This window comes from Pelobates fuscus, chromosome 9, assembly GCF_036172605.1.
Source record: "Pelobates fuscus isolate aPelFus1 chromosome 9, aPelFus1.pri, whole genome shotgun sequence".
NCBI classification, from domain to species: Eukaryota; Metazoa; Chordata; class Amphibia; order Anura; family Pelobatidae; genus Pelobates; species Pelobates fuscus.
In genome coordinates, this window is record NC_086325.1 from 70,406,317 (window position 1) to 70,550,495 (window position 144,179).

At 40.8% G+C, this 144,179-nt stretch overlaps 1 protein-coding gene across 1 annotated transcript; it reads right to left on the bottom strand.

Moving 5' to 3' along the window:
* Positions 1-15,929: 15,929 nt before the first annotated feature.
* Positions 15,930-100,179, bottom strand: LOC134572823 (rho GTPase-activating protein 20-like). The gene is made up of 15 exons (XM_063432060.1): positions 99,901-100,179; positions 51,778-51,857; positions 43,635-43,805; positions 41,898-42,047; positions 39,185-39,226; positions 38,269-38,353; positions 36,662-36,739; positions 36,043-36,109; positions 35,043-35,231; positions 28,621-28,796; positions 27,653-27,814; positions 24,440-24,549; positions 19,738-19,927; positions 18,859-18,976; positions 15,930-18,388 (listed from the first exon to the last, which is right to left on the bottom strand). The coding sequence occupies exons 1-15, from the start codon at positions 99,982-99,984 to the stop codon at positions 16,695-16,697; spliced, it is 3,396 nt and encodes a 1,131-aa protein (XP_063288130.1). The 5' UTR covers positions 99,985-100,179; the 3' UTR covers positions 15,930-16,694.
* Positions 100,180-144,179: the final 44,000 nt, after the last annotated feature.

Sequence of the window (144,179 nt, forward strand, 5' to 3'; positions counted from 1 at the left end):
AGTGAGTGTGTCTGCTAGTGAGTGTCAGTGTGTGTGTCTGCTAGTGAGTGTCAGTGAGTGTGTCTGCTAGTGAATGTCAGTGAGTGTGTCTGCTAGTGAGTGTCAGTAAGTGGGTTACTGTGTGTCTCTTACTGAGTGTGTTTGTGTGTGTATTAGTGAGTCTGTTTGATGTCTGTTAGTGAGTGTGTGTTTGTCAGTGAGAGTGTATGTTTTGTAAGTGAGTGTGTATGTATGTCTGTCGCTGAGTGTGTCTGTCAGTAAATGTGTGTGTCTGTTAGCTGGTGTGTATGCATCTGTTCGTGAGAGTGTGTGTGTGTCTTCAGCACTTACCTTTCTCTAGCGCCGGACTCCCTTGGCGCTGGGGATCCCTCCGCCTCTCAGCTCCGAATGCTCTTGCCGCGCACGCATTCAAACCGCTCATAGGAAAGCATTACTCAATGCTTTCCTATGGACGTTCAGTGTTTTAGAATAGCGGAAGCTCCTCTAGCGGCTGTCAGTGAGACATCCACTAGAGGCTGGATTAACCCTCGGTGAAACATAGCAGTTTCTCTGAAACTGCTATGTTTTCAGCTGCAGGGTTAAAACTAGAGGGACCTGACACCCAGACCACTTCATTGAGCTGATGAGATCTGGGTGTCTGTAGTGGTCCTTTAATTGTGTGTGCATATGCATGCACTGGCGTACATACCGCGGTCGCAGGGGTCACAGCCCTGCAACCCCTGCGACCAGGTGCACGCCATGAGTTGTGGCCCCGGCCCGCGCAGAGTAAGCGCGAGGGGGGGCACGGATCAATTTGCGCACTGGGGCCCCATGGGTCATGTGTACGCCACTGCACCTACCCTGGTGTCTGCCGCAGGCTGTGTGGAGGGGGCGAGGATATGAATGACATCATATCCCTGCTCCCTGTGTACCACACAGCGCAGCTGGTGCCCTGTGATGGGGCTGGGCTGCAGGACAGGACTCCAAGGAGCCAGACAGCATGCATCCAGGGGACAAGATTGAACTGATGTAAGTATGTAATTGTGTATGTCTCTGTATGTATGTATGTATGTATGTATGTAGGTCTCTGTATGCCTGTATGTCTTTGTATGTATGTTTCTGTATGCATGTATGTGTCTGTATGTTTCTGTATGCCTGTATGTCTCTGTATGTACAAATGTATGTGTCCGTATGCCTGTATGTCTCTGTATGTACAAATGTATGTGTCTGTATGCCTGTATGTCTTTGTACGTATGTGTCTGTATGCCTGTATGTCTCTGTATACCTGTATATATATGTATGTGTCTGTATGTCTATGTATGCGTGTATGTCTTTGTATGCCTGTATGTATGTGTCTGTATGCCTGGATGTCTCTGTATGTATGTTTCTGTATGTCTATGTATGTATGTATGTATGTATGTATGTGTATATGCCTGCATGTATGTCTCTGTCTGTGTCTGTATGTCTCTGTATGATTATTTCTGTGTTTGTATGAACCTTATTTTAAACGAGGGTGGGGGGCACCAAAATGCATCTTCGCCTGTGTAACTAAAAATCCTAGCACCGGTCCTGAGCACACGTCTTGCTTGATCAGTGACCAGGCCCCGCCCCGGAGTCGGACATCTTTAATGTGGTTGTTTTCCAAATACATGTGTCGATAGGTTTATGGTGTTGTACCGGGCATGACATCTCATTGGATCAGGAATGGTGTATATTGGGTTAAGTGAGCACAGTCACATTCTGGGAGGGGGTAGATTCTAGTGCCCCATCATCTTGACACTTCACCAGCCCTTGCTGAATACACCTAAGTAGAAATTTAGTTATGGGGCTAAACACTTTTTTATTGCAAATATAAAACAATTGATTATATAACCGATTCATGCTGTCCAAGTGCTATACCCATTCTTATAGCTAGTTACATAGTTACATAATTACATAGCTGAAAAGAGACTTGCGTCCATCAAGTTCAGCCTTCCTCACATATGTTTTTGCTGTTGATCCAGAAGAAGGCAAAAAACCTAGTCTGAAGCGCTTCCAATTTTGCAACAAACTAGGAAACAATTCCTTCTTGACCCCCAAAATAGCAGTCAGATGTCTCCTTGGATCAAGCAGCTATTACCCCACTAATTAGAAATGATATCCCTGTATGTTAGTTATTATAATGTGACTCACACTCAGGGCCGGCCTTCGGGGTGTGCGAGCTGTGCGGCCGCACAGGGCGCCATGGAGCAGGGGGCGCCCTGCGGCCGCATAGCTCACACGGCAGGGACATTTTAGCCGCGAGGCAAACAAGGCATTTGCCTTGGGCAGCATTTTCCAGGGGGCGGCAAAAAAAGCAGCCCCCAAATGCCCAAGTCAAATGTCTTGTTAGCCTTGCGGCTAACAAGACCTGCTGGGCGGTCGGGCGGCGCTGGTGGGCGGCTGGCGAGGGAGCACTTCCTCTGAGCTGTCCGCTCAGTTCCCTCGGGCGCCGCAGAGTGAGACTGGGAGCCGGAATATGACGTCATATTCCGGCTCCCAGTCTCACTCTGAGGCGCGCGAGGGAGCTGAGCAGACAGCTGTGAAGATTTTTCGCACAGGGCGCCCAAATGCCTAAGGCCGGCCCTGCTCACACTACTATATTCACTTACAGTAGCAGGTGCACCCATTCTAGAGTAAATCAGCAAAAAAAGAGAGCTGAGCTAAAAATGATCAGATAATATATAGTGATTTAGGCAGTTTTGGGTCTACAGTTCCTAGAGCTGTGGGTCAGATGATCCATCACAAAGTTAAACAGAGTGACAAGTAGGGAAATTGTATGTGTTACAGCCCTCTCAATATAAGACTCAGAAAAGTATAGGTGGATATTAAGGGTGCATATTGCACCCTTAAAATTGGCAAAAAGGATTATGGTACCAATCTTCTTTTCCTTTCTTTTCTGAAATGCTATTTGGATTATAACAAGTAGTGATCCACTTGAGATTCCCAAGGACGGTAGTTCCCAGTACCATTCATGTAGGTAGGAATTCTAAAGTGGCCTCTAACCTAGGCAAGTTAAGAAGAAATAGACAGTATCACAAGAATCCCACTCTTCTTTTCAAGGCTGTATTATTCAAAAGGCACAACTTTCTATCCAATCTGCTCTGATTTTGACAATAGTTTGTCTAATTTTTCTCCACTCAATTTCTGCTTATTTTCTGGCCACAAAACATTTTATTTTCATACATATTTGATGTTTGTGACTCCTGAATATTTAAGTTACTATTGTTCAGTCCGGCTGCTGTTTAGAATATTTCTGCTATGATTGGTATGTACTTTGATAAGGCACATATTGAGCGATACTCCTTCAACTTAACATTGACTTTCTAAAATTCACTGGTATTGTCTTTATCATTTAACCAAATAACTAACTAATGATGGCTAGGTATTACCATTACAACTTCCAGCATTCTTGGCCACGTTAGCATTGACAGAAGATATTGGAATTTGAAGTACAAAGTTGCTTGGATACCATATGTTATTTATCTGTTGTTGCAATAAGCCATGTGATGCTATGTAGTTTATTGTAGAGGTCCAAGAATAAATCAAAACTATGAGAAGAGAGCAAGATAGGAAGGTTCCCATAGCTGCACGAGATTGAATAGGACTAGTACTAATAGCATCAAAGAGAGCTGCCAGCTTGACTAGGATAGCTTAAAAATACACACATGTGCTTTGACATGTCTCACTCACAATATGGCATACAAGAACTCTTGATATTTAGAAGATTAGCTTGCAGAAACAGCAAGACTCTTCAAGTGGGGCAGCTCAATAAAATTTCAGAATTTGGAATCTGAAAGAGTTTATAAAATAACAGTTTGGTAAAATTGGTCTTCAAAGAATCTTCCAATGCCTCTTCTCCTGAATGTCGGTTATCAGCTGCTTCTGCTTGACCACAGCATTAGTTAAGGAGATAAGGATACATAATGCTAGCTGTTCCACCTATACTTTCAGTATATAAGGAGCATCAACTAGAAACCTGTTTTGAATTATGCTATCCGTTTCACAAGTCTTGGCAAATTTTTTCCCAATATCGCAATGGTATTTTTCTTCTGCTCATGGAATCTCTCTTCTTAATTTATGGCACGTCTTGCCCATATGTTGCTTGTCAGAGGTATGAGACTACAAATACACCAGAAGGCAGCTTTAAAAATGTATACACTTATATATAGTACACACCTTGCCATGTATGGAGGTGATTTCATGGTTTCATTAAAGATATAGTGATATGTGAAAGCAATGATAGTTGGCAGATGGGAACATAGAAGAAGGGACATAGAGAGTTGGCATCAAAGAACAAAGAGGAAGTAGGACAACTTAAGGATAGAAACGTAGAACTGGATGCATAGAAGAAGTAAGAATCGAAAGCACATAAGCATGGCAGCTATTAATGGCTCAACTGAGAATTATCTTTATAGTAATAGATCCGTGCTATACAGTTATGTTAAGAAGTTGTTTTATGTTTATTAATGTTAAATTTTTTATCGTAAATGTGAGGTCTGGACAGAATTGCATGACAAGTGGCCTGGGTACCATAGAACTGACTTAGACCCAATTAATATTTAGGATGGGCATGGTTGAGTTTACCTATCAGTCACAAGATATAGATTGTGGCAATACTACTTCTATTTTCCTCAAAACTAGGGAAGCAATAAAGTAAACACTTTCTAATCTCATTCCAATATAGTTACAATAAAATAAATATACTCTCGATAAAATCAACATAGACACAAATAATTGCTTCGTAGAACCATGGGAATTAGCACAAGACCTATAATAAAAGCTATTTACATCTTGTTTCCCATATCTGTATGGCTATATTTGCATAATTCTTGTAGAACCTAATCAAAGCTACCTTTCATCAAACACTGAGTAGGAGAGGTGTTTGTGATGTGGATATCAGAATACACACAGTTCCCTCCTCCTACAATTGATGGAATGTCCTGCACACTCACACATCAATCTCTCTCTCTCTCTCTCTCTCTGTTCAAGTAAAGTAAAGAAGATCCCAGACAAATTCTACTCAGCTTGGAAAGTTTGGATCTTTTCCAGAATTACTACATCACGAGAAGGAACAAGACATGGCAACTATTTGTTAGTGCCTTCTTAGTATAAACACATGTCTTGCCATCTGAGAGACGCCAGTCTATGCTCTGTTGAAATACCTGAAATGTCCCTGTGTGGTTTTGATGTGCTTCTGTCTATGAATGAATTCTAAAAATACCACTCCAATAGCAGTGGAATGTTAAATAAAAATGTATTAACTCTTTGAAAAGGCTCTCCTCCATGTACGTTTTATTTCTTCCTGTCACCTGTAGACAAGAGTAGACTACATAAGCAATAAATAATTAATGAAAACCTATCTTTAACCCCTTAAGGACCAAACTTCTGGAATAAAAGGGAATCATGACATGTCACACATGTCATGTGTCCTTACGGTCTACAGACCACTTCACCTCACTGAGCACAGTACACAAAGTAGTAATAAGAGGAGAATTGATCAAATTAGCTGCACAACTGAAACGAAATAGAGAGATCAAGATTACACAACTAACCCGGGAATTGAGAACCCTAGAAAGTAGACACCATCAGAGACACAACAGTTTGGAAGATTACAAACACATACTAAAAACGAGATCAGAACTCACCACACTTCTACAACTACATGCCAAACGTAAAATGTCACTAATGAAGCACACCTACTACACGAAAGGAGGGAAAGCAGGTAAAATATTAGCACAAACACTCCGGCAACCCAAACAGTCCACTTTCATAGCTGAAATCAAACAGGAGAATGGCGTTATCTCTCGGCACATGCCAAACATCATAAAATCTTTCCACGACTTTTACTCTAATCTGTACAATCTCAAGCAATCACACCCCTCTACAGAAGACATCCACCGTTTCCTTGGAGCAAGGATCAAAAAGACACTTCCACTGAATGAATTAACCTTTCTAGACGAACCTATCACGACAGAAGAGTTCATGAGTACTGTTAAGTCACTCCCTCTAGCAGGGCCGGTGCAAGGATTTTTGCCGCCCTAGGCAAAAACAATTTGACCGCCCCCCCCATATGTCCTGCCCACCATGTGACATCACAATGCCCCGCCCATATGCTCTGCCATATGGGCCAACGCCAGTCTTCACAAAGTGTCTTTTATCTGAAAAGACATTGTGTTTACATTAAAAAGCCTACAGGCACAGGCTATAGACACCAGAACCACTACATTATGCTGTAGTGCTTCTGGTGACTATAGTATCCATTTAATGTGAGGTAAATTAGAGATTAGTGCCACTAATAATATATTGGATTGCCTACTTACCACCAGATGAGGACAAGAGGCTGATGATGGGCTCAGTCTGGCTCCACAGGTCTGGTGTAGAAGAGGCTCTCTGGAGACTGTTTTTAACAGTGCTCACAACAATTAACGAACAGGAAGAAGCTCCATTTTTTAGGGCCCCTTACACAGATCAAGGTCTGGGCCCCCAGGGGGCATACGCCTACAATGCCCACCCATAAATCCACCTACATGGCCCATCCATGAGTTGGGGATTTTTTATGTGTGCAATTTGTGTAAGGGATGTAGTGTGTTTGCGTGTAAGGAATACATTGTATGTTTCTGTGTTTGCGTGTAAGGAATGTATTGTATGTTTCTGTGTGTGTGTGTAAGGGGTGCAAGGTTTGTTTCTGTGTATGTAATTGAATGCAGTGTGTGTCTGTAAGGGGTGCATTAATTATGTAAGAGAACGTAAGGGATGTATTGTGTGTGAGTAGGAATGCATTGTATGTTTCTGTGTGTGTGTGTGTGTGTCACTTAGTGCTCTCCCTTGGCCCCCTGTCCCTCTGCAGTCCCCCCTTGGTGGTCTTCTCACTCCCCTCTCCCCCCCTTAGTGGTCCTCCCTCTCCCAAACCCCTTAGTGGTCCTCCCTCTCTCAAACCCCTTAGTAGACCTTCCCCTACTCCCACCACCCCCTTAGTGGTAATCCCCCCCCCTTAGTGGTCCTTACCCTCCTTCCCTCTCCTTAGTAGTCCTCCCTCCTTACCCCCCTTTGGTGGTCCTTCCCCCCCTTAGTGGTCCTCCCTCTCCCAAACACCTAGTGGACCTCCCCTCCTCCTCCCTCAGTGGTCCTTACCTTCCCACCCCGTTCCCCCTGTGTTCCTTCACCCCCCTCCCCCAGTGGTCCTGACTCACCCTTCCCCTAGTGGTCCTTACCCTCCCCTCCCCTAGAGGTCCCTCCTCCCCTCCCGTAGTGGTACTTACCCCCCCAGTGGTTCTTACCCCCCTGGTCCTTACCCACCCCCAGGGGTCCTTATCCACCCACCTCCCTCCCCTAGTGGTCCTTATCCCCCCCCTCTCCCTCCCTCCCCTAGTGGTCCTTATCCTCCCTCCCCTCCGCTAGTGGTCCTTACCGCCCCCTCATGGTCCTTACCCCCCCCCCAGTGGTCCTTACCCACCCCAGTGGTCCTTATCCACCCCCTCCCTCCCCTAGTGGTCCTTATCCCCCCTCCCCCTCCCTCCCCTAGTGGTCCTTATCCTCCCTCCCCTCCCCTAGTGGTCCTTACCCCCCCTCATGATCCTTACCCCCCCAGTGGTCCTTACCCCCCCCTGGTCCTTATCCCCCCTCTCCCTCCCTCCCCTAGTGGTCCTTATCCTCCCTCCCCTCCCCTAGTGGTCCTTACCCCCCCTGGTCCTTACCCAACCCCAATGGTCCTTATCCCCCCTCTCCCTCCCTCCCCTAGTGATACTTTCCCCCCTCATGGTCCTTACCCCCCTCCCCCAGTGGTTCTTGCCCCCCTGGTCCTTAGCCCCCCCCCTGGTCCTTACCCACCCCCAGTGGTCCTTACCTCCCTCCCCTAGTGATCCTTTCCCCCCTCATGGTCCTTACCCCCCCCTCCCCCCAGTGGTTCTTGCCCCCCTGGTCCTTAGCCCCCCCCCCTGGTCCTTACCCACCCCCAGTGGTCCTTACCTCCCTCCCCTCCCCTAGTGATCCTTTCCCCCCCTCATGGTCCTTACCCCCCCTCCCCCCAGTGGTTCTTGCCCCCCTGGTCCTTAGCCCCCCCCCTGGTCCTTACCCACCCCCAGTGGTCCTTACCTCCCTCCCCTCCCCTAGTGGTCCTTTTCCCCCCTCATGGTCCTTATCCCCCCCCCCTGGTCCTTACCCCCCCCCTGGTCCTTACCCACCCCCAGTGGTCCTTATCCCCCCCTCTCCCTCCCTCCCCTAGTGGTCCTTATCCTCCCTCCCCTCCCCTAGTGGTCCTTTCCCCCTCTCATGGTCCTTACCCCCCCAGTGGTCCTTACCCCCCTGCCCCTGGTCCTTAGCCCCCCCCCGGTCCTTACCCACCCCCAGTGGTCCTTACCTCCCTCCCCTCCCCTAGTGGTCCTTTCCCCCCCTCATGGTCCTTATTCCCCCCCACTCCTTACCCACCCCCAGTGGTCCTTATCCCCCCCCTCTCCCTCCCTCCCCTAGTGGTCCGTTATTCCGCCCCCTCCCCTCGTGGTCCGTTATTCCCCCCCCTCCCCTCCCCTAGTGGTCCGTTATTCCCCCTTCCCATAGTGGTCCGTTATTCCCCCCCACCCCCCCTCCCATAGTGGTCCGTTATTCCCACCCCCCTCCCATAGTGGTCCGTTATTCCCCCCCCCCCACCCCCCCCCCTCCCATAATGGTCCTTACCCTCCCCTCCTGCCCATGTAGCGTGGCCGGGCGGCGCGGAACCAGGGACAGGAACCTCTGTTTCCTGTACCCGGCCGCCGGCGGACTGACAGGAAGTGCTCACTCAGTGAGCGCTTCCCTTAAGTCCGCCGGCGGCCGGGTACAGGAAACAGAGGTTCCTGCCCCTGGTTCCGCGCCGCCCGGCCACGCTACATGGAGAGACCGGCAGGAGGGAGCGCTCTGCGCTTCCCTCCTGCCGGTCACTGAAACCCGGCCGCCCTCCATGCAGCAGTGCTGCGCCGCCTGGGGCTTGTTAAAGCGCTCAGGCGGCGCAGCATGAGGAGGCGCACCGGGGACAGGGATCCGGCGCCCCCTGATAAGTTGCGCCCTAGACGGCTGCCTAGGTCGCCTTACAGGTGGCGCCGGCCCTGCCCTCTAGGTAAAAGTCCTGGACCTGACGGATATAAAGGTAAATATTACAAGATACTCTCTCAAACATTAGCCCAACATTTCACAGCAGCCTGCAACGTTAAAAACTTAACAACCACCCTACCCTCTTCAGCACTAGAAGCAAATATCTCTCTAATACCCAAACCAGGCAAAGATCCCTCAATATGTGGTAATTATAGACCAATTTCTTTGATCAACATTGATTTAAAAATCCTGACAAAAATTTTAGCCACCAGACTTAAATCCTTCCTTCCGCTCCTTATACATCAAGACCAGGCGGGTTTCATACCAGGTAGAGAAGCCAAACACAATACCACGAAAACTATAAATCTCATACACTGGGCACAAAAACACAAGATACACAGCGCCCTGCTGGCCATATACTCAGTCCTCACAGCACTTCTTCGAATCAATGGCCAACTATCTCGTCCGGTTACAATCACAAACGGTATGAGACAGGGTTGCCCCCTCTCCCCTTTACTTTTTGTCTTAGTCCTAGAACCCTTTTTGCAAGGAATCAGGGACAACATCCATATCCGGGTCATTCGAATAGATGATCACGAATATAAGGTCACGGCTTTTGCCGATGACCTCCTATTCACTATCTCTAACCCTTTAGCCACTATACCACACATTCTCGCGGAAATGGAGATTTATGGAGCAATCTCCAATTTCCAAGCCAACTTATCCAAATGCGAACTAATGCCTATTTACTCCTCCGCTTTCCTAAATAAATAACTAAGAGAGACTTTTCACTTTTCTTGGGCTCCCAAATCAATAAAGTATTTGGGTGTACATGTTCCGTCCAACCTAGACAATATTTTCGACCTGAACTTTCCCCCTCTAATGAAATCTATTACCATGGACCTACAAACCTGGGATAAACCGTGCTTTGGCTGGTTCTGCAGAACCAATATAATTAAGATGAATATTTTACCGCGATTATTGTACCTACTTCAAACATTGCCCACTACGATACCCACCAAGTTTTTTAAATCGGTCAAAACCCAACATCTTCTTTTTTATCCCCAAAAAAGGCAAAATAAAAAAACATAATAACCGACGCAATAAAATAAAAAATAAAAAAACGAGCACACATTTTTTTTTAATCCTTCTTCACCCATGGAGGGCTCTGCGCAGACTGAGCTTGCCCCGCCCTGCAAATAGGCTCAGAGCACTCTGATTGGTGGGCCAGGGAGAAGGACATTAACCCCCCCTTATTAGTATTTAGGGCCCCCACCCACCGCTCAGGGACTGGGGGGAGGACAATAGGTCCCCCCATCATTTTACTTAAGGGCCCCCACCCGCTGGGGGGGCCTATTTTTTTTTTTTAAAAAGTGAGCAGCCACAGGCTGCTCACTGTTTACTAGACATGCCCCTACTTGCGGTATAGCGAGTAGGGGCAAAATTTACTAATACTAAGTCATTTTTACTTAGTATTAATAAATTTGTCTGAAAGACCAATTTAGGTCTTTCAGCCTTTTGATAGATAACTCCCTTATACCGTGGGAATTAGGGAGTTATCTATTAAGCGGCTGCAATAGAAGTTCCGAAGTCCTGAAATTCCGAAGTTCCAAAGTGTCGAAGTGCCGAAGTTGCTGAAGTTCCCAAGTGCCGAAGTTCTGAAGTGCCGAAGTTCCGAAGTGCTGAAATGCCGAAGTTCCGAAGTTGCCAAATTTCCGAAGTGTCGAACTGCCGAAGTGCTGAAGTACTGAAGTTCCGAAGTTGCCGAAGTTCCGAAGTGTTGAAGGGCCGAATTGCCGAAGTCCCGAATTGCGAAAATTCCGAATTTTGGAATGCCGAACCGAACTGAAAACATTACTTAGAGACTGAGACTGGATTTACCTCCTAGCTCACAGAATTTTATACCTGCGTCCGTTTAACCCCTTAGTGGCCAGACTGCTTTTCAATTTTCTTACCGTTTGGGACCAAGGCTGTTTTAACATTTCTGCAGTGTTTGTATTTCGCTGTAATTTTCCTCTTACTCATTTACTGTACCCACACATATTATATACAGTTTTTCTCGCCATTAAATAGTCTTTCTAAAGATACCATTATTTTCATCATATCATATAATTTTGACAATTTTTTAAAAAACACACTTTTTCTAAATCTGACCCCCAAAATCTGTTACACATCTACAATTGCCAAAAAACACCCATGCTCAATAGTTTCTAAAAAATTTTGCAAGTTATAGGGCAATAAGTACAAGTAGCTATTTCCAAACCATTGTTTTTCAAAATGAATGAAAGTTACATTGTAACACTGATATCTGTCAGGAATCCCTATATAACCCTTCACATGTATGTATTTTTTTTAAAGAAGACAACCTAAGGTATTAAATTTGGGGTATTCTGACTATTTTCATGCAACCATTTTACGACCAATCTATGCCAAATTAGAAAAAACAGTTATAATTGGTGATTTTTTTTTCAAAAACATGGCAATTTAAGAATACATGTACTGAGAACTTTAAGGGTTACTGCCAAAGAACACCCCAATATGTGTTCAGCAACATCTCCTGAGTACAGTGATACCACCCATGCATAGGTGTGTCTGGTTCTCTGGGGGCTAAAATACCTTTTTGGAGGGTGCGCATTCCAGTTTTCCAACTTGGAATTTTCACAGCTGGTCATACTGGGGTATGTCCAGTCTTTTTAGTAGCCACTTAGTCACAAACGCTGGCCAAAGTTAGCATTTATATTTGTTTGTGTGTTAAATATGCAAAAAAACAATTATGAACCCTAACTTTTGTGTTTGTGACTAAGTGGCTACTACAAAAGACAGAACATACCCCATTTGCATGTTGGGGAATACGCCTATTGCTTTCAGAGCCATCACATGGCCCTTGGGGTCCTGTTTTGCTGAGGAGGGACTGTCTGGGCTGTCAGACAGTCCCCTCAGTGGAGAGGAAGACCGATCGACGGCGGGGGAACGGCGGCAATCGGGTACGTGAATGGGAATGGCGGGAGAGGGAGGGAGGGAAGGGGGAAGGTTAATATATTTGTTTTTTTTGTAATTGTATTCTGCACTCGACCCCTCAAGGCACTCAGCACAGGCAGAGCATCGGAAGCCTGCTTGATGGGTTCCGATGCTTTGCCTTACTGCCGTGCGCCATATTAAGCAACCCGGAAATGATCGCTCTAGGGAAGCAATCACCCAGCTACCCGGCAGTACCATCAGAGCGACTTGAAGCAATCATGATCACTTCCAGCACTCTAATTTGCTGCGGACGTATCAGGTACGTGCAAGGTTGTTAACAACCGTTTTTTGTCGGACGTACTTAATACGTCCGAGGTCACTAAGGGGTCAAGGCAAAGTTGAAATGTTAAAGCCTGCACACCCTCAATACAACCTCTAGGATAAAATATATGTATTACAAATTGAAGTTTTCAACAAATACACGTAAAATGTCACAAGACAGGTGTATGGACTACTTATTGGGGATTGCTCAATAAAAAGTGAACCATATTTAAAACCAATTTGCAAAAATAGCTGTGCTATAATTCAGGATTTTAATTTACTACAATTTGGGGCTTCTTGTAGGAGGAGTGTGCATGCTCCGACGGCATTTTACAGCATTCTTAAGGAGATGCTATGGCAATTAATAGGAACATTTTCCTTTTTGTCTAATTTATTAAATGATACATACTAACTGGTGTTCTGTATCAGTGAAGACACAGGTGAATAACATTTTATTATTATTTTAATTGACAAAAATCTACAGGTATAACATGTGCTTAAAGTCTACATTTTACAGTGAACCTGTCTTTTTTCTTTATTTTGGTGTCCTTTTCTTTATGCCCCCTGTATTTTAATAATCATACTCCCCTCATTGCCACTTCACTTTATTAACATGTATTATGTCTTCTTCCTTGTGCCGGATCTCAATATCTGGGTGCAGCCATTTTGTTCTCCCCTGTCCGTGAAGTTTACAGTTTCCCTTCTGTGAGATTGTGGGTAAATCTGATTGGCAACTGAAACGGAAACTTGTTTTAAGCTCCGCCCATTGTCAAGTTTTGTCAACCTGACTGTTATACATGAGGAAAAGTAGTCCCTACTTTTATTTATGTATTTAAGGAATACTAGAGTACTCAGGAATTTTTTTTTAAAAAGTGCAAACACAGGGAACTATGTAGAAAAAGATTAGATTAAGCTCATTTTTGGTGACAGAGTTTGTTTGAAAATAAATGTAAATCAGATGAGTAGAGATCTGTCTCATCGGTAAAGTTCTCATCTCTATAGTAACTACTATTTCCTAGGCAGAATCATACCGAAAAACATGGAGTTCGATATTCAAGAGAAGGGGTTGGGGTATACAATGCATAAATTGTCACATATGTTAATTTAAACAAAGAACAAAATCTGGTAGTGCCTTAGTGCAATCATTTTTGTTTTATTAAAATAGTTACAACCGCTGGTGGCAAAAAAGAACTGAAAAAAAAAGTGAAGAGAGACAGAGAAACAAATTGTATTTACAATACAAAGGAGCTGTGCATATGAAATTTACAGAACAACATATATTCAGTATGTTTTCCTAGCAAATATATATGACTCATTGTGCTTTTTCACCAAGGAGCTTAAACAGTTTGCGAGTGAGTTCCACTTAGTGGTAAAATATTTAAGGCAATATTTAAAATTAAAACTGGACGACTAGCAGGCCAAATTGTTTGGAACAGAGGATGTCAAATAAAAATATAAAAAAAGTCGTTTTTGTTTTTAGGTTGGTTGGTGGTCACTGTTGGTGGGTCATATTACACAAAAGGGGATTTGTAGGGAACATTTTACTTACAAATTATGGACATTTGTCTTTTATCCAATAAAATTGCGTTTTCAATAAATAAGACGTTTTATTACATTATTAACATTGCTGAACAGTATACAAATACATTTATGGAACATTTACAAAATGTCCAATGTTAGTACAACATTAGATTTTTAACATTGAGAAAAACACAAAAATACAAATAAAAATATAATTCTTCAAACATTTCTCTTTTCTGTTTTACTGGGTCCCTTTAATAAAGTATGTAGGAATTGCAAACTAGGGTTCTTGTTTTTCCGATGATAGATTAACTCTGAACACTAATTTTAGAGCTTCCATGTTCACGTTTCTGTTATTTAAAAAAATATTATATTGGCTATTTTATATCCATCAAGTTTCCACTTTGTACATCAGAGTCCCTTTATTATTTCAAGGTTTTATTTTTGTTTTTTTTTTATATTTGATATCGGCTTACATTTGTTCCAATGTTATCATATAAAAATAAATCTGTAAACTTTTTTCACTTTTTCATTATTTACATTCTATTAATTCTAATTTTGTCTCACTTTGACTAAACAAACATTACTGTAACCAACACTTTTGCATTATAAGAGACCTAGTCACATACTGTTACACACTATAGGATTGGCACAACTGGCAGATAATGGGTTTATATAAGCCTATAACAGCTTACCAAGACATAACGTATTCAGGCAAATACTTATATTTGACGAATAATTGACCCCAAGCACCTGCCTCAGTCTTCATAGTTACATAATGGTCTATGAAGCGCAAATTAGCCAGGTCACAATCGTTTACTGCTCTCTGTATGCATACTCGACACCTACCTTTCTTTAAACACTTACACACACCCTCAACAACATTCAATCTCCTTCATAATAATAAGACAAAAGTCATAAGATAGATATGATTACAACATTAATTTCCTGACATATATGACTTTGTTAAAAAGTATCCAAGTAATTTAAGTGTGAGGTAAATAATATTGTCGTGTATTTTTTCGAAATAAACATTTATTCAACCAGAATAAGTTACCTATCATCATGCCTCCCAACTTTGTGAAATATGTGATCAGGCCCATCATGGGAGGGCTTTGGGGGTGCGTCACTAACAATGCACAAGTGGACGGGCAGGCATTGCCAACCATTTTCAGTCCATAGTAATGGCATGTCACTCTGGTGTGAATACATACCAGACTGAATTACAGCCTTGTGGCCTGCCCGACTTATGGCAAACCATGTACAGATGCTTAAGCCCTCTGCATGATCCTAGTGCCCTCCCTCAGCTTGAAGTTATGCTATGCTGGTTGGGTACAATTTCCTGGACAATAGGAAACATAATTAAGAAGGCGGGACAGGACACCATAATTAATCATTTTGGAGGCCTGTATCTCTGGTGACATTTCACAAAATTAAATTACCAAGAAGTAAATCAAGATCAGGGCTGCTGTCAGAAATTTTGGGGCCTCTTACACAGCTCAAGGTCTAGGCCCATTGGGGCTCGCCCCCGAGTCTGCCCACAGGGCCCTCCCTGCATCTGCCCACAAGAATGCAGTGTGTGTAGAATGGATGCAACGTGTGTAGAGTGAATGCAGTGTGTTTACTGTTGGTGTAGAGTGTGTGTAGTGCATGCAGAGTGTGGGTGTATAGTGAATGCAGTCTATGTGTGTGTAGCGGATGCAGTATGTGTATAGTGGATGCAGTGTATAATCCAGCACTATATAAGCAGGAATGAAGGTGATAATCATTTAATCGGATATTTTATTTGGAGGTAAAATTCTACTCAGGAAGCTTTCTCACATTCTTATTATTCTCCTTTAAGATTACCGTAAGTATGTTCTCAATGTAAAAAAAACAAAGTGTTGCTGATTATGTGAGCTTACAAGTGTTGTTGCCATTTAGTGAATTTATATTATATATTTTATCTCACAGTATTTTATACAGAGTAATCTATTTCCTAGGTAGCTTAGGCAAGTGAAGATAGCTCGGCTGAAAGCAGAACTAGTTCTTTTGTGTAATGTGATTTTTTTTTTAACAAAAAAAAAAGATACAAATCAAAGCATATAACAGAGATAATAATTTACAGCACATTCAATCTTCCAGGCCCCGAAGATTACAGGATGTCAGAATATATCCACCTTAAAATCATAGTATGTTGGGGTATCCCCCTATCACCTGCTATGAAAGGGGTTCCTAATATTTGGGGAGGATATAAAAAGCGAATAAAACTGTGCTCAGTACTATTCTACAGCTGAACCCACATGGCCATCCACATCATTATTTTTTTATATTTCTGTGTTTTGTATTATTATATCGTAACCTATCAATTCACACAATTTATTTTACATTTATTGCTTAATTTGTCTAGATGGAATTTTCATTTCCAAGAATATTCACACCTTTCTGTGGCGGCTCCTTGTTTTCTTGATTGTTCTAGAGCTATTTACACAAAGTTTCACAGCTGTTCCTTCGTAATGATTGGGGCAGCCAGATGACCTGGACGTAGTACAGTCCTGAGAAACAACATGAAAGATATACTTTTCCTGTAATTGCATATTATTTTGAAGCCTTTCAGGGGAAATATCCTGACATCATGTATTGCCGGAAGAACAGAAATGTGTACATATGAATCAGAGTACAAAGTGGCCATCTGTTCTTCAAAGTATCAAACATTTACATATGTTTAAGCAAACTTAATATTAGACCCAATTTTTACACATAATTAAACTCTTCACATCTTGGACATTGTACATATTCATATCTCTTACAATTCAAAACATTTTCAATGGTTCTTTCTTCACTGGTATTTCCTACACAAACGATTCTTCAACCACAACACAGGTTTTCTTCTTGGTTTCTCCAGAAGTGTCTGCTCCTGAAAGATGGAAGTCCTCCGTTCTGCTATCCATTACTTTTTGTTCCAAAGTCTCTTCTTGAGAAGAGCTACTAGATTGTTCGTCACTGTGCTTAAAGTACTCCCTCACAGTGTTTCTTACAGACGTTGGTAATATAATGCGAATAGTTTGAGTAAAGGAGGCAATGGACTTGCCATGACTTCTTTTTACTTCTGAATCTTTAATAGTCTCCTCAGTGTCAACTTTCTCTAAAACCTGTACACCATTTAAGTCTTTGTCCACACAAACCAAAGGGCAGTCCTCGGCTTGCTTGTTGTCAGTTAATGTTGTCTTTGTAGGAGATGGACTTTTGACATGTTTTAGTTGTGTTTGCCAATGTGGTTTTTCTAAATCGGAGTGCTGCCTCCTGGAAACTGAATGCAAAACAAGTGGGGCATTTTGGCCGTAGAACACAGTCTGGGGTATTTGGAGTTTCACCGATTGAGTGTCTGAGCCTTCTACACCAATATTTTCATTTTGACCATTTTGGTTATTTGCTGGAATAATATTTGGAGGCATAAAAAGCATGACTCTTGTGCTCTTCAGACTGTCATCATTGGAAGACTCTTGTCTCCTTATCTCTACATGCTTTATGGAAGTCTCCTTGCGCACACAGTGTCCATTCTCTGCTTTGACTTCAATATATTTCGTTTCTGGTTTTGTTTCCAAAGTAATAGAGCCAGTTTCAGATTGTACAGAACAGTGTACATCACAGTCTAATTCTTTTCTAGAAATGTTGTCTAGAGTATTTCTTTGTATTATAGCCTCACTGGTGAGTTCATCATTCACTATTTCATTGGTTTTATCACTAGATATCTCCTGCCTCTCACCTAAATCTAGACCACATGGAGTGTCAGCAAAAAGTGTAGACAAGGGAAGGTGCCACTCTTTCAATTTCTTTTTAGAGATCTCTGGGGACAATGTATGCAGCCGAGCTGATGTTCCAAACATGAATGGTAATGAAGTGACATCAGTAGGGCTGAATACAGATGACTCTGAACAGTAAGAAAAAGCACTGTCTAGCGAACTTAAGGAAGAGACTGATGGAGAGGTGGTGGTGGAAGACAGACTTGAATAGCTTGATCTGCTAGAAGGTGCTAAATTTTGAGTCGTCTTCTTCTGTCTGCAGCTGGGCTGAGGGGATCTCCTAATGGTACGCTTGTTCATGGCTGAGTTAAGCTCTGTATTTAACAGTTTCTTAGTTTCCAGCTGAAGCTGCTTTAGTTGATTGATATATTCAATATGGTTGTGCATAATGGTGGCATCGCAGCTAGACTGACGAGCGACAGGTTCATGATCCTGTGTACAGATCTTGGAACTGAGGCATACACTCGGCTCAGAGGAACATCTGTCCCGGGATGGGTTAAGACAGCATGCAGCGTTTAAGCAGCTGAATGGATCCTTGTTGAAACACTCCAAGGAGTCCATCCTGGTTTTACTTTGATAACAGGCAGCTATTTCACTGAAAAGATCCCAATCTTCCCTTTCATCCATTAGCAATGACTCATCAAACATCCCATCTGTGTCTTTCAACAGGTTCGGATCTGACTTATCCAAGTCTGAAGCTGTAAATTCAAGTTCATCTGATGAATCCTGTCCATGGATTATGCCTATATATATAAAAAAGCATTATTAGTCACCGGATACATACACTAAGCATGCACAATTATTTTTTAATTTACTGACAAGTTTTTACAAGATAATAAAGTATTAAATACTAACATTTTCCTTAATGACTTAATGACTAAAATATTAAATTTATGGACATTTTATTGTCATATATATATTGTAATTTAATATATGTTGCTAGCAAATGTAAAAGGAGCCTGAAAGATTCGTTTTGTTCATTTTGTAATTTTTTTTTAAAATTATAATTGTACCTGATTATTTTTTTAAATGTTTTAATTGAAACTGTGCCTTGCAGTAATAGAATTGAATCTATGCAATCACTAGATGTTTAGCTATAACAGACCCTCTTATTTGTGTTCGAATGATTCACTACAGCTGCTGTCCTTTATCCTTCGAATTTTGTTGTCTAATATCAGAAGGTTCTTTTGAACCCCATAAGTATCTCGCTTACCTGATAAATCTTCAGTGCTTGTTGCTGGATCTTTGTCAGGTTTTCTGAATAATGATGCTACATCTTGCCCAAATATGAGTTGGTAATTCTCAATTATAAATTGCACTAAAATAGCTACCTAGATAAACAATAAAAAAAAAAAAAAATCAAAATATTTATGTAATCATTTTCTGAAAAAAAACCCCATAAAATATAGATTAGGAAAAAAAATAATCTGAAGCTTAGGAGAAAAATAATGTACGCATAGAAACAAAAATATATATATATATAAACATTTGGGCGTGGGTGTTAGTTTAGGATCTATTTTTAAAAGTTTCATCAAGCTGATAAAAAAAATCAATTAATGTTAAATATAGTCAGTCTCTTAATGAGTCTAGAAGTGAAGGAAATCCTTGAAAGAGAACATAGTGTGCAGGCATTCTAAAATTTCAGTGTAATTCAAAAATGGACAACACAATGCAGACACCAGCCAAAATGTTCTGAGTGCTGTGAAAGGAATTCACTGTTCCGCATATTGTGGAAATATTTCTACAATTAAAAATGTTTGAGTACAAGATGGAAAATACACAAGGTCATCATACAGCAAGTCCAAAGAGATCTTGTAATCTATTTATATTGTGTTATCTTTTATTGTAACTGTTTAAACAAAGACCCGAAGGAAAATGGGATATGGGTTTAGAGGGAAAATGATTATACCAAATCTAATTTTACTGACAGTTGTCGAGGCACCCAACAATGACTATCAGTGATCACCGTTTTGCAATTAAGATTGGGGAAGGTTTTGTAATTACAATTTTTAAAACATTCTTTATAAAACAGATTATTGTGTGTGAATAATAGTAATAAAAATGGAGAAGTTTGAACTGATTATATGGTTACCTTTTTAGTCGATTTGGTCTCTTCTTCAGGGTCGCTGGGTGTGGGCAACCATAATATATTGGGTGCTATGCAGAGAGCCAGATTGAAAGCTGTCATTTGGTTCTCTTCAGAATTCTCGTTAATGTGATAGAGAACGGCAAACAAATGTTGGAGTAGCACAGCATTGGCATCTGGAAGCTGCTCCACCAGCCTGAAGCAAAGGAAAGTGTTTTTTTATTTCACCGTTATTATTTTTTTTATTTCTTTTTAAATAGTAGTACATCACGAAAGACAATTATACACGAAATACCCAGACAAAAATGCTTATTTTTGATTTGTTATAATATTTACACCATTGTCATCAGTTGTTTAAAAATAAATTAGATTGTGTTGGTCTTCAAGGGACACTATAGTCACCAGAACAACTACAGCTTATTGTATTTGTTCTGGTGAGCATAATCAGTCCCTTCAGGCTTTTTGCACTAAACACCGTCTTTTCAGAGAAAATGCAGTGTTTACATGACATCACAGGGATGCCTCCAGTGGACACGCCTCACATGGCAACTAGAAGTGCTCCCTGATGCAGTGCTGCACAGTGTGCAACACTGCCATTTAGTGTCTCAACCCCCTGCATGGAGACATTGAACTTTCCTCATAGAGATTCATTGATTCAATGCAACTATAAATAGATGCTGATTGGCCAGGGCTGTGTTTCGCTTGTGCTGGCTCTGCCCTGATCTGCTTCCTTGACAGGCTCAGCCAATCCGATGCTGATTTTACTATATTTAAGGGGGCAAGAGATGGTCAGAGGGCCTAGATATTGTATTTGACACAATAGGTTTAGGAATACATGTTTGTGTTCCGGACCCTATAGTGTTCCTTTAAAGTCAATGATTGTATATTTGTAGCCTAATTTCTTATTGAGTTTTTATTCATCACATATGGACGTGCGATATTTGCAATATTTTAACAAGCAAGAGGAAAAATTTACACCATTATTTCTTAAAGGGACACTATAGTCACCTGAACAACTTCAGCTTAATGAGGTTGTTCAGGTGAGAACTATGGCTCCCTGCAGCCTTTCTCGTGTAAATACTGTATTTTCTGAGAAAATACAGTGTTTATATTGAAAGCTAGGAACACCTCCATTTGCAGTCACTCAAAGTGAACCAGAGGGACTTCTGAGTTGATGGAGGCATAATATGCCTCCATCTACTCAGGTCTGCTGTGCACGAGCATCCTGTGATTCAGTATCTCCTCCCACTGCATGCAGACACTGAACTTTCCTCATAGAGATTCATTGATTCAATTCATCTCTATGAGGAGATGCTGATTGGCCACAGCTGTGTTTGAATCATGCTGGCTCTGCCCCTGATCTGCCTCCTTGTCAGTCTCAGCCAATCCTATGGGGAAGCACTGTGATTGAATCAGGCTATCACATGTCAGCAGACTGCTTGTTTTTCCTGAGTCTAACAGCATGCAGATTTACAGCTTCTGGCTTGAATACAGTAAGATTTTTACTATATTTATGGAGGCATGAGGGGTCCAGGGGGGGCTAGATGGTCGTGTTAATACTATAGGGTCAGGAATACATGTAGTTGCACTGGTGACTATAGTGTCCCTTTAAGTAGGTAAAACAATTCAGTTGTCCGCTTGTAAATCCTAAACTCACAATTTTGTATGATGTCCCCATTTTATTGGGGATTAGACATGTATGCTATGTTGACCAGTAGTCAATGATGCATTAGGGAAAAAAACATATGCCGCACACTTGTCCTAAATACTAATAAACATTGCGTCCATCGTGGTTTTCTCCCCATGGGGACACACAATTCTTCAGCTTTATAGGAAATGTTGAAGTGGATAATTTGTTACGTTTCAAACTGTTTAAAGTCCTGTTGAATAAACTCAACAGCCCTAATTCTCATCTGGCAGATAGTTTGTACCAAGTTCAGCTGCACACAGGAGCTAACTTTGGAAAGAGGATTGAACTCAGTATGGTTTCAGCAGCTACAGCATGCTGCAGGGATGAAATTGCATACTTCCCCAAGATTTACAGCACTGTATACCCACAAGGTAGGTTGTCAAACTAATATGCAATGATTTACAATATCAGGACTGAGCTTAGAGTTGCCTACAATTTAGTCATAGACTATTGAACATGTAACAGCTTGTGATAAACACCCCTTACACACAGACACAGACTGTACCACTTACACACACATTGCACACCTCCACACTGCACCCCTTACACACACCTTACACACACGCATAGCACTTACTACACATACACACACACACACACACACACACTGCACCCCTCCTACACAAACTGCACCACTTACGCACAAAGATGCTGCACCACACACATTGCACACCTCCACACTGCACCCCTTACACACACTTTACACACACGCATAGCACCTACTACACACACACACACTGCACCCCTCCTAGACAAACTGCACCACTTACACACAAAGACGCTGCACCACACACACACTACACTCCTTACACACAGACTGCAGCCCATACGCACACTGCACCCCACACACACCTTAGACACACAGACTACACCCCTCACACACATACTGCACCACACATGCATACACACACTAGAATGCCTATACACACTCCAAATCCTCTACACACACACTAAATCTCTTATGCACACTGTGGGTCCTCCACGCATACACTAGATCCCCTTATAGGCACACACTGCACCACCTACACACACATATGCACATATGACATATGCACTCGGGATCCCCTGTGCACAAACTAGATCCGCTGTAAGCAATTGCATACTACATTCTCTAAACACAGACACTCTACAACCCCTACTCACACTATATCACCTATACACACATATACTACAGCCCCTATGCACACACTCGCTACATCCCCTATATACACTATGCCCTCTATACACACACATTCTCTCTTACTCTCTCCAGCCCCTAGCCTCACATATTATACCACAAATGCAAGATAACTGAAACTGGCCTATTTACACAAAACACCACACACACGCAATCCCACAAGCTGCCTCCAAACACATGCACAATACACTTTACTGGCAATTATGTCCGCTGGTATCCCACTTATGGAGACAGCAGAGACAAGTAGTAAGCTAACACAGCACAAGCATGTTAATACATTTCCTTGCGCTGCACAGAACAACCACAGGGCCTTTTTCTCATGCGAAAGCACATCAGCAGGGCTCTGCTCATTGGCTCTGCGCCAGTGGCGGATCCAGAACCTGATCTCGGGAGGGGCACTTGTAGATTATTTAAAGAAATAATCCAGGCACAATAACCACTACAGCTCAGTGTAGTAGTTATGGCGCCAGTAGTGCCAGGATCCCATCCCAGAGTAAGTAGTCAAACCGTTTAAGAACAGTTTGACAACTTACCTGGGGTCTGCTGGGATATTGGGCATAGGAGCAGTGGTATGTGTTAGGGGTGAAGTGTGTGTGAAAGGTGCAGTGTGTGTGTGAGTGGTGAAGTGCGAGTGCGTGAGGGCAGCAGTGTATGTCAGAGTTGCAGTGTGTGTGTGTTAGAGGACAGTGTATGTGCGGGGCAGTGTGGGTGTGTGTGTGTGTGTGTGTGAGTGGTGCAGTGTGTATGTGAGGGTGGCAGTGTGTGTGAGAGTTGCAGTGTGTGTGTGTGTTTGGGGCGGTGTGTGTATGGGGGGCAGTGTTTGTGGGGAAGTGTGTGCAGTGTGTGTATGGGGGCAGTGTTTGTGGGGCAGTGTGTGTAGTGTGTGTATGGGGGCAGTGTTTGTGGGGCAGTGTGTGTAGTGTGTGTATGGAGGTAGTGTGTGTAGTGTGTGTATGGGGCAGTGTTTCTGGGGCAGTGTGTGTAGTGTGTGTATGGGGGCAGTGTGTGTAGTGTGTGTATGGGGGTAGTGTGTGTAGTGTGTGTATGGGGGCAGTGTGTGTAGCGTGTGTATGGGGGTAGTGTGTGTAGTGTGTGTATGGGGGGTAAGGAGGGTAGGGAGGCTTTTTTTTAAAATTTAATTAAAATTAATATATTCATGTCCCCCCTCCCTTCTTACCTTTACTGGGAGGAGGGGGGACATTTCTTAGTCCCTGGTGGTCCGGTGGGGATTCCCTGGTGGTCCCAGTGGTGGTGAGATGAACTCTAGCCCAGCCACAGGGCTAGAGTTCAATCTCGCAAGATTTGGAGCGTTGCCGTGGTTACCGTGGCAATGCTCCAAATCTCGCGAGAGGAGGACCCGGAGGAGCTGCAGGCTGAGCTCCCGGTTCCTCTCTCCCTCCCCTGCCGGCTTCCAGCACCGTGCCTGCGGACCGGAGAGGGAGAACTCTGATCTCCCCTCCGGTCCGCAGGCACATTGCAGGGCTGGCACTTGGGCAATGCCAGCCCTGCATTAGCTGGCAGTGGAGAATCTCGGGGGGGGGGCAATTGCCCCGTTGCCCCCGCCCAGATCCGCCACTGCTCTGCGCATGGGCTGCCCTGTAAGAGCATTGAACCAACATGCTCACTTTGAAATGGGGCGTGCTTGTCATTAGTGATGACAAAACACCTCCTCGGATGGATGGATGGATGGATAGATAGATAGATAGATAGATAGATCGTTTCTGCATATTCAGTATATTTAGACATTTTGTTTAGAATTATGATAATGTAAACAAGAATATTAACAAGCAAGCAAAATATGTGTGTCCAGATTTTTTGTAATCTTAAAGTGATATACTGACCTTTTAATAGTTTCAATCTTATATTCATGATTTTCCATTTCTGTAACCTCCATCCACAGTCCGTGCATGTCTGAGGATAGAATACTGTCAGGTATATTGCGCAGAAAATCCTAAATCAAATACACACATATAGTATGATTGTCAGATGGTCGGGAAACAGATGGACACTTATCATTTCACACTCACTGATCCAACAAACAGACATTTCCATAAATATAATAAAGTATGTAAAATGTTCTGAAAAACTAGACCTGCATGGCTTAACCAATTATTATACATTATAAAGCCAGGATATACACATCGGTTATACTTATAATCTGGTTTAGAACTATTGATGGTACCTACAATAATAAGAAGCACAATTAATTCTCCTGTTAGATTGATTATTAATTCTTAGAACTGGTAAACACTATATACTATACACTGGTATAACACTATACCTTATCACTTTCCTTGCTCTGCTAGTTTGATATAATATTATAAGTACTTCTAAAGTATATTTGACAAAAACAATATAGCATGGCAAAGTATAGCAGAGAATAGCATAGCATGATATAGCATAGTAAAGTATAGAATAGCATAAACATATCATTATATAGTACAGCATAGTATAGAAAAATTATACCATAGCAGAGTATAGTATATATAACTAAACAATAAATAAAAATGCAAGAATATAAATATATAACAGGGTATTGGCTTTTCTCTGAAATATGTTTCACCGTGTAGACCTTTTCTTTCTCTTTCTCTCTAATTCCACTTGTACACATTATGATAAAAAGGTCAAGATTGATGATTTTGTATTTTTAACCAAATATGGATTTATAGTTTTTTCAACACAGTAGTTTATCTATAGAGCAAGTAATATTTTTTTTACAATTGTACTGCTAAGCACTCCACTTTTAAAGCCACATGAAACATTTTCAGCAATTTGAGCTACTGCAGTTCTTCTGTATGGTTGCACATATAGGCTAGCCTTTGCTCCTCATGTGCATCAGTAAGCCTTGGGCGCCCATGACCCTAACCCCGGTTCACCAGTTGTCCTTCCTTGCCCCACTGCAATCCCGGGAACACACCACAAGACATGCCATTTTTTTTTTAAATGCTCTGACTCAGTCATCTAGCCATCACTGTTTGGCCCTTGTCAAAGCCTCTTTCAAATGTCCATTTTTCCTGCTTCCAACATATGAAATTCAAGAACTGACTGTTCACTTGCTGCCTAATATATCCCACCCCTTGGTGGTAGTAGCAAATATTCAAACGAGAACTTTGAAGGCCGAAGTGGAGAAGGGTTCCATGTGAACAGCAGTTGAACATGGGTCAGTCGGTCCTAAGAGATAGGCGAGCGCTATAATAAGTTATTCCCTTCAGCTGACAGTGGGTTTAATGCTGTGGCTGATCAGTGTATAGTATACTATAACATAAAATTGTATAGTATGGCAAAGTATAGTATAGTAAAACATATTATAGTATAATATAGCACAGTATAATACAGAATAGCATAGCTATGACCAAGTACGTAGATTAAGAGTGCAAGCTTATTGGAGACCTCTCAGGTATCTAAATCTACATAGATATCCAATAAATGTTTCAAGTTTACACTACCGTATCTTGTACCACTATAACTAATAGTTACCACTCTCTACTTCTAGCTATTATAAAACTAATTTACACTGGGGCAGTTTTTTTCTTTTTTTCACCATACAGTTTAACATACAGAGTATCTATTGCACCAGACACTATTGAATTCATTCTGTAATAAATAATCTGGTATGGGCCATAAATAAAATCGCTGGAATCAGAAGAGGGCCTGGGGCCGCCGGCTGTTGCTGGCTCTTTGTTAATTAATGTATGTTTTATGCTGGATATTCTATGCGGTATGTTATACTTATAATGGACATTACAGAAGTTCCTTTGGTTGTTTAATATTTCTGTTGAGTTACTTTGAGTGGATTCTTTCCCACATTTTGATTGCCACACAAAAGTATATTAAACATCTCATATTTTCATTCATGTAACTCCCTGGCAGATGTTTACAAGGCACTTAAAAGAATTCTTATTCATTTGCTGTTGAGCCCATGACATTCTTTATATAATTTCCAGAGGCACCTAAGGGTTTTTTCCAGTTCCACAAAAGAGCAAGACACAGTGTGGTTATAAATGATGATGTACTAATAAATACACTAGCATCTTCTATAAATGTTAAGTTTTGCTATGCCAGATTGCTCAGTCCAAATTAGAAATTGTATATAAAATATATAATGCTCCAGCATTCCTGATATGATATCTCCATTTATTTAAGGGAGCAGCACACAAATTGACAACGTTTCAGTCAAAAGTCCTTTGTCAAGTGTTTAGCCAAAACGTTGTTAAGTTGCATGCTGTTACCTTAAATAAACGGAAAACTTGTATCTGTAGTGCGCAACCATTATTTCTTTTATTTGCATATTGGATTGTGGGGCTGGGTCCTTGCACCCTATTATGGTACTTCTTTTCAAACTCATCTGATGTTCTGTATATATTAAGGTAATCCTTAAGGTACTCATCTGATGTTATGTATATATTAAGGTACTTCTTAAGGTACTCATATGATGTTCTGTATATATTATGGTACTTCTTAAGGTACTCATCTGCTGTTCTGTATATATTAAGGTACTTCTTAAGGTATTCATCTGATGTGCTGTACATATTCAAATTTGAAATCTTGACATATTCAGTGTTTCAGGGTTCCGTAGTCAGAATAATAAAACCAGAAACATGTTCTTAAACTTGAGAAATCCCCAAGGGTATCAGCAAGAGTAAACCACTGACCCCCAATTATATAATTTATATGTATGCGAACAGGTTGTTAATTCAAGGAGAAATCTGATTGCCATTATGGAGTCATGAATTCCTTTTTGTGGCATAATTGGAAATGGCTAAAATTGTTATTTCATTTATTTTTTGCCTTCTTTTGGATCAACAGCACATAACAGTGGGTTTTAAGGTTGAAATTGATTAACTTCAGTCTTTTTTTCAGCCTAGTCTGCTATGTTACTATGAAATTGATCCACTTTCCTCTAACTTGATAAATGTCAAAAAACTTTTTGGGGTCATTGGTATCATTAAATTGATTCACACAGAGTAAGATTACAGAGTAAATTGGGACACAGAGTAAGAATAAGAGTAAAACCCTACAATAGGCCTTTGAGAACTAAAATGGTAAGTATGTACCGTGATCACAGCTGCTGCAACGAACACCGACTCTCTGTCTATCTGAACATCATTCCCAGAGATCAGCTTCTCCTTCAGTTCTTTGCAAGTTTTAGCGTTGGCTGAACGTCGGAAAATCCCCTTGGTGTTTGGACCTTCCTCGTACAACAGCATAAGCATATCCTAAACAAATGATAAACAATTAGTTCTGTCTCATGCAAAGTGTACGTTCCATGGCAGCATTACATCTGAGTGCTAGCTGCCAAGCAATTAGCTGACACGATCAATGAACAAATGTTTCAAATACACTCAGAACTTTTTTTCCGTGTTAAGAAACTGCCAGATCAGTTCTCTCTTAGGGATTTATCTTTTGTTTTTGATTTACAAGGCACATGCCTGGTTTATAGCCTGTTCAGTTGGAGTTTATACCTTCTTTACATCAAGCCTCTGACCTCTGAAATTAAAGGGACTCAACAGACCACTGAAGCACATCTGCTTGTTAAAGTTCTAAAGGGGTTAACTGCATCTCACCTATGTCCCCGGTTATAAAAGTGCCGATTTAACAGCATGTATTTAATATGTCAGAACCAATAAATGATTTATCAAGAACCGCTAACCTACTGATAAAGATTATCGACTCTAATTAAAATAAGGCTTTTGTGGGCAGAGTTTAATTTTAGAGTGAGTAGAGATATTACTAAGTCTTGGGCTACTATTTATGGGTAAGCTAAAGCAGAGAGATGGGGAATTCTGGAATTCTGCTCATCTGCTCAATAAGAAAAATCCAGAGAGCAAATTAAAATATGTTTATATATAGACTCAAATTAGCAACATGGATGTCAAGGTATATAATGAAAAGAATTCATAATGAATCATCATAGGAATGGTGATATTGATTAAATGAAATGCAATTATTTCCTTTTTATAAATAATATATATTTTGGTCCCCCAGGATGGAAAGTTAAAGCAGACCGCTGAAGGTGTCTTACCATTATGGGTTTGGGAAGATTGCCATTGAGACAAATAGATGACAGGGACAAGCCAAAGAGTTTTCGCGGAGTGTTTGGTGATTGAGGGACATGGCTGCTCAGAGTGGTGCTCCCAGTACGTCGAAGGGCCCAGTCAATCAGGGACTTTTTCCTTCTGGAATGTTTTTGCACTGATTCTGTAAGATAAGAATACAAAAAGTTTTATCATCCATATATGCTGTAAATTTCTCATCGATACGAAGATCTGGGGTTATGCAATATGGTCACCACTGGGATAATACATTAACAGCTCTGCGTTACCAAGATTTAGTAAGGATGTACATTTTATAAAATGGTTTACATACCAGAACTACTCAAATGTCAATAGCCCTACAGCTCTATGTGCAAATGTTTGGACATCCATGACAAAATGAAATGTTTAGTTGATTTCTAAATGAAAAGAAGTTAACACTCATCTTCTGTGATTGTAGCAAAAAAACATAATTCAACAAATGCCAGCATTTGGTTCCAAAATACCTCTAGATTATACATGGGTTGAATATTGTGATTGGGACTAAAGGTTTCCTTTTGCTGACCTTTCCATGCAAATCATGTTTGTGCAACTGTGGAACTGTCACCTTTAGTAAGGACTATAGAGTTAGTGTAGACCAGCGTTTCAAAATTGGGGATCCGCCGTAATTTCGGCAAACAAAATGGCCACCGCGATTTGGCCCGGTCGAGTGCCGGTGATAATTGAGGTGGGCGGCGAGGGAGCACTCTCCCCTGCTCAGCTTCCTCACGCCTACCGCAGTGATGCCAGAGCCGAAATATGACGTCACTCCAGCCCTGGCATTATTAAGAGGCGCGTGAGGGAGCTGAGCAGGAAGATCACTGTTCCCTCGCCGCCCGCACTGTACTCTTGCATGCCAGCTGCTCAGCCCAGCAGCCCCACTGGACCCCCGGGATCCGCACGCCAGCCGCCCAGCCCAACAGCCCCACTGGTCCCTGGGGAAATAGAGACTGCATGCCAGCACTCCCAAAGTTAGGTAGGTTGGGTGGAGTGGAATTTAAAAAAATAAATAAATTGTGTGTGTGTCTGTTAAGGAGTTTTTATGTGTGTTTGTCATTAAGTGTGTTTGTCACTGAGAGTGTATGTGTGTTTGTCAGTGAGTGCATGTGTGTGCTTGTCAGTGTGAGTGCCTGTGTGCTTGTCAGTGTGTGTGTGTGTTTGTCAGTGATTGTGTGTGTATGTGTGTTTGTCAGGGAGTGTGTATGTGTGCTTGTCAGTGAGAGTGCATGTGTGCGTGTCAGTGTGTGTGTATGTGTGTCTGTCAAAGAGTATGTGTGTCTGAGTGTGTGTCAGTGTGTGTATCTGTGTGTCAAGGTTTGTGTATGTGTCACTGTGTGTATCTGAGTGTGTGTGTGTGTATGTGTGCATGTCAGTATGTGTGTATTGGTGTGTGTGTGTGTGTATGTGCCAGTGTGTATCTCTGTGTCAAGGTGTGTATCTTTGTGTCTGTGTGTATATGTCAGTGTGTATATGAATGTGTGTGTATGTGTCAATGTTTTTACATGTGTGTCTGTATGTTAATTTGTTTGTGTATGTAGGTACATGGCATACGTACAGCAATCATATGTGCATACATCCCAGCAATTAAACACCATCCCAGCAATCAAACACATATATGTGCATACATCCCAGCAATCAAACACCAACACAGCATGCAAACACACTCCTGCAAACACAAACATTACATACAAAAACCCCTGGATTCAAATTTCTAATTTATATACAAACACTCAAACACACCCTTCACTCAAACACTCAAACTTTAAAAGCTAACACTAAATCCAAGCACACCCCTGTGCGCAAAACGCTAACATTATATACAAACACCAACTGTACACACAAAAGTACACCTGCTCCTAAATACTACTATAAGTTTACTATCTGTGCTATGGCGCAAAGAAAAATGGGGGCCATGTTCTTAGCGCATTATGTCAAAGGGTTCCACTGGAAAAATTTATTGGGAACCCCTGGTGTAGACAATGAAGGTTCTGAAACCTTACTAAAAAAAGTCACTAGTGAATAACTAAAAGGGTTACCAAAATGTTTGTACATGCCAGATTTACTGTTTTATTTTTTATATCAATTAAAATCAGCAAATAAATAACATCTATGTATTGAAATTTAAAGATATATGTTGAGTTTTCAGTTGCTCACAAACTATGTTATTCGGTCGGGGATGCTCCAACGTTTGCATAAAATTCAGTGTCTATGTCATCACTATGTCCATATATACCACTGGTCTAAGTTATCAGAGAGAGGAATTAAAGGAATTTTAACCATAAAGTTATACGAAGTATCTACGTGATCATTCGGGGTTTTCGAAATGTAAAACCACTGTAATACACTCATTGCACCAGCTATTCGCCCCCTCAGCAATTCCTGCTTAGTAATGCATATATAAAGTAAAATTCATTGACTTTCAAACACACATTTTCTACATGTATCAGTATTTGGAATTGCTGTTACCCAGGCGTGCTCTCTGGATCTGTGCCTGTTGGAGATGCAAGACGTCAATGCCCAGAGACATAACAGAGAGAACTGATTTAACAGAAGGGTTGCTGTTTTGGCCTGTTTAGAGCTGTTTTTTAAGCTGAAACACTGAAGAATCTGACTCTGAAATATCCAGAACTGATCTTTTGCTAAAAGCTGAATGTTTTTTTATTTGTAACAAAAACGCTTGCAACTAACTGTGAGAAAAAAAACCTAAAATGTCAGAGTGCAAACTGAAAATTCCAGAAAAACAGCAAATAGCTTAAATCAACACTATAATGTCAGGAACACAAACATGCATTCCTGACACTTAAGTAGCTGTTTAGGTGACCGGCCTCTCTATCAATCTCAGTAGTTAGTGCTTTTACTCACCTTTTCTCGCATTCTTCGCCAGTCTCGCCTGCATCGTCTAGATTATCATAGGAAAGCATTGGGAGTCTATAGCCGCACTGCACCAATCGGCATCTTCTTCTAGAGATACATTGAATCAATGCACCTCTATTGGAAACGTTCTACGTCTCTACGTCATGGACACGCTGAACATACGTACTGTGCAGCACTGGACCTGGAAGCATCTCTAGTGGCCGTCTGAGTTACAGACATTTGAAGTGCTACTAGGAAGCAATGTAAACACTGCATTTCCTCTGAAAAGACAGCTTTTACATTGAAATGATTACAGGGACAGGATATAGACACCAGAACATTAAACTGTAGTGGTTGTGGTGACTCTAGGGTCCCTTTAAGGTCATGCAATATCAGACTGTCTCCCGTACTTCTAGTTTTCAAACATTTTATTATTGAAATAAATTTAACAGCAATCGTGGCTTACTAAAAATCTCTTATATATGGGCTACCTGTTATATTTACCTTTAGAAGCTGTTTTCTAATCACTAACCAGGAATTAACAGGAAATGATAAATGGAATTGCAATCACTAGAGAGTGTTTCAATTTTAATTATTTGGGCAATTTCCTTATCATTTCTCCACCATCTCAGTTTAGAAAATTACGATAAATACTTTGTGGAAAGTGCAATAGATATGGAATTGGAAGTTCTAGATTTAAAAGAAGGGAATCTGCTTTGTTTAACTTTATTGTTCCATGTGCAGAATAAGGCAAATTAAATGGACTCTCCAGTACCAGGAAAAAAAATCAATTTTCCTGGCACTGCAGGTCTCCTCTGCCTCCCACCTCCCATCCCCAGTTGCTGAAGGGGTCAAAACCCAGTGACTTACCAGAGGCAGCGACGATATCCCTCGGCATTCGCCCATGGTCAGCCCATGCTCCTCCCCATCACCACATCAGCCGGCTGGGGAGACTGATCACGCCCTGCCGGCGGGGGAGACCTAATGCGCATGCGCGGCAATGCCGCACGCGCGCATTAGACCTTTGCCGATAGGAAAGCATTGAAAATGCTTTCAATGCTTTCCTATGGGGATTTTAGCTACGCTGGAGGTCCTCACATAGTGAGATCCTCACATAAACCCAGACGTGCCCTCTAGTGGCTGTCTAGTAGACAGCCACTAGCGGAGGACTTAACCCTGCAAGGTAATTATTGCAGTTTATAAAAACTGCAATAATTACAGTTGCAGGGTTAAGGGTAGTGGGAGTTGGCACCCAGACCACTCCAATGGGCAGAAGAGGTCTGGGTGCCTGGAGTGTCCTTTTAACCCCTTCATTCATCGGCATTTTTGCGTTGCCGACCGGTGACGGTCCTGAACCGTCCTAACCGTCCAATGTACTTACCCGATCGCCGTCGTTCCCCCGGCGGCGATCGGCGGTGCTCCCGGTGTGGGGAGACTGCCTGCAGCCCAGACAGTCTCCCCATGGCGGTTTAGGACCCCTGTGGCCATGTGATCGCCCAACAGGGCGACCACATGGTCACAATAGGTGTCCAAGTATCTGCCTGCAGGGGGACTGTCTGTGCTGACAGGCAGTCTCCCTGCAACTGTAAAATCATAAAAAAAATTAAAGTGAACGTTAATAAAAAAAAAATATTATTATATATGTGTATATATATGATATATAGACATATATTATACCTATATAATATATGTCTATATATCATATATATATAATGTCATGCTAAGTGTATTTTTATATTAATATGTACATATATTAATATAAAAATACACTTATAATTAAATTACACACGTATATATATAATATATATAATAACTATATATATTGTATATATATTATTATTATAAAATACGAATAATAAGTAATTTAAATTAATTAAAAAAATAAAAAATAATAATAAAAATTTAAAAAAAATTATATATCTATACGAAATTTTATTCTAACTGTATTTTGATATTAATATATATATTTATATCAAAATACACTTAGAATGAAATTGTATATATATCTATGTATATATAAATAAATAAAAAGAATGCGAACTATTCATATGTCCATATACAAAATTACATAAATAATTATATAAATATACACATAGACTTCAAATATATAAATATGCATATATATTTAAATTCTACGTGTGTATTTATGTAATATTTTTACATAATTAAGTTATTTTATTGATCGCAATTTAAGGGACTTGCCTGCCAACCCAGGCCGAAAGTCCAGAGAATTTAATTTGCTATCACTGTATTTTACACTGTAACGTTCTACGACACCCTAAAACCTGTACATGGGGGGTACTGTTTTACTCGGGAGACTTCGCTAAACACAAATATTAGTGATTCAAAACAGTAAAACATATCACAGCGATGATATTGTCAGTGAAAGTGACTTTTTTTGCATTTTTCACACACAAACAGCACTTTTACTGATGATATAATTGTTGTGATACATTTTCCAGTTTTTAAACACTAATATTTGTGTTCAGCAAAGTCTCCTGAGTAGAACAGGACCCCCCATGTACAGGTTTTATAGCGTTTTTGAAAGTTACAGGGTCAAATATATGGGTCAAATATTTTTACATTGAAAACGGCCAGGTTGGTTACGTTGCCTTTGAGAGCGTATGGTAGCCCAGGAATGAGAATTACCCCCATGATGGCATACCATTTGCAAAAGAAGACAACCCAAGGTATTGCAAATGGGGTATGTCCAGTCTTTTTTAGTAACCACTTAGTCACAAACACTGGCCAAAATTAGCGTTCAATTTAGTTTTTTACTTTTTTCACACACAAACAAATATGAATGCTAACTTTGGCCAGTGTTTGCGACTAAGTGGCTACTAAAAAAGTCTGGACATACCCCATATTGAATACCCTGGGTTGGCTACTTTAAAAAAATATATGTACATGTGGGGTGTTATTCAGCGATTTATGACAGATAATAGTGTTACAATGTCACTATTGATACATTTTAAAAATGTATGTTTTGAAACCGCAATATCCTACTTGTACTTATAGCCCTATAACATGCAAAAAAATAGCAAAAAGCATGTAAACACTGGGTATTTTTAAACTCAGGACAAAATTTTGAATCTATTTAGCAGTTTTTTTCATTCGCTTTTGTAGATGAGTAAAAGATTTTTCACATAAAAGTCAAAAAACGTGTATTTTTTTCAATTTTTCCATTACATGAGATTATATAAATAATGGTATGTAAAGAAAGCCCGTTTTGTCCTGAAAAAAACAATATATAATTTGTATGGGAACAGTAAATGAGAGAGCGGAAAATTACAGCTAAACACAAACACCACAAAAGTGTAAAAAGATGCCTGGTCGTGGAATGGCTTTGTGCTCTTAATTGTCTTTTGAGATATGATTATTAAGGGCATTTACTGAGATTCTTTTCAACTTTAAACATCTATGTGTGTGGCACCATCCTCACGTAAGTACCCAGCATTCAAAGTCTGCTTTATGTTTTCTCCTAAATAAAAATATACAAATGGCAGATGTATTACATTACCTCTCCCTGCATTCTCATGGACTTGCGGCCTTAGTCTCAGGACGAACTGGCAATGTCTCTCCCTGGGAAGCTGCTCTACGATAACAGTCTCAGAGCCTTGATCTAAGAAGAGGTTGTTGTTGCTCCCCTTTGGCATCTCATGGGATTCCCGAAAACAATGCAAGGCAATGCTGAAAGGGTGCTCGTGGCCTGACAAAAGAGAAGTACAATTGAAGACAGTGTTTCATTCAAATTATTTACACACCAATGACAGTCATGTAATGTGGGAATAGATTGGTAAACATAATAAAACACAACTAAAACAACTGCATTTTCAACATAATTTTGCTTTTTTCCCCAAAAAGTAAGACTTGTTACGCCGTCTGTAAGTCATAACTATTATAGTAAAAGGAACCCAAAAGAACCAAGACCACTTTATCACAACAAAGTGGTCTGTTTGCAGTGCCCCTGGCGATTTTTCCTGAAATCTAAAACATTGCCTTTCATTAGATATTTCAATGGTATGATTGTAGAGCAAAACATACCCCTAGTGGCTGTCTTCCTGACAGGCACTAGAGCCTCTTCTGCGTCCATAACTGAGTTTGACTTGGTTATGTGACATTCAACATCCTCACAGAATATCGTCACATATCACATTGCATTTCATTCCCAATGCTTCTCTGTGAGAAGAATTGGATTGGACGAGAACCCAGGAAGCAACACTTGCTGGTTTTAGGTCACGGGAGGAAGAAAAGGCGACAACAAGTGAGTCGCTGGGCTGGAAATAAAGGTAAGTAAAACCTTTTTTATATTTAATTAGGGTGGGGGCCCTAATCTAAATAGTGAGGACACTATGTTAGGAATACACTATGTTAGGAATACCTCTAAGCTACATTACATCATGCATAGCACAACACAAAACATATCATAGCTGTCCAATCGCTGGAGCCATTTAGCAAGCGCTAGACCTTGATTGCATAGAGCACACATTTAGATAATTCTGTTTTAGATCATCTCTCACCATACAATGGATAGGAGGGTTCATCCTTTCCAGATACCACCCACAAATGGTAGTCACCTGGCTTGCCCTAGGGACAGAAAAACATAAATCATGCAATTATGGCATTATGTATAAACTAGTGCCGTTTTTGGCCATTTGTAATCACACTCAAGCAGGGTTTTATTTCTATAACAAACCAATCATCTTGCTTCCTCTTCATTATCTACAAATTCATTTAGGATACTTTACATCGTGTGATTAGATCTAACTAGTCAATAAAGGTTTTTTTTGTTCTTGGAAAATTCCTACGAAATATCACTTACTATATTATATAATAGTGAAGAGAACGTTAATGTAAAAAAAAAACATTACTTCTAGTACTCTCTTCCCAGCTGATTCCATCACCCTTTAAGGGAACAGGTTGTCTATTTTGCAAGGGACATTTCTCTTCTACCGATATGAGATATAGGGGGAATCCTCAGAGGACCTTAAGTTCCCGGGTAGGTAATAGCAGTGCTACACATATCAAGATGTTTCGGTTTTAGTCATTCTTGATCATTCTGATATGTATAACCTACATAACCATACATCATTAAAACTGATTTACGTAGAAAAAGCAAAGTAACCAATGTGTACTTACTGGAATTCCGAGTTGCTCAGAAGCCATTCTAATTACTTTGTCTGCATCGTCCATGTTGGTTACATTTATGGTGGCGCTCTGGAAAGAGGGAGTGAGTTATGAGAATTCTCTACAATTTAGAAATATTCTAGCGCAGAGATATGTTAATATGCTTTACAAAACTGAAGCTAGAATTAAAAATATTTGCAGATGCCTGACCCCAAATGAGTTACAAAGACGGCAGTGTGTTTAGAGATGCATTATAAATGAAGACTCAGCATCTCTTACTTCCCATGCCAGATGTGAGCTGATGTAACCGTATTAGGGAAGTGATCACACTGATCTTGTTTACTTTGTACTCAGCGAGATTAGCAGGACATAGTTTTTGTATATTCATTAAAGATGTGGTCCCCAGGGCTTACTGCAGGAACAAACCCTGCCTGTGTTATCTATTGTTTTGCAAAATTCCAAAGTTCTGCTTACTTCCCACCACTCTTAGTTCATTCGATTGCATCCCACCTACATTTGTAACAGTTAACCTTTGGTATGGCAGCTGTAATGGATTACATTTATCACAATACTCGGGCAGCTCAATGGCTAATTAATGAGACAAATAGAATCCATAATGGATATTATACAAAGACAATTCATCACTTCTCTACATATCTACAAGGAAATCTGCAAAATAAAGTCCAAACTACAGAACTGGAAAAATTCTCCAATTCCCCTGTACTTCAAATCTGGGTTGTCAATTCACCATAATTCGCGGTTTAGTAAAAAAAAAGGCTCCTCGGGGATCCTAATGAGCTATACACATCATTAAATTAGAAGCTTGCAGTTTTGCACTCCTAAACAAAATATTCTGAGAACTTTACTTAATATTCATCAGAATCCTTGAACATAATGTTTTTCTAAATCTGATCTTGGACACATGTTTTAGAGAAAGAGTTAATGATATTTCAAAGTTCACTGCCTACATTTCCATTACATACCCAAAAATAGAGATGGTCCATAAATCACATAGGTCACAAGGGCCTCGTCTGGCAGTAATTCTACATAGATTTTTATTGGGAATCTCATCGTTCCCAAGATATTGAAAGAAGGTTGGAAGTTTTTTTTTTTCACACAAGTGGCAAAGCAAAACACAGAGTGATTGTAAGTTAAAGGGAAACTATCACTTCCGAGAATTTTTTATGTTAGGATTATTTATATTTTTACTTAACAAATATGTATTTGTGAAGCATGAAAAATAAAATTCTATGTATAAATCTACACTTCTTTGTCCAGTAACTGGGCACCTCAACCTTAGCTCCCTGTCAATCATTGTTATAATCACTGTCATTTACACCTGGCAGTCAGCATAAAGAAAGTATCCAGAAAAAAGGAGAAATTAAATATTATTTATATTTTATCATTTTCATTTGCAATGTTTGCCTTGTCTTAACTGGTTTGCGTTGTCATTAGCTAAATCTTTAACATAAATTTAAAATAAAACAGAGCATCTCATGGTTAACACAAGTTGTATTTGATTTTTGATGTTTTATTTAATTATGTAAATTCCAGAAAAAAAGGACAATTTCAATATAAACAATGACATGTCTATAGTAGCTCAGCTTGACTCTACTTACAGAAGTTAGTTCCTCTGCATCCAGGTATAATACACTAATGGGGAGTTTTTTAGGATACTCATTCTTCTTTATCTCATTTATATGCCTGTGTATTAAAGATGAAAAAAGGAATAAAAGTAATTTGAAGAAAGAATGAAATAAAATATGCATTTTTAGAATACTTAAAAGAACTCTATAGGCACCAAGGCCACTTCATCTCAATTAAGTGGTTTGGGTGCCATGTCACTCTGGTTCAGGAACAGCAATGTTTTTATTGAAGTTTAAATGCCTCTAGTCTAGCGGCTGTTGGCTACTAGAGTTCACTCTATTGGATATTACATTGAGATCATTGATCTTGGTTTATTGGTTGAGATCATTGATCTTGAGGCTTCTCACATGGCATGGGGCATTAATAGAGTAAATTACAAACTATAGTGTACATAGGAATATATGTTTGTACTCTTAACTCTACAGTGTTCCTTTAAGAATAATTTTAATAAAATCAGGCATTTATATCAGTTTATAGTAAATATGCCAAAAGAATCAAATTGGAAAATTATCCAACTGTCCAAGATTTTTTAAATAGGCTATTTGGTAAAAAAAAAAAAAAAAAAAGTGCTTTTCCTTGGACTCCCCACAATTCCTAGTTTGCAGAATAATCCTGTAGCGATTTTCTAAGTAAAACATTGAAATGTTTCCTTTTTCTTTTCTAACAAATCAACCAACAACTTTCTTTCAATTTAAAAATTTCACAAACTTAAAATAAATCTGACAAATTGTACGGCGGGCACAAAGGTTGACCTGAACAATGAACATATCTTATGCCGGCAATGTCTTTTAGATTTGCCACTATACATATATATATATATATATATATATATATATGTTGTTTTGAAGAACAAAGGGTTAACAAAGAGTTTATTAAAGGATAACTCACCAGCATAAAGTTGAGAGCCACTTCTCCTTTGTGTCAGAGGAACTATAACAGAATAACAATACAAAGAGAAGTAACAACAGCTTCTTCTAAAGGCAATTTTAGACAAATATAACGGTTCCTTCCTGTGTCCCTCAAGCAAACAGACCTTCCTGCTTCTATTTTAACATGACTCGTGTACAGCCTTTATTTCCTTTTTCTAGTTTCAAGGTTTTTCTATATTTTTTCCTTTAGTTTTATCACCACCAAAATGAACATTGTGTTTCCATTCATTTATAACTACAGTACAGATTTAGAATCACGGTATAAAGTCCGTTAACATGACAATCCAGAAATCTGTGCATGTGAAGGAAACACAATTTGGCAACACAAAGCAGAGTGTGGATGTTATGTTGATAAAGGTGATAAGTGCAGGGATATATATATATAAACGCTATTAAAAAATATATATATATATTTTTAGAAAAAAATACTCTCTGTGCACAAGTCTAAAAACTACTCATAGATTGGGCTTTTGGAATTCTCAATGGCTTTACTATCAAATAAATAGTTACAACATTTAGATTTCGGCAGACATTAACATTTTAAAATTCTAATAGTACATTGGACAGTTGTTCGGTGGTATGGGGGATTTCTAGGTAGAGGCTTGATAGAGTGTCTGTAATAGGCAGTAAATGTAATTTAAATCTAGGCTTTATTATCCGGAGTGCTGCCTTAAAATCTATATTTTCCCCATTTAACATCTGTTGACCAATATAATGCCTGTGCACCAAGTTTCATAAAACATTGCAATTGCAATATCCAGGTATCCAGGAAAAGTAGGTAATACTGGCTGTGAGTGAATTGTTTTTTATATATGTATGTATGTGTGTGTGTGTGTGTGTATATAAATATGTACACACATGTATAAGCAATACATTGGGCATAAAGTGTTAGAGATCCACATGCTTAACCCCTTAAGGACCAAACTTCTGGAATAAAAGGGAATCATGACATGTCACACATGTCATGTGTCCTTAAGGGGTTAAAGAGATACTCTAAGAACCAACACAACTCGAGTTTCGGTGCCCTCTCATAGCTCAATTCTCTTTTGTTTCCGTTCATGCAGCCCTGACTCCCCTGTCTGTGACTGACATAGCCTCTACCAAAAAATGGTTTTATTTTCGGTTATATCTTACAGCACAGTGTGTTTATTTTAGAGAATTAAGCAGTGAGAATGCAGAGGCATGATCTATACACTCAAACTGCTTTATTAAGTTAACGTTGTTTTGATGCCTGTAGTGTGCCTTTAAATGATTATCTACTGTATGCATGCAGTTTCTGTTTACTAAGTTGTGATATATTTTTCTTGGCACTCTGCACGCTATGGCCTTATTTAGCTATGAGATTACTATATGGGGATGAAACAGTTTTCTCAAATTATTTATGGTGGTCTTTCGACACTGAAATGTCTTTCTATAGACAAATAAAAAATACCACAATGACCATATAGTTCAAATGAGGATCTCAACAGCAAGTATACCAATAGAATATATTTTCAGGACAAACTGTTTTTATTTTACTTATTAAGAGCATATATATGTTTGATTATTTTATATTTGAAACTTTTGATACTACAATGAGCTCTCCAATTTTATTTATATTTATTTAAACCTTTTGTATGAGCCTTAAATGGGAACTGTCACTTATCTGGAATGTACACCATTGAATACAAATATGTAATAAACACATTAAAAACCTATATAACTTGTGTTAATCTTTATCTACGAGTTGCTATGTTTTCTTTTAATTAAAGGGACCCTATAGTCACCAAAACAACTTTAGCCTAATGAAACAGTTTTGGTGTATAGATCATGCCCCTGCAGTCTTAGTGTTCAATTATCTGCCATTTAGGAGTTAAATCACTTTGTTTATGAACACTAGTCACACCTCCCTGCATGTGACTTGCACAGCCTTCCATAAACACTTCCTGTAAATAGCCATCTAATGTTTATCCTTCATTTATTGAAAGTTCTGTTTAATTTCGATTTTATTATCCCCTGCTATTTTAATAGCTTGCTATACCCTGCAAGAGCATCCTGTATGTGATTAAACTTCAATTTACAGAGCAAGAGATAACATTGTTTAAGGTAAATTACATTTGATTGAAAGTGAAACCAGTTTTTTTTTCTCATGCAGGCTGTGTCAATCAGAGCCAGGGGAGGTGTGGCAAGCGCTTTGTAAACAGAAACAAAGTGATTTAACTCCTAAATGGTAGTAGATTAAGCAGTGAAACCTGAGAGGCATGACCTACACACCAAAACTGTTTTATTAAGCTAAAGTTGTTTAGGTGACTATAGTGTTCCTTTAAATATTTAGCAAATTACATCATAGACCAGTTATGAAAAGGCAAAGCCAGGACAAACATTACAAATGAAGAAGAGCAATAAAAACATTGTTTTATTTCTGCTCCTCTTTGTATGTTTTTCTGTGCTGATTGCCAGGTGCAAAGAACAATGTTTATAACAATGATTGAAAGGGGGCTAAGTTGGAGGCATCCAGTTGCAGGATAAAGGATTGTGGATTTTTATATTTAATTTTAGATTTCACACCGCACAAATATATATTTGGTAAATATTGTGGAAAAAAAATTAAAAAAAAAAGAAACATTTTAGAACAAAAAAAATAATCCCCAAAATTCATGTTTTTCTTTTGAAAAAAACCCCCACATAATTACCTGAAAGTTACAATGTAATTTGTTGTAGGCCAACCAAGAACAAAGGAATTATCAGAGCTCAATTTCTTTTCTGAGATTTCACTGAGGCAGGAGGTTATCCACAATTCATTTAAATGCACCTGTTTCTTAAGCTTTAGGCTGGAAGAAGATCTATAATAGGGAAATATAATATTGGCATAGTTATATATCATATTATATAGATATAATATTCAGTAGATTTTGTCAATGTAGAAAAGGAATAATCCAGGGACGAATGGGTTATTTACTAAAGTGGGAATTTTAAAGTGTATTTTACACTTGAGGCCAAAGTAGCTGAATTGAAAGCATAGCTAACTTCAAGACTGTTTCTAGTTTGTCTATTTTGACCTCAAATTTGAAATTCACTTTGAAATTTACTTTGAAATTTACTTTGAATTCTAACTTTAGTGAATAATCCTGAAAAGATATGAAATGGAGGCTGAAGGCTCAGGATAACCGAGGAATTATTAGTTTACAACACAAACAAATAAAATCCAGACAAACTCGAGAAAATGTAACAAAAATTATCACAGTTTTTTTTACATGTTAATTTATGACTTTGTTTTGTGATATTTTAAAAACGAGCTAGATGTGACTAGACAGCCCTCACAAATGCCATATAAGATGAGGAATTAAAATAGTTTTAGAAATAGTTAAAAGAGTTGGCAGACGTCTGTCCAGAAAATGAATTCCAAAACCAAAATGTCTGTGATTTGTCGTGAGCGAAACCGCAGCTTCCCAAGACTTTATACACAGAGTTATTTGGTGCTTCATCATTCTCAAAATAACATGATTTAACATTACTGTAAATGGCACATATTTATTAAAACAGCATCTGCATGTCCTAGCTTTGTATCATACTAGATCTATTCTTCTGGTATGTAGGTAGATGCATTCATTGTGTCTGCTTATATTGACATATAGAATAATGCTATCATTAATGGAATGTTTTTACAACCACAAACAGTACAAGGCAAGTCATGCAGATATGTCACATTGTTTTGACTGTTTTTTTTTTAGTTCAAATTCTTGCAATTCTATACATCTTTATTTTTCAGTATACTCTGTTTTATGCCATTGTTGTGTAAATTAAAAGATGAATGTTTTCTATTATTGTGTAAATGTTGGAACAATTTTACCTTATTTCCAACTCTTCCTGTAATCAGGATGTCTGTGATTTCCTAGTCCTATATCCAAAAGCTAACTACATGCAACGTGAGATTGCCTAATCTCAGATTGAGCAATAAATAATGTATCAATAATCAAATCTAAATTAACAATCTACTATTGTGACCAGGAAGCAAATCCCATAAGGCAAAATATGCAGTACATTTACAAAAAATGCTAATTTAAAAAAATGTGTCAGAGGAAGAAAAAAATACAACATTAATAAGAATTGGTATAATATTGTTTTATGGATATAAAGACAGATCTACATAATAAACCCTAAATAATAAGACTTTGCTCCACACACATAATGTATACACTTAATGCAGCCACTAATGGTTAACATGTAACAGTCTTCATTATTTGTTGCTTCAGTACAATTAAGGACTTATTGCAAACTATGTATTTATTTTTTGCCCAGCTTGATAGATTTTGAGAAACATCAAACACACCCAACAGCGTTTATTTTGTTTTTGTTTTGGAAAACTTAATTCCAAAAAAACAAAATCCTTAAAAATGTAAGATGAAACAAGTTACTTGTGTTGTTCTTACTTTGACTTTGCGATGACGAGACTGTCATTAAATAGAAACAGGTGTCTCTCTTGAGTCTGCCACCCACTTGTGAGCTGTACCCGCTCCTTTAATATGAGCATATTGCTAGGACTACAGAAAGCACCCAGGAGAAGTCCATTCCCTGAATTGGCAGGAAACAATGTGATCTCCCTAAGAAAATAAAACAAAAATCAACAAGTAGTTGACAGGGACATGCATTCATTTAAATAAACAGCTACATAGTTACATTGTAATATAGGTAATAAAATGCATCACGTTCAACCATAAGTAAATCATAAACAAAATGCATGTTAAAGGGACACTATAGTCACCAGAACAACTACAGCTTATTGAATTTTTTCTGGTGTGTAGAATCATTACCTTCAGGCTTTTTGCTGTAAACACTGTCTTTTCAGAGAAAATGCAGTGTTTAAATTACAGCCAAGTGATAACTTCACTGGCCACTCCTTAGATGGCTGTTAGAGATCCTTCCTGGGTCATGGCTGCCTAAAATGCATCCAAACATTCAGTATCTCCTCCCTCTGCATGCAGACACTAACCTTTCCCCATAGAGATTCATTGATTCAATTAATCTATATGAGGAGATGCTGATTGGCCAGGGCTGTGTTTGAATCATGCTGGCTCTGCCCCTGATCTGCCTCCTTGTCAGTCTCAGCCAATCCTATGGGGAAGCATTGTGATTGGATCAGGCTACCACTTCTGCTGATGTCAGCAGGCAGTGTGCAGGTCTAAAGGAAACAGAGCTAGAGCTAGCAGCTCCAGCTTGAATACAAGTACGATTTTGCTATTTTTAGGGAGGTATGAGGGGACCAAGGGGGCTAGATGGTGGTTTTAACCCTATAGGGTCAGGAATATATGTTTAAGTAAACAACATAATATCACTACCTTTAATAATTGTAAGTCACATGCTAATAAAATTATAGCAGATCCAGAATAAACCCAAAGTACATCGTAATACACATTCCAAAATGGTGATATGTATAATGGGAAAAAAATGGGTTTATACTGTCACGTTGAATAAAAATATTTATTCTAGAAATAAATAGCAGGAATTCCACTTATTGGTTAAAATCACTATAAAATTTATTAAATATAGTATGACATTATGTATATTTAAATTTAAACAGTATCACACTGTATGTCCTTTAAATGGTGTACTGCCCAACCTTTGATCTATGACCTTGAACTGGGCGATTGAACTTGATAGACTGGAGCCTTATTTCAACCTTGATTCCTATGTTACTGTGTGTTCTATATGTGGTCATTATGAGCAACACCAATACACCATAAGAGTTTTCTGTTGTCCCTGACAAACAAGTATACTTACATTTTCTCTTTTTACACATGTGGTGTAAAAGTGTATTTCATTTTTTTGCTGTATATGTAAATTTCCATAGAAATCTGTAGCTCACTAAGAATAGCAGTTCATATTGGATCTTTAACATGGGTCTCTTAATAGTGGGAAATAAATATCATGTTTCCTATATTGTGATAGTACCTACAGTCAATACTGGATGGTGATCATTGACTTAGTTTATACTTACTAAACTGTGTTTGTAAATGTTATGCTAAATAAAATACATATGACTTTAGCTGGAACCACCGCAGCCAATCAGGAGTAACATTGGCATCTAGAATATAGGAACGGACCTCCATGTTGTAGTTCTATACATTGCAAACCAAAAAATAACTCCCTTTTATAGTGGATATGGTGCTAGAAGTGAGAATTTCCCTAGCACCATCAGAAAATAAGTAATTAAGCTGTTTTCAAATGATGTAACACGTACCTGGGTGCCCTAGTTGCCCCCAGTCCCTTTTTGCTGTAGAGTTATCAATTGTGTTCCTGTTTGGTTGGAATTCACTGGTTGAGAGTGTCAGCTAGTACTTTCAGTAAATGAATTCCTTACAAACATAGATATAATTGACATCAGTTAAGAGTAAGTATTTACCTAGAGGCACCTGTGGGATCCAGGTAAGAGTCAAACCATTTGAAAATGGTATGACTAGGTACTGTAGGATGGCACCAGGGCACTCTTTGCATCATAACCACTACTGCATGCTGTAGTGGTTATGGCTCTTGGACTGACCCTATAAATGGGGAAACATGGGTTCTTACAACACAGAATCAATAAGTGTCTTTGTCTGGTCTGTCCTACACCAATTACAAACGTCACACATTCTACTTATGATTTTGTTTTCTGCTCAGATAATCTACATCTCCATATCATCAATAAACTCTCTGAAAGAAGGCTTTTCCATTCATCCATAACCTTTCCATGGCAAGCGAATAGTTGACACATTTAGAAGGACTGCTTATGCAAGCAGCACTTTGTAGATTCATTTGTTCACAAGACATCACAAATGACTGTAAACTTCAGTTAATATATATTACATCTAACAGTTTCAAAACCGATATTAATTTGATTTGATATTGGTTTTCATCCATTTGCCGACTTAACATTTCTACAGAATTGTATCTCATTCTTGGGGAAATTTTAGGATAAATTTCTTTACGAGCAAATATCCCAAAACAACATTTATTTAGAAAACCGGATAAATGAGGTGTTATGAATTCTCTTGAGAAAATTCTGGCTTAACCTTGTGATATTTCCTTTTCCATTGCAGAAATAAACATCTCTAAAAATGAACAGTCCAGAATTTGGAAAACTTGTATGCAAAACCATAACAAAAGGTAATAGGTCTCTAACTCAAAAAAAACTGAGCCACAAAGGAATAATTTTTAGACACCAAGAAGGTACAAGACAAGAACAACAATAAGTGGCACCTCCTTGAACCTCTGGCCAAGTACAACCCTGTTAGGGGCTCAGGCCCATTTAAATTGTGGTGGTGTCTGTTCTAAAATTAGTGTTGCATAAAAAATATTATTATGAAGAATTCTTCTAGAACAGAGAAATTGTACAGGAAACCCAACAGGAAGCCTGGTCATCTCTATCCAAAAATTGAAATTTCAAGCAACAGGAAAACAAATATCTCCTTATCAAGTATATCATTTTAACCTCTCCTATTCACCCTCTGAACATTGCTATCAATATCAGAACAATGTTCTAGATACTTGAGTCTTATAGCAAAGAAAATCCAGACAAAACCTTATTCTAAGCCTGTACATTACAACTACTCTGATAAAGTATACAGGTTGTTTTGATAATACAGGACAAATGATGATTATGTATACCAGTATTTGAGCAAATCGATAGTGCTGGGTCAATCACAGGATAAAAAATCCGGACTTGATTGTGTAGGCTAAAAGTAATTCTTTATTGAAATGACAATAACATGGGACAAGGAATAGGATAACACAGGAATAACAAAGGAGCAAAGGAGGGAGACGTTAACCCGTTTTGTGCAAAGCACATCCTTTTCATCAAAAAAATAAACATTAGATACAATTTTTTCCAATGTGTGATAACTGCATTCAAGCCATCTCAAATGCAAAATTCTATAACATGACCTATTCTAGCTGATTGTATTATATTATATATTTATATTAATGCAGTATCCTCACTTGGGGCCGTGGAGGTTTGCATAGCACACTGGGTGACACCCAATCCTTTCTCTGTACACAATCATAGGGGGTGACACTTACAGCACTATCTTTAGGCAACAAAAAAACAGCAAGAACATACACATTTCTGTGCCAAGTAAAGGTCCAGACCAGAAGAGCTTACCACTGGACCTCAAATGGTCTGGTACAGTTGGAGGTCCATGGTGGAGTGACACTATGAGCCACTGCATTGGGTTACGCCAACCGTAATGATCCCGCTGATATTATGTACTAGGAAAATGTGCAAATATGTATACAACATAATGCATTATGGGATTTAGAAATTAAGCATTTCAAAAAGCTGGAGCAAGTTAAGCAGCTAGTAGCCATTAAACATAACATTTGCTCTGCAGAGGTAAAAATATATTTTCAGAAAGGTGTGTGTGCTTTTCAAGTTGCAAGCAATTTCTTAGCACTGCTCACCTTTCATTGGAGAGGTGCATTAAGAGCATAAAAAATGCTATCAACAGCATCAACAACTGCATAGAAAGATAATATCCTACTTTAAAATCATGGTCTCAATTTAATTTTTTTTTTAATATGCTTTTCAAATGATTTACATTTTTTTTAATAGTTTGATGTTTTTTTTATATATATTGTTATATATTTATATATGACATATTTTTTAAAATTAAATTTTTTTTTGAAAGTTTATCCAAACATATTTACTCATCCAAAAATGTTTAAATCAAGACCTATATTGAAGATCTAGCTAACATCATCAATATCATGTCTAAAGTTAGACCAGTGTTGACTCTTTCCTAGTGAAACAATGAAATTCAAAATTAAAGCTATTTTACAAGATTTTCCAAGGGCTTTTAAAACAAAATATTAACTTTGTGTTACATAAAAATGGGAAAGTTAGTTTTGAAATCTCCTTTTTAACGGTAAATTAGGTAAATGTTAAAAATAAACAGACAAAACATTATTGAACAGGAAAGGTGTCTTTAATTGCTACATTTTGGGGACTTTTTTGCGACTGATATTTAAATTTGAATAAAGAACATTTTGCCAATATCTTAAGTTTCATATTACAAGGGAACAAGCCAACAGATCAAAATATATTGCTATAATACTCACCTTTCCTATGTGATGATATATGGGCACTTTGCACTACGCACAAGAAAGGACTCAACTCAGAGGCGATTGAATACAATGACCTAAATATCTATTATTATTATTTTATTATTTATATGGCGCCATCAGATTCCATAGTGCTGTACAATGGGATCTATATCAATATCTATACAAATCAATTAAGTATATGCTCATTAATAAGCTAGGAAAATACAATCTACTCATCTTAGATCAAAGTGAAACTCACGGAAGGGAAAATTACAAAAATATACCACCTGCTGAAATTCAGTTTTATCTGCAGCCACCAGCTCCCTCCCCATATTCCATGATCAAGTTCTTAAATAATGTTTATTTCCCCCGTGATATCCATAAAACAAGAGTGAGGCTGGTGATTACACTGCTCTAAACTCCAATGAAATGAATACCCAGGAGCTTTGATGATGAGAAGAGTTAATTCAGAGCTGACTTGGGTGAAGAAACTGTAGAGCAGGCATTCCAGATGTTGTGGACTCCATCTCCCCTGATGCTTTGCCAGGAATATGGCTGTTAGAGCATTATGGAGAGATGTTGCCTACTCATGCCATAGAGTCTGAGTGGGAGCACAGTCAATACAGCGTGTGAAAGATCTAATATATTTTAATAAGAAAACTGGACTGAGCAAATGAGGTGGAAAGTATTAATGACATTTAATCACTGCATTCATTTTACTGCTTTAATGAACATAGTTTTTATTATCACTCTGTGTTACAGTGTACTAAAAAAAGGAGATTACACTGTTCTGACACTCTCTCTGCCTTTTATAGTAGATTGTATTAGATGGAATAAAAATAACTAATATTTTTTTTTGTAAATTAAATTTTATTTACATTTTTTCAGAGACCGATCCATCTCCAGGGTATTAGCGGGCTAAACATACATTAACAGTTGTATCAAGGCAAACATATGTGCAATCAAATAGGGGCAAACAAAATTACCTGGTAAATAAACTGCAGTCAGTTAAATATATCTTAACGTTGTAGTATGGTGTCGCACATAGCAATATTAAACAGAACTGCATCAACCCAAAAATATTGACATCCATTCTACAACATATAATACTGAAGGGAAGTAGGGGTAGTCTCTTTATGTGATATTATTAGTAAAAGAACCCCATCCTATTTATACTTCTAAATCCCCCAGAGTTGTTAGGAGTCAGGGGCAGACTCCCTCACACGGGCCCCCTAGGTAAGCTAACATCACCTAATGCAGTCAGAAAGTTTCTTGATTCAGTGGATAGCAGCCAGTGGGTCCATATGGCTGAGTAACTAAATGTTAGTTTCTCCATCTAATATTATTATTCCATAGACTAAGGGGTGGCCTGGTGGATTGTTTCCAAAAGAGCGGGAGCTTTTAGCTACATTCAAGACCATATGGTCATGGACTTTTTATAAATCAAAGATGATTTTATCTAAGAGCATTTAGAAAGCGCTCAAGGGTAAGGATTCCTATTGGGTGCCATTTTGATTTTGAAAGGGTTCTGTGAAAGTCACATTCATGCATACTCTACCAGAGGGCGATGTACAGTAACTGCACAATTTTTATTTATGATTAGTGGTTATGTATAATGTAAGAGTGGCTTATTTAACATATGCACTGTGACGGTAGACACCATCACCAAGAGCTTAAGATGGACAATGCAAATAGGTATCTGAATGATTCCTATGTTTAAGTCACCCTTTGTCCACTGTGCGGGCAGGGTGTGTGTGTGTAATGTGGTTGTTTGGGGTTAAATGTTGGTGTGCTCTTCTGTCTTGCTTATGTTTGCAATCAACTAGGTGGATTTGGCTGTGGAGCCTGTACTGCGCCACATGTTGGTTGCAAAGATCTAGCAACAGTGATATGCACTACCTGAATAGCAAGGCTTGCTAACTTGCATATTCGGGTAGATTTGCATATTGCTAATTCTGCAGGCAGGAGAGATATTTTCTATAAATTATTGTTTTCCCCAGTCTCCACCCCTTTATAAATATGGCAGTGTCTTATAATAAGTTGCTGTATGTTGTCTGCTATGATTTGATTGTATTTTTTGATTGTATTTTTATTGAGTTGTCACATGAATCTAAATGTTATGAGCATATGGGCTAGTCCTGACTAAAAATAAAGAATGGTATTTTAGTTCCACTTGAAACTGGGTGTCCATTGTGGATTTGTAGGGATCCCAGTGACACAGTCTTCGTACCTGTTTACTGTCTGCAGGATCCCTCTAACCCAGGGATAGAGCAAGAGAATTGGCCTGAGAGCCAAGTCCACATTACAGGTGGATGTGGATACCTGCCTGGAAGCAGGGCTGCAGGGGAATGGGCCCCGGACAAAACCTGCCTGGAAGGAGAGATGCAGCTTAGTCGGTTGGAAGAGCTCCTGAGAGACCCCAGTCAAGCTTCAGTGACTGGGTCGGAAGCGTTCCAGATTCCTGGCAAGCGGCTAGGAAGTGGATTGGGCGGAGGTACTCGGTCGGAGTACAGGAGCTCCGTCACATGTACCAAATAACTTAGAGGAACACTCCCATCACCATAACCACTACAGTTGCAGTGCCCGACATACCACTGAAAGGGAATCAAACCGGTTGACATGGCACCTAGACCACTTCATTGAGATGAAGTGATCTGAGAGTCTATCGTGTCCCTTTTTCATATTTTCTCAGAGGTAGCAGATTAAATAAAATATCTTTATCTGAAATATCTGAAGCTCAAATACAACAAAATTCTAATATGAGTAATTAGCTCAGTTTAGTCATGCCAGATTTACCATGAGAATTCTTTCATATCTCAGCACTGGAACGCAACATCGAAATTAATTTCTAAGCTAAGAAACTCTTAAGCAGAGATAAACACCCAGAGCAATTATTTATAAGAGAGCAGGCAGATAAACAGAACTGAAAATCTTTTGGCTGCTGTTGTCTCTTCTATGTTATTATGTAGGATGAGAAATTAGTTTTTGGTGTTGGATTAAGATAATGTGATTTTCCTTTTATTCATCTGTGATAATGTCTAAAAAAAAAAAGCACTAAAAACACAGAACAATCAGAAAATCGTTCCATCTAGTGATGTTAATACACATTTCTTAACAAAAACTAACTTCGTAATAATTTGGTAAAACCTCCTGTATGTCCCTATGGAGGCTACTGACAGCTTATTCGTTCAATCGTATTACAAAACTGTTGCTTATAGAAAATGGGGCAAAGTTTTAAAGTAGAGCAATCACCATGTAAACTAATGGATTCAAATGGAACATTATATTAGTTTCCATGGTGATTTATCTACAGATTTTTTTTTATTTTATTTAAGTACTAGAATTACTTAAGTACTTCAGCCCCAATTGCTTGCAGTAGATCAACATACTGGCAGGTAGTTTTTAATATTTCATATTACCACAGGTGTTCCTCCTTACTTCCACTGTGACCATTTTTGATAGTCATATGTGTACCCTTCTATTAAAGTTTCGTACCTGGAGTTTGATTTACTTTTGCTCAGGGCCCTGGTAATTGCAGATGAAGAGCGTCTTCGTTGGACTGAAGCCCTCATTTTCTACAAGAGAAATAATAGCAGACGTATTGTTAATACATGTTCCAGGTCAATGGTAATACACAATATCATACAATACACAGCGTGAGTGTCAATACATTTTGCCAGTGCCGTTTTGTTTTTTCCCGTATTCTCCCAATCCGCCAGTAAAGAGTATAAAACACATATAGGGTTATTTACTGAAGGGAGAATTCCAAGTGAATTCAAACTGTATTTCAAATTTCAGTTCAAAGTATCCAAAATGGAACACTTCTCTAAGTCAGCCTTGCTTCTAGTTCAGCTACTCTGGACTCATGTTTGAAATTCACGAACAGCACAACATGGATGAAAATGTACAAATGTAGGGAGCAGTAAAAACCTCCAGTATAAATATAAAAAAAAAGTAATTCCAAATAAAAAAGAATACGCCAGCAAACTTAGAAAAACATGAAAAGGGCTCCTGTGTAAGCAAAACAATACTTTGTGTGTGCTCTCTGCTGTGCACTAAATACAAGGACACTACACCACTTTTAGAGAGTGCTGGACCATTATTTTTGAAATTTGAAAGTCACTTTGAATGATGTTGTCAGTAAATAACCCTGATAGAGCTGTTCTAGCTCTGCTATTTTGGGCTATTTCTCAATCCTTGACTAAAGCTCCACAAGAGGTCAAAATGTTCTTGGGTCACTTTTATGGTGGTTGAATAAAATATGCAACTTTGAGTGGTGAAGTGACTATAGAGCACACGTGCTGTGACACATCTGGCTAGTGAACTGCAAGTCAACTAAGTATACATTCACCATACATACTATACAGTTTACTAGCCAGATGTATCACAGCAAGTGTGCTCTATAGCAATGCATGCACAGTGTCGTGTGTACATATAAAGTACAGTATTAACGGGTAAAACGACGAAGACGTTTTTTTTGACAGAGTTTTTCCATGAGTCTTACATTTGGAGTTTTATACTACTTGATAATATGGACAGCAGAAATTAACTACACAAAAAGTATTATTTAAGAAACTGAAGTAAAAAAATATGTCAAAGGCGTTGTAAAAATAACCCCTGTTCTTTCACATGCACAATGTTTACAACACTCCAAATATGTTTTATTATTTAAATTTAATTCGGTCTGAAACATGGTATGATTGTACTTGTAGCAGTGTTTAAATTCAGATTTTATGATAAATTTCCTCCGAGTTATATCAGCATTTTATGAAAGATAATTTGCTAGGATTATCATGACGTAAAGTCACAAAGGGGTTAAGCAAATAAATCTAAATGTACAATATGTGTGGTCACCAACATGTGAAACATTAGCTTGTAGTTTAGTACTGGACATTAGTTATGAGTGTCTGCATTTGATTAGTTGCGCATATTGGCCTTTTCATAACCCAAAAGCATGTTAAACAAAACATGATGTCACAAGAATTCTGTATATGCTTGGCTCATGAGTTTATATTTATCATTTCCCTGAAATAGGTATACATTTTCTAGTAAATGTCACCATTCCCCATATGCTACAAAGCTTTACGAATCATGAAACTATAACATGTAAAGTTAGATTGTGAATTGGAATGAAACATTTAAAAATGTAAAATGTCTTGATTAGATAAAAAATATTCTGCTTATAGGCAGATATTTTACTAAAAATTCAGCACAAGGAGCTGTGCTACAAAACATCTGTGACCCACCAATAATTGGGAGTCACGAGGACAGTGTCAGATCTTACAAGATATTTTATTAGTTCTCTTGTTCTATGCTGTATGAAAACCATGTTAAAGCAAAAAAAGCATACCTACCCTTTAACATACCCAATAAAAAAACAACCTTCATCTTTAAAGTACCCATCTCTATTGCCCTCTAAAATATTGCTATAAGTTCTTTCAAGAAGTTTTAAAAAGAGTTCACGCAAAAAAGCAAGCAATATAGTTTATTTATTGCAAAAAACATAAATATTTGCAATAAATCGTGATATATTTTTTGTATGTTATCTTTTCAGAGACAAAGAACAGAAGGTATGCATGTATTTTTTGTTGTTGTTGTTGGTTTGCTCTGGTCAGACGTGTCCCAAAAATTATACCAGTATAAATAACCATTATCAACAAATTGGGGAACTAAAAGGATTGGAGAATAACAGGGTAGGTTTAAGGGAGAGCGAAGAAGATTGGGTTGAGGAAGGAGGTATTATGAAAATAGATAAGGTGAGAGGGACGGACTCAAAGTAACCCAGGAGTCCTATATCTTCTGAAAGAGAATTTAAGTTAAAATATATATTTTTCAATGGAATCATACTATAATGCAATAAAACACAGCCAAAAATGTGCAGTACTACAGATAGAGAGACTGTAGTGCAGGGTAACAAGCACCATGCTTTTCGTAAAGTGTCTACCATGAAACATGAGGTTACTAGTGAATACTATCTGTACTAGTGAATAGGTTTCACCAAAAATGATGGAGGTCAGTAACCCTGGGCACGGTCCTCTTGCCTCTTGCACCCCTGCTAGATACCAGGGACAGCAACTCTTATCTTATTCTGCCAATAAAAGTAAACAAACAAAAATGCTGACCAAGCTAACCAATACATGTATAAAAATATTTACCTTATGCACACAAAACATGGCAATGTGTGTTGTATTTTTCTTCATATTGATGGTAAATCAAATTTGGGGGATGAAAAAAAAACACACAGTAAATGGAATATTTGGGAAATTACTGCACATTGTTACATTACACTTCCACAGAACTTCACAATACACAGAAGCTATGTTTCTGTAAAGAAGTCATGAAATTAGAAACCAAACTTTTTCAGAACATCTGAAAAGCGTTTTTGGTTGGTCATCACTAAAGGTCCTATCTCCAAGAACCTTTTTCCTCAAGGAACACTACAAGCAGTAAATAATACAGCCAGTTGTAGAGGTTATTGTGCTAGGAGTGCCCAGGTGTCATCACAGAGTTAGTAGTCAAAGTATGTTAGCATGGTTTGCCAACTTACCTGGGTCCCTCTGGGTGCCCATGCTGCATCTGATCTTCTCTTGTAGGAGAATTCAGGTGTCTTTCTTGTCCAGCTGATACAGGACCTGATTGGCCCACCTTAGTTCTCTAGAGATAAACAGGTTTTTCTGCAGAGTAAGAGTAGAAGCTGGAGTTGCTGCTGGTATCCTGTCAGGGTCAAGCTGTAATAAAGCTATAATAAAATGGCTTAACTATTTACTGTGGGACAGCAGCATGGCACTTATGGAACTATGACCACTTCAGGAAGCTTTTAGTGTTCCTCTAAATTAGACATTTCAATGTGGTGCATTAATATGACCGTATGTGCTTAAACAGGCATTCTGTGCAGTGTAGGTGCATCTACTAAGCCCTATATAAATGTATCTAAAATGTTTATTGATTTAATGATTTGATGTTGATATAATTTTTAGCACTATTGTAAGATGCACCCAGTAAAATGCATACATGCACAATATGTTCCATTACTCTTATGCCCATGTTTACATAATTCTATCCATCATTTTTTTCCGAGAACTCAGACACTAGAAAAATAACAAGGTGAAATTGAACTTTGTTCCCACACTGGGATTGTCTCGTTGGATACAGAATATTTGGCAGGTATGGTAAGAGGAGATGTGTACATGCACACATTTATGTCTGCTTACATTGAAAACTGAAGTTGAAATATGTCAGATTGTAATCAAGCCAACTGGATATCAGCGCTCGTGTATGACATCATTGAAAAGGCTAATCTCATGTTTTATAGAAAATTGTGTTTATTATTGTTTAGTTTACCCTATTCAGTTACGGGGTGATTTAAAACACCTGGGTGTGGGTATGGGGATTTTCTTAGGTAATGGGTTATTATTTTAGCACAAATCAGAGTTCTCTGGTGAACATAAAGTAATTGTTTTGCTTAGTGAATCATGTTAACATTCCAAGGTTATTATTGCATTTTGTTGTGGTTTATTCACTAAACAGGGACTTAGGCTGAATTAAAAGCAGATTTTAAATGTAAATAGTCAAGTTTGAAAAAAGTATCCTATTTAACTCTAGTTCCAACCTATTATTGTCTAAATTTTGAAATCCAATTTTTAGTTCACAAACCATTTTGTCACCCAAATAGCTACAACAAAGCTTCTCAGTTCATCAGCTATGTGAGGAAGGAAAATACTATTTTTTTTTCTCTTTGTTAAACAATGGTATTAGATGTAAAAATGTTCTGAAAATAACCGTACTGGGTATCGACTGAATACCCAACACACTGCTTTAAAAAGAACAGCATTATGGATTGATTAATATTTCGATTCATTTGCTAATAGCTATTTGTTAATTAATAACAGGAAATACATAAACATGATTTTTTTCTATGTATTTATGAAAAACATACAAACATCCACACATTCTCCTGGCATAGATGCAAGGTTGACACAGTGACTGGCATGGCAGACAATAAAGGCTGTCTGTAAACAGAGCACCACCAAAGTGGTCTCGTTTGGGCAGAAATGATCTGGAATTCCTTCGGTCCGGCTAGAAGATGCTTATTTTGCAATGCACCCACAGTGCACATTGTGGTGATCTTTCTCTGGGGTTCTTAGAAATGAAACACGAAAGAAAGAAACTAGAAAAACAAAACAAGGTTCCAAAATGAAGACTGATTCACTAGATTAAGAACACATTGCATGCCATAGTGTTATTTTTTATGCTAGTGCTCATTGATGAACATCAAAGTCTTGGGACCTACTTTAATTATGCATAAAATTGTGTGTGGTCAGTAACATTACTGTGACCATCATTGACCAACAAATGGTGGGTCACTAAAAACAGAAACACACCAGGTCAAATAGTCATTGCTGTTGTTTTTTAATCTCAGTTATTTCAGCCTGAACTTTGTCATTAACTTGTTAGTTCTCCGAGATCGGTAATTCCGCTATTTTTATGTTGTTTCTAATTAGCATAGGCGTCAAAATACTTATTTGCTAAATGAATCATGAAGGTGGTATATATTTGTGTATCCGATTAACTTGTATTCATATAATGTACATCATCTATCAGTGACCAACATGCTGACATCACAAAATCAGACTTCATTCTACAGTAGATATTTATAGGTAGTGTGACACAAGCGTGCAGCAAAAAACAAGTTACAAAAAAATTTAATGCACCAATATCAAGGTGTATATAAAGATGGTTATGGTTTTTGTATATTTAAAAACAGAGCAAGCTAACTCAAACTCACTCATAAATGCCTATGGACACCTAATAGGGGAAACATAGAAACATAGAAACATAGAATGTGACGGCATATAAGAACCATTCGGCCCATCTAGTCTGCCCAGTTTTCTAAATACTTTCATTAGTCCCTGGCCTTATCTTATAGCTAGGATAGCCTTATGCCTATCCCACGCATGCTTAAACTCCTTTACTGTGTTAACCTCTACCACTTCAGCTGGAAGGCTATTCCATGCATCCACTACCCTCTCAGTAAAGTAATACTTCCTGGTATTATTTTGAAACCTTTGTCCCTCTAATTTAAGACTATGTCCTCTTGTTGTGGTAGTTTTTCTTCTTTTAAATATAGTCTCCTCCTTTACTGTGTTGAAAGGTAGGACAATTTGGCCCTGCGTAGGGTGTACCCGGATGCACCTGACATACCTCTTGTACATGTCTATGCTTATTGTTCCTTTATATATTTCACATAAACCGACAAAACCGTAAGTAATAACTGCTTCAGCAATGGATTCCGAGGCACCAGTCGCCCATCATATCATAAGTTTTTCTCACTCCATACTAAGCAATCCCAGGGCTGGGAGCAGCTCTCTCCAATGAGGCCATATTGGGTAACACATGCTTTCGTCTTGGGCTTTGGTTTTAAAACTGTCAACCGGACAGCTTGATCAACAATTCCCTTACTGTGTTATGTTTCCAAGGTAACATTTTGGAGTTTACCCGCTCACGGTGATTTGGGCTCTGTGTTGTAACTGTGCATTATCCGTCAGCAAAACTGCCAGCTCCAGATCTGTGTTTCTTGGCATGCAAACCTCAAAAACTGTTCAATTTAAACCCATTTATGGCTTAAAGCAACATGATGTTTTCTTGTTTTCAAAGAAGCTGAAAGAGTTCTATTAAAGAAATATAGTTCCATACTTCACAGGAACGGAGAGACATCATTTTATAGACCACTAGAACATGGAGTTGTTTTTTGTGTTGTACTTAATGTAAAATAACCAGTTTTTAGACCCTGTGTTGTATACATCGATAGTATATATCATGGCCACAATTATAATCATATATGAAGATTTAAGCTTATAACTCTAAGTCATCATCACAGATTGATAAATTACAGTTATGCCAGCCAATGAGATGTGTTTGCCATGATCCAGAATGCTGTGAGCAAGTACAATGTTTCACTAATAACCTAAAGGGTCTAAGCCACATGCAACTTAGTATATGTGTCAGACTAGGTAACAAAATGAAAGGGGTACTGTAAACACCGTAACCACTACAGAATACTTTATGTTACATTTTCAAATAGTTTGATATTTACATGGGTTCCATCGGGGCCAACTGGTATCACTACCAATTGGCCAAACTGGTAGTGACAAAGTATAAGGGGAACTCCTCTTTCACGATATCAGTGATGAATGGCTGGATCATAGATGCCATGGCTCTAGATTACAGTAAAACTGCTTGAAGATGCTTGACACCATAACCACCACAACAAACTGCAGTGGGTCATGGTGTTTAAAGTGCCTCTTTAAGGAATGTATGGCAGTTTTTTTTTTCTAATTCTTGGAGGACTTCACATCTATCTATCTATCTATCTATCTATCTATCTATCTATCTATCTATCTATCTGTCTGTCTGTATGTCTGTCGTCTGTCTGTCTGTCTGTCTGTCTATCTATCTATCTATCTATGTATCTATCTATCTATCTATATGTCTGTCTGTCTATCTGTCTATCTGTCTGTCTGTCTGTCTATCTATCTATCTATCTACATCTATGTCTTTCTCATTCAGTTAACTTGTATTTTTTTCTCAGATTCAGTATATTTTTCCAAAGTATTCTTTCTCCCTATTGCAGAGAAATTGTTTTCTGCGATTTATTAGAAATATTTATCAAACTCATAAATCCAAGGTCTGCTACCTTAATTATCTGGAATTTTAATGTGGGTACTTTGTGTTTTTAGCCTGATGTCTATATTATCTTGATACTCTTGATAGCTCCATTATAGTTGAATAGTGGAGACAGTTAATATTAATATAATATTTATATATATAGTACTAGTGTATTTCACAAAAGGTGTGCCATAGGGAACTAATACACAGAATTACCAGTGGCAAAACAAGAAGTGATGATAATCGAATAAGTTTATAGTCTAAGACCGTAACACCGCAATGTAAAATAGATTTAAGGGATCTAACAGAAAATAGTCTTTATGTTAATAAATGTCAATTGAAATTGTTTGAAAAGAGAAAGTAAGAGACACAGATGATCATCGAGATCATCGGTTACACACTATGTAAGTGCTATCTGTGATGGAAAAAAAAATACTAAAAATGAATGATGTTGGAATAAAAAGGCTATATTGAACATGACGTCTAGTTTTCCTCATCTGTCCCATAACTCAAAAAACAAGCGCACTACTTTGATATATACTGTAGTGACTAACATTTGCACAGTAAATTACACAAAACAGTGTTAAAGAGCACATTCACATATTCTTTAGCAACAATCTAGCCAGCTAGTTAAAATAGTTCTAACTTGTGAATAAATTTGTATAGTTATGAAATTTACTAAAAACTCTGTAATTTATTAGTAAATTACTACAAAGGCCCGATGGGAAAAAAAACAATGTTTCTTAATGCTAAGGTTTTTGGAGTTTTTTTGCATATTATTTACAAATTTAAAATCTTCCCTAAGCCTAAAGTCCTTTAAGAGATCCCTCTCTACATACCTCAAAACAAAATGCACCTGTCATGGTTGATTATATATTTCCTACCTGTTCTATGTTAAATTTTGTATTTATTGTGTATTAATATTGTTTTTGTATTTTATTGTACCCTAATTGTAACAATGCAATGATTTGTGGACCCAGGACATACATGAAAACGAGAGAAATCTCAATGTATCTTTCCTGGTAAAATATTTTATAAATAAAATAAATAAATATGTTTCTCTATTTGTCATAATCCCGCTTTATTCCATTGAATTAACTGTCTATCCACTATTAATAATAACAAGATAATGTTTCAGTTGAGCATTTCTTCACCTGCTACATGAAAATATTGTTCATAGCTGAACATAATTTTATAAAAATATTTTTTTTGCTTTTTTGGTAGAATGTTATTATCAATATTATCTCGGACAGTTTATAATTGACCTTTCTATCATTCCAGACAAAATATTCACAAAGTAACAGAAAAAGCAGAAAGAATTTATTGTTCACCATCTTGCTGTTATGGCAACTTTTCATTCATTAATGATTTTACGGACTAAAGAGCTCAGAGTTCATAGATGTAAACACTCCTCTCCAACCGTTTTCAAATATTATCCCATAAACCTCAATGTTTTGCATTCACTATTTTGCAAGAATGAAGTATTGTTACATAGAAGGGTAACTCCAAACCCCATGACCATTTCTGCTTTCAGAAGTAGTCATGGTGGTGGGCGATTAAGCAGAGTTTCTGCTTGAAACTCTGTACATACAGCGCAATCTGTAGTTTTGTGCTTGGGACTAGTTGCAACATCGGCACATATAACTAAGGCAGGCCGGAACTCTTACGTACACAACCTAATGTGAGTTCTGTGCAAAAAGGACATCTGAGGTAAGAGCGCACTGCGTGCTGGCGTCAGGCGTAGTTTGCTTCTATCCTTGCAGGCAGTGCTGGGAGTGCGCCCGCATGGGGAAGCTTCAAAGTCTGCTCCCGGGATGTGGAAATGACCAAGGAGGACCTTGCCATGCACTGGTTTTGAGGTAGGTACAAAGGTTATTTAATCTTTATTTACATTAAAGGTGGAGACCTGGTTAATAGTGCCCAATATAAAATAAATATAATACGAAAACATAATCAAGCTAAAAATACATTATGAAAAAAAGGGTTAATTAGGGGTAGGGCTAAGGTTAGAGCCATGGTCAGAATTTCACCTTAATCTTAGGACATCACAGGGACATACATTTGTGTAGGTGTGTGTGTGTGTGTGTGTGTGTTGATACACACATGAACACGTAAAAACACAAATTCTGAGCACCAGAACAAAATGGTGACTTTAAATTGCAAGCTTGCCCTTAGATTTTGATTTTTCCTTACCAACTAATAGAAGGTAAGTAGGTGATATTACCAGGCCTTTAGCAGAGCTTTTTCTGGCATATTAATATGGGTTATAAACAGGGCTCGAGTCCTGCAGGAAACGCATGGGAACGGCGTTCCTGCACTTTTTCCAAAGCAGGAACGCCGTTCCCATTACTAGTCCTGCAGGACCTGCCCTGCTACCTGCACACAGGGACCATCACACGCTGTGTTCCCTCTCCGGCTCTAACTCTCGCGAGACCCGCTCCGCACAGGCAAGTCTCGCGAGAGTTAGAGCTGGAGAGGGAACACAGCGTGTGATGGTCCCTGTGTGCAGCGGCTGCCTCCCTCCACCGGACCACCAGGCGATCTCCCCCCTCCCTGACAAGGTAAGAAACAGGGAGGGGGGAATAAAATAAAAAAAATAAAAACACATAAAGTAAAAAAAAATGCTTCACCCCATCATCCAGCACGCACACACACACACACACACATCATCCAGCACACACACACACACACACACATCATCCAGCATACACACACACACACACACATCATCCAGCATACACACACATCATCCAGCACACACACACACACCATCCAGCACACACACACATCATCCAGCGCACACACACACACACACACCATCCAGCACACACACACCATCCAGCACACACACATCATCCAGCACACACACATCATCTAGCACACACACACACACACCATCCAGCCACACACACACACACACACACACACCATCCAGCACACACACACATCATCCAGCACACACACACACACATCATCAAGCACACACGCACACACAGCATCCAGCACACACACACACAGCATTCAGCACACACACACACACACACATCATCATCCAGCACACACACACACACCATCATCCAGCACACACACATCATCCAGCACACACACACACACACACACACAGCATCCAGCACACACACACACAGCATCCAGCACACACACACACATCATCCAGCACACACACACATCATCCAACACACACACACATCATCCAGCACACACACACACACACACCATCCAACACACACATCATCCAGCACACACACACACAAACACATCATCCAGCACACACACACACACACCATCTAACACACACACACACACACGCCATTCAACACACACACACACACACACCATCCAACACACACACCATCCAACACACACACACACACACACCATCCAACACACACACACACACACACACACACACATCATCTAGCACACACATCATCTAGCACACACATCATCCAGCACACACACAGATATCATCCAACATGAACACACATCATCCAGCACACACACACACATCATCCAACACACACAACCACATCATCCAACACACACATCATCCAGCACACACACGCGCACACACACACATCATCCAGCGCATGCACACACATCATCCAGCACACACACACACATCATCCAGCACACACACACACACACCATCCAACACACACACAGCATCCAACACACACATCATCCAGCACACACATCATCCAGCACACACACACACCATCCAACACACACACCATCCAGCCCACACACACACACATCTTCCAGCACACACACACCATCCAACACACACACACCATCCAACACACACACACACACACACCATCCAACACACACACACACATCATCCAGCACACACACACACACACACCATCCAACACACACACAGCATCCAACACATCATCCAGCGCACACACACACACCATCCAACACACACCATCCAGCCCACACACACACACATCTTCCAGCACACACACACACACCATCCAACACACACACACCATCCAACACACACACACACCATCCAACACACACACACACATCATCTAGCACACACATCATCTAGCACACACATCATCCAGCACACACACACATCATCCAACATGCACACACATCATCCAGCACACACACACACATCAACCAACACACACACACACACACATCATCCAACACACACACATCATCCAACACACACACACACACACACATCATCTAACACACACACATCATCCAGCACACACACGTGCACACACACACATCATCCAGCACACACACATCACCCAGCGCACGCACACACATCATCCAGCACACACACACACATCATCCAGCACACACACATCTTCCATCACACACACACACTTCATCCAGCACACACACTGCATTCATTATACACAATCTGCACTTACTACAAACACACTACATTCATTATACACACTCTGCACTCATTACAAACACACTACATTCACTACACACACTACATCCACTACACACTACATTCACTACAAACACACAACATACACTGCATTCATTATACACACTGCACTCACTACAAACACACTGCATTCATTATACACACTCTGCACTCACTACAAACTACATTCATTATACACACTCTGCACTGACTACAAACACACTACATTCATTAGTAAAACTGACAACCTGAATTGGTGTAAGTGTTCCAGGAGCTAATCCACCTAAAATGGCTTATGTTATATCACCAATAGGATTATATTAAAATTGATAGTTAGAAATAGACCGAGGCGTATTTCAATATTTCAGGGAAAAACAGTGCAGCAGTATTGTGTGGTGTGTACACCTTTAAATCTGCTACAGGCAGAATGATTGGAGTATACACCAAATGCTATACTTCATAGGTGAAGTTGTAAACCATATATAATAGAGATATAGTATGTAGAACTATTCTCTAAAATGTGATGGAATTTAAGTCACCTGACTTTGTGACAAAATACAGCCATATAAGGTGTATACGTCTTCTGATCTGTTATATACAGACAGAGTGAAGTGTACACCTCTCTGATATACTTTATAGTAAAAAGATGTAAACCATATGTGATATAGGGATGCAGTATAAGGAACTGCTTCCTATTTGCAATAACGTAAGGTATCGCTTTAAAATAGAAACCACTTATGTTCTAAAAGACTAGATGTAAAAATGTAATTAAAATGACAAGAAGTTTATTATTGTAACAAATATACATTAAATTGTTAGAATATATAAAAATGCAAGCCAGGAACGATGTGCAAGAATGTTACCAGCAAAAATATAGTCCTTGTTTGAGCCTTGCCACAGGGACCGGCTAGGATGGACGTGGATACTTTGTGTTGCAGTTGTTCTCTCTAGCGGTCGGCTGTCAGTGAGGTTGGCGTGCGTCTCAGACCTCACTCTGAGAGATGAGCGCCAAATGCCGATCGATCCCCAATTCGTGGAAGGTACTTCTGGCACATACAATGTTCTTACTGCTGGATCTGCATACTGCACGTGTATCCTGCTTGGCTTGTTTCAATCTGACGCGTTTCGTGGGTGTCAGCCCCACTTCTTCAGAGATGGGCGATCCCATCTCTGAAGAAGTGGGGCTGACACCCACGAAACGCGTCAGATTGAAATAAGCCAAGCAGGATACACGTGCAGTATGCAGATCCAGCAGTAAGAACATTGTAGATACAAATGCAAAGCAAAGCATCATGGGCATTGTAGTTCCACAACATCTGGGGATCTACCATTTCGGCGACCCTTCCTTAAATTTACTCAACATAAACCCATCAATTCCTTGATCTCTTGAAATTTTTTTAAAAAAATTTGCATGGCTAATAACAGAATTATTAATCATTTACTTAAATGGATAATATATCTCTCACATCACTATAAATGTATTGCTTTAACGGACAAAGTGGCAGTGACAATATATTGCGCCTTTATAAACAGTTACACAAGCCAGTTTTTGCAATATTGTTTCCACCACAGAAAATAATTACCCACTCGCTACTTAGCAAGAGCCTTTTTATTTGTCAGTCCTGTTTGGATATGTTTGCCAATTCGTTGTGTTGAGTAAAATGCAGCCAAAAGTTTTCTAGTCAAAGTAAACAGTTTTTAAAGAGAGAAATTGAGCTATTTAAACGTATACTAACAGTGGAAAAATCTATGAAGTGTTTCCTTAGGCGCGGAATCTGTTCCGATTCCATTCTTCCAGTAAATAAAATGCTCTGTTTAGTGTAAATCCAACAATGGAGACTGTCCTGTGATCTTTGGCATGTTGAAGTAAACTATACATGGCTTTTATCCTTTTGTTGAAGAAGTCCAGAGTTCTCTAGAGGGTTTAGTTGTTTGCAAGGGTACAACCATGTGGCCGCATTCAGGAGATGTAATGGAACTTTCAACGCTTAATTATTATGACCCATTTGAAAGAAAATATCTAGCCTCCCTTTTTATCGGGACATACCCCAATTTATGATCTCTGTTCGTTTATACAATAACCTCCTAACCATCACAGATGGCAAAATCCCTCTTACCTGTGTATTGATTTATAAACACCTAAACTAACCAGTTCTTTTTTTGTCTTAAATGGCAGAGCTATCCCAAGCTTATATAGGACCCAGGTCAAGAATCTCCTACTTCCTTTCTACATCAGATAGCAATTATTTATTTATCTTAACCTTTGATGAAAAATCATCCATGCTAATCCTTTTCTGATTGCCTGTCTATCACCAGGAGGAGTTCATAAATTCCTGAACAACCTGAAGATGTGCCTACTTATAGAGTCCTATCATAAACACTTCTCTTCATCTTACTTCTAGGTTCTCATACCGTAATATACTGTCATACTGTGATGTCACGCACACATGCACAGTGCCATCACAGTCGGTCAGAGAGAATCATTAAATACAATGATTTCCTATAAAGGAATCGTAGGAGCATCACGGCAATCTCTGTACATATGCCTACGTTCCCCAATGCTCCTTTATGAGGCACATTAGACTGGCCCATCGTACTACAGACAGGCCTTTTGGATGACGCAACCTGAGGAGGAAGTCACAGCAACACCAAGGGAGACTCGGCGCTGGAGAAAAGATGAGTAACACGAATGAATATTTTTTACATTGTTCTTATTTTACACATGGGGGCTGGCATGACAAGGGGCAAAATAACTATTGCCTTAGAAATACAAATATGTATTCTAATGCTACATTGTTCCTTAAGAATACAATCATGCAGTTGATTTTGTTTGTGATAAAAATAAAGAATGTAAGAGATCTAATGTTTGATGATGATTTTGATGATACATCACCTATGTTTAGTCCTAGATAATATAGAGGAGCAGAAGCAATTATACGATATTTCAGTCTAATCAAATAAATTGATATGATAGCATTTCATATTATAAAGTGTTTTGCTCTTAAAGCCAAGACAACATCATAGAAAATGGGGCTTAGACTTTATTGCTTTTTTATTACGGGGCAATCTTACCTATAAAGCATTTTGAGATTCACAAAAAAGTATTTTTAAAGAGGAACTTTCCCTCGTAAAGTGAGGAAGCATACCCACTCTTGTTCTGAATTTAATAACACTACATGCCAAAACTATTTGACACAGCTCCTCACCTACAACCATAATCCGATGTCAGCCTCTGTTAGACCAATACAAATAGATGGTGAATTATTATTATATAAACTAGCCAGCCACAACATTAAAATCTTTACAATGGTATTTATCAAGGGGTGGGATAAATGAGGCAGCAAGTGAACAGTCAGTTTTTTTTTATTTAAAGTGTTGGAAGAAGGAAAAATAGGCAAGCAAAAAGATCTGAGAGACTTTGATCTGGTGCAAGGAAGGACAACCAGTGAACCAACATTAGAATCATGGGCACCCAAGGCTCACAGACACACATAGGGAGCACCCAAGGCTCACAGAAGAGCAACTCTAGCTTAAATTGCTGAATAACTTAATGCTGATTATGATAGAAAGGCGTCAGAATACAGAGTGTATCACGGTTTGCTGCGTATGGGACTGCGTAACCTCAGATTGGTGAGAGTGCCCATGATGACCTCTGTCCACTGCCCAAAGCACCTTCAATGGGGACGTGAACCTCAGAACTGGACCATGGAGCAATGGAATAAAGTTGCCTGTTCTGATGATTCATGTTTTCTTTTAGGTCAGGTGGATGGCAGGGTGCATGTGCATTGTTTACAAAAGGAAAATATGGCACCAGGATACACTATAGGAAGAAGGCAGACCGGCAGAGGCAATGTTCTGCTCTGGTCAACGTTCTGCTGTTAAGCCTTGGGTTCTGGCATACATGTGGATGTTACTTTGACACATACCTCCTACCTAGAGATTGTTGCAGACCATGTACACCACTTCATGGCAATGGTGCTCCCTAATGGCCCTCTGCCACACTGCTAAATTTGTTTAGAAATGGTTTGAGGAACATGACAAAGAGTTCCAGGTGTTGCATTGGCCACCAAAGTGTCTGTGAACTACAAATCCGATCCATGGAGGCTCTACCTCGCAACTTGCAGGACTTAAAGGATCTTATGCTAATGTTTTTGTGCCAGATACCACAGGACATGTTCAGACTTCTTCTGGAGTCCATGCCTTAATGCATCAGAGCTGTTTTGGCAGCATATTAGGCAGGTGGTTTTAATGGTGTGACTGATAGCGTGTATATCACATCTTTGTGTTGTCCTTCATTATTCATCTCACACATCCCTGATCGGTGCCTCTTATAAAAATGAGGTTTAGATTATAAATCCTCTCTCACTTATGTCATGCACATTTCTACTTCAATATACTGCACTTCAATTGTATTTCACTGATTTTATCTATGCTTTTCCCACACTGTCGCCTTCAATCGATGTTTTATTTTGAGTAGGGCAATAATAATTATTCTCTGTGAGGTGATGAGAAATAAACATTGATCTCAGCCACATGGAGAAGGTAAACCAACATGCTTTATGGTTGGCAGCATCATTCTGAATACGATCATACTGCACTTGGAAATATGACAAAAAGTATATTGTACGTTTTTAAAAAAAACCAAACATTTGAGCGCAATTTCCCCGAACACACCAAGTATCCCTGAGCAAAAATAATTAGCAGATACTTTTGTAGAAATGATACTGTTGGGAAATGTGTTAGAAAAGGTTGCGGTGTCAGTCCATCATGCAAAAGTTAGTTAACTTTGCCACAGATAAGAGATGGCTCACTTTTTTGCACATCTGTCAGACTTTAAGGTTCCTTTATCAGCAATTTCCTGTCATGGATATAAGCTTCCTGCGTCTGCGGGGCTTGAATACTGATTATAATCCCTCAAACCACTTCTCCCTTTGGGTATCTCACATGTCATTAGCAAACCACACTTTATTCTGCAATAAAGAATATCCAGTACATGGGATTAGGCAATATAGCATCTGGTGGATACAATATTAAACACCATCAATATTGCTGTAACTGAACGAAATATATATTGTAATACTGTTGTTGTTTTTTTCAAAAACTTGAAAAAAAATGTTTGAATTCACCTACGAAACATGTTTCATTCCCTTTGAAGCTAATATTCTTATACATCAAGCAGAAATCTTGCTGGATCCATGCACAACCAACTATTTACCATGTGGGAATATGTCTATCGATTAACTGTAAAATATATTTTTTACCCCCAGATTGGACCTCTGCAGATGGCAACATTTGTGAGAAAAGAGAAATTCTAGTCCGGGATAGAGACTCTTTTCCTCATGTAATTGTAGTATTGTGGCAGTAGTCAGAGAGTCAAATAGTGTTGTGCCTCTCAACACGGGCAATTTAAGATCTTAATGAGCAGAAACGTAAAAGCAACTGGTTATATACGTATTTTGCATGTTCAGACAGAGATACTCTCGCTAAACTACAACCTGTGTTCGGAGCCTGGTTGTGCCGCCATTTTATCAGATTTTCTCACACAGACTTTCCTTAACATCCTATTATTAGTATTATGGTAAGACACTATTTGCATATAAACAGAATGTGTCTCTTTTATATTATTATTATTGGAGTCTTCTGGAGAATGGGTAGAGGGATGTATGTGTCTCTGATGGCAGAAAGCTGTCTAATCCAAATATAGTGTATTTAAGGATTGACAGAGAAAATGGACACCTTGATAAGACATCACATGTGGCACCCTAATGACTGTAAATAACTGTTAAAACTGTATAATAGAGATGCATGCTATTGGAAGCACATCCATTGATGTGACAGAAGGTAATGTTTCTGCAATGAGGACTTAGATCCTATTTGGGAAGCTGAACATTGGCTTCAACCCCTTTCTTTGGTAGAGTAAAGAGGCCTGCAACCTCAGGTTTAGCGTTGCATAATAAACTCACATGTTAGATACTAATAAATATCCTGCACTTTCTTTTACTCTCAAAAGGAGATGGGGAGGAAGCTAAATTTGTACACTTACTGTGAACAAGAGGCAGACAGCAGAACTACCCCATTTTCACAGGTATAGGAGCTAAGAAGATACATGAGCCAAAAGGGTTGCAACCAGTGGTGCTGCACACAGCTCCACACCCTTTTACTATGTGAGCACAGGGGTAGCTCTTCAGTTATTCCCAATGACTTGCAAAATGTCCATACAAGTTCACTGGGTGATATATCAGAAGAACTGTCCCTTCTATAAGCTACCACTGAAAAAAATAGTCTCAAGTGTATTTCTGTATCTGAAAAAATGGTTAATCTCTAGATCAGGGAGTTAAAGGAGAACTCTAATCACCGTAACATACTGTTTATTATAGCAGCTTTGTTGCTGTCCCCCAGTTGTCCAACAACTAACTTTGGGTGATTTGATTCCAGCACTCAAGCGCTATCACTTTTGTCACAGTGATAATGTTACACAATAATTTCTGAGCCAGCAATAAATACATAAATAAATGCAGGGGACAGATTTACCATGAGTGTTATGTCATTGACTTTTACCCCTGCACTATTGCGCACTCTTTGTTCGAAAACAGATTAGCATAACATTTATATGAAACAGGATATGCATATAGTAGATCTGTGTATAGATTACTCTTCAAACTTAAAAATGAAAATTATGTGCATTTATTTTGTATTTTTCATTTATTCCTTTATAGAAGTTCTATGGAAATGAAAAGCTTTTGACAATATAAAGTGTCCTTTATCTTGCAATATTTCACAGAGTGTCTGAAATGGTACCAAAAAATCAAAAATATTTTTTTTCCATATGCAGTAGGTATGATAAAACAAGATAAACATAGTCAAATACCTAGCTTAGATACATTTGTAAGGACCCTGAATGTGTTACTAACAGTACAGCTGACTAAAAATGACAGCAGAATGTAAAAAGAATATTAGCATTTTTGCATTTGAGCATAATGCCCACATACGGTAAATGCAGTTAAATCATATTTATATTTCTAAAAAAAAGTAAAAGATATTTCAAAAGTGCTATAGAAATCTTAATCACTCTCTGGAATGCTAATTTAATGCAAACATTCACTCCTCCCGCCTTCCTGACTTTAGGAATAGCATTACCCATTTAAATTTATTCTTGAAAGCAGGGGGCGTGCTCACATTTTAAACACTCTTTGCAGGTATTAACCCCTAAATGACCATTGACTTACCAGGTACGTCCACCAAAAAATGGTTGTTAAAAACCGTGGACGTACCCGGGACGTCATTTAGTAGATCAGGACTAACCTGATTGCTGGCTACCCAACGCCAGTGATCGCGATCCTGGGGTCTGCCTGGGAGCTCAGGCAGACCCCCACTGCCCGACCCGGCCCTCCTGGACCATGTGATCGCGGGATCCTCGCGATCACATGGCCGGAATAGCCGGCTTCCCCCCTAGTGCCTGAAAAAATAGTTTTATAAGTAAAAGAAAGTTAAATAAAAGTTAATAAAGTACATAAAAAGTACTCAGATTATATATATATATAATATATTTATATATATATATATATATATATATATATGATCTAAGCACTTTTACATGCACATAAACACACATATACCATTATTAAAAGTGTATTTTAATATTAATTATATATATATATATATATATATATATATATATATAGAAAGTCTGTGTCTTGGCACTCACCCTTTCCAAATAAACAATAGGTAAATATAAATGCCTAGGTGCTATCCCACGTTATGTTATATGAATGAATGAAAAGAGATGCACTCACAGGTCTTGATAGATAAAAAAATCGGTATTTTTATTCTCCAAACAGGATACACATTGTCCGATCGACGTTTCGACCCCCATCCTGAGGAAGACCCTAAGGGGTCGAAACGTCGATCGGACAATGTGTATCCTGTTTGGAGAATAAAAATACCGATTTTTTTATCTATCAAGACCTGTGAGTGCATCTCTTTTCATTCATTCATATATATATATATATATATATATTAATATTTAAATACACCTAGAATGACGTTAATTATATATACATAATATATATAATAAAAAAATAAAAAAAAATTGAAAAAAAAGAAAACAAATAAATAGAAAAAAAATTATAATGCGGTTTAAATTTGTTCTAACTGTATTTTGATATTAATATACATATATATATATATATATATATATAAATCAAAATACATTTAGAATGATGTTATAAATACATATATCCCCTTCACGACCGTGGACGTACTAGGTACCTCCGCCAAAAAACGGTTGTTAAGGAACGTCCGCGGCAAATAGTAGCCCTGGACACACCTGGACTGGCGATCCGCGGCGATCAAGGTCGGGGGGGACTGCCGGAGACCCCAGTAGTTCCCCTGCAGCAGCTCTGGCCACCCCGGCCCTCCAGAGCCATGTGATAACCATGACCACATGGCTACAATAGGAGTCAATGGAGCTGCCAGCAGGGGGACTGTCTGAGCCTTCAGGCAGTCCCCCAGGCTGCTAAAAAGTAAAATATATATATTATACATATATTATATATGTGTAATATATTATAAAATAATTAAAGCATTTTATAATATATTTTACATATATAATGCATATATATGATTCCATTATAAGTGTACTTTGAGATATATACACATATTTCTAAAAATACACTTATAATCAATCATGTATATGTATTATATATTTATAATATATTATAAAATACTTTAATTATAATATTTTATACATATATAGGAAATAAAAGCGTGTGTGTGTATATATATGTATATACATATATATATATATATATATATATATATATACACACATATTATATATATATATATATATATATATATATATTTAACTATTAACTACATAATTATTTGATTTTATTAATTATAATTTGAGGGACCTGCCTGACAACCCAGGCAGACGGTCTAGAGAATTTAATTGTCAAGCCCTATATTTAACGCTCTAACTTTCCAAAACACCATAAAACCTTTACATGGGTATTGTTATACTTGGGAGACTTTGCTGAACACAAATATGAGTGTTTTAAAAAGTAAAACGTATCAGACAATGATATCACCTGTAAAAGTGCAGTTTTTGTTTAAAAGAATGCAAAAAACAAATAAAACCGCTAATTTTGGTCAGCGTTTGTGACTAAGTGGCTGCTACAAAATACTGGAAATACCCCATTTTTAATACCCTGAGTTGTCTACATTTGAAAATGGTATGCCATGATTTGGTTAATTACCATTCCTGGGCTACCATATGGTCTCAAAAAGCAACATAGACCCAGCAAACCAACCTGGCAAACTGATTTGGGCAAGCCCTATTGACCCTGTAACTTTCCAAAACATCAAAATATCTGTACATGGGGGTATTGTTATACTCGGGAGACTTTGCTGAACACAAATATGAGTGTTTAAAACAGTAAAACCTATCACGACGATGAAATCACCAGTAAAAGTGCAGTTTTTGTGTAAAAAAATGCAAAAAACAATATGAATGCTAAATTTGGCCAGCGTTTGTAGCTAAGTGGCTACTACTAAAGACTGGACATACCCCATTTTGAATACCCTGGGTTGTCTACATTTGAAAATTGTATGCCATGATGGGGTTAATTCACATTCTTGGGCTACCATATGGTCTCAAATGGCAACATAGACCTAGAAAACCAATCTGGCAAAGTGAATTGGGCAAGCCCTACTGACCCTGTAACTTTCCAAAACATCCTAAACCCTGTGCATGTGGGGTATTGTTAAATTCGGGAGACTTTGCTGAATACAAATATGAGTGTTTAAAACAGTAAAACATTTCACAATGATGAAATAACCAGTAAAAGTGCAGTTGCTGTGTAACACAATGCAAAAAACAAATATGAATGCTAACTTTGGCAAGCGTGTGTGTCTAAGTGACTACTACAAAAGACAGGACATACCCCATTTTGAATACCCAGGGTTATCTTCCTTTTCAAATAGTATGTTATGGTGGGGTTAATTTTCATTTCTGGGCAATAGCAATTTACAAAAACAGAAATTGGCAAATCTTATGTTTGACCCTGTAACTTTCCAAATCACCATAAAACCTGTACTTGGGGGTACTGTTGTACTATTGAGACATTACTATACACAAATATTAGTGTGGTAGAGCAGCAAAATGTATTATACTGATAATATCATCGATGAAAGGGCAGTTTATGTGTGAAAAATGCAAAAAACGTTTATAAACTTTAATTTTCACCAGGGTTTGTAACTAAGTGGCTACTAAAAAAGACTGGATGTACCCCATTTTAAATACCGTGGGTTGTCTACTTTTACAAATGGTATGCCATGATGGGGTTAATTTTCATTCCTGGGCTGCCATATGGTCTCAAAGGCAACATAGGCCCAGCAAACCAATCTGGCAAATTTCAATGTGCAAACATGGAAAAGGGGAAAGCCCTACATTTGACCCCTGTAAGTTTGCAAAAACCCATAGAACCTGTACATTGGGGGCACTGTTGTACTTAGGAGATATTGCTGAACACATATTGGGTTGTTCTTTGTCAGTAACACATAACAGGAACTGAGAATACATGCCTAAACTACAATGTGAGAGACAAATAACACAAAAAAATTACTACCCAAAAGTTTGACAAAGACTGGTGGTAGAATTAAAAGTGTTAAAATACCACCTTTTGAAATACCCTGGGGTAACTAGTTTTAAAAAATATGCGGTTTGATGGGGGTAAATTACATTGTCCGGCTTCAAAAATGTCCCAAATAGGACATGGGTACATAGGTTGTCTTCTTTTAAAATATATATACATGTGAAGGGTTATTCAGGGATTCCTGACAGATCAGTGTTACAATGTAACTTTAGTTAATTTTGAAAACCAAAAAATGGTTTGGAAATAGCAAAGTACTCATTTCCCTATAACTTTCCAAAAAAAACATGTTAACATGTTAACATTTGGGTATTTCTAACCTCAGGACAAAATTTAGAAACTATTTACCACGAGTGTTTTTTGGCGGTTGTAGATGCGTAACAGATTTTGAGGGTCAAAGTTCCAAAAAGTGTGTTTGTAAAAAAAGTTTCATCATATTTTATATATATTTTTTATAGTAAATTATATGATATGATGAAAATAATGTTATCTTCAGAAAGACCATTTAATGGCAAGAAAAACGGTATATAATATGTGTTGGTACAGTAAATGAGTAAGAGGCAAATTACAACTGAACACAAACACCGCAGAAATGTAAAAACGGCCCTGGTCCTCAACGGTAAGAAAATTGAAAAAAACGGTCTGGTCACTAATGAGTTAAAAGTGACTAGTGAAATCTTGCATACAAATTGGTTCCTGTACAAACTGGTAATCACTCCTAGAGTATAAATGAGCATAAGTGAGGCTTTATGAACTAAATTTTGTTCTGAAAATAAAAACATTTACACTTGATTCTTGAAGTGAAGGGGTGATGGGGTAAATACCCAAAATTATTTACTTTGCCAAGGGTCATATCAAATGTAACTGTGTATTCACTCTGTCTGATACAGGCACCAGCTGGGAAACATTGTGCATCGTGGGTATCTTAGTTCTGTGCATAGTAGTCTGTTTAATCTTTTTCTTCAACACTTTTTAGCCAAATAAAATACTCAAATAATAATAATAAAGATATCCCTATTATTTGTTAGCAGATTGCAACACGTGGAGAAATAACATTATAACAGCTGGAAACTATCTCAGAATACTGGAATTTATTCAAATATGTCAGATTGGACACTATAAAAAAGGAAATGAGATGATAAAGGTAAACACAAAAACATTGTTCTAGAATCTAGATAATATCTGTGTTCCACTTGGCTCATGCATTACGACGCCATCAATCACCTATGTATTCTAATAATGTGCCCCTCATGTGGTGCAAGAGCTCAAGTTTAATTAATTGATTGAAACGATTGTCTAATATTTTTAGTTATTTTCATTTATGCTTTTTTTCATATTATTTGTATTATTACATTAAACCTAGAAATAATTCTTAGCCATGATACTGTGGATGTAAAAAGAGCTGTGATATTTAATCATGAGATTATCTGAAATAATGTGGGTAATATTTACAGTTTACACTAGGGATCGATATTGATCAATAATATGTACATTTACCGTTTAAAAAAATAATCAAACTATTTCTACACAAATCTACTGTTAACTGAACAGGTTTATTATTTATCTTTTTTTTTTATTGAGGTAAATGCACAAAATATACATGCCAGTCAGAATTTATGTTTTCAAGAATATACGTGTGTGTAGTGGATGCAGTGAGAGTATTTGATTAGTGAATGCAGTGTGTGTTTGTGTAGTGGATGCAGTGTGTGTGTTTGTGTAGTGTGTGTGTAGCGAATGCAGTGTGTTTGTGTAGTGTGTGTATATAATGAATGCAGAGTGTGTGCGTGTGTTTGTGTAGTGTGTGTATAGTGAATGCAGTGTTTGTGTAGTGAATGCAGTGTGTGTGTATATAATGAATGCAGAGTGTGTGTTTGTGTAGTGTGTGTGTAGTGAATTCAGTGTGTTTGTGTGTAGTGTGTGTATATAATGAATGCAGAGTGTGTGTGTTTGTGTAGTGTGTATAGTGAATGCAGTGTGTGTATAGTGAATGCAGTGTGTGTGTGTATATAATGAATGCAGAATGTGTGTGTGTTTGTGTAGTTTGTGTATAGTGTACAGTGAATGCAGTGTGTTTGTGTAGTGTGTGTATATATAATGAATGCAGAGTGTGTTTGTTTGTTTAGTGTGTATATAATGAATGCAGAGGGTGTTTGTGTAGTGTATATAATTAATACAGAGTGTGTGTTTGTGTAGTGTGTGTATAGTGAATGCAGAGTGTGTTTGTGTAGTGTATGTGTGTGTTTGTGTAGTGTGTGTATATAATGCAGAGTGTGTGTGTGTGTGTGTTTGTGTAGTATGTGTATATAATGCAGAGTGTGTGTGTGTGTTTCTGTAGGTATCTAATGTGTGTAAATCAGGGTGTGGGAGGGCATTATTATTTTTTATTGTTTTTTTTGCCCCCCCCCCCCGCTTCTTACCTGGTCAGGAAGGGGGGATATGGCATTCCCTGGTGGTCCCATGGCATGGACTGTGCAGTGGGGTCCACGGCAAGCTCTTACTTCCCTTCCCAGCAGCTCCCTTCAGCTCCCCTGTCTAACTCTCGCGGCCTGCGTGCCGCGCTGAGCGTTGCAATGCTCTGACGGCCGCGGGACTCGCAAGATTTACACAGAGGAGCTGAAGGGAGCTGCTGGGAAGGTAAGTAAGAGCTTGCTGCGGGCCCTCCAGGACCGCTAGGCTTGTCATGGTATGTATTATCGGCAATATCGGTATCTCTATATACCGATACTGCCGATAATACCGAATATCGGCCGATATCCCTAGTTTACACTAAATTTACAAATTATTAAATTACTATGCCTCGTAGCTTTAGAGGAATATTCTAGATTATCCAAAAACATGAGGTTCCCAGCTCCTTGCTGAATGCACACACAATAAATCCTTAATTTATTATATTCATAAACTAAGGTTACCCTAGAAAAAATACATACTGAGGATTTATTTATAGAAAAAATAATATACTGGTTTCATTATTCATTATAATGTGAATTGTTGAAATTCAAATTGAATTTAAAGTTAATTTCAACTTTTTAGGCCCAAAATAACCAAATATTAAAAAATCTCCAAGTCGGATATTTTGGCCCAATGTTTAAAATGAATTTTGAAATAACTCTAAATTCACATCAATCCACACTTTTTACCCTGTATAATCTTTGCTATATCTCCGGATGGATTTCGAGGTGTTTTCTGTATGTGGATGTTTCATCATCATGGTTTTCAGTGCAACCATTTTTTCTTATTTTCTTTCTTTTTGTTTATTTCAGTTACCCATTTAAAAGCATCTTGGTAGTCCATTTTTTTTAAAATCAAATTATAAATCTGGCCCAACTGGTGAGTTAGTTATAGTAATATCACTCTAGGCCAGTCTGGAGGGTCGGAGTTTGGGGAAGCCTGCTCTAGGCTGTTATTACAGAGTGCGAGGACCTAATGTGCATGGGACATTTAGCAGGTAGATAGTTTAAGTTCTGCCCTCACTGCTTTACACATTTTTATAACTGTCTTCTATTAAAGAGAAATGATAGGTCACAGTCAGTTTGAATGATAAGCTATATTATATAGCAATAAATACACAGGCTGCATGTTGTCAATTATCACATCTTCCAGATTAAAAAGTCTAAATAATGTTTAAGGAAAAAAAAAAAAGACAATTTAAGATATACTTTTATCATGTATTTTTAAGTTATAATTTATTTATACGTTAGTGAGGGAACTGGGGTTTCTCAGTTTTCAAGTGATGCTCCGTATAGAGCAGTGGTTCCCACACCAGTCCTAACGACCCACCAACAGTCCAGGTGTTGTCAGTATCTCCAGTGTAATAAAACAGGAAATACTTAAATCCTGGATTGTTTGTGGGTTATGAGGACAGGTTTGGGAACCACTGATATAGAGGATAATATTTTATAAATGCCCTGGACCATTTGGTTTAAGGCATATATGTTTTTCTTTTCAAATAATTTTATTACATTTTTGAAATAACTAGTCATCAACGTGTGCATCACCTGGCAAATTCTGATAATGTCAAGCTTAATGACTGGCTTGAAGCCATGATACTTAGTACTGAGCCAATGCAACTGGTAATCAGTAGTATAACAGGCTGGGATTTCACTTAACAGTTTAGGTTGAGCTTGCTTATCACAGAGAACTATGTTTACCCTAATGTAGTACAATAGTTAGCAGTTGGCACTGCATGTGATCTCTTAAATAAATACAGCTCCCAGCATCTGGGTTTCATTAGAAGGAGCCATCTGATCACTCTACCTCCTATAAGCTTCACCTCGTAGAAGCTTTTTTTTTTTTTTTAACGTGCTCAGCTGCACAGAATTCCAGGCAACATTTGGAAACAAGAGACTGAAGACCTACGTAGGTTGGTGGCTTATGGAGTTAATCATCAAAAAACTAGATGGGAAATTGGGTCAGTAGAGCCTTGCAAGATTTACTGAAAACATAAATATAGATTTCAGACATTCTGTTCTTTAAATGTTGCAAACTAAAAATTAACATAGACATTGAAACTAACGGATTGTCACGGGAGTTAACACGTTATAACTAGGAAATCATAGGCAGTACATCCATGTTATAAGGTACTACAATATTAGTGCAATTTGTAGAATGTTAGCAACCTTTCGTAGAGGTTAACAATACCTTAACCAATCACTAATACTTAAAGCACTTTCACTGTCTGATAACTTTGCAAAATTTGCAAAGACTCCCAACGGTGACATCGATGCTGGGCGGGTCTATTGGCTGCGGGGGCAAGTAAAGGTGAAGAGGTGAGTTCTACAAACCTGAACTTTTCCCTCAGGGGTGAGGCCATCTTTCTCCAGAAGCTAATCTTCAGAAGTGCCAGGAGCCAACGGCTTGAACATAATTGGGGCCTATGGAGGATCCCTCAAGACCTATGGATCTCCATAGACAGAGGCAATTCTCGGCAGCTGCCACTGATGATGGCTGGAGGATTGACACTTCCAGATGGCGGTAGTTCTGCCCAGTGTCTAGAAGTGTCTTACTTTGTCTTAGTATATCTCTTGACTGGTTTGGAATTTCAGTAAAATTCCAACACAGTCAAAGTAAAGTAAGTATTTGATAAAGTGGGGGTGGGGGTCAGTGCCTCTATAAATCTAAGTTTGGTTAAGTTTAGTTTGTATGAAAAGGAATACTTGTAAATACACACTGTACATGTAATTAAAAACTTTTTGTGCTTTGCCTGCCTGTCCTTTTATTGCATTATGGTTCCCTAAACATTTTGGAATGCAGGAGTCACAGACACTATACAAATAAAAGAATTACAGAACTATTTTGTACAACTAAGATGTATTTTGATGAGTAGTTGGATAATAGTAATCAGAATATACACCTAAAACTGAAATCAAAGTCAATAAGCAGAAAATCGAGTTCATTTATGTATTTTTCTATATATGGTTCCATTTTTGTAAAGTAGATTAATATAATTTCATTCCACCGTCACAACTATCTTCTAAACAGGCACAATAAGAGCATTTTTAGCAAATCAGTTTACTTTTCCCATGATTCCTATTTAATTCTTGGCAAGCTTCTCAAATACGTTTTTGTGATGAGTCTATGTTGAAATCAGTGTGAACCTATTGGGAGAACTTTTAGGAAAAATAGATTCAAGTGAAGAAAAATTTGAAAATTGATTTTTAAAGTTGGTGACAACCATTACCTATTTTAGGCTTTGATCATAATTCTTTGCCTTTTGGTTTTTATTTGACAATGTTCTCTGAACTTTTGTTGGCATTGCATGTTTAATTAAAAAAAAAATTACAATCAAAAACCTTTGTCTGACGGTAATGTCGCCAATGTTAGAAATCAATATTAATTTAAAGGAACACTATAGTCACCAGAACAACTAAAGCTTAATGTAGTTGTTCTGGTGAGTATAGTCAGTCCCTGCAGCTTTTTTGCTGTAAACACTGTCTTTTCAGAGAAAAAAACAGTGTTTACATTGCTCCATAGGGACACCACTAGTTGCAGTCACTCAGACAGCCCCTAGAGGTGCTTCCTGTTGCAGTGCTGCACAGCGCCAAGCAGGCGTACAACCCTGCATGGCACTGGACATAAGGTAAGTCTTTTCTTACCTTTTAAGGAGGCTAGGGGGGGGGGGGGCATGCCACCTAAATGGGTTTTAACACTAAAGGGTTAGGAATAAACATTTGTATTCCTGACCCTATAGTGTTCCTTTAAAACCAGGATTTTCTTTTAACATTAATCACATTATATTATATAATAATTAGTGACATATGTTACATTAGCAAGTCGTGTTCCAAATGAAAATTGATATCCATATGCTCTTCTCTAAACAAGTCCAAAGCAGATATTTACCATACCATAACATACATGGGAATAGTGGGCATGCATATTTGTTTTGATTAATCTTTTTTCCTTTAAATAATCAAATAGGAAATATGTACATAAGTCTGATGATACTCCTTTCAAAAGTCTTTAAATAAGGAAGTGTATGTAATATATTTTGCTTATGTGCAATTCCGATGTCAAGTTGTTGATATTTTTAGTCTCGGGTTAGTGTGCTAGCATTGAAGTTAGAGTTAGAGTTAGTGTTACGGCTAGGTGTAGAGTCAGTGTAGTGTAAGGCTTAGGGTAGTATATATTCTAAAACATTGTAGGTGTAAAAGCTCACTAGGGAGATTACTAGTAGATTAGAATAACCAGCTCTCATTAACATGTTGTTTTTCTTATCTTTCTTTAACAGTGAAATAAATTATCTTAAAAACGACCAGATTTTCTGGGGAGAGTTTGTCCTCCCCATCTCCCTTCCCTGTAGCCCATGGAGCAACGCAGTTAGAGGAATGGGCCTCGACAGGGCCAGAGAGTAGGCATGTAGTATTTTAACAATTGGGGGCAGGACTTTGTCATGTGGTTATGTGGGTGGGGACTAGAGGGTTAAAGCATGGCCATCTTAGAGAGTGGCCATTTTAATTTTCAACTTGCACTTACCTGTTACTTGTCCCTCCCACCCTCTCTGTGGTTAGTAGTGTTCCCCGTTTGGTCACATTGGCGGGGAAGGGCTATGATAAATGGGAAGTAGGTGGAGTATGAAGTGGTCATGGAAAAGGTCTAGGCTGAATTAGGCAGGAGTGGTTCAATTGGTTGGTAGGTTCGAGCTCATCGGTGGCTCCGAATCTGGGGGTGTAGGGATGTCTTGGTACACCCCTACAAGTTAAGCAGTTGGATATGGGCCTCTTTGGTAGGCCGTGTTTGATGTTATATGTTATTTATACTGTTATACACTGTTATATGGTATGGGGTCATTGCCAGGGGTATTTAGGTACAGAGGGAGATTGGATTAAAATATCCTTGTTGTTTTGGCAATGACCCTAAAATGTTGTATAAGTTATTGATGATAATATAATAAAGCTTTATATTCCCAACAGAAATTGGTGTCTGTATTTATTAAAGGTAATGGGGATGGCTTATGGCACATGCCGAATAACGACTGTGCACATGTCAAGTTCCTTCACCCATGGATTAAGGTTTAGTGTCACATGTCCCAGCACTGCTTGGGATTAGTGGGAGTTGTAATAGCAGACATTAGCCCTTTTAGCTGCCACTATTGAGTTTGCTGGGGAACTAGTTGAATTTAAACCGCAACAGCTGCTGCTCAAAAGTATAGCTCCCACTAGTCTCAGACAGACCCCTCAAACTAGATGGAGCCGATCGATGCACTATCCCCTGGGAATAATTATACGTTGATGTCACCATCTGAGCCATAATGAAGTACCGATCTGCCTGCAATATGTATAAAATTATTCGTACTTATATACATATGTGGATAGCTGAAGATTGTCTTTGTCTGTATCTTGATAAGCAAGCAGTGATTTAGTTAAAATAGAAGCTACAGCTAATAGTCCCATACCAGCCTTTTAAAACAGTATAAATCCTTTCACTATCCACAATGACTTTATAGTCCTGCTTATAAAAACTAAAAGTACAAACACAAGTATCAGGTTGCCCAGTGAAACATGGAATTTAACAGGTCGATAGAGACCAAGTGCTCCACCTAGTCAGACTATTTGATTCATTACCTTAAATAAAGTGCTACAGCGAATGTTAATTTACTTACATATATAGTTACATAGTTACATAGCTGAAAAGAGACTTGCGTCCATGAAGTTCAGCCTTCCTCGCATATGCTTTTTCTGTTGATCCAAAAGAAGGCAAAAAACCCAGTCTGAAGCGCTTCCAATTTTGCAACAAACTAGGAAAAAATTCCTTCTTGACCCCAAAATAGCAGTCAGATGTCTCCTTCGATCAAGCAGCTATTACCCCACTAATTAGAAATTATATCCCTGTATGTTATGTTTTTGCAAGTATTTATCCAATTGCAGTTTAAACATCTGTATAGACTCTAACAAAACCACCTCTTCAGGCAATGAATTCCATATCCTTATTGCTCTTACTGTAAAAAAAAACACCTTTTCTTTCCCTTAGATGAAATCTCCTTTCTTCAAGCCTAAATGTGTGACCTCGTGTCCTATGTGTAGCCCTGTTTATGAATAGATTTCCAGATAATGGTTTGTACTGGCCCCGAATATATTTGTATAATGTTATCATATCCCCTCTCAGGCGCCGTTTTTCCAAACTGAAGAGATTTACATTTTTTAACCTTTCTTCATAACTAAAATGCTCCATTCCTTTTATCAATTTTGTAGCTTGTCTCTGCACTTTTTCTAGTGCCATGATATATTTCTTTAGAACAGGTGCCCAAAATTGCACAGCATATTCAAGGTGTGGTCTTACCAGCGATTTATAAAGAGGCAAAATTACATTTTCATCTCGAGAATGTATGCCCCTATTTATACATGACAAAACCTTACTGGCCTTAGCAACGGCAGATTGACATTGCATATTGCTACCTAATTTGTTGTCTATAACAATTCCCAAATCCTTCTCGTGTGTGGTTATCCCTAGTTCACTACCATTTAGGGTGTAAATTGCTTGTGCATTCTTAACCCCGAAGTGCATAACTTTGCATTTTTCTACATTAAATTTCATCTGCCATTTTAGTGCCCAGTCCCCCAATCTATCCAAATCCCTCTGCAGCAAGGCAATATCCTGCTCACATTTTATTACTTTACAAAGTTTTGTGTCATCTGCAAACACTGATACATGGCTTTCAATGCCCATTTCAAGATCATTTATAAATATGTTAAATAGAAGCGGTCCCAAAACAGAACCCTGAGGGACATCACTTACCACTTTTGTCCAGCTTGAAAATTTACAATTTCTGACAACTCGCTGTACTCTATCCTTAAGCCAATGTTCTACCCAAGAACAAGAGTATTCATCTAGACCAATTTATTTTAGTTTGAAGACTAACCTATTGTGAGGAACCGTATCAAATGCCTTGGCAAAATCCAAGTAGATCACATCCACTGCAACACCCTGATCTATATTTCTACTTACTTCTTCGTAGAATGCAATTAGGTTAGTTTGACATGACCTATGTTTCATAAAACCATGCTGATTATTGCTAATAACACAGTTCTTCCCAATGAATTCCTGAATATTATCCCTTAATAGCCGTTCAAATAATTTCCCAGTCACGGAAGTTAAGCTCACAGGTCTATAATTTCCAGGCAAGGATTTTGAACCCTTTTTAAATATAGGAACAACATCTGCCTTCCTCCAATCCTCCGGTACAATACCTGAAACAAAAGAATCTTGACAAATTAAATACAGAGGTTCACTTATTTCCCCACTTAGCTCCTTAAGTACTCGTGGGTGGATACAGTCAGGCTCCGGAGCTTTATTTACATTACTTTTCTTTAATAGCTGTAGCACCTTGTCTCGAGTTATCCAATCACAAGTTATCTGCAAGTTTGTTGCAGCAATCATATGCATATCTCTTGCCATAGGTTCCTCATTAATATATACTGAAGAAAAATAGTTGTTTAAAATTTCTGCCTATTCCTGGTCTTCATTGACTAACAGACCCATCTCTGTTTTCAGTGTACTACACTTTCAATGTACTTGAAACATTTTTGGGGTTTGTTTTGCATTCTTTGGCTATCAATTTCTCATTTTCTAGTTTAGCCACTTTAATTGCCTTTTTGAAAGTATTATTGACTTCCTTATATGTTATATAGGATGCCTCTGATTTGTCTGATTTAAATGCTTTAAAAGCCCTTTTCTTATTTTTAATCTCTTGTTTTACTTCTCTACTAAGCCACATTGGTTTTAATTTGTTTCTTTTATATTTATTACCCAATGGCACATACTGTGAAATGTACCTTTCTAATATTTGTTTGAATAGTTTCCATTTTTCCTCAGTGTTTTTATCACTAAGGAGTTTATGCCAGTCGATATGTTGTAGAGCTGCCCTAATCTTATTCAAATTGGCTTTTTTAAAATGATATGTTTTAATATACCCCACATGCTTTTGCTTTTTTGAGTTTATTTCAAAAGTTACCATTGTGACTATTTCCCAAATGCTCCCCTATTTGAATGTTGGTTAAAAGATTAACATTGTTTGTTATAATGAGATCCAGACAAGCATCCTTTCTAGTTGGTGCTTGTACCAGTTGTGACATAAAGGTGTCATTTAACACATTCAAAAACCGGATTCCCCTAGCTGAAGTACTAGTCACTCTATCCCAATTTATGTCCGGGTAATTAAAATCTCCAATAATTAATGTGTTACCCCGATTTGCAGCTTTACCAATTTGCTCTAAGAGCAATTCTTCCTCATTAATATTTACATTTGGTGGTTTATAACATATGCCAACCAATAACGTATTTCCCTTTGTTTGCCCCAAGCAGATATCTACCCATACAGCTTCCACATTTTCCTCGTCACACTCCACATGCCTAAGATTTGACTTGAACTCATGGCTGACATACAAACATACCCCACCACCCTTCTTGTTTATCCTATCCCTCCTAAATAATGTGTACCCATTTAAGTTAACTGCCCAGTCATGTGTCTCATCCCACCATGTTTCTGTTATGCCTATTATATCGTATTGTTTAGTGTATGCTATTGCCTCTAGTTCCCCCCATTTTGTTATATAGGCTCCTTGCATTAGTAAGCATACATTTAATATTATCATGAGTCATTTGTACATTTTGTGAATTAGCAATATTACATACCTCCTCTGTTCTGAGCTTCCCCCTCCCCCATCTCCACCCCCTTTGTTCTGAGCTAAAGCCCATCTCATTTCTATCCTATCTCCATTTTCTAGATTGCTTTGACCCTCCCCCCCTACTACTAGTTTAAAATCTCCTCCAACTTTCTAGCCATCCTATCCCCCAGCACAGCAGACCCTCTTCTGTTTAGGTGCAATCCATCACGACTATACAGGTTGTACCCAAGTGCAAAATCGACCCAGTGCTCTAAAAACCCAAAACCCTCTTTCCTGCACCAAGACTTCAGCCACGCATTGACCTCTCTAATCTCCCGCTGCCTTTCTGCTGTAGCGCTCGGCACAGGTAATATTACTGAAAATATTACCTTGGAGGTCCTATTCTTTAGCTTACTTACTAGATCCCTGAACTCACTCTTTAGGACCTTCCATTTTCGAATTGAATTAGCTGAAGGGATCATTTGGACTGTTTAATTTTCTGAAATTCACGGGTTGGTTAATTTACTAAACTGTGGACTGTAGTGAATGGCAACTGCCAGATTTTGTCTCACAATTATCCTTACAAAACCCAAATTGAGGAATTTAGGTCATAGCTTAATTTAGATTCTGGTTTTGGTTAACCACAATTCAATGTTTAGTGGATAAACCCTAGATATTAGTATCATTATATTTGAAGATAAAAAAAAATGACTATTTACATACAATTTTGAGTGAACCCCAATGGATCGAACTGGAACTGAACAGCTAAGTAATGAGTAAACAGACAGATAGATAGAAAGATAGAGTGGTAGAAAAATAGATTAAAGAGAATTTTTTTTTTTTTTAAAGTGATAGATTAATACATTGATCCATAATAATTCCAAAACAGATCTACCAGAAGTTAATTTATACAATTTATACCCCCCCTTCCCCCCCCCCCCCCCCGCCCTGAAAACAAATAGTTAATTTATTGTGTAGTTTGTGTGATATAATTACTATCACTCACAATAATAAACTACTGAATATTTCTTTGGAGCCTGAAAAAGACTTTGTTCTCACACAGGATATATCTATAACGTCAATCAAGCACTCCTTTGTAACGTACCAATCTATTTCAAGCAATGCACACAGATTACATAGGTTACTACGTCAGTCTTAAATAAGTTCTCATGGAACTCTAAACATATATTCGATGGATTCTTATATTCAGTGTCAGAAGAAAACATCACTTTATGACTTTGAGGATGGGCCTTGCAGAAATAAATGTAATTTATGTACCGTTGAAAAACTAGACATTCCCGTTGAGAGTTTCAAACATCAGTTTAGAGATTGTTCGGGTACAGAAATATTTTTAAAATGTTATTGTACGTGTTTTTAGCTCTTTGTCGATTGGAGGTTATAATCTAGATTAATTGCAAGCTCCCTGCAAATAAACTTCACAAGATAAAACAGTAATGACACTTTTTACGGTTACTCTGTTCTGTACCTTTTACCTACATTTGATGGGGGTTAAATAGTTTAAAATCTCTCCTCCATGTGTATGCATTGCCAGGAGACATAGTATACAGAACTGCATTCATTCTGTGAATTCTAAGGATAAACGAAAGGTTATTTTTAGCCCTGAAATGGTCTGAGGGCAGAAACCAGATCATGTTAGGAATATTTGTATTTACATGCTAATTATACTTTTTGATATGCTATTCATGGATGCTCAGATTATCTACAGCCTAAACAAGCAAATCATACTTTAATCCACTCATAGTAACATGTGTAACTGGAAATCCCACAATTGTATTATCTGCTTATCAGACACTGCCATACCTTGCTTAACCCCTTAAGGACTAGACTTCTGGAATAAAAGGGAATCATGACATGTCACACATGTCATGTGTCCTTAAGGGGTCGATGATGCCTTGCATAATTAGTCACCACTCAGAGGTGTCCATATATTCTAGTGTTGCAAAGTGGAATTAAAGTCAATTTTGAGATAGTTTTCTATTCACATAACATAGCTAATATGTTTAAGGTCCTTTTTTTTATGTCATACAATAGTTCCTAACTTAATTTGATCCCCGAGAAAATCCAGTTCTTAGTTTGAGTATTTTGCAAAATTTTACTTACACCCAATTGAAGATTATAATAAAGTTCTTAATTTTAATAATGACAGAAGCCAAATATTTTGCATATCTTTGATTACTGAACTCCATAGCAGCAAAGAAAAATCTACATAGAAACAAAGAACCAATGAGAAACAAGAAAAGTATATTGAGGTGAGGCAGTCTTAAGCATCTCTTCTTTCCAAATATGAAATAGGAGATCAGAAATCTCCCTCCCCGGTCCACAGGCACCATGCTGGCAGCCGGCAGGGGAGGGAGAGAGGACCCGGGAGCTCAGCCTGCAGCTCCTCCGGGTCCTACTCTCGCGAGCACAGAGCGTTGCAGCGAGTTCACTCCTACCACTGTGACCACCAGTGAATCCCCACCGGACCACCAGGGATGTAGAAATGTCCCCCCTCCTCCCAGTAAAGGTAAGAAGGGAGGGGGGACTTAAATGTAATACATTTTATACATTATTATTATTATTTTTTTCTCAAAACCCCCCCTACCCTCCTCACCACACATTCACACATTGCCCCCCCTTCAAACACACACATTGTCCCCCATACACACACTGCCCACACACACACACTCTGCCCCCACACACACATACACTGCCATACACTTCCCCCCATATACACACTGCCCCCCCACACACATACATTGCCCCATACACACATACACTGCCCCATACAATTAAACTGCCCCATACTCATACACTGTCCCCCCATACATACACTGCCCACACACACACATACACTGCCCACCATACACACACTTACCCCCACACACATACACTGCCCCCACACACACACATACACTTCCCCCATACACACATACACTGCCCCATACACACTGCCCCCAAACATACAAACACACTGCCCCACACACATATACACTGCCCACCCATACACACACACATTGCCACACACACATACAGTCCCCCATACACACACTGCCCCCCACACACATATACACTGTCCCCCATACACACACCATACACATTCACACATTGCACCACACACATGTACACTGCCCACCCATACACATACTGCCCCCCACACACATTGCCCCACACACATACACAGCCCCCCATACACACATTGCCCCACACACCCTACACATTCACACACTACACCCCCTCCGCCCCCACACACACACTGCACCCCTCACGTTACAGCACTGCTCCTATGCCCTACTACAGCCCCATATCCCAGAAGATCCCAGGTAAGTTGTCAAACTGTTCTTAAGCGGTTTGACTACTTACTCTGGGAGGGGGTCCCGGCACTCCTGGCACCATAACCACTACACAGAGCTGTAGTAGTTATTATGCATGGATTATTTCTTAAATAATATAAAAGTGCCCCTCCCGAGATCAGTCTCTGGATCCGCCACTGTCCTCGACCAGTCAGTGGAATGGAAAATGACCAAGAAAGAAGTACCTGCAATAATCCTCTGATGTGCCAGGGACCTCATAAAGTGTCCAAACCACTAGATAAAGTTGGTCTTCAAAGATCAGGGGGTTGAGTCCCCCTCGTGGATCTGTGAGAAGATTTGGATAGCTGAGAAGGAGAAGCGAATCTTTGCACAATACCTCCAGAAGATACGGGCAGCACAAACTGTACTTGCGGAAAGCGGATGTTACATAGTTACATAGTTAGAGACTTGCGTCCATCAAGTTCAGCCTTCCTCACATTTGTTTTTTGCTGTTAATCCAAAAGAACGCAAAAAAAAACAATTTGAAGCACTTTCAATTTTGCAACAAACAAGGTAAAAATTCCTTCTTGACCCCAGAATGGCAGTCAGATTTATCCTTGGATCAAGAAGCTATTATCCTACATTGAAAAATTATATCCTTGAATATTCATCTAGTATTCATCTAGTTGCTGTTTGAACATCTGTTTGAACTCTGATAAAACCATTTCTTCAGGCAGATAATTCCATATCCTTATTGTTCTTACAGTAAAAAAAACTTTTCTTTGCCTTAGACTAAATCTTCTTTCTTCCAGTCTAAACGCATAACCTTGTGTCCTATGTAAAGTCCGGTTTGTGAATCTTCAATTTTACAACATGTGATGAATCATCCTCACAATCAGCATGAAGGGGGGAAATGCAACACTCCCCGATTCAGCCAGTGTTAGGGAAAGGCATCCACTGCCTTGATGTCCATATCCAGAATCCTACTCTAGAATTCTGGCATCTGATGGTTGGTGCAGAAAGCAAATAGATCCAGTTGAAAAGTACCCCTCATTGAATCCAGCGGGAAGAAAATTTCCACATCGCTGGTATCCCTCCAGTGTTTTAAGAACCAATCTGCTGTGAGGTTTGATGTAAGGTATTCCACTCTTAAGGTAATGTTGTGGTCAGACAGAAGTCATATATCTCTTTTGTGAGTGTGTCCCCTAGCCAACTGATAAAGCATACTGCGTACATATTGACAAAGACCTTTTGGGGTCAAAACATTGCTGTTGTGGTTCCTAATAAAGTGCCTGTCTTAAACCAAGGAGTGCCTGGACCTCTATTATTTACTGTGAACATATTGTCCGTCCAGAGCAGAATGCAGCAGTTGGACCTCCCTCTTGCTGTGCTGCAAATGGTTAAAGAGCCTGTCAGGAGCTCTAGACAATTGATATGGAATAAGTTCTCCTGCTCTGACTACATAAACTCGTGGAGGTTTTGTTGCTAGTAGCGGCCCAACCCCAAAGGCTGAAGTCTGATTCCAACATATAGTGCAGATGCAGACCAAAGATCGCACGCCCGTTCCAGGCCTGCATGTGTCACAGCCACCAGTGTGGGTCTGACCGAACATCCTCCATCAGTGGGACTGACCGATCATAAACTGATCATAAATTGATCAGTCAAAAGGAAGGTGGTCTGCAAGTGTTGCAATTCTCTGCAGTGCAGTGGAACCTAAAATATGGCCTGAATATATATATTGTTTCTGATTGGTTCTTTGTTTCTTTGTAGTTATTTTCTTTGCTGCTAACGAGTTCAGTAAAAAAGAAAGATATGCAAAATTCGAAGCCCTAGGACAAGCTTAAAGGTAGGCAGACAATGTAATAGAGCAGCAGGAAATGCTAGCAGAATGCTTGGTTGTATAGGGAGAGGTATTAGCAGTAGAAAGAGGGAAGTGCTCATGCCATTGTACAGAACACTGGTGAGACCTCACTTGGAGTACTGTACACAGTACTGGAGACCCTATCTTCAGAAGGATATTGATACCTTAGAGAGAGTTCAAAGAAGGGCTACTAAACTGGTTCATGGATTGCAGGATAAAACTTACCAGGAAAGGTTAAAGGATCTTAACATGTATAGCATGGAGGAAAGACGAGACAGGGGGGATATGATAGAAACATTTAAATACATAAAGGGAATCAACACAGTAAAGGAGGAGACTATATTTAAAAGAAGAAAAACTACCACAACAAGAGGACATAGTCTTAAATTAGAGGGACAAAGGTTTAAAAATAATATCAGGAAGTATTACTTTACTGAGAGGGTAGTGGATGCATGGAATAGCCTTCCAGCTGAAGTGGTAGAGGTTAACACCGTAAAGGAGTTTAAGCATGCGTGGGATAGGCATAAGGCTATCCTAACTATAAGATAAGGCCAGGGACTAATGAAAGTATTTAGAAAACTGGGCAGACTAGATGGGCCGAATGGTTCTTATCTGCCGTCACATTCTATGTTTCTATGTTTCTAAGCGCTTATGGAAGCTTTTTGCAAAGTACCCCGTGTGCTTTGATTATGTATTTTATGTTTTCCCTTTTACCGGAGGCTTTCTGATTGGTAACGGCTAAGGATTCTTTAAAGTACTGATTACAAGAATTAATTAAACAGAAACAAAAAAGACAACAAAATACAGATTAATCCTGTTGGGTAATAATTAATTACTAATTGCAATATCTACAATGTAGCGCAAAATTGAAAATGAGATCAATTTCAAAGCAAATGCTTCTAAAATTTACAGACATACAAGATCTTTTACATCATTTATTTTAAGGTAAGGTAATGCAATTTTAAAATTAGTTTGATAGACTTTTTTGATTGAAAAAATCTTATCTTACTGTTAATCAATCACACTTTGTTTGAAATAGTGCAGTAGATAAGAGCTTACATTTTAAGAGGGATTTAAAGAGACACTCCAAGCACTATAACCACTTGCATGAGGTGCAAAGGTACCTCTGACTTATAACGAGTCAAACCATTTTTGAACAGTTTGACTTCTTAAATAGGGTCTGCTGCGTTCCACTTGCTGTCTCCACTACCAACGCCGGAGAGCTGTACATTCATATGCAGGAACTTCCGGAAGCTCTGCAGTATCAGGCTTAGCTTATTGGCTGAGGGTGTGAGGGTTTGCTCTGTGTGACAAAATATACATTAACGTAAACAGACAATGTAGACAGAAAAAGGAACTTGGAAAACTGACACAAACAGTTACCCATAGCTAATGAATCATTGCAACACATATGCTCAGAGTTCTGGATTTCCCTAGATGCAACGTGAGCCTCCAGATGGCTCACTGAACACAGTAGTACCTGTAACATAATGTTGTTCCTAATTTACCCTAACATTGTGTGTAAGTTCTCAGACACATGACCCAAAAATTATGTGTGAAGATAGAGAGTAGTGGTTTAAAGTGCCCACAAATATATGTAAGAGAAAAATCTATTGCAGCAGCAGTAAATCAAAGCCGAAATTAAACTGGTTCTAAAAAAAACACCATGAAGAAGGAGCTCCAAAAGTCACTGAGTAAATGAGAGGATAGAATACAATAACTATACAAGAATGACAATGTACAACACTAGAAACCCCGAACATGGAGCACTCCTTTTATTAGTATGTGATGAGCGCTGGTATTTGAAGTCTACCAATATTGTGAATGTGGTTCACAATCAAAACATTGAAAAGAAAATAAATATTTACTTAACCAATCTAAATAAATAGTCTATGTTTTTGTTAAATCCACCATCATGAGCTATCACAGTCCCCCTAATTGGCATGCTCTGCCACAGTCAGCTAATAACAAAGATATAAATGACTAGCTCCACTGTTAGAAAGGAATTCAGGGAATGTATGGAAATATAGAGCAAATATACATGTCTGCTGTCAATATTACATGTAACAATTATATAACTCTGAGACACCTACATATTTTCAGGTTTAGGAAGCAACTAACAGAGAGAACTGCTGCAGCAAAAATGAATACCCACAGGGCCATAGGTAGATTATCAGTGTGATCTCTACTTCACTGTTAGTACAAGTCTTAGTATAGGATTGGTGAATAGAGCCAAGCTTAACGAAGTACCGTCACAGTGTCTGGGCATGTATGTAACCTGCTCTAGCACCCATTCAATGTAAGTAGTTAAAATATTTCAAAGGGAATTCTATAGTGTAAGGCCTCTTTCGCATCGCCCCCTTCCTGGGCATGGAACCCTTTTTACACTTACCCAATTCCAGTGCCGATCTCCCTTCATGTTGGGCCAGCTCTCTGCCTCCTTCAACATCATCTGACTGGGGGAAAGGGGATTAATATGCATGCGCGGCAAGAGCCTTGAGCGCATTACGTCTCAATGCTTTCTTATGGGGATTTAACGGATGCTGGATGTTTTCATGCAGAACGTGCGGACGTCCAGCGTCAGGTGACCAAAAATTGGTTCACCACCAGTTTCTCTAAAACTACAAAGATTTACATTGCAGGGCTAAGGGGGACAGGGACACTGCACCCAGAGCACTTCAATGAGCTTAAGTGGTCTGGGTTCCTATAGTGTCCCTTTAAGAGCAACTTGGCTGGAGTTCCCTGGGCACCGATTCCCTCTGCCTGTGGAGTTCTGAATGTTTAACACTGAATGGAAGGACAGGACCAGTGGGCTCCAGACACTATAACCACTTCAAAGAGATAATGCAGTTGCTTGACCTACAGTGTCCCTTTAAGCATATACACATCATGTAAACAGATTTGTTTATGCATTTGGAAAAATATAATTTTCTTTCATGTTGTAAAAAAAACAACTAATTAACTGAATCACATTTTAAACGTCAAATGGAATTAAGAAAGTGCGAGGGGCAATCTTTTCTGTTTTGGAAATTAAGAGTCCCCCATCATTTGGGGACCACAGTTCATCCTTGCTCTGCACAAAAAATGCAAAATAAAAAAAATAAAAAAAACTTCCACAAAAAAGTGTCCCTTTAAGAGCAATTTGGCAACTTGGCTGGGGTCCACTGTGCACCGATTCCCTCTGCCTGTGGAGTTCTGAAGCTCCACTGGCTCAGAGCATAATCTGAGCACTCCCTGCCAATGAGCTAAGCACTGCACATCTGAGCTAGCTCACTACTGGGGTGCAGGGAAGGAGATGACCAGGCCTGGATGACATCAGGTAGTTTGTTAAACCGTTCTTAATCGGTTTGACCACTAACACTGCTTTTGGTGCTTGGAGTGTTCCTTTACACAGCGCCGGTGCAAGGATTTTTGCCGCCCTAGGCAAAAGTAAAGTTTGCCGCTGCCCCCCCCATATGACATCACAATGCCCCACCCATATGATCTGCCATGTTAACTAACACAAGTGCTGCAGTGCCGTCGTGTTTACATTAAAAGGCCTGCAGGGACAGGCTATAGACACCAGAACCACTACATTAAGCTGAAGTGGTTCTGGGGGCTATAGTGTTTCTTTAATGTGAGGTAAATTGGAGATTAGTGCCACGAATAATATACTAGATTGCCTACTTACAACCAGATGAGGATGATGATGGGCTCTAGCTGCAGTCTGGCTCCACCGCCGGTCTGGTGTAGAACAGGCTCTCTGGAGGCTGTTTGTAACTGTGGTCACAAAAATCAATGTTCTGGGAGAACGGGAAGCAGCTCCATTTTTTTAACGCCCTTTACACAGGTAAAGGTCTGGGTCCCAGGGTCCACCTTCATGTTCCACCAATGAGTTTGTTCACAGGAGGTGGAGTAGGCCTGATATGTGTGTAAGGAATGCATTGTGTGAATCTGTGTTTGTATGTGTAAGGGCTGCAAGGTGTGTTTCTGTGTATGTACGGGATGCAGTGTGTGTGTGTAAGGGGTGCATTGAGTGTGTGTAAGGGGTGCATTGAGTGTGTGTTAGGAATGCATTGTGTGTAAGGGTTGCATTGCTTGTGTGTGTCTCTGTGTCTGTAATGCATTGTGTGTTTTTCTGTGTGCAAGGGGTGCATTGTGTGTGTGTGTGTGTGTGATGGATGTGAATCTCTCCCCCCTCCCTTGTCACTCTGTTCTCCCCCCCCCCTTGTCCCTCTCTTCTCCCCCCCTCTCTTGTCACTCTCTTCTCCCCTGCTTGTCCCTCTCTTCTCCCCCCTTTCCTTGTCACTCTCGTCTCCCCCGTTGTCACTCTCTTCTCCCCTCCCCACTCTCATCCCCCTTCCCAACCCCATCAATTCCCCTCCCTGTCAATTTTTCCCCCCACCCTGTCAATTTATTTCCCCTCCCTTTCAATTTATTCCCCCCCTTTCAATTTATTCCCCCCATCCCTGTCAATTTATTCCCCCCCACCCTCCCTGTCAATTTATTCCCCCCCACCCTCCCTGTCAATTTATTCCCCCCACCCTCCCATTCCATTTATTCCCCACCCTCCCTGTCAATTTATTTCCACCCCCCTACATGTCAATTTATTCCCCCCCTCCCTTTCAATTTATTCCCCTCCCCTCCCTGTCAATTTATTACCCCACCTGTCAATTTATTACCCCCCCCTTTCCATTTATTCCCCCCTCCCTTTCCATTTATTACCCCCCTCCCTGTCAATTTATTACCCCCTCCCTTTCCATTTATTCCCCCACTTTCCATTTATCCCCCCCTGTCAATTTATTACCCCCCTCCCTTTCCATTTATCACCCCCTCCCTTTCCATTTATTCCCCCCCTCCCTTTCCATTTATTCCCCCCCCCCTTTCCATTTATCCCCCCACCCTCTCCTACCTCTGTTGTAGCGTGGCCGAGCCCTGTATGGTCCGCGGGTACAGGGAGCTTTTGTTTCCTGTACCCGGTCGGACTAAAAGGAAGTGCACACTCAGTGTGCACTTCCTGTTAGTCCGGCCGGGTACAGGAGACAGATGCTCCCTGTACCCGCGGACCATACAGGGCTCGGCCACGCTACAGTGAGGGAGTGACAGGAGGGACCGCTGAGCGCTGAGCGCTTCCCTCCTGTCAGCCCCTCTCCTCATGCTGTGCCCGGGCGGTGCGCCCTCATGGACGCACCAGCCCGGGCAAAGCTGCAGCCGCCTGAGGCTCTCTGCAGAGCGCTCAGGCGGCTGCAGCATGAGGGGGGCCGGCGCTCCTGGCGGCGCCCCTTCCCAAGGGGCGCCCTAGGCGGCTGCCTAGTCCGCCTAACAGGTAGCTGGCTGGCCCTGCCTTTACATTATTAAAAATAACGGCATCTATCTCTAGTGGCTGATATGCAGCTAGAGGTTTCTGTAATACATTTGAAAAAAATCAAATCCAGCAAATGTATAACAATATATTCTAGAGTGGGTGTGAAATGCTAAAGGAACTGCAGGCTAAAAAATGCAAGAAGAGCAAAAAACTCCCGTCACGATACTTGATGTGAGTTAAAAATCTCTATACAGCAGGTTCAGTGTTCAAGGAATCGCAAAGGGAAATTTTACACTGAAGACAGGAGAGTCCAAGAGAATTTGATAACCAAATACTTAATTATACAAACAAAAACATTATACTTTAAAAGATATAGCAATGTGATTTAAATAAGTGTATATGTACGTGAAGGTAATTTCACGGTATTGGCAAGAGCATGCTATACTTTTTTTTTTTTTTACACATTTACACATCATGTCTTTTCTCCAAGATTTTTCTATAGGGAAATATATAATATATAGGAAAAATACTTTCAGCATTTAAAATAAATTATTAAATATTCTGCATAATAAAAGGAGCTATAATTCCTATATGTGTAAGTGGCAGGACATTGTTCATTAGTACATTCAGAATTAAGGAAGCATTTCCTTTTTTGTATTTTTCCTGATTGTGTCAGCTGAATTTAATTTATCTCCTAGCATTTCCTGTTTTTAGCTTATTGTTGTGTGCAATTTTACCTTGTGGAATTTCTTCCTGGTTCCAGTATGAGAATATTCATTAGCGTCCCATAACACAGCAAGAGCACATTATGTTCATGTACATCTTGATGATATAACTGATTTTCACCAGTGGGAAAAGCCAAAAATGCAACATATTTATAAAAATCAACCAACAACATTTGAAGAAATTTTGAATAGAGACAGGCCTCAATTTAAGTTTTTTTGGATAAGCTTTTCAACTTGTTTAATATTCTTGGCTATTTTTGATTTAATATTTTGAAAAATATTTTAATATTTTGATATTTTTATATATTGATTTTATATATATATATATATATATATACACACACACACACACACATATATATATATATATATATATATATATATATGTGTGTGTGTGTATATATATATATATATATATATATATAAAATCAATATATAAATATATATATATATATATATATATATATATATATATAATATTTTAGTTTATCCAATTGTGTTTTTAGTTTATCAGAAAAATGTTAAACCCTTTTAAAAGTTTATCCAAAAATATTAAATTGAGGCCTGAGGAACACTAAATTGAGGAACACAAAATTCCTGTTAAATCGATACTGGAACGTAAAACGATTCAAGAATTGATTAGCGTTGACGTTTTACAGTAACTTTATTTAAACAAAATAGCTCAAACCAAGTTTTGCGCAGGTCTAGTATGTACTATAACCACTTCATGTCATTGTATTGATTATAGTAGCTGGAGACCCCAGGCACTGTTCTTCCATTCATTGTAAAACCATTTTTGAGCAATTCAATACTAAACAGGCAACACTGGCCACCTGCATCCCTGGCCACCTAAAGCCCTGCCCCTAATGCAGATATGGCTTAGACAGAGATTACACACTTTTTTCTATCCACACCAAATATTACCGGCAATGGGCACTGTGTTTTCAGACTATGACAGCTGCCCATTGCTATTCAGACTAACAATTGCTCATTAGCCCAAACAATACAGGGGATTGGATGCTGGGAACTCTTGTTTAGCCTTCAAACATTAAACCAGTTTAACACTGAATAGAAGGAGAGCACCAGTGGGCTCCAGACACTATAACCACTTCAAAGAGATAATGCAGTTGCATGACCTACAGTGTCCCTTTAAGCATATACACATCATGTCAACAGATTTGTTTATGCATTTGGAAAAATATAATTTTCTTTCATGTTGTAAAAAAACAACTAATTAACTGAATCACATTTTAAACGTCAAATGGAATTAAGAAAGTGCGAGTGGCAATCTTTTCTGTTTTGGAAATTAAGAGTCCCCCATCATTTGGGGACCACAGTTCATCCTTGCTCTGCACAAAAATGCAAAATTAAAAAAATTAAAACACTTCCACAAAAATGCCCACACAAAATAAATATACTGTAATAGGAGACTTGCAAGAGAGCTCCATTCTCTGTGCAGTATAATACACTGTGTATATATATATACTATAATTTTGTGTTTAGTATATTAACTGCATCTTGTGTTTTTTTTTCATTCATTGTGGCTAACTTTAAAGGGAAAGGGACACTATAGTCACCATAATAACTACAGCTTAATGTAGTTGTTCTGGTGAGTATATTATGTCCCTGCAGGTTTTTTGCTGTAACTGCCTTTTCAGTTTACATTATAGCCTAGGAACACCTCTGGTAGCCACTCTTCAGACAGCCACTAGAGGTGCTGCTTGGGTGTGCAGCACTGACATTCAGCATCTCCCCATTGAGATGGATTGATTCAATCACATTATTTCCAGTGCCGCATGGATCCGACAGCGCTGGCTACGTCCCCCGGTCCGCCTCCTTGGCTGAGATAATCAGATTTGATTATGTCGGCCAATCCAATGCTTTCTGAAAGGGAAAGCATTGTGATTGGCTGAGATCATTAATTCTGATTATGTCAGCCAAGGGGATGGAGCCAGGGCGATGGAAATAAGGTGAGTTATTACTATATTTAAAGTGGCAAAGGGAGGCTAGGGAGGTTAAATTGTGTTTTACTGTATTCTAGATCAAGAAATATTCAACTGAATCTGCCAATGACATTTAAAAAATTATATTTAGTTGTTTCTGATTTTCTGTTTTAACAGATGGTATCTTCAGATGGTACTGTTTGTCAAGGGCGCTATTATCTTCAATACAGTGGTATATAGAAAATTAAAGAAAATCTATGTTTACCTGTAGGAGATTTGCTTAGAATAATTCTGTAATCTATTATTTTCCACAGATATGTCCACTATTACAATAGTACCAAAACACACATTTACTCCCTCACCTATCAGTTCATCATCTGTCTAAAGATGCTTTTCGAAAGAGCTGAGATTAAGCTTGTGATAAAAATGTTTATTATCAAAGTATTAAAATGTATTTTCAAAAAAAATATTTTCATACTAAGGCAAACAAATGTTGATGAATTCCTTCTTGCATTCTATAGATCAGTGACAGCTACATTTTGGCAGTCAAAATGTTGTTTCCTATGATGTTTTTCCACATCTGGCGTTCAAGGACTACCCCTCATTGTTACTGAAAAATCTCTTGCCAGGCATCTTTTAAAATAGCACATGCAGAGTTATTTACTAAAATGTGAATTGCGGAGAATTAAAAGAAAATTAATTTTTTTTTTGTCTAAAATAGTTGACCTGAAAACACACCTGGCTTGAAAAATGTTTCAAATTCAACTATTTGGTCTAAAACTGAAAATTCACATTAATTTCACTTTGCGTTTCTAAATACTCACAGGTAAGTGAATAACAATCATTATTACATTTTACAAGTATTCTGCTAGTATTTCGAAAAACAGTACAATTCCAAATATAGCCATCTATTTAAAATTATAATCCATCAATTATGCTTTTAGTAATTCACCTTAAGACATGAGAATATAACGATTCTTTGAGCAGGTAATGTATCTGCAAGCAATAATGTATGCATTTCTAAAACGAATATAAACATTTCAGCGCAATACACTCATATATACATTGTAGACTAGTACCCTTTTCTAATATATTTATTATATATCAGTATTTACAAAGAATATAGAATGAACAATATGCACATTCCAGTAATAGACTATAGAACATCCAAGCCAATACAGATTGCTATAAAATATCATAATTGATAACTAAACACACCAAGGGTTTACAGACTAACAGCAGCCCACAAGTAGATAGATTGGCATGTATGTTTCTCTTATATACTGTCCCTAAGCCAGGGTTATGTTTGACACCTTAGTACTCCTTTACGAAACACCTGCCCAATGTTTGCAAATATACTTTCAACCAGGTTTTTTTCTCTAAATTTCAAACATTTATCCTGAAAATACCAATTCTAATCAAACACCAATACAAAAATCAGACACGTCCTGAAATATCCCCCGTACCGGTCATAAACACCGTACAGAAAACACGTGGTACAGGTTGAGAGATTGATAAAATGAAAGCAGCGAAATTAGAAAAATTCTACAAATCGGCTGTTTCCAGTCTAGTTTTTTTGGCCATAAAATTTCAGACTGAATTCCTGACAATTCACATGTTAGTGAATAACCCTCCCAGTATAAACAGTACAATTGTTGCACTATACGCACCTTTCCACCTTCCTGGATCCACGATCCTAGATCTTTGCTGCTAAGCGCTTTCTGTAGACTTGTCTGCTGAGGGGTCATTTTCATTCTGAGTTTCTCTAGTCAGAAGCATTATATCTCGTTCTTACATTGTCATTGACTGTAACCCACTGACACATCTAAGAAAGAATATTAATCCCACTGTAGCAAAACAAAACACTTTTTAGAATGTTAGCTTCTAGATAGATCCTTGCACTGTGCACTGCAGTGCCAACAGGCTACATTGAAAAGGCAGCGGAGAGAGTTAACATTGACTTGTGGCTGAGTTTTTTTTTTCTTCCTGAGCTGAGGGGATGCAGTATAGTGCTCCACCTCACAGGCTGCCTAAATAAGGACATTCATATAAGAGGCTGTACTTGTCCTTCCTCACTAACTGCTACAATGTCTCTCTCTGCTGGAAAACAGACAGCAGGCTACTACATACCAGGGCTTCCATCACACCCTCCACCAAATGCTTTAATAAGAATATGCCTGTCAGGAGCTTGGAGAATCGTATAAACCACAAATGTGTAGAATCTGACCACAAAGCAGGTCATGTTAGTGTAGTCATTCCCCGAGAACTAGTCACTCCCTCGCAAAGTGGTCTGATTGTGGGGACATAAGCTAGTTAGATTTTAACGATTTTATCATGAGCCGTTATTTGTCCTTTTTAAAGAGAAATTCAGGAAAGAAAGTGCTATCAGAGTATCTGTTTTTATATTATCAATTATACATTTCCTATATGATATATAACTACCCCTGTGAGACTCTCCCCTAGTCTCCCTTTAAGAAGTCCCTCAAAACCCATCGTTTCAGGATTGCTTATGGCCTCCAAGAGTAACTTCTATCTCTCAAACCTTCCTCTCGCTCTCTCCTATAGGGCCGCCCCACTCCAATCTCAGGTTCTGCTATTTTCCTACCACGTCTATTTGCTGTCTCTCTTAATACCCTTCCTATTGTGTTTTTATACCCCACCTCCTCTAGACTGTGAGCTCGTTTGAGCAAATCCTCAATTACCTATTGTTCCTGTTATTGTCTCATTTGGTAAATTCCTCTTTTTTTGTAAAGCGCTGCAGAATAAGATGGCGCTATATAAATACCAATAATAATAATAATAACTAAAGTGTTCATGTAAATGATGACATATAACCATGAATGTGACGTAGGTGAGAAGCGTCTTGATCAAACAAACACACACTCTGAAGCAGTGATGGCTAGACTTCGATCCCTGGATGTATTTGTGGACTACATTTCCCATGATGCACAGCTAGCCTAGAATTGCTGGCAGTCCCAGACACGGATACCAATAACCGGTATTAGTTCTGCGTGTCTGTTGTTGTCCTCTTGGTGTGGCACTTAAAGAGGACTGTCCCTTTTAAGGATTTTCAATACTATGTTTACTTATCCACGTATTTAACAAATATATATTCCATTTAATTCAGTGTGAAAAATAAAACTATAAGCAGAAATCTACATCTCTTTATTTTATTATAGGGTACCTCCATCTTAGCTCCGAGTTAATCATTGTCGCAATCTCTGTCCTTTGCAACTGATAGTCGACATAGAGAACGTATATAGAGAACAAGAGAAACTGAACCTTGTTTCAATTTTTCTCTCCATTTTCACAGTTTGCCCTGACTTTGCCTTGTCTGAACTACATAATAAGGTCCATTGCTAAATCTTTAATATAAAGGTCAAGAAAACAGAAGCATCTAATGCGTCTAATAAAAAAAATGGTTAACACAAGTTATAGGTGATTTTCAATATTTTTTTCAATTGTTTAATTTATGGTGAAGTGACAATACCCCTTTAATTCCCCATCTTACTAGCAGCTCGTTCTGTAAACTATCCTTTTCACAGTTAAAACAAACTCTGCGTCTGCCTTATTAGTAGGAATTTGTGGCTTAGTAATAACCTTAAATTATTCAAAATAAGTATTTAAAAAAAAAAAACTAAAACAGAAAGTATCAACTTTTTTGTGTGCTGGGTGAAAATGTTTTAGTCTCACACATAACAGTCTTTAAGTGCAGCATTATACTCACACAGACGCAGGTAAAAAAGTAAGTTTATGCTGATAAAATAACAGCGGATGATGGTGTTTCCCCCATCCAAAGGTGGGGGAAGAAATAATACTATTTATAATACCAGATATCCTTAACCCCTTAAGGACACATGACATGCCTGACACGTCATGATTCCCTTTGATTCCAGAAGTTTGGTCCTTAAGGGGTTAAAGTACCATGTATCCTAGACTAGAAAAAAAAACTATGACCAGGCACTATGTCACAGGTTCTGCCTTCCCCCCAATTCCCACCTTTCCATGGTGATCTCGTGGGGGTTGCCAGGGTATATAACTGCTGGTTGCAGGCACCAGTACACAAGTTTAAAATCAAAGAATGGTTCACTAAATAAAACCATGTACCTTTTAAAAACATAAAAATTGGAAAAACTGTTAAAGGAGCACTATAGGCACCCAGACCACTTCAGCTCAATGAAGTGGTCTGAGTGCCAGGTCCATCTAGGATTAACCCTGCCTGCTGTAAACATAGCAGTTTCAGAGAAACTGCTATGTTTACATTTGGGTTAATCCAGCCTCTAGTGGCTGTCACATTAACAGCCGCTAGAGGCGCTTCCGCGCTTCTCACTGTGATTTTCACAGTGAGAAGACGCCAGCCAGGGCCGGATTAACATAGGGGCTGATGGAGCTGCAGCTCCAGGCCCAGGCCTAGGCCCATTAAAAAAAAAATATATATATATATATATATATATATATAGATTTGTAATTTTTTTTTTTTTTTTTAATTCTTTATTTTATTTGTGCATAGTGAGAACAAACGTGTGTGCACTGCCACAACAGCTAATGCAAGCAGATACATAAACATAATATCATAACTTTGGTATGGCATCAAAAGGCATAGCACATTTTTTGCGTGATAATTCAAATATGTAACAAGTCATTCATTAAGCGTCAAGTGATCTTAGTGCAGGCTAGCTTGGTTTGTCTACCGTGGGGGGTCACAATGGGGTCTTGAAGCGTATTACCGTACCTTTATAATGGTTCTAACGTGTAAGCTAATGATTAAAGGCTAATATAAAATAGAAACAGATTAAGCTTTAGTGTTAGGTTGGCGAGCTGCGAGGCTTCTTGGAAGGTACGCCACATAACTTCTTAAACAGTGCACCGTACAAGTAAAACTATAGGTGAACAGGGGTCTCAGACAGGTCTAAAAGTATAATTGGATTACTCTGCTGGTAATGCAGGAGCAGAACAGGCATTGGTTGCTATGATATACGTTAGTGATCGCAAGACATTCCTGCTTTTGGTGTATTTCTGCTATATTAAGTATACCTGTCGAAAGAGACTGGGTCTGACAGAGTTAAGTTGCAGGCTGGTGTAGGACCCCGTCTACCAAGGTGTGTGGCAGCCGAGCAGTGGTAATGATAGTCAAGGGATATCTGTGCGTTCCACAACCGAGAACTAGGTACAGAGGGATAAATGTCCCTAAGTGGGAGCGTGGTGGCGGCCGCCTCCATTTAGCAAGCTGCTGGGTGCTCTTAGTGCTATCCAGGGGAGCTTTGCTGTGGTGTCAAGCACCCTGTGGGTAAGCCGGTGTTTGGTGGTATGCAGATTCCTTGCTGTGTAGGTCAGCTCTAGTGAGGTGCCCCTAGTCGCGTGCTGTGGTAGGTAGTCAATTGAGATCAGGGTGCTGGCCGTATGGGGTTCAGTGTCAACTAAATATTCTTTGGAACAAAGGGCAATTACTCTTTAGGAATAAAACACTTGATAAATAATGTGAATATTCTAGATTCACATGGATACTTAAATATGGAAAGAAATCCAATATCACCATCAGTCTACAACAAAATGTACTCACTCAGTCTGTCTGTCAAGGCAAAAAATATATGCAGTTTGATGTTTGCGACTTAAAGTTCTGCAGAAATGGGCTATTAAGATGTACTACAGTGTAAGTAGGGAGTGCTGATCTGCATTCTAGTTGTGTCAGCGGGTGATATTTGAGTAAGGTGTGTCCTGGTATGTGTTGAATTAGAGATGGGGGTAGAAATGTATAACATAAATTATTACATAAGTAAAACGTAAGTAAAACGTAAGTAAAACATATTCCTGTGTAAAATCTTGCGGTCAGGGTGCTAAAGTTGGCTCTCTGTGAAGGGCTCTCTGTGAAGATCAGTGTCCCGAGTTTAAGTAGTGACTGCCTGGTATGCCTCCGTGTGGGGTCTTTGCGGCACAAATGGGGCCGTGCCAGTCGGGTCCCAGATGTGTGTTGTGGCTGTTGTCCCCGACCCCTTATTGGTGAGAGCGTCCCGTGGGAGACCCAGAGTCTCTAGTATGGCCTCAGCTCCTGCGAGGTCTTGGATCGGGTGCGTGGTGTTGCCTTGCATGACCGCCAGGACGTGAGATCCTTTCCACCTGTAGTGCATGTCTCGTTCACGGAGGAGCGATGTGAAGGGCTGCAGTGTTTTGCGCCACGCCAAAGTGCTCCCTGATAAGTCTGCATAGAAGGTGAGAGATGAGTTTTCGAAGTCATATGGAGTTTTCCCCCTGAGAGCCCCCATTACTGCGGCCTTGACATGCTCCGTTTGGAAGCGCGCTATCAGATCCTGTGGGGCCGTAGCAGGTGCCTTTGCTGGTCTCGGGATCCGAAATACGCGCTCGATTACCACCGTTTTTGTCTGTTTGGGGGTCAGTATCGCTGCCAGGAGTCTCCTCATGAAGTGTGGCAGCTCTGCATTGGGTACCGTATCCGCTACCCCTCTGATTTTAATATTGTTGCTGCGCCTGCGGTCTTCCAGTGCAGCAAGCTGCCGTTCAGTAGCTATTTGCTGATGAGTAAGCATGTGGATTTCTTTTTGTAGGTGAGTGAATTGTGCTTTTGCGTTGTGGGAGTCGCTTTCCAGGGTTCCCATACGGCCAGTCAGGCCTTGCAGGTCTCTGCGGATGGTTGCCATGTCTGTTTGGGGGTCCCTCCTGAGTCCTGCCAGTAGTTCCTGCATGTCAGCCTTAGTGACCGGAGCTGAGTCCGGTTTGGAGGTTGTAGTTGCCGGTTTTGGGTGTGGTTCCCGCCAGGCAGGTAAGTGGGGGTCCCCTGGTTCCAGGGTTTGGTCATCTGAGAAGTCGGAGCTTTCTCCCATGTAGGCGGCCATCTTGGGCAGTGTGTCGCCATGTGCCTGCCGCCATAAGTCGCCTATGCACATGCCTGGTTTTGGTTTGTCAGGTCTTTGTTTTTTTATTTTCCTGCCCATATCAATGTTGGTAGCCTGGGGGTCCAGGTGGGGTCAATTGTTTGGGGCTGGTGTCGTTGAAAACGAGTCTATTAGGCCTTTGTTCACGGAGCTCAGCAGGCTTGCGACCGTTCAGAGCTATGGCTTGGCTCCGCCCCCTCCTTTTTTTTTTTTTTTTTTTTTTTTTACACACTACTCTTAGGTTTGCCACCTGACTGGTATTTTAAGGCACAGTCGGCATTTGAGGCTGCCTGGCCGTGACGGTATTGTAGTAATACTGCAAATACAAATGCAAATATTTTTCTCAGTATAAACGGAGATTACTCTGCAATACCAGTACCGGCCAGTAGGGGTCAGTGTGTATGGAGAGAGGCAGGGATAGGAAGTTACAGCATCTCCCTGCCTCTCTCTACTTACTGATCCGCGGGGGAGAAGCTACACAGCACAGAGAGCCCAGACAGCAGCTCTCAGCCTGCATAGACAGACTACAGCTCAGGTAAGTGAAGGAATGGTGGGAAAGACAGCATGGAGACATTGGGACACTGAGACACTAGGAGACACATGGGGACACTGAGACATTAGGGGGCGCTGGGAGATCTGGGGACACTGAGACACTAGGGGACACTGTGAGGCATGGGGATGCTGAGACACATGGGGACTCTGTGAGACATAGGGAGACACATTGGGACACTGAGAAACTAGGGACACAGTATATGTCTCCCAGTGTCCCATGTCTCCCAGCCAGTGTCCCTAGTGTCTCAGTGTCCCCATGTCTCTTAGTGTCCCCATGTCTCCCAGTGTCCCCAAATGTCTGTGTCCCCATGTCTCCCAGTGTCTACATGTCTCCCAGCCAGTGTCTTAGTGCCCCTATGTCTCCCAGTGTCCATATGTCTCCTAGCCAGTGTCCCTAGTGTCTCAGTGTCCCCATGTCTCCCAGTGTCTGTGTCCCCATGTCCCTAGTGTCCCCATGTCTCTCAGGGTCCCCATGTCTCCCAGTGTCCCCAAGTGTCTGTTTCCCCATGCCTCCCAGCTAGTGCCCCTAGTGTCACCATGTCTCTCAGTGTCCCCATGTCTCCTAGTGTCCCCAAGTGTCTGTGTCCACATGCTTCCCAGCCAGTGTCCCTATGTCTCCCAGTGTCCCCTAGTCTCTCAGTGTCTGTGTTCCCATGTCTCTGTGTCCCTAGTGTCTTAGTTTCCCCAAATGTCTATGTCCCTATGTCTCCCAGTGTCTGTGTCCTCATGTCCCTGTGTCCCTAGTGTCTATTACCCCATTTCTCCCAGTGTCCCCACATGTCTCAGTGTCCCCATGTATCCAAGTGTCTCAGTGTCCCCGGGTTTCTCAGTGTCCCCATGTCTCATTGTGTCCCCATGTCTCTCAGTGTCCCCTAGTATCCTAGTGACACGGGACACACTGAGACATAGGGACACTGGGAGAAAAGGGGACACATACACTGGGAGACTAGGGGACTGGGTGACATGGGGACACAGACACTGTGATACACAGGGACACTGATGCCAGGCTGGCCTTCCACTTCTTTGGACAGACATGCCCCCTTTTTGGGCATGTTTGCCGCTTTTGGCAGTTCTGGTCACGTGATTCGCGTCAGTGGCCCACCCTTTTACCCCGCCCATTGACTTCCTGCTTTACTGGACACTGCTGTTAGGGGGTATGGATTTATTTGAAAGATGAAAACATAAATTAGAGAGAGATTAGCATAGAGTATGTGTTTTCTTATAGCTGCATCCTTTGAGTTTCTCTCCAACACCATCTCCATCAGATACATGACGCTTAAGGGATGACTGTTTTAGTGTTTTTGGTCGATAAGATTCTGTAATTAGGCCCCTCATAATTGTCAGCACCAGGCCCACTGGGCTTTTAATTTGGCCCTGACGCCAACATCCATAGGAAAGCATTGAAAATGCTTTCCTATGGACTGGTTGAATGAGTGCGCAGCTCTTGCCCCGCATATGCATTCAGCCAATGACGTCGGAAGGAGGAGGAGAGTCCCCAGCGCTGAGGAAGCCCGGTGCTGGAGAAAGGTGAGTGTTTAACCCCCTTCCTACCGGTGGGAGTGGGACCCTGAGGATGGGTGCACCCTCAGGGCACTATAGTGCCAGGAAAACAAGTTTGTTTTCCTGGCACTATAGTGGTCCTTTAAGAACAACCGTTTTGGAAAAATAGCAGGGTTCTTACTATTCAGATATTTTGGCCTAACTTTTACAATCCCCTGGTCAGATACAAGGGTGTCATGCCCAGATACACTTACTGGTGAAGGGATCATATTAGTATTCAAATCTGGGTTTCCTACTTCTAAGGCAGTGACATCAACACATAAGGCCCTAGGGAGATAGCGCAGCTAAGCGGACAAGGGCACATGTAGGAGTGTGGGGATAGATGCATAGGATTAGTTGGTTAAGAGTCTGTGGGTGGGATTATGTTCTGTGTAAGTTAGTGTGGGGGAGGTCTTACCTCAGTGCCACTTGGGATTCGGGCCAGCAAAGAGCTTCCCACCCGTCCTCCCTATTAGTATATTTAGTCACAGCTAGCCGGGGGTATGTCCTTGCCATTTGAGTTTGAGGTTACGTTTAAGTATATGGAATGAGATGAACAAGTTTTTTAAGGTCTCAAACCTCCCCTGCTCCAAAGGTTAAACTTTAGGTTGCCTGAGGTCTCGTGCCCATCGAGCGTGGATAAGGTCGGCTGATGGCAGGCATTGGAAATATATGATTTTTATGACGAGAGGGGAGGTGAGAGGGAGTGGTGATTAGGAACCACTCTATGGTTTTATTGGCAAGGATGGTTGGGTCACTGTATAACACTATGGGTGGAGTTATATATGTATATATGTTAATTTATGCTTATTTATGTCTAACGTTTTGGTTACAGAAAAGAAGAGATTTAATAAATAAAGTTATGGATGTGTTATGCAGTAATTTAGTTTGTGATAATAAATGCTGTGGCCTGTTTCATCCATACTAAGTGGTCTGTCGTTACTAGGGGGTTGAATAGGGTTAGATTTTGTTCTAGGCTGCATCGCGATTCCCCACTACGTACATACATGAGTTTATGTCCTTCTGCTTGGAAACAGTAAAACATATTTGAACTGGAAAAAAACATGATCTGTGATTAATAATGAAGTGGTTTGGAATTCAGTTGTTCTCTTTATTGGCAAGTCACTGGTTCAGCTGGCCTTTATTCTAAACTGACAGAAATAAACAAGTGCTAGATAGAGTAATGCTATGATCTTTGAAGTAGGGGAGCCTGGTTTGAATCCCAGAATCAGCTCTGGTGTCCTTTACTACCACAAATAAAAAAGAAGCCTGATTACTCCACATTTCACACGGTCTTAAAGAAGTACTAAAACCACTAATGATTACAATGCCAGGAGTGCCCTGGTGCTGTCCCACAATACAATACAGCTTGACAATTTTTATGGGTCCGCCAGGCATGCGCAGCAGTTGCCCCTTCTTCCAAATCTCTTGCAGAAGAATCCAGTGAGATCTTCAGAGAAAAGCAGGACCATGGTGGACTAAACTAGCTAAGCGTGCAAGCTAAGTGCTCATTGGAGCCTGGTAGACACAGGTAAGTTGTCAAGCCATACTAAACAAGAATACCTCTAGACACACACACATATATATATATATATATATATACAGTATATGGTCCTGATGGGTGCTTTTATCTAAATGTATCTAAAACTGTATGTCGACAATAAATGTTTTGTTTAAATGTTTATAAAAGACACAGCAGTACTTTCCATTCTATTTGGATAATTTTGTATATATGTATATATTTCTGCAGGGCTGTCATATTCCACATGAGGTGCCTTTTTTTTTTACTAATGAAAACAAATTCGGTGTGTCTAGCCTTTCCTCATAACTAATGGTTTCCATCCCCTTTCCTAATTTTGTATCTACACTCTGCACTTCATCTAGTTCTGCAATATTCTTCTTTAAAACCGGTGCCCAAAATTTCACCGCATATATTCAAATGTTAAACCCTTACAGATGAAAATGAAGGAGAGGGACCTCAGTTAAGAAAAAAGGATAAATGAGTTATTTATTACACGTGAGTTTAGAGAGGAAGAGGTTCTATTTCAACTGTCAAAAGTAAAGACAAATAAGTCAATGGGACCTGATGGAATACACCCAAAGCTATTAAAAGAGCTTAGTGGTGTACTAGCAAAACCATTAACAGATTTATTTAACCAATCATTGATAACAGGAGTAGTCCCAGAAGATTGGAAGTTGGCGAATGTTGTGCCCATTCACAAGAAAGGTTATAGGGAGGAGTCGGGCAACTATAGGCCAGTAAGCCTTACTTCAGTAGTGGGGAAAGTGATGGAAACCATGTTAAAGGATAGGATTGTTGAACATCTAAAAACACATGGATTTCAAGATCAGAGACAACATGGGTTTACTTCAGGGAGATCATGCCAAACTAATCTTATTGATTTTTTTGATTGGGTAACTAAAATTATAGATCAGGGTGGTGCAGTAGACATTGCTTACCTAGATTTCAGTAAGGCTTTTGACACTGTTGCACATAGAAGGCTTATCAATAAACTGCAATCTTTAAGTTTGGATTCCGATATTGTTGAATGGGTAAGGCAGTGGCTGAGTGACAGGCAACAGAGGGTTGTAGTCAATGGAGTATATTCGAAACTTGGGCTTGTCACCAGTGGGGTACCTCAGGGATCTGTACTTGGACCTATTCTCTTTAATATTTTTATTAGGGATATTGCAGAAGGTCTTGATGGTAAGGTCTTTTTGCTGATGATAGTAAGATATGTAACAGGGTTGATGTTCCAGGAGGGATAAGCCAAATGGCTAATGATTTAGGTAAACTAGAAAAATGTGGCAACTGACATTTAATGTGGATAAGTGCAAGATAATGCATCTTGGACGTAAAAAACCCAAGGGCAGAGTACAGAATATTTGATAAAGTCCTAACCTCAACATCTGAGGAAAGGGACTTAGGGGTGATTATTTCTGATGACTTAAAGGTAGGCAGACAATGTAACAGAGCAGCAGGAAATGCTAGCAGAATGCTTGGTTGTATAGGGAGAGGTATTAGCAGTAGAAAGAGGGAAGTGCTCATGCCATTGTACAGAACACTGGTGAGACCTCACTTGGAGTATTGTACGCAGTACTGAAGACCGTATCTTCAGAAGGATATTGATACCTTAGAGAGAGTTCAGAGAAGGGCTACTAAACTGGTTCATGGATTGCAGGATAAAACTTACCAGGAAAGGTTAAAGGATCTTAACATGTATAGCTTGGAGGAAAGACGAGACAGGGGGGATATGATAGAAACATTTAAATACATAAAGGGAATCAACACAGTAAAGGAGGAGACTATATTTAAAAGAAGAAAAACTACCACAACAAGAGGACATAGTCTTAAATTAGAGGGATAAAGGTTTAAAAATAATACCAGGAAGTATTACTTTACTGAGAGGGTAGTGGATGCATGGAATAACCTTCCAGCTGAAGTGGTAGAGGTTAACACAGTAAAGGAGTTTAAGCACGCGTGGGATATGCATACGGCTATCCTAGCTATAAGATAAGGCCAGGGACTAATGAAAGTATTTAGAAAATTGGGCAGAATAGATGGGCCGAATGGTTCTTATCTGCCGTCACATTCTATGTTTCTATGTTTCTATGTTTCAGGACAGAGTCAATAGTACACGTTCTGATCAAAACAAAATGTAAACAAAACCTGGAATTTGCGCCATATGTCTGTTCACCCGTAGTTCACCTCTTTCATATTAAGTGTACCCACACTTATTATATATTATATTGTTCAGGAGAAAAAGAGCTTTAACATCTCATTAACTATTAATATATGAAACATAACTTATTATGAATAAAATAAAAAAAACTGTGAGAAATTAAGATTTTAAAAAAAAATGTAGTTCTGCTTGACATTTTAGCGGTAAATGTCATGATGCTGTTCGCTTTTACTGCAATAAAATGCACATATTTGTATTCAGCAATGTCTCACGAGTAAAACAGTACCCCCCATTAACAGATTTTATGGTGTATTGGAAAGTTAAAGGGTCAAATACAGCACATTCCATTTTTTATTTTTTTCACATTAAAATTTGCCAGATTAGTAATGTTACCTTTGAGACCATGTAGTAACCCAGGAATGAGAATTACCCCCATAATGGCATACTATTTGAAAAGTACACAACCCAAGGTATTGCAAGTAGGGTATTTCCAATCTTTTTTAGTAGCCACTTAGTCACAAACACTGGCCAAAGTTAGCGTTCATATTTGTTTTTGTGTGAAAAAAAGCAAACAAATAAATATTTGGCCAGTGTTTGTGACTAAGTGGCTACTAAAAATGATTGGACATACCTCATTTGCAATACCTTGGGTTGTCAACTTTTGCAAATGGTATGCAATCATGGGGGTAATTCTCATTCCCGGGCTACCATACGGTCTCAAAGGCAACATTACCAAACTGGCAAATTTCAATGTGAAAAAAATGAAATGCAAGCCTTATATTTGACTCTCTAACTTTCCAAAACACCACAAAACCTGTACATAGGGGGTACTGTTATACTTGGGAGACTTCACTGAACACAAACATATGTGTTTCAAAACAGTAAAACATATTACAACAATAATATCGTCAGTAAAAGTGCCGTTCGTGCATGCAAAAAAATGCAAAAAACTTCACTATTACTGAAAATATCATCGTTGTAATACAATTTACCAGTTTGAAACACTAATATTTGTGTCCAGCGAAGTCTCCCGAGTAAAACAGTACCCCCATGTACAGGTTTTATGGTATCTTGGAAAGTTACAGGGTTAAATATAGTGCTTGCAAATTAAATTCTCTGCACTTTCTGCCTGTGTTGTCAGTCATGTCAATCAAATTTTTATTAATAAAATCTCATTATTATGCTAAAAGATTACTTAAATATACATGTAGAATTTTAATATATATATATACATATATATGTATTTAAATTCTACGTGTATACTTATGTAATCATTTATGTAATTATATATATTTATCTATATAAATATATTTGCGGTTATTTGTATTTTATATATAGATATATATAGAATGCCATTCTAAGTGTATTTTGTTATCAATATATTTATTAATAACAAAATACAGTTAGAATGAAATTACATATGTATATATAATTTATTTACATTTTTTCAAATATTTTATTTATTTATTTTATTACTGTATTTATTTATTCTTGTAATTATACGTGTATATATAAATATAATATAAATATAATATAATATAATAAATATATCTTATATATATGTAACTTCACAATAAGTGTATTTTAATACTACTATATGTGCTTATAATAATATTAAAATACATTACGTATGCCGTTATATATATATCTTATATACTCGGCATGTCCCCCCTCCTCCTCCGGTTTCGGTGGAGGGCCATGAGGAGTTTATATATATATATTTGTGTTAGGTGCTCATGATAGTACAGAGTAAAATACCATAATGAACGTAGGATGGTATAAAAGAGCAAGTCGGTTGTGGTGTGCCGGAACCGACAATGAGGTAGGCCTGAGAAAGAAGAGGGCCCACCAAGGAAAAAGAAAAGAAGGAAAGGAAAATAATTATTTATAATGTGGTGTGGTGGGAGGGTCATTCAACGCTGACCTCAAACGGTATGGGGCCAGGTAAGGGGTGTCCCTTAAGTAGGCTAGGAGTGAATAACAAGCACCTCCCACAATTACAGGCCAAATGGCCTTAATACATATACACACATTTATGCTATTTTAAACATGTTTAATTCATTTTTTTTTTACACCTCCCCACCAGCAGGGGAGGGACAGTCTCCCTGCTGGCATATCCACCGCCAGCTATAGGGGGCCATGTGATCGCTCTTTGAGAGCGATCAGATGGCCCCCGGGGGCCTGATATGCCGGGGGAGGGCTACCTGGGCTGTCAGGCAATCCTCCCGAAGAGGAGTAAGTAAATCTGACCTCCTGGGGCTGCTGTCACGGTAATATACCCCAACACGCAGGAATAGTTCACAGTCAAGAGACAAGAAACAGTGTTCGTCTTACCGGACCTTAGAATGGCCGGACTAGGACGAGAGAAAGACAGAGTCAGAACAAGCCGAGGTCAAGGGAACTGAGAGACAGCGTAATGTAGAACAAGCCGAGGACTGGTACACAGAGGACAAAACAGCGGATAAGCAAGCAAGGATAAGGAGAGAGCGGAGTCAGGAACAAAGCCAAGGTCAAGCACCAAAAAACCAACTGAACGATACAAGCACTAAAGGGAACTGGACAGAAACCACGATAGGGCAAAGAGCAAGGGAAACAGGTGAGTATAAATACCCTAAAGGTTCACTTTGATTGGCCCCTGTCATATCCACGCCCCCAAAACGTGAGTGTATGGGGAATGTGGCCTGACAGGGGCCAATGGGAGACTGATTCTAATTTAGTCTCCCACTGTCCCTTTAAGAGCGCGCCCGAGACGCGCGGCGCGCTCTTAGTGTCGGGCGGGACATGTGACCGCTTCTCGCGGTCACTGCCCGCCTGACTGATCCCATCGTTGGCTGAGCCGCGCGCGGCTCGTGCAGGAGCAGGACCGCGCGCGGCGAGAAGGGAGGACCCCGGCCGGCCCCTGGAGAGGGTAAGTACCGCTACAGCTGCAAGCCGTTGCGGCGTTCTATGCAACGGCTTTAAAGCCCATTTAAATGGGATCGGCATAGAATGCCGTAACGGCGTTAAGGGGTTAAAGGTGGGAACTTACCATAAGTAGGTAAAAATATATTTTGATCACATGACTTAATGTTCCATTTATACATAAAAGCACCTTATCAGCATTGCATACTGTTGCCTAGTTTGTTAAAGGATCACTATATTGTCTGGAAAACAAAGCGGTTTTCCTGACACTATAGCGCCCTAAGGGTGCCCCCACCCTCAGGGCCCCCCTCCCTTGGCGCTGAAGGGGTTAAAACCCCTTCAGCAGCTTACCTTAATCGAGCGCCGGTGACCTCTCCTCCCCCGCTGACGTCAGCTCCCGAGTGAAGCGTAATGCGCATGCGCGCCAAGTGCCGCGCGCGCATTCAAACTGTCTGTATGGAAGTATTTCTCAATGCTTTCCTATGTACGTTCTGCACGTTGGATGCGAATTTTGCATCCAGTGTCGCAGATGCGCCTCTAGTGGCTGTCAGGAAGACAGCCACTAGAGGTTGGATTAACCCCTAATGTAAACATAGCAGTTTCTCTCAAACTGCTAGGACCTCCCTATAGGAAAGTATTATTCAATGCTTTCCTATGGGGATTTTGGCGACGCTGGAAGTCCTCACATAGCGTGAGGACGTCCAACATCGCTGAAAACACTTTTCGTGTTCTATGAACACGGATGTGCTTCTTCTAATGGATGTCTAGTAGACAGCCACTAGAGGTGGACTTAACCCTGCAATGTAAATATTGCAGTTTATGAAAACTGCAATAATTTAACTTGCAGGGTTAAGGGTAGTGGGAGTTGGCACCCAGACCACTCCAATGGGCAGAAGTGGTCTGGGTGCCTGGATTGTCCCTTTAATATGAAAGAGGTGAATTATGGTTGCACAGACATATAGCGCAAATTACAGGTTTTTGTTAACGTTTTGTTTTGATCAGAACGTGTACAATTGATTCTGTCCTTAAGGGGTTAAATATAGATTGCAGAGAGTAGTTGTAAATGAACATTTTCAAATTGGACAAAGGTGGTAAATAGAGTACCTCAGGAATCAGTCCTGAATCCACGTCTCTTTAATCTGTTTAGAAATTATTTTGAAGTTGGCATTGAAATTAATTTGTCAGGCTTTGCAGATGACACAAAACTAGGTAACATTCTGAACATTATATAACTTCACTACAGAGGTTGAAGTTGAATAAATTGGGGGATGGGGCAGGTAAGTGGTAGATGATATTCAATACAGATAAATACAAAGTCATACATTTTGGAATAAGGAACCCACTAGCTACGTTAAATGAAGTTAAATTAGGGATAGCATTAAATTAAAATTGCTTAGGATCAATTATTGTTAAAGGGACACTATAGTCACCCAGACCACTTCAGTTCAATGAAGTGGTGTGGGTGTCAGGACCCTCAGGTTTTAGCCCTACACCCCAGGTTGAAAAGCCACCAACAGGTCCCAACCTAACAAATAACAGATTTAACCATGTGAATATTGTTACCGCACTTCAAGCATACCAGCTACCAATCCTATCCCCCAATTTATTTATTTTTGACATGCTTTATTTTTGAAGAACATTGATGATAATACAAGTGAACAATGACAGTTTACAAACTTGTATATTATCGGGGGGTAGGAAAACCCACTCAAACTCAGCAGGGGAGACCTGCACATTTCGGTGGGGTCCAATCTGGTTCTCCGGTTACGACTAAACAGTGTTCATGGTAAAGGTATACAGGTGACGGGTAGAGTGTAAACAACGGGGTTACAAACAACAGATGAATAACACGTGTTATCCGGTGTTTCGGGGTACAGACCAACAGTTAAACACTTTCAGAGGAGTATGATATATGCTCCTGAGAGGGTGAGGGGTGAGGCCTTTGGTATCTAGGGCTATACAGTGCTGCCACTCCTTGCTAATCAGGAGTGTCCCCAAGCCCCCTGCTGGAGTGCAGGCCCCATGTGCAAGTGTAACCCAGGGGGCCAGCTCAAGTGAATTTTCTAATCTTTCGTGTCCCCAAGTTTCATTTGGGTCATCCAGGTTGAGCTAATCAGTGAGGCACACCCCTTAGTGAAGGTGATTGGGCAGTAAGGTCCAGAATAGGTACAGTGGTATTTCCCCTGGAGGTTGTTGAGGAGCCAGGAACGTAGGGATGCCCTTTTACCGGTATTCTGCTTGTGTTGGGATAACTCATGTAGGTATTGTGCACCTCTGTAATGCCGTTGTGTGTGAAGGGTCAGGGTCCCACCTATCTGTGCATGCATGTGCCCCCGAGTGTGCCTCCTGTGCTCCCACCTTACTGAGGGTAGCTATGTCTAAGAGCGACATGGTGTCGTAGGCGTATTTTTGTTGGTGGTGGTGCCACACGGCACCCAAGCCCCACCTCCCACCCATTCGTCTCATGGTCATACGTGTGTCCATCTTGTGACAGTCTGCGAAAGTGTTGCAGCCACAGTTCAGGACTTGACTACTCAAGCTACCTGAGTGCCGCACCCCGCAAGAATAAACCACACTGTAGGTCCTCCTGAAAACCCATATTAAGAAAATCATTCCCTGTGTCAGAGAGGTGCACCCCGTCATGCCTAAAATAACCGGGAAGCATGTTTTCCTACTCACTGTGCCGAACCACCACATCCCCAACTGTCTAACGAAAATAGCCAACAGCTTGTTAACCTTTCCCCGGGACCTAGCAACTGCAAAAGGATTACAAGCATGATGCCAATGGAAACTGGGAACCAGCTCCGACCAGATAATCACTGGATAAACCTGGAACCAAGCCCTTCAGCCTATCTAAATCCAGATTCCTACCCTGCACCAACTCCCTCTGGGGCACTTGTCATAGCTTATTCCCACCGCCTAAAATTTCAAACAAACCGCCCTCCAACTAAGACCCGGAAAACCAAACCAACACAGTTGTAACACACTGTAGCGGATTGGTACCGGGCTGTCCCACAACATGTATGAGAATAAGTGTATTTAGTCATATTGCTGGTTTAATGTGTGTGAACATGTATAGAAATCATGGTATCCGGTTATATTGACAGTTAAATGTATATAAAGAACTGTATTCCTCTAGTTGTTCGGTAGAATCATTCAAATAAAACAAGGGAATGAAACTACCGAACAACCAGACCACCCTGTGTAAAGTGTGCCTTCAATTACCGTTTGCAACAATGTTGCAAACGGGTAATTACCTATTCATGCAGTGTGGTCTTTGTTCTCTGGGTGGCCGTCATTCGGGATGCGAACACGTGGCGGCGGCCATCTTGGACTGCCGAACAGCGGTGTTTTGCCGTCGAGTGTCTGGAACCAAAATCGGACACTTGACTAGGCAAACACCGCTGAGACCTCCAGACTCCTAATACTTCGTGGGGAAACTACCGAACGGCCCGCCGTTCGGTAGAAAGAACCCCACAAACTAGGGGATTCATCCGAATCCCCGTCAGGCCACTTAACAGTAATATTTCACCCCTTTGCATTCGCCTGTTTGTGACCGACCGCAGGGCCAGAATACATGGAACTGTTTTCGGATACTTTACCTCTGCGGTCGGTCCAAACTTCAAAGTCCCATAACTCCCGAACGCTTTATCCGAATGGGCTAATTTTAAAGTATGTTGGTCCCCCAGAATAGAGCTATCTGGGGATGTTGGATTTGTGGATGTACCCCAAGTATTTAGGGTACATCCAAAACTCGGGGAAAACTGTGTACACGATAAGGGGATTATGATGCTAGAGGAGGGGAGGAAATCTGTGGGAGGTTACTGCTTGTAGATTGGATAATGTCTTAAGTGATAGAACCTCCTCCCTTGCATGGGAGAGGGCTTTATAAGGAACTGTGAAATAAAGCTAGTTAGTTCTACTCCTGAAACTGTGTGTCGTCCAGTTATTGGGATTGCGATGGGGATATTGCTGTATTACTCTACCTGCTGGAAACCTTGCCTGTGGACTTAACATCACCTTGTTCCTGAGCCTCAATGGGATCTCTAGTGGAGAATAGCTGTGCAAGATCGGCTCTCCGCTACATTGGTTGGCAGCGCTGGGATCCAAACTCACAGAGGAACAAGCGTAAATGGAGTACGGATGGAGATTGATTTTTCTGCGCTAAAACGCTCCACGCTAAAGGACCTCCTAGAGGCAAGGGGTATACAAGCCAGCAATAAGAAGAAAGCAGTACTTGTTACAGAACTCATGGCAGAGTACAGAATGGAGGGCGATTCAGTTCCGGCACAGAGGGAGCCGGGAGGAACACCACAAGGATCGGAATTCCAGAGGCAGGTTCAGTTCAGGCTATCCCTTTATGGGGAAAACCCCCCAGCAGAAATTGTTACCAGGACAATGGCCGAGGTACAAGAATTCATCCTAAGGACACAGGCACCAGAACAAAGCTCTGCAATTAATGTGCCACAGGAAGGTAAGCCTAAAATACCGTACCAGGCTTTTAAAACATATGTGGAGGCAGAGGAAGATATAGACGCTTTCCTGCAAGACTTTGAGAGACTGTGTGCACTGCATAAAATTAACGCAGAGGACTGGGTACCTATTTTGGCCGGAAGGTTAACCGGGAGGGCAGCAGAGGCATATCGGACTGTACCTAATGACGAAATAAGGAATTACAGTAAAGTGAAAGAAATTATACTCGCCAGGTATGCTATAACACCCGAGGCATACCGGCGGAGGTTCCGGGATCTAAAGAAAGCAGAGAAGGACTCGCACGCAGAGTGGGCATGCCGATTACAGGGGGCAGCACTCGGGTGGGTGCAAGCTAGCAAGGCACGTTCTATGGAGGATGTAATACAGATGTTGCTGATGGAGCAGTTCTATGAGGGAGTAACCAGTGAGGTCCAGGAATGGGTAAGGGACAGAAACCCTACTTCCCTCACCGAGGCTGCTAGGAAAGCGGATGACTACCTGGATGCACGCAGGTCACAAAAACCTGCAGCTCCAAAAGCAACCTTTAAAACATTCGGGGGAACCACCTACACCCCAGCTCCACCGAGACCACTACCACCACCACCACCACCCGCTGCACAGCCCCGGTTCCGACAACCCACCGCTGGCCCCTGTCATCACTGCCAGAAGTGGGGACATTATAAAAGGGAATGCCCACAGCTACGGGACCGTTCCACCTGGATTCGTCCAGGCCCACCTCCACCCAGGGCGGCCACAGCCCACCACTACCAGGACCTAGTTACCACCCCGTATGGTTCCGCAGTCCCCATTACTACTGTGGAACAATGGGAGGTACTGCACGAGGCAGATCCTGTCCAGGCCAATGTGGATAATCTACGGCACCATCGACAGACGGTATATCTGAATGGTACAGCAGTCCGGGGATTACGAGATTCGGGAGCCACCATCACTTTGGTACAGAGCCACCTGATTTCAGATCAGGCAAAACTGAACAAAACTGTTGCCGTCCGGGTAGCTGGGGGAGCAGTGTACCGGCTACCTACAGCAAGGGTACATTTACATTGGGGAGCGGGGGCAGGGGAAGTGGAGGTGGGATTGATGCCGCATTTACCGGCGGAGGTTTTATTGGGGAACGATCTGGGGAGGCTCACTTCTGCTTTTGAGCCCCAGTCGCCCACCACAGGGGAGGTCAACCCTGTAGTCACCCGACAACAGGCCCGCACCCAGGACCACAACACACTGCCGACGGTCCAGGTAAGCAACCCTACCCCCCCCTCTAGAATGTGTCCCCTGGGCTCCACCTAATGAATTTGTAGCTGAAGTCGCAACAGACCCCACGCTTCAGGTGTATAGGGACAAGGTTGGCACGGGTTCCCCCAGGGCGGAGGGAGAGAGGTTTATCTGGGATAAACAACTTTTGTACAGGGAAACAAGCAAACAGATTACGGGGTTAGACCCGATAGCGAGGAGACAATTAGTGGTACCACAGCGGTACCGGGCTGAATTACTCCGGATAGCGCATGATATTCCGCTATCTGGACATCTAGGGGTTAGTCGCACCAGGTACAGACTAACCCAGAGTTTCTTCTGGCCAGGGATTAGCCAGGAAGTACGCAGATATTGCACGACTTGCGATACCTGCCAGAGAGTGGGAAAAAGGGGGGATCGCAGGAAGGCTAAACTTCACCCCTTACCCATAATAGAGGAACCTTTTAGCCGAATAGCGGTGGATCTGATAGGCCCCCTCAATAAAGCTAGCCCGTCAGGAAAACTGTATATTTTAACGGTAGTAGATTATGCCACCAGGTATCCAGAAGCAGTGGCTCTGACCAACATCCACGCTGAGACGGTCGCGGATGCCCTCATGCGGATATTCTCCCGGATGGGATTACCCAGGGAGATTATCTCGGATCAGGGTACCCAGTTTACCGCAGAATTCACCCAACACCTCTGGAGGATCTGTGGCATTAAGCCTATTATCAGTGCCCCTTACCACCCCCAGACGAACGGGCTCTGCGAACGATTCAATGGTACCTTGAAGCAGATGCTCCGAACCTTCGCAGAGACCCACAAGGACTGGGAACGATTCCTGCCGCACCTCCTATTCGCATACCGGGAGGTGCCGCAGGAATCCACAGGGTTCTCCCCGTTTGAATTATTGTTTGGAAGGAGGGTCCGAGGCCCATTAGATCTTATTAGAGAGCATTGGGAGGGAGACCGGAGCACAGATGGCACTCCCATCATACCATATGTGTTGGCCTTTCGGGACCGCCTAGAAGCGTTGACCAAGACGGTAAGGGAAAACCTTCAGGAGGCCCAGACCCGCCAGCGTACATGGTATGATCGGGGAGCCAGGGACCGTAGCTTTCAGGTCGGGCAGAAAGTACTAATTTTAAAACCTGTCCGACATGATAAGTTACAGGCCGCCTGGCAGGGCCCATATAAGGTGGTGGAGCAAAGATGTGATACCACCTATATTATCGGCCCCTGCACAGGGACTGGGGGGCGACGCATGCTCCATGTGAACATGCTGAAGCCCTACCACGAGCGTACTGAGGAGGTAACCGCCATCTGTGCCCCTAACACGGAAGAGTTTGACAGCTTACCCCTCCCCGATTTGCTGGGGGATGGGCAGTTGTCCGGGGATTTAGGGGAGGTTGCGCTGGGAGATCGGCTGAGCCCACAGGAGCGGATCGAGGTACAGCAACTATTAGAAGAGAAACGCGACACGTTCTCTAATGTACCTGGATACACGCCTCTGGCAACTCACCGGGTCGAGACCCCAGGGCAACTACCCATGCGCCAGACGCCATACCGCATTCCAGAAGCGGTACGGGCAAACATGCGTAAGGAGATCGACGAAATGCTCCAACTGGGGGTGATTGAACCCTCAGACAGTCCTTGGGCATCTCCTGTAGTCCTCGTACCAAAGCGAGACGGTACGACCCGCTTCTGCGTGGACTATAGGAGATTGAACGAGAAGACTGTATCCGACGCCTATCCGATGCCCCGGATAGACGAGTTACTGGACAGAATGGCCAGGGGCCAATACCTCACCACTATTGACTTGTGTAAAGGGTATTGGCAAATCCCCCTGGCCCCAGACGCCATCCCGAAGTCGGCCTTTGTCACCCCATTTGGCTTGTACCAGTTTAAGGTCATGCCATTTGGGATGAAAAACGCCGCAGCCACCTTCCAAAGGATGGTGGATCGACTCCTGGATGGATTTCAGGACTATACCTGTGCCTACCTGGACGATATTGCCATTTTTAGCAATACGTGGCAGGAACATTTAGCTCACATAGGAGCTGTGCTAGATAGGATAAGGGAAGCAGGTTTGACCTTGAAGCCGGCCAAGTGTAGTATCGGAATGGCTGAGGTACAATACCTGGGACATAGAGTAGGGTGCGGTAAACAGAAACCCGAACCCGCCAAAGTAGAGGCTGTAGCCCAGTGGCCCACCCCTAGGACTAAGACCCAGGTTTTAGCGTTTCTAGGGACAGCAGGGTATTACAGGAAGTTTGTTCCCAATTATAGCGCCCTGGCCAAACCCCTCACTGACCTGACCCGTAAGAACCTTCCCCGCCAAGTAAACTGGACCCCGGAGTGTGAGCAGGCATTCCAACAATTGAAAAATGCACTGATAAATGCCCCTGTCTTGGCAGCTCCCAATCCAACTAAACGTTTTCTTGTTCACACAGACGCTTCTATGTTTGGATTGGGGGCAGTACTGAGTCAAGTCGGGGCCGATGGCGGAGAACATCCAGTGGCTTACATCAGTCGCAAACTGTTACCTCGAGAAGTAAGCTACGCCGCCATCGAAAAGGAATGCCTGGCTGTGGTGTGGGCCCTAAAGAAACTGCAACCCTATTTATATGGACAGCCCTTTTCCTTGCTCACGGATCACAACCCGTTAGTCTGGCTGAACCGGGTGGCTGGGGACAACGCCAGGCTGCTGCGCTGGAGTTTGGCGCTACAGCCTTTTGACTTTAATATCCAGTACCGGCCGGGTAAGCAGAATGGAAATGCTGACGGGTTGTCAAGACAAACTGACTTAGAGAAATGATCCGTGAGCCCCCGGACATCCCCAAGCCGATCCGTGTTGGATCAGACTGTGTATGCCGGCTTGTGGGCAAGGGGGAGCAGTGTAGCGGATTGGTACCGGGCTGTCCCACAACATGTATGAGAATAAGTGTATTTAGTCATATTGCTGGTTTAATGTGTGTGAACATGTATAGAAATCATAGTATCCGGTTATATTGACAGTTAAATGTATATAAAGAACTGTATTCCTCTAGTTGTTCGGTAGAATCATTCAAATAAAACAAGGGAATGAAACTACCGAACAACCAGACCACCCTGTGTAAAGTGTGCCTTCAATTACCGTTTGCAACAATGTTGCAAACGGGTAATTACCTATTCATGCAGTGTGGTCTTTGTTCTCTGGGTGGCCGTCATTCGGGATGCGAACACGTGGCGGCGGCCATCTTGGACTGCCGAACAGCGGTGTTTTGCCGTCGAGTGTCTGGAACCAAAATCGGACACTTGACTAGGCAAACACCGCTGAGACCTCCAGACTCCTAATACTTCGTGGGGAAACTACCGAACGGCCCGCCGTTCGGTAGAAAGAACCCCACAAACTAGGGGATTCATCTGAATCCCCGTCAGGCCACTTAACAGTAATATTTCACCCCTTTGCATTCGCCTGTTTGTGACCGACCGCAGGGCCAGAATACATGGAACTGTTTTCGGATACTTTACCTCTGCGGTCGGTCCAAACTTCAAAGTCCCATAACTCCCTAACGCTTTATCCGAATGGGCAAATTTTAAAGTATGTTGGTCCCCCAGAATAGAGCTATCTGGGGATGTTGGATTTGTGGATGTACCCCAAGTATTTAGGGTACATCCAAAACTCGGGGAAAACTGTGTACACGATAAGGGGATTATGATGCTAGAGGAGGGGAGGAAATCTGTGGGAGGTTACTGCTTGTAGATTGGATAATGTCTTAAGTGATAGAACCTCCTCCCTTGCATGGGAGAGGGCTTTATAAGGAACTGTGAAATAAAGCTAGTTAGTTCTACTCCTGAAACTGTGTGTCGTCCAGTTATTGGGATTGCGATGGGGATATTGCTGTATTACTCTACCTGCTGGAAACCTTGCCTGTGGACTTAACATCACCTTGTTCCTGCGCCTCACTGGGATCTCTAGTGGAGAATAGCTGTGCAAGATCGGCTCTCCGCTACACACACACTGTGGAAAGCCAAGCTGTCCTCCTTCTTGGCGAACTGCAGCTCTCTTGTGCGCCCAATGGATATACAAGTGGCCCACCAACCAGGCGACCCAACCTAGAATGAGAGGAAAACATGTTACCAGAGACAACCAGTGAAAATATCAACCCACAGTTAAACCAAACGGTCACGTCGAACATATGATTGAAACCGGACTGACTCCCACCTCCCAATTTGTTTGACCAACTCATCGCCTAAACCCAACCTCGCCGCTTCCGTTGCAGTGCCGTACACCTGTGCTCCTCGTGCCTGCCAGCCTTCCCCTGTGAAAAAATGCTCGGGGATCTGACACTGCGCTCCTGGGTGCGGCGGGCCCACCTGTAGGGACTCCGACTCTTGCCAGCTCGACTTGGTGGCGACTCACTGCTACTGTCCCTGACCCCCAGGCCATGCCGTTCCGCCAGCCGCCTGCCCTCAGCGGGAAGCTCGGTCACCAACTTCAGACCATGCCGGGCACTGCTATCCAGTCCCCCTACCCTTGCTGCAGGCAAGGATGTGGCAGCCGGTGCGATACGACTGCTTCCTGGCTTAGCGGCCAAATACCTGGATGTCCCAACTCTGACAGAGCTGCTCCGGGCTGTGACCTGTGACCTACCCAATCTCTTCACAGTCCCAACTCTGCCTAAACTGCCAAAAACACCTGTCACCCCAACTCTCCTAGAACTGCCCATCCCCCCTCCATCCCAGCTCCTCCAGAGCTGCCCAGCAAACCTGCAGTCCCAACTCCTCCAGAGCTGCCCAGGAAACTTGCTGTCCCAACTCCTCCAGAGCTGCCCTGGAACTCAACAACTCCCCTGGAGCTGCCCAGCAGGCCTGCATTCCCAACCTCTCCTGGGCTGCCTGTAACCAACTCAGTCCCAACTCCTCCTGAGCTGCCTGGAGTCCCTGCTGTGCTAACTCCTCTGGAGCTGTCTGCACCCCCAGCTGTCCCAACTCCACCACAGCTGCAAGTAGGAGAGCCCCCGCTGCCCCCTGCGGCTTGCCCCACAAAGGTAACAGAAGGACCCACATGGCCTGACTCACCGACGTTGCCTTACCGCCATTCAGCACTCTCCTGCTCTGGTCCGCATGTTCCACACCTCCAGGGCCTGCCATCGGAGAAGATGTAGCCATTCCGACATTTGCCGCAAAGCTCGGCATTACATCACTGCCAGCCGCGGCCGACCTAAGAGCTCCCAGCTTACTCACGTCCATACCCATTCCTCCTGCATGCCAGACCACTCCGTCCACCGTTCGCCTCCACTTCTCCAGATGCCTGGGAGGCCAAAGGGCTGTTCCTCCGCTGGGTCCTTGGACTCAGCTGCTGGGGAGATCTAGTCCGCCTTGTGGGCCGCCAGGCTGGCGTGGAAGACGTTCCAGGTGCCGAATCCAACCATCCCTGAAGCCAGACCATACCCCTCTCCAGCTGAACGGAAATATCTCCATCAGGGCCTCCACACTCGCACGTCACCTGCAAGACAAAGCACAAACACCACACAAACCTGCAGCACACAACAACAGGTAAGTATGGATAATTAAAATGGCCCCTAAACCTCTTATATGACTCCAGTGAAAGACCCTGACCCCTCCCCCCCCACTACTAGCTTAACCATTAAGCAACCCCCCCCCACCCCCCTCCCTCTATGCCTGCCTCCTAGCTCTGTCAAGGCCCACTCCCTTAGCTTTGCTGGTCCATAGGCTACATGCTGCAAACTCATTAAAATATCAATAACAGCAAAAATAGTGTTTCAACCCATTATAACAAAACTCTCCACTGGTCTAATGGGCGAAAAAAGTTGGCTTGGAAGTTTAACTAGGCCTCAATCCATCACTGCCTCTCTTCTTTTGTGAGCTCTAACATAACCCTATCTTTGCCAGTGTTGCACAATAGATATGTAATTGTTCTACTTTTTTACTGAGAGTTTGAGCTTGAGAGTTCAGTATCATATTTATAACATAAAAACTGTTTACACAAAAACCATTACTCTGTTTTATAATGTTTTTCTTTTCTTTGTTTTTAATATGGCATGTTTTTTCAAGATTTACAGTCCAGATACTGTTGTACAAAATCTCTATGTAAGATTTGATTTTTAGCCCTCCCAATAGTTAATCTGTAAAAGGTTTCTGACAGCAGACTCAATATAAAGAAATACTTCCCTAAAAGTAGTAGCAGTGAGTCACTTTCCGCAAGTGTTGTTTTGTAATGTCACAAAACCCTGTGGTAAAGATTTTGTAAATGGAGATTGCACGTGGTGTCTGTTAGTTGGCCTTTTGGGAATTAACTGTTAGGTTAGACAGGATTCTGAATCTAATCCAGATGCTATACAGTAGATGATTATACATTATGTAAAATACTGACTTTAAGGGGCACTTCCAGTCATCCAAAAAATATTTAGTGAAATTTGTAATTTATGTTGCAATTTGCTACACTGAATTTTTTTTAATTACTATAAATTTTTCTCTCTTTTTTTTAGTTCAGTAAAAGTACAGAGGCACATAGAACCCATGTTTACAGCTCTAGAACCAGTGTGACAAATCCAACAGTTATATTAGTGCAATAGTTACAAAGTATGTTAATTAAAGAGAAGGCACGCGGACCAAAACAGCTTTAGCTTAAAGGGACACTTTAGTCACCAGAACAACTACAGCTTATTATATTTGTTCTGGTGAGTAGAATTACATTACAGCCTAGTGATAACTTCACTGGCCACTCCTCAGATGGCTTCTAGAGGTGCTTCCTGGTGGAGTCCTGTCTAGTATGCCGCACTGCCATTCAATGTCTCCACCCTCTGCATGCAGACACTGAACTTTCCTCATAGAGATTCATTGATTCAATTCATCTCTATGAGGAGATGCTGATTGTCCAGAGCTGTGTTTGGCTTGTGTTGGCTCTGCCCCTAATCTGCCCCCTGGACAATCTCAGCCAATTCTATGGGGAAGCATTGTGATTGGTTCAGACCACCACTGCAGATGATGTCGACAGACGGGGCAGAGCCAGCAGCTGCAGACTTGAATACAAGTAAGGTTTTACAATATTTATTGAGTCAAAGGGGTGCCAGGGGGACTAGATGGTGGTTTTTAACACAATAGGGTCAGGAATACATGTTTGTGTTCCTGACCCTATAGTGTTCATTTAATTCTAGGTCTAGAAGGCTATTAACAGTGCAGGAAAAACAAAAATCTAAATTAAACAAAATGTGTAATAAAGAAAGTTTAAACATTAGATGACTCTTTACAGGAAATGCTTAGGAAGGCTGTATAACTCTCATGCAGGGAGGTGTGATGTACATCCTGACCCACAGATGTGCGCGCACATGCACTGACACATAGATACATACACTGACATATATACACACAAAAACACAGATTCACACCCTAACAGATGCACACACACACAGATAAGCACACTGACACACAGATGCACATCCTGCCACACATATACACTCAAACACAGACAGATGCACACACACACACACACAGAGATGCGCGCACACACACACAGATGCACATCCTTACACACAGATACACACACTAACATATACACACAGACACAGATGCACACACATACACACCGTGACACAGATACACACACACAAAAACTGGGAAACATTTAGGCGCCGTTGCACTCAGTTTGGGAACCTCTGCTTTAACCCTTTTCAGTTTTATAAGAATAATGCCCTATTGGCATTATCATGTAGGTGAACCCAAACTAAACACTCAAAAAGTGTCTAACATTAAACTTTTACTCAACTTACTCTAGCACTGGGCGAAGACCCTGACGGGTGTAACTAGCCCTCAGCACACAATTTAGAAAATTTCTGAGTGTGCAGTGCTTCAAGCAGAAAAACTGCACATACAGACTCCTAATAGAAGAAGTGGTCATGGTGGATGGAGTAATCTTTTAAGGTGAATGCAGCCAAACTAGAAGCAGGGCTGGTTGAAGAATTTTCCGGGTAAACTACTTTTTTCTTAAGTGTGAAATTTACTTGAATTACCAACAATTCCCATTTTAGCAAATAACCCTGTCTGTTCTCAATTTACTGTTTAGACAATAAATCCTCATGTTAATCTGGACACATATCACTTCAATTTACAGGTGAGCATTAGATTAAAAAATTCTGCTCTCCATATATAATTCATGGACTGCAGGAATTTAGTCAGTTAATCAAAAATGGAACTCACGCTAAACATTCAAACATTGTGATTTCCCCTGTGTTACACTGAATGCTCTATGCTAGAAGAAATCACTTTTCTCATGCGCTCAGGAAACCGTTGTGGATTTGCCAACCCTAAACATCACTCAAATGATTATATATGACACAGTAATTATAAAATGTAATTAAAACCAGAGGGCATATTCCATGGCATAACTTAAATCAGTGACTATACAGGAGTACATTAAACGGTACTAAGACAATTATGGATCTGTTTTATCATTTGAGAGGCATTTGAGAAAATTATGGATCTTTAGCGCCCTCCGATTCCCCCACTCGCTCCCTCCCACCCCCCTCCCACTGGAACCCTTTAGTCACTTACTTGGTTCCAGTGGCAATATTGCTCGGTGCTAGGTTGACGCTCTGCCTCCTCTGACGTCATCCGATGGGGGTGGAGGCAAATCCGCAAGTTCTTTAGTCCCTCTCTCTAGGAAAGCATTGCTCTTTGCTTTCCTATGGGGATTTTACTGATTCTGGATGTCCTCATGCAGAGATTGAAGATCTCTAATGTCCGCTAGATGACCAAAAGTCGGTTAGTCACCAGGAAGTGCCTCTTGTGGCTCTCTGATAGACAGCCACTAGAGGCAGTCTTATTCCTGCTATTGCAGTTTATCAGAAACTACAATAATTAACATGGCAGGGTTAAGGGGGGGCAGGGACATTGTGCCAAGACAACTTCAGCGAGATGAAGTGGCCTGGGTGACTAAAGTGTCTCTGTAATCTGTTTTAGTTTTTCTTTGTTTGCTTTTTATTTTGCTTCTTGCATAGTAAGCCTAACCTTTTTCTACGGACCTACCATTTACATTCACAAGTCAATTCTGGATAATTAATGGATTAGGAAAAAGGACTGTCAGTCTACAAAGTGCAATACAAGTTCCTGCATGCTGGGAGTGGCATAATCTTCATAGCGCCAGTTGATTGGCATTACTGAATCTTAAACTAAGAATGAGGGGTTTGCAAGTCTTTTGCCACTTAAGTCTTAAAGTAAGTTTAGGTGGTTTTTAAAGTACCATATAAATTGATAGGAATGTTCATGTAAAATAGCCACATCAGCACATTGTTATGGTTACAGTGAAAGAAGTCTTGCTGTTTTCTATTAACCTGTATCAGAATGATTTTGGCTGAAAATAGGGACAGCTACCGAGAAAAAACACGGGGGGACTCAGTCGTATACCTGCCACCACTGCCTGCTGCCCAAAGTCATCCAACCTTGGATGCCTATGATTGGATGCCTATGGATAAGAGAACTAGAAGTTGCTGAGCCCAGTGCTCACATCCTAATTTTATTGTCTATATCTGACTGCAAGGTTTATTAGAAATTATTTTACTGCAGCTCTACAGCATACATTTTCTACAAGCATCTGTATGACAAAATGTATGGTCGCTGTACGGTTATCTTAGTTATCATATGAACCTGTTTGCTGCTGTGATGAGCTGTAAAGAAAAGAAAATTAAAGCAAAAGGAAAAAACTAGTAAGATTTTTCAGGCTGATTTCATTTTATATGTTTTCCATTCAAAAGGTTTATTCATGCATATTTGGCAGCTCTCGTCGTCAGTTTCCTTTATAATGACAGCAGTTAAAATTGTGAACAGCCACACCCAATCAGCAGAGCCAGAGAAAGGGAACAGGTCAGATTTTTAGGATTTTTGTGACAAACAGATTACATTTATAATGGATCGGTTTATAGTTACCATTTGTTTAAAGGGATAGCAAGAAATGAAAAAAAAATAAAATCTATTTTTGAGTTTTAACGGCTATGTGACAATTTGTATGTTATTAAATGTTTAAACATATTTCATACATCATTTTGAGAAACATTTTTCTCAGCTCAGGTTACTAAAGGTGATACATTGTCGCTTTATGTAGCCACGTGTAATGGTAGTCAAGCTGATCCTCGTCTACATTAAGAATATTTTAGCCCAAAATAAAATAAATACTTCTTTTGTTTTAAATATTGCAACTTTAAGGCTATAGTTGACCACACCAAGGTGAAGTTGATACCCATTTTAAAGTATTTAAAAACATCAAAACAAAATACATATCAAACACATTTTTAGGTTGTTTGAATGTATGCTTTGTCTCAGCCTTTGCTGCCCCATGGCACATTTACAACTAACATGGCATACTCTTTTAAGATCTATTTACACAACAATGGCCATGAAACTGTAAGCCACGTGGCCAATGTCATAGCAAACCTCTTAGATGAGTCCTATACTGACAATTTATCTAAAAGGCAAAATTTCTGAGATAGAAGTGAGTAGAGGTATTCCTATGAACCAATGCAAATGATTTAACCCCAAAAAGTATGCATATTTTGTAGGCAGTGCCAGACTTACATGTCAAGTGCCTGTCGGCACAAAATTCCAAGGCGCCCCATGCTCCCCAACTCCAAAGTAAGGCAGATAAAGTAAGTATAATGAATGCATTAACTGGACATTGCAGGCCTAAAAATCATCTGAAATACATATTCATATTTGACAACTGCATTTGTATAAATGTGTGTATGTACATACTTCTGCTGTGATTGTAATGTACTGTGTGAATCTGTGAGTATAGTAAGTGTATACAGTTGCGTAAATGCTGATTTAAAGATAATGCTAGAAGAGGTTAGGGTAAAGGAGGGTTTAAGTTTAGCGAGGGTTAATGACAGAGTTAGATTACACAGGGTTTAATGATAAGAAGATTAAGAGCTTGAGAGGGGTTAAAGTTGTGATATAAAGGCTGTTTAGGATTATTGAGTTTGGCATTAGAGTTGGGTTACATTTAGTATTAGGGTATATGAGGTGTTTTGCTTTTAAGAGAAGTAAAACATAGGATTATGTTAAGGGGTTTATTTTCCAACATAGACATATAGTGCTGAGGTTTGAAGGGTTATTTGCAAAGTACCATCCTACCTCTTCTGTAAACCAGCCAGTATTTTATGATTGATGATAGGAGTAGTTACATAGTGTGCATTACTAAATCTACCCAGGGGTCAAGTCCTGGAGAAAAAAGTGTGGGAACTCACCCATGATTCCCCCCGCCCCCCAATAAAAAAAAAAATACACTCCTATGCATAAAGTGCAGTGCAGTGTGTGTATAATGAATTTAGTGTTTGTAGTGAGTGCAGAGTGTGTATAATGAATTTAGTGTTTGTAGTGAGTGCAGAGTGTGTATAGTGAATGTAGTGTGTTTGTAGTGAGTGCAGAGTGTGTATAATTAATGTAGTGTATTTGTAGTGAGTGCAGAGTGTGTATAATGAATGTAGTGTGTTTGTAGTGAGTGCAGAGTGTGTATAATGAATGTAGTTTGTAGTGAGTGCAGTGTGTATAATGAATGCAGTGTTTGTAGTGTGTTTGCAGTGAATGTAGTGTGTAGTGAATGTAGTGTGTGTAGTGAATGTAGTGTGTGTAGTGAATGTAGTGTGTTTGTAGTGAGTGCAGAGTATGTATAATGAATGCAGAGTGTGTATAGTGAATGTAGTGTGTTTGTAATGAGTGCAGAGTGTGTATAATGAATGTAGTGTGTTTGTAGTAAGTGCAGATTGTGTATAATGAATGCAGTGTGTGTGCCGGATGAAGTGTGTGTGTGTGTGATGGAAGATGTGTGTGTGCTGGATGATGTGTGTGTGTGCGCTGGATGATGTGTGTGTGTGTGTGCTGGATGATGTGTGTGCGTGCGCTGGATGATGTGTGTGCTGGATGATGTGTGTGCTGGATGATGTGTGTGTGTGCGCGTTTGTGTGCTGGATGATGTGTGTGTTGGATGATGTGTGTGTGTGTGTTGGATGATGTGTGTGTGTGTGTTGGATGATGTGTGTGTGTTGGTTGATGTGTGTGTGTGTGTGTGTTGGTTGATGTGTGTGTGTGTGCTGGATGATGTGTGTGCATGTTGGATGATGTGTGTGTGTGTGCTGGATGATGTGTGTGCTAGATGATGTGTGTGCTAGATGATGTGTGTGTGTGTTGGAGGGTGTGTGTGTGTTGGATGGTGTGTGTGTGTGTGTTGGATGGTGTGTGTGTTTGTGTGTGTGCTGGAAGATGTGTGTGTGTGGGCTGGATGGTGTGTGTGTTGGATGGTGTGTGTGTGTGTGTGTGTGTGTGTGCTGGATGATGTGTGTGTGTGTGTTGGATGGTGTGTGTGTGTGTGCTGGATGATGTGTGTGTGCTGGATGATGTGTGTGCGCGCGCTGGATGATGTGTGTGCGCGTGTGTGCTGGATGATGTGTGTGTTGGATGATGTGTGTGTGTGTTGGATGATGTGTGTGTGTGTTGGATGATGTGTGTGTGTTGGATGATGTGTGTGTGTGTGTGTGTGCTGGATGATGTGTGTGCATGTTGGATGATATCTGTGTGTGTGCTGGATGATGTGTGTGCTAGATGATGTGTGTGTGTGTGTTGGATAATGTGTGTGTGTGTTGGTTGATGTGTGTGTGTGTGCTGGATGATGTGTGTGCATGTTGGATGATGTGTGTGTGTGTGTGCTGGATGATGTGTGTGTGTGTGCTGGATGATGTGTGTGCTAGATGATGTGTGTGCTAGATGATGTGTGTGTGTGTGTGTGTTGGATGGTGTGTGTGTGTGTGTTGGATGGTGTGTGTGTTGGATGGTGTGTTTTGGATGGCGTGTGTGTGTGTTGGATGGTGTGTGTGTGTGTGCTGGATGAGGTCTGTGTGTGTCTGTGTGTGTGTGTGTGCTGGATGCTGTGTGTGTTGGATGGTGTGTGTGTGTGTGTGTTTGTGTGTGTGCTGGATGATGTGTGTGTGTGTGTTGGATGCTGTGTGTGTGTGTGTGTTGGATGGTGTGTGTGCTGGATGATGTGTGTGTGTGCTGGATGATGATGTGTGTGTGTGCGTGCTTGATGCTGTGTGTGTGTGTGCTGAATGCTGTGTGTGTGTTTGTGTGCTGGATGCTGTGTGTGTGTGTGTGTGCTTGATGATATGTGTGTGAGTGTGCTGGATGATGTGTGTGTGTGCTGGATGGTGTGTGTGTGTGTGGCTGGATGGTATGTGTGTGTGTGCTAGATGATGTGTGTGTGTGTGCTGAATGATCATAGGTGTGCGCACGGGGTGTGCCGGGTGTGCCTGGGCACACCCTAATCCCTGCGGCACGCCTATGTATTGAGACCGGCAGGGGAGATCTCAGGATCTCCCCTGTCGGTCCATGCAGAGCCGGCGCTATCCGAGCGCCGGCTCTGCTCTCAGCCTCTCTCCCCACCGGCCCACATGCAGGGAGGGAGGCAGGAAAGGACCCAGGGGAGCTATTGCCAGCAGCTCCGCCGGGTTCCTCTCGCGAGATCTGAGCGTTGCCGCGGCAACGCTCAGATCTCGCGTGAGTGAACTCTAGCCCTGCGGGGCTAGAGTTCACTCTCCACTGGACCACCAGGGATGGATGGCGGCAGCAGCACCAGGATCCCCCCTCCCAGGCATAAGGTAAGAAGGGAGGGGGGATAACTGATCTGCCCCCACCTCCACTGGACCACCAGGGAAGGCAGCAAGGAAGGATACCCCCTCCCTACATAAAGTAAGAAGGGAGGGGGGATATTGAGTAATGTACCTCCACCCCCCACAATCACCCACACACACACATACACAGCACCAACACGCATACAGCACCCACACACAGCACCCATAGACATACACAGCACCCACAGACATACACAGCACCCACAGACCTACACAGCACCCACAGACATACACAGCACCCACAGACATACACAGCACCAACACACATACAGCACCCACACACATACAGCACCCACACACAGCACCCATAGACATACACAGCACCCACAGACATACACAGCACCCACAGACCTACACAGCACCCACAGACATACACAGCACCCACAGACGTACACAGCACCCACTCACATACAGCACCCACACACATACAGCACCCACACACATACACAGCACCCACACACATACACAGCACCCACACACATACCCAGCACCCACACACATACACAGCACCCACACACATACACAGCACCCACACACATACAGCACCCACACACATACAGCACCCACAGACATACACAGCACCCACAGACATACACAGCACCCACAGACATACACAGCACCCACAGACATACAGCACCCACACACATACACAGCACCCACACACACATACAGCACCCACACACACAGCACCCTCACAAACACACAGCACTTTCACACACATTACACAAACAGCACTCTCACACTCACACAGCACACTAACAGTACCCTCACAAACACAAACAGGACCCTAACAAACACACACAGCACACTACCAGTACCCTCACACACAAACATCACTCTCACACACAGTACATTTACAGCACCCTCACAAGTGCACACACACACACAAACAGCACCCTGACACACAGTACATTCACAGCACCCTCACAAGCACGCACACACAAACACCCTCACCCACATAGTACACTACCAGCACCCTCACACACACATCACACTAACAGCACCCTCACACAGCACACACACAGCTTTGTGTCTGTGTGTGTATATATGTGTATATATGTGTATATATACATATACATATATATATATATATATATATATATATATATATATACGCCACATGTGCTTGTGCTTTAGGCTGCACACCCTAATGCAATAGGCTGCGCACGCCTATGTGAATGATGTGTGTGTGTGTGTGTGCTGGATGATGTGTGTGTGTGCTGGATGATGTGTGTGTGTGTGCTGGATGGTGTGTGTCTGTGTGCTGGATGATGTGTGTGTGTGTGTGTGTGCTGGATGATGTGTGTGTGTGTGTGTGTGTGCTGTATGATGTGTGTGTATGCTGGATGATGTGTGTGTGTGTGTGTGCTGGATGATGTGTGTGTGTGTGTGTGCTGGATGGTGTGTGTGTGTGTGTGTGTGTGTGTGCTGGATGATGTGTGTGTGTGTGTGTGTGTGTGTGTGTGTGATGATGGGGTGAAGCATTTTTTTTAACTTTATGTGTTTTTATTTTTTTATTTTTTTCCCCCCTCCCTGCTTCTTACCTTGTCAGGGAGGGGGGAGATCGCCTGGTGGTCCGGTGGAGTGAGGCAGCTGCTGCACACAGGGACCATCACACGCTGTGTTCCCTCTCCAGCTCTAACTCTCGCGAGACTTGCCTGTGTGGAGTGGGTCTCGTGAGAGTTAGAGCCGGAGAGGGAACACAGCGTGTGATGGTCCCTGTGTGCAGGTAGCAGGGCAGGTCCTGCAGGACTGGTAATGGGAACGGCGTTCCTGCTTTGGAAAAAGTGCTCATGCGTTCCTGCAGGACTCGAGCCCTGAATCTACCCCTGATCCTCCTACAGTACATTTCCTGTGTTAGAGGCTGTTAGGGCAAATGGGAAATAATCCTGTCCACTTCCTGTCTAGCCTTACACACAGACACTGGAGGAGCTTGGACACCCTTTGTTCCTGCAGCTCTGCTATTAAAGTGACTCTCCAGTGCCAGGAAAACAATACGTTTTCTGGCACTGCAGGTCCCCTCTCCTTCCCACCTCCCAATCCCTGGTTGCTGAAGGGGTGAAAACCCCATCAGTCACTTACCTGAGACCCCCACCAATGTCCCTCGGCGGTGGTTTCGGGTTGCTGCCGCTCCTCCTTTTCATTATGTTGGCCGGTGGGCGAGACTGATCCCGCCCGCCGGCCGCGGAGACCTAACGCGCATGCGCGACAATGCTGCGCATGCGCATTAGAGCTCTCCATAGGAAAGCATTGAAAATGCTTTTCAATGCTTTCCTATTGGGAATTAAGCAACGCTGGAGGTCCTCACACAGCGTGAGGACATCCAGCAATGCTCTAGCACAGGTTTTCTGTGCTATGTACCAGGAAGTGCCCTCTAGTGGCTGTCTAGTAGACAGCCACTAGAGGTGGAGTTAACCCTGCAAGGTAATTATTGCAGTTTATAAAAAAACTGCAATAATTACAGTTTCAGGGTTAAGGGTAGTGGGAGTTGGCACCCAGACCACTCCAATGGGCAGAAGTGGTCTGGGTGCCTGGAGTGTCCCTTTAAGGCTGACTGGATTATAGCATACACTAACCAAGGTTCCTGGTACTTATCTCTCCTACCAACCTATTTAAGCTGACAAAAAGAGCATTACAAGTGCTGAAAACAGACGTCCATAATGGTAAGGTGCCTACTTTGCCTATCGGGAAATGTGTCTCATGTTGTGGACGCCGACATGGTAAAATGTCTGTTTAACCCCTTAAGGCCTGAGCCAAATGTACACATTTTGATCAAAATAAAACGTAAACAAAACCTGGAATTTGAGTATATATCTGTTCAACCGCAGGGCCGGACTGGGAATTAAAAGCAGCCCTGGAAAAAAAATATTTACCAGCCCCATAGTGCGTTGCGCCAGCATAGTGTGCAGATACAGAGTTAGAAAAGATAACTTAAAATTAAAAATTATTACTCCAACGTGGAAAAAAAGCACATATAAGCTTTAAAAAAAAAAAACAAGAGTGCAGATTTATTTTAAGCAGACGTGCCTTTGCATGTAATCAATGTTTCAGTCCAACTACCATGACATATTAAGGGAAGCTTGGTAATGGGACTGAAATGGTGCATGTATGTAGGGCACAACTGTGAAAAAATGACGTTCACTTGTTTATTTTGAAGTCCTGTGGGTGCGCTCTTCACTTTAAATATGTTATTGTGCTGGAGTATGCACCTAGCAACAAGACTCGGCCAATATCTGCTCATTACATATGGTACATATTAATGACATTTCTCTGTGTATTATGCATATATAAATGTACATTAATATATGTGTAAATATTAAAGGCATAATTATTTATATATATATATATATATATCTCTTGTGTCTTTCTCTCTCTCTCTCGTGTCTCTCTCTTGTGTCTTTCTCTCTCTCTCGTGTCTCTCTTGTGTCTTTCTCTCTCTCTCTCGTGTCTCTCTCTTGTGTCTCTTTCTCTCTCTCTCTCTCTTGTGTCTCTTTCTCTCTCTCTCTCTTGTGTCTCTCTCTTTCTTTCTCTTGTGTCTCTCTCTTGTGTCTCTTTCTCTCTCGTGTCTCTTTCTCTCTCTCTTGTCTCTCTTTCTCTCTCTCTTGTGTCTCTTTCTCTCTCTCTTGTGTCTCTTTCTCTCTCTCTTGTGTCTCCTTATCTTTCTCTTGTGTCTCTTTCTCTCTCTCTTGTGTCTCTTTCTCTCTCTCTTGTGTCTCTTTCTCTCTCTCGTGTCTCTTTCTCTCTCTCTTGTGTCTCTTTCTCTCTCTCGTGTGTCTCTTTCTCTCTCTCGTGTGTCTCTTTCTCTCTCTCGTGTCTCTCTCTCTCTCTCTTGTGTCTCTTTCTCTCTCTCTTGTGTCTCTTTCTCTCTCTCGTGTGTCTCTTTCGTCCTCTCGTGTGTCTCTTTCTCTCTCTCTTGTGTCTTTCTCTTTCTTGTGTCTCTTTCTCTCTCGCTTGTCTCTCTCTCTCTCTTTCTGTGTCTCTTTCTCTCTCTCTTTCTGTGTCTCCTTCTGTGTCTCTTTCTCTCTCTCTTTCTGTGTATCTTTCTCTCTCTTTCTGTGTCTCTTTCTCTCTCTTTCTGTGTCTCTTTCTCTCTCTTTCTGTGTCTCTTTCTCTCTCTTTCTCTCTCTTTCTGTGTCTCTTTCTCTGTCTCTTGGGTCTCTTTCTCTCTTGGGTCTCTTTCTCTCTTGGGTCTCTTTCTCTCTTGGGTCTCTTTCTCTCTCTCTTGGGTTTCTTTCTTTCTCTCTTGGGTCTCTTTCTTTCTCTCTTGGGTCTCTTTCTCTCTTTCTGGGTCTCTTTTTCTCTCTCTTTCTGGGTCAATTTTCTCTCTCTTTCTGGGTCTCTTTTTCTCTCTCTTTCTGGGTCTCTTTTTCTCTCTCTCTTTCTGGGTCTCTTTTTCTCTCTCTCTTTCTGGGTCTCTTTCTCTCTCTCTGGGTCTCTTTCTCTCTCTCTCTTTCTGGGTCTCTTTCTCTCTCTCTCTTTCTGGGTCTCTTTCTCTCTCTCTCTCTTTCTGGGTCTCTTTCTCTCTCTCTCTCTTTCTGGGTCTCTTTCTCTCTCTCTCTTTCTGGGTCTCTCTCTCTCTCTTTCTGGGTCTCTTTCTCTCTCTTTTTCTCTGTCTCTTTCTCCCCCCAATTTACCTTAGAGGAGTCAGGGGACCGGCCGTGTTCCACGCTGGCGCTGCCAGGCTGCAGCCTCGTCCGACCGGCGGCACTCCTAATGCTGAGGACTGAAGGAGGAGGGAGCATGTCTCGCTACCATGCTCCCTCGCGGTTCCCACAATTCACAGCAGCAGCTGCTGCTGTGAATTGTGGGAACCGCGAGGGAGCATGGTAGAGAGACATGCTCCCTCCTCCTTCAGTCCTCAGCATTAGGAGTGCTGGCGAGGCTGCGGCCCGGCTGCTCCAGCGTGGAACACGGCCGGCCCCCTCTAAGTGTGCCACCGGACCGGCCACCCGGTGGAACATACCTGCGCAGCCCCCAGATGCCGCGGCCCACCGGGAAATTTCCCGGTATCCCGGTGGGCCAGTCCGGCCCTGTTCAACCGTAATTCACCTCTTTCTTATTAAGTGCACCCACACTTATTACATATCATTTTATTCCTGAGAAAGATGGCTTTCATTTAACATCACATTTTTAGCTATGAAACGTAATTTAATATGCATAAAATGTGAGAAATTAAGAAATTGTGTTATTTTTTTAGTTCTGCAAGACATTTTTAAAATGCTCAGGGTCGCAGGTGTGTCAGTCAATGATGTGGAGGCTGGAGCATTGCTTAGGAGACCCAGGGCTTTAAGAAAGGTGGTAGCTTCTGTCATGGAAGATAGTCGTACAATTGAGCAACCTTTAAGTACTGTAAGGGATTTCGGATATCACCACCTATAGGAAACTCCAGCACTTCTCAGTTGACTGGTGATAGGGCTCACAGTCTTTTTCCATTGTAGTGTATTTATTGATAAGTCCTGATAGAACTGTCTCAAGCTGATGGGAGTTTTGCCCCGGACTGCTGCCATGATGCGGGACCTGTCCACCAGGGATTGGCGTTGGACAATTAGGTCCCGAGTGGCCGAGGTAGGGGCCCTTGAGGATTTGTTGATCCTGAAAAATCAGTCAATCCCAATTTTCCTAGCTTGGGCAGGAGGTAGTAGCTCAGTAAAGAGGTGTCGCAGGTAATGCGGCAGCTCAGCTGAGTCGACTGTGTCAGGGACAGGGCTGCCATCAGAAATTTTGGGGCCCCTGACAAAGCACAAGGTCCCCCACGCCCTACCTAGTCCGCTGACAATGATGCAGGACTGAATGTGGTGTGTATGGTGGAAGTAAATTAGAATGTGTGTAATGGATGTAGTGTTTGTGTGTATTAGATACTGTTTGTGCAGTGAATGCAGAGTGTATGTTTGTGTAGCGGATGCAGTGTGTATAGTGAACATAGAGTGTGTTTGAGTAGTGGATGTAGTGTGTGTACAGTGATGTAGTGTGTGTTTGTGTAGTGGATGTAGTGTTTGTATGTACTATATGAAATGTGTTTAGTGGATGCAGTGTCTGTAGTGGATGTAGTGTGTGTATTAGACGCAGTGCCTGTGTATAGTGAATGCAGAGTGTTTCAATTTATGGTGGATGTAGTGTGTGTACTGTGAATACAGGATGTTTGTGTAGTGGATGCTGTGTGTACAGTTAATGCAGAGTGTGTGTCAGTATAGTGAATCCAGAGTGTGTGCATAGTTTAGTGAATGCAGAGTGTGTGCATAGTTTAGTGAATGTAGAGTGTGTGTTAGTGTGTAATGAATGCAGAGTGTGTGTTAGTGTGTAATGAATGCAGAGTGTGTGTTAGTGTGTAGTGAATGCAGAGTGTGTCGGTGTAATGAATGTAGTGTGTGTGTTAGTGCAGTGAATGCAGAGAGTGTGTTAGTGTGTAGCGGATGCAGAGTGGGTGTGTTAGTGTAGTGAATGCGGAGGGTGTGTTAATGTGTAGTGAATGCAAAGGGTGTGTTAGTGTGTAGCGGATGCAGAGTGTGTGTTAGTGTAGTGAATGCAGAGTGTGTTAATGTGTAGTGAATGCAGAGGGTGTGTTAGTGTGTAGCGGATGCAGAGTGTGTGTTAGTGTAGTGAATGCAGAGTGTTAATGTGTAGTGAATGCAGAGAGTGTTTGAGTAGTGGATGTAGTGTGTGACAGTGATGTAGTGTGTGTTTGTGTAGTGAATGTAGTGTTTGTATGTACTAGATAAAATGTGTTTAGTGGATGCAGTGTCTGTAGTGGATGTAGTGTGTGTATTAGACGCAGTGTCTGTGTATAGTGAATGCAGAGTGTTTCGATTTGTGTTGGATGTAGTGTGTGTACTGTGAATAAAGGATGTTTGTGTAGTGGATGCTGTGTGTACAGTTAATGCAGAGTGTATGTTAGTGTAGTGAATGCAGAGTGTGTGTCAGTATAGTGAATCCAGAGTGTGTGCATAGTTTAGTGAATGCAGAGTGTGTGTTAGTGTGTAGTAAATGCAGAGTGTGTGTTAGTGTGTAATAAATGCAGAGTGTGTGTTAGTGTGTAATAAATGCAGAGTGTGTGTTAGTGTGTAATAAATGCAGAGTGTGTGTTAGGGTGTAGTGAATGCAGAGTGTGTCAGTGTAATAAATGTAGTGTGTGTAAATTTGTAGTGAATACAGAGTGTGTGTTAATGTGTAGCAGATGCAGAGTGTGTGTTAGTGTAGTGAATGCAGTGTTAATGTGTAGTGAATGCAGAGAGTGTGTTAGTGTGTAGCGGATGCAGAGTGTGTGTTAGTGTAGTGAATGCAGAGTGTGTGTTAGGGTGTAGTGAATGCAGAGTGTGTCAGTGTAATGAATGTAGTGTGTGTAAATTTGTAGTGAATGCAGAGTGTGTGTTAATGTGTAGCGGATGCCGAGTGTGTGTTAGTGTAGTGAATGCAGAGTGTTAATGTGTAGTGAATGCAGAGAGTGTGTTAGTGTGTAGCGGATGCAGAGTGTGTGTTAGTGTAGTGAATGCAGAGTGTGTGTCAGTATAGTGGATGCAGTGAGTGTGTTAGTGTGTAGTGTATGCAGAGTGCATGTTGTATTAGTGAATGCAGTGTGTGTATTGTATTAGTGTATGCAGTGTGTGTGTGTGTTAGTGTATGCAGTGTGTGTTGTATTCGTGTATGCAGTGTGTGTTGTGTCAGTGTTTGCAGAGTGTGTGTTGTGTCAGTGTTTGCAGAGTGTGTGTTTTGTCAGTGTTTGCAGAGTGTGTGTTGTGTCAGTGTTTGCAGAGTGTGTATTGTGTCAGTGTATGCAGAGTGTGTTGTTTCAGTGTATGCAGAGTGTGTTGTGTCAGTGTATGCAGTGTGTGTTGTGTTAGTGTATGCAGAGTGTGTGTTGTGTCAGTGTATGCAGTGTGTGTGTGTTGTGTCAGTGTATGCAGTGTGTGTGTGCAGGGCCGTCTTTAATAACGACTGGACCCTGGGCAAGCGCTTGCTTGGGCCCCCTGGGCCCTGCCGCCGTCGCCCCTCACTCCCTGGTATGCAATCACGCATCCATCCCAATGCAGTGGCAGCACTAAAATATAATTAATTTTATTGGGACACCCAATTGCAAGATTGGACTAAAGGTAGAACCCCATCTGTCGTGCAACTCCAACAATGCTTTGACAGCTGGGGCTCTACCAATTTCCCATGCTTGCAGGGTTGTATTTAGCACTGTTTTGTGTGTTTGAATGTAAGCATGTGTTTGTATGAAGTATGTTTGTGTTAATGTGATTGTATGTGGTACTGGAGTTTGAATGCAAGTGTGCATTTATGTGTAGTGTTTTTGAATGTAGGAGTGTGCTTGTATGTAGTGTTGAAGTTTGAATGGAGGGGTGTATTTGTATATAAAGTTGCGGCTCAGATGCACAGGTACATACTCTGACACACAAGCAGATACACAGATACACACACTGACTACATACAGATAAGCAGGCACATACACTGACAGACATACTGACACACAGGTACATATATTGACACACACAGACACATACACTGGTAGACGTACTGACAGACACACACAGGCTCATATACAGACATACTGACACACAGGCACATATACAGACATACTGACACATACACTAACAGAAATACTGACACCCACACACAGGCACATACACTGACCGAGATACTGACACACACACACACACACACACTGACAGACACACTGACACCCATATACCATGAGAAATACTGACACACATACAGGCACATATACTGACACACACAGACACATACAGAGACTGACACATGCATGCACATGCACTGACAGACATACTGACACACACACAAATATATTGACACACAGACAGACCTACTGACACACACAGATATATTGACACACAGACACACAGACAGACATACTGACACACAGACAAACAGACATATACAGACACACAGACAGATATATTGACACACAGACAAACAGACATACTGACACACAGACAGATATATTGACACACAGACAAACAGACATACTGACACACACACAGATATATTGACACACAGACATACTGACACACAGACATACTGACACACATGTAAAATGTACATTTTTAAACCCACCCTCGATTTTCCTACCTTTTGCTGGAGGGTGGATTCCCTGGGGTCCAGTGTGGTGCCTGAGGATGATGGGAGTGAGGATCCCCCATCCTCACTGCAGCCTCGTCCTCTCTCCCTCCCAGCCGGCTGCCGGAAAGCAAGGGGCCCGGTCGCGGTGTTAAAGGGAAAGAGCGCCCGACCGGGCCCCTGCTGATACAAGCCCTCCGGGTGGCCCTAAGTGCATGGGCCACCCGGTGGGACTCAGAGGACGGGGGGAAATTTTTTACATAATTTTTTTTTTAATTTAATTAAATGGTTTCTCCCCCCTCCCTGCTTACCTTTGTCCAGGGAGGGGGGAGATTCCATGATCCCTGGTGTTCCGGTGGCCCCCCCCCCCCCCCCCCCCGGCTCCCTGTTACCGCAGAGGGGGCCCAGGCAGCACACAGCTTCTTCTCTCCTCTCTTCCAATAATTCTTGCGAGACCCGCGGAGCGTTGCCATGGCGAGAGTTATTACAAGAGAGAAGAGGCTGTGTGCTGCCTGGGCCCCCTCTGCGGTAACAGGGAGCCGGGGGCCCGCGGCTGCACACATAGATAGCGATATTCGCTATCTATGTGTGCAGGCAAGGAAAGTGGGGCCCAGGACTGCCAGAGCAGTCCGGGCCCCCCAGGGCCGCCGGGCCCGTGACAACCATCATGGTTGTCACCCCCTGATGGCGGCCCTGGTCAGGGATACCGCAGATTTTAAGGTTAGCTCGCCGGCTTTGGTCATCCAGTTGGTCGAGTCGTGATGCACTGGTAGACTGTTATGATTGGACCTGGCATAGGGTGTCCCTGAGGCTAGATATGTCGCATTGGGTGTCTATAATGTCTTCTTCAGCTGCCTGTACACGGGCTGTCACAGCTTGTATCTCTGTTTTGACTGTATTAATGTCAGCCTGAAACATCTGCTGCATGTGATGTAGAAGGCCTTGGATGTCTTGTTTTGTAGCCAGGGATTTTGCCTCCATGTGGGTATCTGAGCAGGTGGATCCCGCCTCGTGGTCTAACTCTGTTGTCATTTTGGGGGCCTCGGGTCGTTTCAGCAGGGTGCCGGTGTCTTGGGTGTTTCAGCTCATATTTGCCTATGTTCGCTGTGTACTGCGCCCCATTGCAGTGGGATCACTGACCTGGTGGTCATTCCAGGCACTCCCCCTGCTGCCACTGCTATGGACGACTATTCCGTCTATGTGAGCGATTACATGGCCCAGGGGGACTGGATCAGATGCAGGGGGATTGCCTGGGATGCCAAGCAAGTCCCCCCATCGCGATCGCCGTCGAGGGATCGCCAGCGAACACGTAAGTCCCCTGGATGGTGGGGTCGTACTATGCCGCCCGCCGGCGTTTGGAACGAGAAATGTCCCCCCTCCTCCCAGTAAAGGTAAGAAGGGAGGGGGGACATTAAGAATATTTGTTTTATTTAAATAAATAAAAAAAACACATAAAGAAGGGTAGGGAGGGCTTTTAATATTTGTAATATTTTAATGTAATATGTGTTTTTTAATTTTTTTTATTTAATTAATATGTATATATGTATGGGGGCAGTGTATGTGTGTGGGGGGCAATGTGTGTGATAAGAAGGGTAGGGGACTTTTTCATAATCACACACACATTGCTCCCCCCCACACACAGGCATACACTGCCCCCCATACACAAATTGCCCCCATACACACACACTGTCCCACATACACTGCCCCCATACACACACATTGCCCCCCATACACACATTGCCCCATACACACACACTGCCCCCATACACACATTGCCCCCGTACACACACACTGCCCCACATACACTGCCCCCCACACACACACTGCCCCCATACACACATTGCCTCCATACACACACACTGCCCCACATACACTGCCCCCATACACACACACTGCCCCCCATACACACATTGCCCCC

Excerpts from the sequence above, each read along its gene's own strand:
- LOC134572823 (XM_063432060.1), bottom strand. The coding sequence starts at position 99,984 with ATGAAAATGACCCCTCAGCAGACAAGTCTACAGAAAGCGCTTAGCAGC. Across the intron at positions 42,048-43,634 it reads CTCGTCATCGCAAAGTCAAA|ATCTTCTTCCAGCCTAAAGC; the intron begins GTAAGAACAACA and ends TCCCTATTATAG. Across the intron at positions 24,550-27,652 it reads TTGCAGCAGCTGTGATCACG|GATTTTCTGCGCAATATACC; the intron begins GTACATACTTAC and ends TATTTGATTTAG.